At 42.7% G+C, this 144,179-nt stretch overlaps 3 protein-coding genes and 1 long non-coding RNA gene across 4 annotated transcripts in view; 1 reads left to right on the top strand and 3 right to left on the bottom strand.

The window, feature by feature from the left end:
• LOC127032636 (uncharacterized) overlaps positions 1–1,595 on the bottom strand; it is a 2,056-nt gene extending 461 nt beyond the window's left edge. The window contains exons 1-2 of the mRNA XM_050919954.1: positions 1,145–1,595; positions 1–145 (exon numbers count right to left, since the gene is read on the bottom strand). The exon at positions 1–145 is cut by the window's left edge and continues 461 nt beyond it. Of these exons, the coding sequence (XP_050775911.1) occupies positions 1–145; positions 1,145–1,583 (584 nt within the window). The 5' untranslated portion in view covers positions 1,584–1,595. The remainder of the gene's footprint in view (positions 146–1,144) is intronic.
• PPFIBP1 (PPFIA binding protein 1) overlaps positions 1–10,848 on the bottom strand; it is a 174,080-nt gene extending 163,232 nt beyond the window's left edge. Inside the window, exon 1 of the mRNA XM_050936387.1 lies at positions 10,665–10,848. The gene's annotated coding sequence lies outside the window, so the exon portion shown is untranslated. The remainder of the gene's footprint in view (positions 1–10,664) is intronic.
• A 49,820-nt stretch (positions 10,849–60,668) lies between these two features.
• On the bottom strand, positions 60,669–126,483 carry BMAL2 (basic helix-loop-helix ARNT like 2). The gene is made up of 16 exons (XM_050920071.1): positions 126,315–126,483; positions 104,768–104,915; positions 100,099–100,137; positions 97,919–98,076; positions 94,146–94,225; positions 93,121–93,213; positions 91,715–91,832; positions 90,793–90,936; positions 88,731–88,971; positions 86,852–86,958; positions 85,887–86,037; positions 79,566–79,624; positions 75,396–75,504; positions 66,653–66,740; positions 64,741–64,849; positions 60,669–63,738 (listed from the first exon to the last, which is right to left on the bottom strand). The coding sequence occupies exons 1-16, from the start codon at positions 126,388–126,390 to the stop codon at positions 63,602–63,604; spliced, it is 1,857 nt and encodes a 618-aa protein (XP_050776028.1). The 5' UTR covers positions 126,391–126,483; the 3' UTR covers positions 60,669–63,601.
• Positions 117,036–117,738, top strand: LOC127032695 (uncharacterized). Its single transcript, XR_007768872.1, has 3 exons — positions 117,036–117,134; positions 117,250–117,301; positions 117,683–117,738. It is a non-coding gene; the product is annotated as an uncharacterized LOC127032695 (long non-coding RNA).
• Positions 126,484–144,179: the final 17,696 nt, after the last annotated feature.

The following is a 144,179-nucleotide window of genomic DNA, read 5'->3' as shown; positions in this document are numbered from 1 at the left end:
ACGTCCTTCCACTCATTCAGATGAGCTCTTTCATTGCGGGTTACTTCCATGATTTCAGAGAACATTTCATCTCGCGTCCTCTTCTTCCTCCGCCTTATCTGAGCTAGCCTTCGGGATGGAGTAGGGAGGCTTGAAAAATGTGCAGCTGCATGAGGGAGGGGAAAAAGGGAGAGAACTATTTAAAAAGATACATTTTACAGAACAATGGTTATACTCTTTCACAGTGAACAACACTATTCACCTTACATAGCACATGTGATTTCACTACAAGGTTGCATTTTGCATCTTTTAATATTGAGTGCCTGCGGCTCTGGTGTTACAGATCTCACAGACGCAGGTCCGGGCATCACAATTCAGCTTGCATGCGGCCATGGTAAGCCACTGTCTTTCAAGTTCTCCAGCCTTCATATACACAGTGCCCTCTGATGCTTCTTTCCTGTTAACAAGCAGCAGCAGACGCCAACCCCTCCCCTCCCCAATCCAATTCTCTAGGATTGCTTTACCCCTCCCCACACCGCATGGCTGGTATCATGGAAGATCACTGCTAATCAACCCCCTTTCTCCCCCCGCCCCATCGCATGGCTGCTAGCTGGGAAGATTCCTGCTGGCCAAACGCTAAAAAGCTCAGCGCTATCCTTCCTCCCCTCCCCCCGCTTTGCTACGTGCAAGGAAGGATTTCTTTAAGCAACAGCCCAGTAGGAAAATGTCCATCTCTGTCCCCTTAATTAAATTCCTTAATTTCAAACAGGTTACCATGAACGATATCACTCTGCTGAGGATAACAGAGCGAGATAAAGAACGGATGTTTCTTGAATGCCAGCAATCACCGGGACCATACGCAGCTATGCTTTGTCATGCAATGATACCCGATTACTTGCTACATGCATGGCGTGGTAAAGTGCCCTACCATGGTGGACAGAACAAGGCTGCCTTGCCCAGAAACCTTCTGCAAGGCTTTTGTAGTACCTCCAGGAGCGCTTCATGGAGATGTCCCTGGAGGATTTCCGCTCCATCGCCAGACATGTGAACAAACTTTTCCAGTAACTTTACTGGCTGCGAATGCATCCCAAGCCCTCATGGCAAATCAATCATTAAAAAACACTTGCTTCTAAACCATGTTTTATATTTACAAAGGTAAACTCACCAGAGGTCGCTTCCATGGCTTCACTGTCTGGGCTAGTGGCTTGGGAGGGCTGGGAGGGTAATTCCGTCTGGGTCACAAAAAGCTCCTGGCTGTTGGGGCTAACGGAGTGCTGTGTGCTCGCTGCAAGGTCCTCCTCCTCTTCCTCATCCTCCTCCTCATCTTCCCTCTCCGCTGAATCCTCAGCCACGATTGAGATTATAACCCCCACCTCGGAATCCACGGACAAGGGGGGAGTAGCAGTGGTGCAGCCCCCTAAAATTGCATGCAGCTCAGCATAGAAGCGGCATGTTTTCGGCCCTGACCCGGATCTTCCATTTGCTGCTTTGGTTTTCTGGTAGGCTTGTCTGAGCTCCTTAACTTTCACTCTGCACTGCACTGAGACCCTGGTGTGGCCTTTTCCCATCATAGCCTTGGAAATTTTTTCAAATATTTTTTTCATTTCATCTTTTGGAACGGAGTTCTGTTAGCACTGAATCCTCTCCCCATACAGCGATCAGATCCAGTACTTCCCGTGCGGTCCACGCTGGAGCTCTTTTTTTTTTTTTTGATTCTCAGGAGACTGCATTGTTACCTGTGCTGATGAGCTCTGCGTGGTCACCTGTGCTGATGAGAGCTCCATGCTGGCCAAACAGGAAATGCAATTCAAAAGTTTGCGGGGCTTTTCCTGTATACCTGGCCAGTGCCTCTGAGTTCTCATTGCTGTCCAGAGTGGTCACAGTGGTGCACTGTGGGATACCGCCCAGAGGCCAATAACATCGATCTGCGGCCACACTAACCCTAAACCGATGTGTTAATATCGATTTTAGCGTTACTCCTCTCATTGGGGAGGAGTACAGAAATCGATTTAAAGAGCCCTTTAAATCGATATAAAGTGCACTGTAGTGTGGACGGGTACAGCTTTAAATCGAGTTAACGCTGTTAAAATCGGTTTAACTGCGTCGTGTAGACCAGGCCATAGTCACAGATTCCAAGGCCAAGGAGGACAATAATGACCCTCTAGTCTAACATATGCCATAGAAATTCCCCCCCCCCAAAATAATTCCTAGAGCATATCTTTCAGAAAAAGATCTTGGTGTGATTTTAAAATGGTCAGTGATGGAGAATCCACCACTGGTAAGTTATTCCAATGGTCAATTACTCTCACTGTTAAATTTTTACACCTGATTTTCAGTCTGAATTTGTCTATCTTCAATTTCTAGCCTCTGGATGATGTTCTAACTTTCTCTGCTAGATTATATAGCCAATCATTAAATATTTGTTCCCCGCGTAGGTATGTACAGACTGTAATCAAGTTGCCCTTTACCCTTCTCTTTTTTTAAGATAAATCAATGAAGCTCCTTAAGTCATAATCATACCTGTAGCTCTTCTCTGAACCTTCTCCAATTTATCAACATCCTTCTTGAATTGTGGACACCAGAACTGGACATACTATTCCAGCAATGGTCACACCAGTGACCAATACAGAGGTAAAACCACCCCTCTACGCACCGGCGGCTCCAGGCACCAGCGCTCCAAGCACATGTCTGGGGCAGCAAGCCGTGGAGGACACCCTGCTGGACCATGCGAGGGCGGCAGTCAGGCAGCCTTCGGCAGCATACCTGCGAGAGGTTCACCAGTCCCACAGATTCAGCAGCAATTTGGTGGTGGGCAGGCCGAAGCTGCGGGACCGATGGACCTCCCACAGGCAAGCTGCCGAATCCACGGGACCAGGGACCTCCTGCAGGCAAGCCACTGAAGACTGCCTGACTGTCGTGCTTGGGGCAGCAAAAAAGCTAGAGCCGCCACTGTCTCTATGCCTACTTGAGAGTCCCTTGTTTATACATCCAAAGACTACATTAGCTCTTTTCACCACAGCATTGCACTGAGAGCTCACATTCAGCTGGATTATCCACCATGAACCACAAGTCTTTTTCAGTCACTGCTTCACAAGATAGTCCCCCATCACGTAAGCATGGCCTACATTCTTCATTCCTAGAGTATACATTTACATTCACCCTATTAAAATGCTTGCGGGGGAAGAGGTGGAGCAGGCCAGGAGCGGAGGAGAGGAACAGCCACTATGCAGCATGTCCTGCCTAGATAGGACCATTTCTGCCTAAACCTGAGGGAGTACTAAAGCAGCGTTAACTCCCTCCACATTCAAAGGAAACACAGGGTTTAACTTGAGCCTGGCACACAAGGCAGTGCTGTTTCAGTTGCAGAAGTACCCTTTCCACCATTAGAGAAATGTGGAGGAGCAGCACATCTTGATGTGGGATCCATGGTGTTCGAGTCCCAACTTCTCACAGTTCCACAGCTTCTAGAGCTAATCAAGGGCTTGCCCTCTGGCCTTGCCAAACCTTGCCCAAGTTTTCAATGTCCCCTTCCCTCACAAAATTATTTCCACACAGGAGGGAATGACAGAGGCCTAAGAAAGGCCATGGCTGCAATATGTGTTATTTAAATATTTTCATGCAGCACAATCAGCTCTATTACATGGTTGGCTTAGTTTGGGCTTTTGACAAAACCAGGCACATATTCATGGCAAAAATCAAGCTTTTATCCACCATATTTTTCCAGTCCACAACAAAGATAGAAAGGAATAAAAGCTACAAACGTAGGGAAACCGTATAAGTTCACAGGAAGGACAACACACATCACAGGTAAGTGTTTGCAAATCAAGTTTGATGACTGATTATTAACAGAAAATTCTAACCTTTAGTAAAAATAATAATCCCCATACTGGTAATGAACAGTTTGTTCCTTACAATTAGAAAAATAGCGGAGAGAGCCACTATCCTTAGTTTGATCTGAATCAAAAATACAAGTTATCTTGTTCAGTCAGAAAAGTAAGTGCATAAATCACAGCACCCTGGAAAATGTTCACAGTTAATCCCCTGGCTGGATATTTTGTTTAATAAACAATTAAACAAGGCCAACCTCCACAGGAAAGATCTGAAAACACAGGATCCCACTGATATAGCCTTGTTTTCCTCAGTTGATGTAATCATCATTGGAAGCCTTGGCTGTACGACAACTATGAAGAGAAATAGTTAGATATGTAACCCAACAGCAGGAGCATGCACAAGGGGGGCAAGCAGAGGCATGGGCCCTCCATTCCCAATATTTGTCTAAAAAGATACTTAGTTCTGCGCTAGCCCTGGACCCATCCCCAGCTGCTGCTCTAACATGCCCCTCCAAAAGCAGTCAGATTTAAATTCCTGTGCACCCCCCTGCTCAACAGTGAAGCATTCATATTTCCATATAACCTACCGGCTGAAGAAACATAGCTTAATTCTCCAAGAAGAGGACTGAGTTCCAATTTCGGATTTGATACCAACTCCTTCAAAAACCTTGGGCTAGACAAATACCTCTTAGGGATAATACTCACCCTCTCTCACAGGGTGCTGTGAAGATTAGCATTCGTAAAGCATGTAGAAGATAAACTTGCTATATATTATCTTGATTTCTGAAACTGCCTTTACATAGCTTTAAGCAGTTTCTTCACAATTTTCAGATCACCTACATAATACAAGAGTACTGGATACTCATCTCAAAACTGAGAGGGGCCCAACTCACCTCTCACAGCAGTGGAGTTATTCCCGACTTTCAATGAAGTCAGAGTCAGGTATAAACCTGGTGTGGGAGGAGAATCAGGCTCAGTATTTCTATTTTTTTAAAATGATGTTGCAACATAATTATTGGCCAGTTCTACTAAAAAGATTATGAGGAAAGGGTGGGATGACACTTTCTAAGGGGGAGTCATTGCAGCTCATGCACACATACCTGAACTAGCTTTGATCTACCTACTGGAGAAGTGAAGCTGCAGCAGTATGGGCTACACAAGGCCATACAGAACTCTGAGTAATTACTCAGCTGTCTAGCCTGTGCTGAAGCCTATGCTGCCATGGCTTCACTGCTCCAGTACCTGAGCTAGCTAGATTAAAGTTAGCTCAGGTATATCTACAGAAACTGCAATCATACCCTGTGATTACAGTATGGGCATACACTTAGTTGGGCATCTAACTCCCCTTTGTGCCTTTGACTATCTTCCCCCTTGGCTGCTGGGTGACTAGCTGTCCCGATTTTATACGGACAGTCCTGATATTTGAGGCTGTTTCTTATATAGAAGCCTATTGTCCCCCCCATCCCCGTCCCGATTTTTCACACTTGCTGTCTACTAACCCTACTAGACTGTAAGCTCCTTGGGGAAGAGACTGTCTCTTGCTGAGGCATGTCAGGATTAGGTCCCAGAGCCAGAGCAAGTTTACTAATGAAATGACTACACGGGTGGCCCGCCACTACCTTTGGAGCGCCAGAAGTGAAATTCCACAGAGGTGGTGGGGAGGGAAGAGAACCACCACTGGTGCCTGGACCATGGCCTGGCCAATGCTCCACACCACCCCCACTCTGCTTCTTCCTGCCCCAACTCTACCTCTTCCCTTGAGGCATTCCTTCACCCGCCGCTTGCTCTTCTCCAGCCCCTCCTCCCGCTTTGCTCATCTAAGGCGGGAAAAGCGATGAGGTCGTGGCCCCTCCTGCTCCAGGAAGGAGGCAAGTAGGAGCGAGCAGCGGGTGGGGAGACCTTGGGGGAGGGAGTGGAGAGAAGTGAGTGGGCCGGGCCTCAGGAGAAAGAGGTAGAGCGTGGGCAGGGCCGTGGTCCAGGCACCAGTGGCTCCTCCCCACTTCTCGGTTGCTTCCAGCTCTCGTGTGTGAGCCTCCCCAAATAGAGGACTCACGTGCCACCTATGAATGACTGGTAACAGTGAGCAACCGCTATTAGGAGAGGTCACTGTTAACTGTACGTATGCAAAGATTCCAGGGTGTTTGGAGTTAATTGCTTTTATTAAGCTACAGTTTCCCCATCTGAAAAAAGTGTGGATAGTGATTCTGATCCCCTTCGTAGGGCACTGAAAGAGATTTAGGGATGAAAAGAGCTTATATGCAAGCTAGGGGACATCATGCTCATCATCAAGTCTCTATTTGAGATTAACCTCACCACAGAAATATACAGTAAATCTGGCCTCCAAAAAAGTCAGTCAGAATTTATCAGCTTAGACTAGTTAATAACTTTGCCATATTCAGATTTTTAACATGCAAGATAGAAATAGGTCACACAGTAATTGTGTAGCTTTACAACTGCAGAAGAGTTTGAATTTCTCTTTGAAGACTGAAAATAATGAGTTCAACAACAGAAGCTGCTGTCTCGGGTACACTGTCCTGCTAACATGTATATCTCCATGATGAGAGCTCTGCAATTGGTTACAGAGGCATGAAGACAAAAGCAAGATACATACCTGAAAGCTCTGCTGACCATATCTGAACTGCAGGAGTGTTCACATGGTACTCCATTATCTCCTCTCTCCTGTCCCAACATGCATTACTATTTCTACTGTGGTAGCAGCTAAATGACCCTCTCTCAACCAGGTCCCTTTGTAGGCACTGTAGAAACACATAAGGAGACAAGATCCCTTCTGCAAACAGCTCACCATCTAAGGGCTCTACGTAAACTCTAGGGTGGATTCTCAGGGGTGGAGGGTCTTGATCAAGAATTTGGAGGGAACAGATGTGTACATCAAGGGCAAAATCTGTGGTTGCAGAGGCTTCCCTTGGCAGTACAATTCAGGCATTTCCCCTGCACCAGCTGAGGGAAGCAGGGCCTCAGGGGGCCATGCCGGATGTGGACCCCTTGCTTAAAGCTGAGCTCTGCAGGGAATGGTTGAGTACACAGCCAGAATGCGCTGTGGAAGATGTGAATCCCAAAGACCGTCTGGTAGATCCTTCCCAGTGGGAGGGATGTGTTTGGGCTACAGAGCAGTTTAGTGGTAGTAATGAATGGGAGTGGTAGGTGGGGCTGGGAAGGAAGGAGTTTTACCAACACTTCATGTCCCTGTGGCACAGAGCAGAGGACAGTCCAGGTAGCAGAATGGACCAAATTCAGTGCTGACTTATACCTCATGTAACTCCACAGACTTCAAGTTGTTTATAGAGCATAAATTGTCTCCGTATGTCCCCTAAATTTAACAGGTATTCAGTAAACTAATATTACTGACCAGAATTACTACAACATACCAAACTTTAAATAAAGGAATATGGATTTCTTTTCTAATGCCAGTGGGCAGGATGGACCCATTTAAATATCCTTCAGTCAAGCTGTTAAATGCAACACTAACTAGAAATGGGACCAAACCAAACATCCAGCTATGAATACACTGGATTTGAACACTGGCTCAGACCATCCATGACATTCGTGTAAGAGGGTTAATGGATGCTAAGTGTAACACTGCCTTGCTCAAAGGAAGCATGCTTCAAAAACTGACATAACACCACTGAAACTAGAAAATTGCCACCCTCCAGGCCAAGCTCTGCTCTCAGATAAACACATGCAACTCCCACTGACGTTGAGGAGAAAAGTAACAAACTTTATATTCCAGGACCGATAACACCAATCTTAATCAGTGAGCAATAGAATACATATTTACTATCATATCAGCATCTGAAAAGAGGTGTTTTTTTAAAATTCAGGTTATGAATTAATAAATAATGCAATATATATCACTTTCCAGGAGAGGATGGACTGAGCCTCACAACATCCCTGCAAGGTAGATATTATCATCCCCCATCCAGACCTGAGGAAAGTGAGGCACTCACAGCTTAGAAGACTTGATACAAGTCAACATCAGAGCAAAGAACAGAACCCAGGTCTCCTGGTTCCCAACCCAGTGCTATAACGCTGCCTCACTGATTACCTTGCTACTGATTTTATTGAAATCTACACTTGTGACACTACCAAAAATTAGTAGTCACATTTGCTCTTCAGTAAGGTAAATTCTTAAGCTCTGACTCTTGCCTGTAATAGAACCAATAAATCTGGATTTGACACAGCAAGATATTTTATTGTCAGATATTTGATCACAGAAGCATGAAGAACATTTTCCCTTTGAGGACTCAGTTTGAGGAATGCAGATATTTGTTTTGCTCAGCCCTGCTGCCATTTCAGCATGTGCCACAAAGAATAACTTATGCAGTGTAGTTGTAGCCGTGTGGGTGCCAGGATATCAGAGGGACAAAGTGGGTGAGGTAATATCTTTTATGGCACCAACTCACAAACAGAAGGTGGCCCAATAAAAGATATTAACTCATCCTCTTTGTCTCTCCAACAAGCCACTTACACATTTTACTACTGAAATCCTTTCTGGGGTCAAACATAAGAACATACTGATTCCTTTCTGGGGTCAAACCAAACCAAACCAGCAAAGCCTTTGAAAGCTCCCAAGATAACTGAACGTTATCTATATAGGTATAGCTGTATAGGTGTCGTTAAAACAATACAACTCTTGTGCATAGACAAGCATCTATATTTAAGAGAGTCAAAGGGATACAATCCCCCTTGTGTGGATACAGTTACACCCGCATAACTGTTGCCATAAGGGAAGGTAAATAAGCTATACCAGTTAGAAGCATCTTTACACTGAATAGCTGCATCCACGCTAGGGGCTGTACTGGTAGAAATATTGTGGCAAAAGGCTTAATCAAAATAGTTATATAAGAACTGTGCGTAGAGCAGGCCCTGGAGAGGGAAATATTGCTAATTCAAGGTGCACCTAGCATTTTAGTGGTTGTATTTGGAAGAGTCCTACTAAATCCCAGAATTGTTAGAGCTTAACGTAAGCACGCCTTTTCCCCATCACTTTCCTAAAAGCCGTCTCTCTCCATGGCTTGTAGCTAGTGACTGTCTATAAATACACTCTGGTGTCTACAGTATGGCAACCCAAACACAGGTTCACTCTCAACCCTCCTGCAATAATGCACTGTATTATGCAGTAACAGAAGTCTGGCATGTTTAAATTTAGCCCTTCTAATCAACTTCATTTTTCAAGCCTATTAAGTGGCTAATTAGCAAAGAGTCCAGTAGTCTAAATTTTGTCATCACCTGTTTACTTTCCCAATACACACATACCCCAATGAGGAGCACAAATCACATCCAGTTTTCATTCCCATCAGCAGGGATGATGATACCATTCGATATACACCAGTCAAGTGCCATGAGTCTGGGTGTCAGCTAGCCATTTATTTACAGTGAAACTGATTCCCATTCCCTTGTGGAGATGACACAAGGTGGAGAGGAAAGGGGGTTACTTTCCTTTGGACTAAGGAAAGCAAACTGGAACTGGAAACATGACTCATCACCCTAGACCCTTTCAGTTAAACCCTGGCTAAAGATCCAGAAACAGGCAATGTCTGTTGATGGGACAAAGCTATTCCCTTCCCGCACTGAGTGGCCATACAATCTCTAAAATAAATGTCAAAGTAGAAGTAACACACGCAGGTTTAGCTTTTAAAATTTTGAACAGTTTATTACCTACCAATCTGACACAGGTAGCTCAACCTTTACCATATTTTAGTAGTCAAAAGGTGGATTTGTCTTGCTGCAATGAATAAGCAATACCCAGACATTCTCCTAACTTTATTGTGGCCTCCAGTTTCACAGGCAAGAAGGGAAATAAAGACATCTATGTTAACATAAACCCTTCATTTTCCAGACAGAGCAGAACTTTGAAAGCAACAGAAAAATGTTCCTGTGTTAAAATTAAGGGTGGGGGAGGTGAGAAGTGACTGAGATGAGCAGGAATATTTGTGCTGTTCAACTGAAATTTTTCCCAAGAGGCTGCTTTCCATTAGATTTAGAGACAGGTTTGCAATTAACACATGTAGCTGAATTTCACACAGCCTCCCACAGAATACAAATAACTTATTGAGTGCAGATTTTTAATTACATAAAAATCACCTGCAGTCTTTTTTGGGGATGATAGAACCCACAATGCTAATAAATTTTTCTTCTATTAGAGGATTTCTTTGAGAATCAGAGTCTCAGTCCCTAAACTGCAACAAATTAATTATGTCATTTGAGACAGCATTATAACCAACTAATGCTTCCTGTTCTTTTTTCCACATAATATGGTATGAGCCTGAATCCAGAAACTCATGGCACCTGAAGCCAACAGGTTTTCTTTTTCAAGAAATCCTCCCTCCCCCATTTCTCCAGAGAGAGAAACAATTTAAAACACACAGAGGTGCTTACAAACACCAGATCTGAACTGTACTACAAAGCACACACTCTCTCCCCACCCCCCACCCTCTGTTTTTCTGGCTGCAAGCTCCCTGCATTTTCCTTCAGACTCTGTTACTTCCCCCCTACCAAATCCTTCCAACTACTGCAAACAAACCTTCTACAGAAATATATTCCCATTAAACACAAACACCGTAATGTTATATGGCAGACTGAATTAGGTACTTTCTCACCACCCTTCACTGGTAGCTTTGCACGATTCGTTACTGAACAGCCCTGCGCTTACAGTGGGTTAAAATAAAGAAACCCAAAGGCTAAGAGAGAAGGAAAAGTGACTGGTTTTGTTTTGGAAGGAGGAGCAGGAGTTGAAGAGGGAAGCTGAGCCCCAGGAATAGCAGCTGCAGACAGCACGGTGTTGCAATACCACCCTCTTTTCCTGACTTCCACCAAAGTGCAATCAGACCCCCTTACCTGGGTGGAAAACAGCCAAGTCCCTTCCCAAAAGTTCTGCTACACCTTCTCCCAGGCTGAGAGCGGCACTTTCTCTCTAGGCAGCCTTGCAAACCATGGATCGCCCCTCTCCCCGTCCTGGGCTCGCTCTCCGATCTCACACCATGTCCGGGGAATCCAAGCAGGACTGAGCTGGGAGCTTACGTCACGCCAATTCCAGAGACCTCCCTCCCCGCGGGGAACGGCCACAGAGAGCCGGGGAGGGGCTGGAACGGCGGCCCACAGGCTCCGGCTGATTGGGGCGGGGAACCATCGCTCAGAACATTCAGCGTTCCAGGGTTGGAGCGAGAGTCCTGCTGGAAATAAGGGGGGGTGGATGCGATTTCCCCCGTGTCTCTTGGCCAGGGAGGCGGTGATTTCATGAAGCTTTGTGAAAGCAAAAGTTGGGCACTTTATTCATGATCGCTATTATTTTTTTATTACTGTTACTTAACCTCAGATCCCAAAAGGAAGGTGTAAACAAACCCACCTTGGGACACACTTAAAAGTGTTAGCCATACCAGTGCTGCAACACAGTAGCTGTCTTTGCGATGTTTCCTATGCAGATTGTTTAGAACTGGTACAAGCTCGAAATCATATACAGAGCTTCCCCCAAATCATCAAAGTTCAACTTCTTGTCCCACTCTTCCCTCACCCACCAAAGATCAACGTCTGTGCAACTCCCTGCCCCCCCACCACACCCCTTTCCCCCAAAGATCTACTTCTTGCAACCCATAGTGGTACCCGTGTTTGTTCCCAGCTAGACCCCAGCAACTTGTGGCACTCTGCAGAAAGAACAGGAGTACTTGTGGCACCTTAGAGACTAACAAATTCATTTCAGCATGAGCTTTCGTGAGCTACAGCTCACTTCTTCGGATGCATAGAATGGAACACACAGACAGGAGATACTTATACATACAGAGAACATGAAAAGGTGGAAGTATGCATACCAAGAGGAAGAGTCTAATCAATTGAGATGAGCTATCATCAGCAGGAGAAAAAAAACTTTTGAAGCAATAATTAAGATGACCCATACAAGGTGTGAGGAGAACTTCGCAGAAAGTTGCCTAAACCAGACCAGTGAGGGAAACAAGAACAGCTTCCTCCAACTCTGCATTCCCTTAACCTCCTGCACACAAACATCCCTGGAGTTTGGTTCCCTCCTAATTATGAAGCATGCTCACAGAATTTGGATTTCAATTCAAGCTTTATTCAGAGCAGCAAATATTCACTAACTCAGCAGCAGCACACAGATTCTGAATGAGCCAAACAGGAAGAACCATCACAATTCCCCTCCTTTAGGGACTATTTGCAAAGTCATTGCTTTTACTATATGTTTGGGATCATCTAACAATTATATAAACCACTTTTAAGCCATCTACAATTCATAGAATATCAGGGTTGGAATGGATTTTAGGAGGTCATCTAGTCCAGGGCTTGGCAACCTCTGGCACACAGCTTGCCAGGGTAAGCACCCTGGTGGGCCAGGCCAGTTTGTTTACGTGCCGTGTCCAGGTATGGCTGATTGCAGCTCCCACTGGCCACGGTTTGCTGCTCCAGGCCAATGAGGCTGGCGGGAAGCTGTGGCCAGCACATCCCTCAGCCTGTGCCACCCTCATTGGCCTGATGATGAACTTTGGCCCATTGGGAGCCATGACTGGCTGAATCTGTGGACGCAGCAGGTAAACAAACTGGCCTGGCCTGCCAGGGTGCATACCCTGGTGAGCTGTGTGCCAAAGGTTGCTGACTCCCTCAAAGCAGGACTAATCCCCACACAGATTTTTGCCCCAGATCCCTAAATGGCCTCCTCAAGGACTGAACTCACAACCCTGGGTTTAGCAGGCCAATGCTCAAACCACTCAGCTATCCCTCCCCCCTTAAAAATGAATTAAGGACCTCATGATTTGCCTCTGTAGGAGAGCTACACTGTACCAACAACCTAATCCATCAAGTCCCTGTTACAAATCAGCATACAAAGGTAACACCAGTGGATGTAATTGAACTCAGGATCTCTGAAGCTCAATGCATGAGCCTCTACTGCATAAGCTAAAAGCCAACATTACCTTTAAAAATTAAAAAATAATAAACAGCAAGCATTTAAGGATATTAGTTTGTATAGTGCCCTTTTTGTAATAGTAGCCTCTGGAGATAGTGGGTATTGGCCTCTGCTGTGTGATGGGATATTTACTCCTTGTAGTTTAAGCAGCCTCACCACCCCTTCTGGGAAGACTCAAGTTTGTTCCCCAACTAGACGCTTCTGAGTCAGAAGAAGCCAACTGTGACTCATCTGTGGATGCCACCCTTCTGTTGGGCCCATGATCTTTGTCGCACTGTGTAACTTGTCCACTCTTCACCTCAGTCAGTTCTGTCACTCTCCTACAAAAAAGAGCCATTTTATCAGTTTCCCAAAATTCAAATAAAAAAATCCCACAAAATTTATCCTTCAAGAAAGGGAGGTGAGAAAGAACCATACATGACAGATGGTAGTCATATCACTCAATGCGCTCTGAAAACACTCACATGCTACAGTGATAAACAGCAATAAAAGAATCTGGTTAGAACAGAATTATGATCTCACTTACACTGATATAAACCAATGAAGTCAATGGAATGACATGAGTGTAGAACTGGTGTGAGATTGTAACCCAGCATCCACTGATCCCATCCACCCAAATTCTCCCCCAAATTAGCCACCTCTACCAGATTTCCCTCTCGCAAGGTGAAATGGCCAGCAGAAGTCCTATGAATCGCTTAAATCCCACATAAATCCTATGTCAGGGATTGAAGCCTGGGATTTTTGCTGGCGGTCTGCACAGGAATGAATTTTTCCCACAATAAATTAGCATAATTCTAAAAACATTATTGTTCTTTTCTATTCCTGTTATAGCCTTTCAGAAATTAGGGGACTAATTGCAGTACTCAAGGTGAGGATATACTGTAGCATCAATTTTGTACAATGACATTTTCTACATAGCCTAACATCTTACTAGCTGCAACACACCATCTTATTTCATTTGTTCAGGATGGCTTCCTGGATCATTGTGTTGGGAAGTTATAACAGAGTTAAAACCCATCAGTGTGTATGAGAACAGTTGTATTTTACCTGGAACAGATCTATACAGAAATGTATCTGCCATCATATTGCCCAGTTACCTAATTTCTGGACATTCTCCCAAGCCGTGACTAATTCTGAGTTTTCAGCACATTTTGCCACTTTGCTATGCACCCTATGTTCCAGACAATTAATAAATATAAGGGATGGGTTCAAACACAAAAATCCTGGCTCTAAACCCTTCACTCCTGTCAACTTTGGAAAAGTTTGGATCTGGACTCAGATCCTAATAAAATGTTGAACCAATATTGATCCCTGGTGAAACTACTAATCTCTGTCTGTGCTCTGAATTGTACATTTATTTCTGTTCATTCTTTGTTTTCTGCCTCTTAACTAGTTTTTAATCCTGAAAGTCAAAGAGCAACACTCAGGAATCTAATCCAAACAGGCCTATTTTGGTAGGAGGGCTGTGCAAGTGAGTTTTGTCTGAAAACAAATCTAAACCGACAGAGCATTTCTGACCATTGTTTGAATTCTTTCATTAAAGAAAATACCTTGCAAGTCAAGACAAATCTCTGAAAAGGTTTTCTGCTTTGCTTATCTCTCATCTCCCAAAATAGCTTAGCCCTTATTCCTTCAGGCTGAATTGTAAGAAAGGTCGTTTTCTATACGCTCCTGAAAATGCAACATTTGAGAAAACAAACATCGCACCAAACCCTCCTAGCAAGGCAACAGGAGATTGTCACAACCAGATATTTGCTCTAGAATGTTTTACATTGTTTAATATCTTTTGCACAATGACAATAGTCTCTGTATTTGTGGCTCAAAATGAGTATGTATAGTTGAGCCTAAAATTTTGAGAGCTGCCAGAGGCATTTTTAAGATACATACTGTACAAGAGCTTGTCTTTTTAACTCCAGTGAATAGCTCAAATGTTTGTATGGATTAGCATGGATATATCATTTTAAATGTTCAAAGCACTGTACAGAATAACTAATCAATCCTCACAGAGTATCTGTCTAAGTACTTACTTTGCCTTCATTACTGTTGTATCTCAACATCCCACTATCTTTAATGTAATTATCCTTACAATGCTCAGATGAGGGACTATTACCCTATTCTACACACATTTATTTTGAGGTAGGTGAGTAAATATTATTATGACAGAATATACTCCTGTATTCACACCCTACACAGTATTGTAATAATCTTTGTACAAATTATGTCATGTGAGGTCTCATTTGAAAACTCTTACTTTGCTGATCAGTATCATCCTGATAAAATACGTGTGGCAACACTGTATGTGAAGTTCTAAGATTCCACTCTATGGTGTTAATAACACATGTTCCAAACTGAGGTTGGCAAACAGGACTGTCTTAAACAAAGGAATGTGTGCTCTGCTTAATTTGCATGTAAGCAGTAAACAGAGTCATCAAGCAGGAAGGTAAACAAAGGAAGCTGAAAATAGGTGAGAAAAAAGCAGCAGAGAACATCCTTCCACATAGACCTTTTGTCTCCTGGTACCCAGCTGGAAATGTGTTACAAGAGGGGGACTGAAACTATAAAAAGGAGGGACACCCAAGGCACTGCTCTCTCTCTCTCTCCCTTCCCATTGAATTCACTGCACCTGAAATAACAAATGAAGCCATCATTGGATTCTGGGAGAAGGGGTCCTGACCTAGAAGGTTTGGTCAGTAAGACTGCTGAAAGCACTGAGTGAGAAACTGTGCTTGAATCTGATATTGTTTGTCAAGTTAGGCATTAGTAAATGTCTTGTCTTTATTTTTCTTGTAACAATTTCTAACTCTTATGCTTCATTACTGGTACTCACTTAAATTCTCTCTTTGTATTTAATAAACTTGTTTTATTGTTTTAGCTAATCCAGTGTTTAGATTGGAGTTTCTAGAAAATTCCATGTAGGGTGGCAAGTTTGTGTGCATATTAAAGACATAATAGACTTTATAAAACTTGTATTGTCCAGCAGGGGGCTGGGCAGTACAGGACATACATTTCTGGGAGAAATATAAGACTGGGGGTGTGTTGGGGTCACCCTGCAGTATAACCAAGGCTGGTGAGAGCCAGAGTGATGATGGTTGAATATCATCAGAGAAACAACAAAGAAAGTCTCCAGAACAATTTGATTCCAGTGCAGCAAACCAAGCAGTCTGAGGCATAAAGTGAAATATCTGGTAGGAAACAAAGGAGCTCTGCTCAGAAACTGATGCAACTCCAGTGGAAATGGTCTAGGGGCTTGTCTTCACATACAAAGGCATAGCTGCACTGGGGCAACTGCGCCTCTGTAGTGCTTTAGTGAAGAAAATATTACTGACAGGAGAGCTTTTCCCATTGGCGTAATTAATCCACCTCCCTGAGAAGTGGTAGATATGTCGATGGGAAAAGCCTTTCACAGGACAGTGATGCAGAAGTCAGGAATCGCGGCTCTATAGTCTGTTTAAATTTCTCAGCAGGAAGACTGAGACCCAGCAAATGACCAATACTGCTTCTGTGCTTGGGATTTCTATCCAAATATTGAGCAAATCCAAAAGACTTCAGGTGTGTGACCTGACAAAGTCATAGTCTAAACTGGTATGGCTGCCATTAGAAGAAAAGAATCTAGCATTTTTTCATTTCAGAATTCCAGAGTAGTGGTAAGTGGAATTAGCTGGCTGTGTAGAGTTGTCCTGTAGGCTTGGTATAACACAATCACTCAAAAGATGCTTTAGAGAAGATGCAACTTGCAAAGACCTAATCTTGTGTTAATTGTTCCCTTTGGTTCTCCATTTGGGGGGATGCTCAGTATAACTAATTCTATCCCTTTCAAGGTTATGCTTCTCTCAAATGTTTTCTCTTACCTGGAAGCTCTGTGTGATTATTCCCTCCATTACAACACAAGCAGGGAAGTAGAGCTCAACAGCCACTACACATTCTTTTCAAGTGAGTAAGAAATCTTCAGATACAAAACCTTTTATACACCAACATGTGTGAAATAGAGTAATTAATTCCTGGACTCTGTCCAGCTTGAACCTGAAAACAAATTTCAGATGAGTTGCAATAGATATCCATAAGAGTGATGTAAAAATAAAATGTATAAGCTCCACTTACCCTGAGTATGCATGAGGGACAACCTCCTGGTGTGCGCAGGAAATACTGAGGTAATCAAATGACAGAGTATTTTTTTAGTGGTAGTGTTTTAATTGTTGCCAAGATTTGGTGTGTGAAAGGGGCGTTTTCTTCCTGTTATTTTTGGTGATCACTTCTGTTGGGAGCCGTGAATAAGAGATTGCAACTTGAAAGTCAATTTCACATCCTTATGTCAAATTTCTAGGCCCCTTGTCCCTGCAAGAACTTTGCTTTTGCAATTTAATAGAAATATACTTTATTCTGAATGTAATATTCAGTGAGTTCATGCAAGTACAGTGTTCTTCAGATCGAGAGGGAGAGGTATATGAAATTTTTTCACTAATTCCTGTTTGATGTTCTTATTAAAGTTAATTGCTGGATCAAGCCCCAGTCAGAACTCTCGCTCCTAATATTGAAGAAGCTTGGATTCGGATCTGGAAAAAATCTGCAGTGACTTACTTAAAGCTATAAAATGAGCTATCAAGTGTAAGATCAATTACTTTGTTGCTTACACCCATTTTCAGACTAACTTGCAATGATGAGGCCTTTTGTGGATGTGCAAAAAAATGAGTGTAATTCTACTCTGTCTGTACACACATACACACACACACAGAGGACTGTGCAGTGTTCACCCAGCAATGGTTATCAGGGTGAAGGAGCCTAGGTCTTTTGAAGTACTAAGAAATGGTATCAAGGTACAGCCCGCTTGATGGACACAGCAATAAACAGCAGAGGTGCATTTGCTATCTGTTCCTAGTAATAGCTGTTATGAATAGTCCAGCTGCTTTGTAACATCTGCTGTGTCTGAGTGTGTTTTCCTTTAGATGCCTGTAAGCCCATTGTGCAGCACACCTAGCCTGTCAATCATATCATGCCTCACCTTGCTGCTACACTTGGGTGCTCGACTGTATTATTTTAGGTGTTCAACATCATCGCATCCCCACTTAGATTTGCAGCCTTGACCCTTAGGAGGACTCTCATGTGCTCATTTTACACCTATTCTGAGCCTTTGCTGCAGCATCTTTCCGAGTACACTTTAGTCACAGAAATGATGTCCTCTCACAGCTTCCTCCTTAATCACATGACTGTTTACTAGAAAAATGTGTGGGAGACAGGTGCTTTTATTTTTACTTGAACTCTTTTAATCAGTTGAATGACAGTTTCTCTGAGTATATCTTGGTCCAATTTGCTCCAAGCTGCAGCCTCTAAGCGTATTTATACTGCAATTAGACACCCAAGGCTGGCCTGTGCCAGCTAATTTAGGCTTGTGAGGCTTGGGCGAAGAGGCTGTTTAATTGCAGGGTAGAGGTTTGGGCTTGGGCTGGAGCCTAGGACCCTTTGAGATGGGAAGGTCCCAGAGCTCGGACTGCAGCCCAAGCCTGAATCTCGACACCACAATTAAACAGTCCTTTCCCCTGAGCTGCATGAGCCCAAGTCCATTGGCCCGTGCAAGCTATAGGTGTTTAACTGCAGGGTAGATATACCCTAAGGGCATTGTAAGCCAGTGTCTTCCGAGCCCGCACTTCACTGTCACCGCACCGCACTGTAAACCTGGGTTTACAATTGCTGGACCTAAGTCTCACAGCCAAGTTAAAGCATCAATACTGAGTTGGGTCTGCAGCTTGATCTGCATTCAAAATGCAAAATGACAGGGCTTGATCCTGAGTCTTAGTGGGACTCGGGCTCTGATCTACCCCCTCCAGCAGGGTCCTAGGATCCAGGTCCTGAGTGCTTGCTGACCCAAGTGGGACTGATTTGTGTGTGGATGGTAGGGGAGCTTGGGCTAAAACCTGAGAGTCAACAGGAACACAACCTCCTAGGCTTGTGCTTTAACCACAAAACCAGCTTTCCTGCTTTAAAAAGAAGAAGACAATACATGTTGGGTCATCCCCCATAGCATCTGACAACAGTATTTAAAGCCCACAAGACCTCGAGGGAAGGTCACAATATCCTCCTACTATGTGAACAGGAACTGCGTTTACTTCCCATTTCCAAGAGTTAGTGACACTTGTATTTGCTTGTTCCTGGACTGACATCTTTAGAATGTATTGTGTGGTTTGAAAGTCCCTGACTCATTGACTTGGGAAATAACTGTACACCAGGGACTCCATTCATCCCTGAAGTGTGTGGGATAGAAATGAGTGTTCTAACATGCCAAGTAATTTTATCTGTATTCTAGAGAAACAAGAAATGGCAGGGTCAGATCTTAGTAACTGTCTCTCTTAATGCCAGTTCCGGGAGGTGACTCCCACTCTTTGGGATTCTTGCCATGCCTTAGCTGACACCACTACTAAAGACAAGTAGAATCATCATAGTTCTTAACTGTAACTATTTTATTCAACAAAGAGAGAAATAAAATAAGACAAAACTAAACAGAACTCAGACAGTGACCAATGGTTACTTCAGATAAATGTTTTCTGTATGTCTTTCTGTGAACAGCTTTCAACAGAGAGCCCTTAAGAATGGGTCCTCTTTTGGTGGGGATGCTCTCCTCTAGGTAACATAAGACAAGTAATATTATTCCTGTCTCTGTGTATCACCGATAACCAGAACAGTTTATAGCCGGGCAAAGGAATTTCATTTCAGAGTTGATTAATCCTGTTTGGTTTAGCATGGGTAACCTGAACAGTTTATAAATAGCAAAGGTAAGTGAATTTAACTAAGTCCTATGAAAACAAACACAATATTTAAATTTGTTACCTAAGAAAGCAAGGAACAGTCTTGAAACAGATAAATTAATGGTTAAGAATCTTACTGTTATGTTCCCCTCTGGTGTTATCTGGACTGGTGATCTGCTAGGTCACTCCAACCCTTGACTCTGGGAGCCAGCCTTACCCTGCTCTGCTGTGAGAACCCCCACTCCTGGGCCGTTCACGCACAGCCTCTGCCATGTAAGCTGCTCCTAGCTACTTGCAGCGGAATGCCACTAACCAATATCTCTGGTTCCAGACACAACCCTAAGAACCTCCGTCTTGCAGTGTCCAGTGATGCCCACTGGATGCTGCAAGCTTATATGAGTTCATCATTTGTTATCTCAAGGGGAGACTCTGACACGCTTCAAACCAAACGCACTGCTTCAGGTAGAATAAACAAACAGATTTATTAACTCTAAAGATAGATTTTAAGTGAGTATAAGTCAAAGTCAGAGTGGTTACCAAAAAAAAAATATAAGCATGCAGCCTGAACTCTCAACCCTATTAGACTGGGCAGCAACTAGATTAAGCAGTTTTTCTCACCCCATTGGATATTGCAGTCCATAATATATGGGTTTGTTCCTTAAACCTGGGCCAATCTCCTGTGTTGGAGTCTTGTCTTCTTCTCAGTGTCTTGGTTGCTTGCAGCATAGGTGGGGGAGTATGTGTCCACTCTACCTGTTTTATATCCTCAGTCCATGTTCTTTTAGAATACACGTCTAGGCATGTCTGGGGAGCATTGCTGAGTCTCTCCAAGCAAGGCTGAGCAATTCCTCTGATGTGGCCTCAGGCAGGTGAGTCATTGCATTGTAGCTCCCTTGCTGGACAATGGTTGTTGATGGGTTGTTTGACACAGCATCCAGGCACTGGTTACTTTCCTTGCTGTTGACTCCGGGGGGCTAATATCTGGCTGATTCCCCCAACTTACAGCATGTTTTAGTGACAACCATACTTCACAATTCTCATAACTTCATATGCATTAATAATATACATATATGGATAGAGAAATGACTTTCCGCAGATCATAACCTTTCCCCTGATTCATGTAAAGCATGCCTTGTAAGGTAAGATCACAATTATATGTAAATGAGGAATATGGGTGTTACAATATGCTCCCCCAAGGTATAGAATGTCTCACTTACATTCAAGTTAAATCCCACTATTTCTTTCTGTTTACCAAGGTCAGCTGATGTCTCTTTTCCAGGAGTACACAGTATAAACAATCTGATGTTTAATAGGAGAAACTGTTAGTACCATCAACTAAAATAATATTTCAATATCTCATTAAAATTATTACAGGAGCAATTTAAATCCAATCCCTTCACAGTGCTTTTGCAAGTTCTGTCTCACCAATGGTGTTGAATTCGTTGGTCATGTCATCACAGGAGGTGGTTGAAATTTGGAATTTCCATCACAGGAGGAGTTCTGAAATTTTGAAATTTGGTTAATCCTGAACTGGGAAGAAAAGTGAAAATCTCAGAAATTTTCATGAAACAAAATATTCCAAAAATATTGTTTCAATACAGCCAAAATGTTCAGTTTTGACTTTATTTTTGAGTTGTATATTAGAAATATACACCCTAGAAGTCAAAATTATAAAGTCAAAATGAAACGTAGATAATTTCCCACAAAAATTTTGATGAAATCACATGTTCTTGGGAAACATTTCTATTTTATCTAATAAGTATTTTCCAACGGAATACTGATATGTCTGATTTTTTTTTTAAACCAGCTCTCATTATCCTGTTGCAGAAGCTTACTGAACCAGGAGAATGCTGCTTCTTGATGCTGTGCTGTGGCTTCATTGTTCTTCTTATCTGTTCTATTGCTGCTCCTGTTGAGATGAGATGAATAGGCTGAACCAAGGGCATAAGCATAAGAAAGTGAACGTGTGCGCATAAGAGTAAAAGTAGGTGTGAGTGAGCACAAGAATATGAGAATAAAAGTGTGTGAGTCTGTGCGCATCTGAGTCAAGAGTCATTTATATGCTTCTTTCCACAGTCTCACTGAAGGAGGAAGGCACATCTGTTTCAGGGCTTGTCTGGATTGAAATATCAGTCACTGCCACCTTTCACTGACTTATGAATATGCAATTTACTAACGCATATGCAGCAGAGTTGTAATTCTTCAACTTTATGGATAATTGCTTTTGGGTTTGTGGCAGGAAATTCTCAGAACATCTTGAAAGAGAGTTAGAATGCTATCTTTATTTTATTCAGTTCATTTTCTAATATATCCCTTTACTTTTGTCAGGGGTTAGTAGGAGTTGAAATTCTGTTTCAAACGAATCCAGACACACCTATTTCCTATATAAGTCTTTCAACCCTTAAAATAGTTTTTTTTTTAACTTAAAATATTCTTAAAGTCTTTAAACCAAAATGGTCATCAAAGAAGTTACTGTCCTTTCTTCCTTCCAATTATGGAAAGGTTCTTGTTGGCCTGAGCTCGGTAAGTTATTGCTTAAGCTTTGCCAGACAACTATTTAATTATCCAATTAATATAAATTTTTATACTCATAGCATAGTTACCAGTTGTGGCATCAAAAACCTTGCTATACTTGTACGTAAAACATCTTAGTAGTCACATAACAATGGTTTCAGGCAGTTATTATATGAAGATTTGCATGTAGGTATAAAACATTTACAAATAAATATCTCAAAGGAAGCTTATGCCATCTTAAGCATTTGAGGACCAATAAAGTGTCATGTGCTAGAGGTCTCATGCTGTCAATACTAAAATATTTCTATAAATTATAGATGACAGTTTCCTAACTCAAATAGCGTTGCATCTAACACAGGGGAATTATATTTTAGACTTCATCACGACAATTGTAAATGGGGAATCATCAGTGGGTTTGTTTCTAGCAGGGTCCTACAAGGACTGGTTCTCGGCCCTATACTTTTTAATATTTTTATCAATGAGCTGAAGCAAACAAAATCATCACTGATAAAGTTTGCAGATGACACACATATTGGGATAGTGATAAACAGTGAATAGGACAGACTTGTGATACAGAGCTATCTGGATTGCTGGCTAAGTGGGACACAGGCAAATGATATGCATTTTAGTATGGCCAAATGAAAGATCATACATCTAGGAACAAAGAGTGTAAGCTATACTTACACAATGAGGAACTCTAACTTATGAAGCAGTGTCTCTGAAAAAGACTTGGGGGTCATGGTGGATAAGCAGCGTTACATGAGCTCCCAATGCAGTGCTGTGGCTAAAAGAACTAAAGCAATCCTTGGATATGTAAACAGGGGAATCATGAGTAGGAGTACTGGCACTGGCATGACTACTACTGGAATATTGTGTCAAGAAGGATGTTGAAAAATTGGGGCTTGCTCAAAGAAGAGCCACAAGAATGATTAAAGGATTGGAAAACAGTGAAAGATTCAAGGAGTTCAATCTAGTTAGTTTAACAAAGAGAAGGTTAAGATGTGACCTGATCACAGTACCTTCATGGGGAACAGAAATTTGATAATGGGGGTCTTTTCTATCTGGAAAAAAGTATAACAAGAACTAATGGCTGGAAACTAAAAATAGACAAATTCAGACTAAAAATATGGTGCGCATTTTTAACAGGGAGGGTAATTAATCATTGGAACAATGGTAGGATTCTCCATCAATGGATATTTTTAAATCAATAGTGGTTGTTTTTCTAAAAGACATGCTCTGTTCACAAATGCCTGTTGGACCATTAGCAGGAAATTTTACAATACAGGGAAATATTCTGGTGTGTTGTACAAAAGGTCAGACTAGATGACCACAATAATCCCATCTGGTTTATAATCTATGAATCTGTTAAAGGTTTTCATGAGGACCTCATCATGAGGACCTCGCCGACCTCATCAAGAGGGCTTTAAACTAGAAAGTTGGGGGAGATGGCTGGGAAATGTTCGGGAGATCTCCACGCCAGAATATAACCTGGAGAGGGAAGTAAACAAAGTGAGCGGAGATACCCTTGCGGCCCCAAGATTTGATCCAAGGAGGAATAGTGGAGTAGAAACCAGAGTAACGGGTGATGCTGGTGGTAGAAAGTTTGTGCACGACGGGGGAAAGAATGTCACTGACGCCAAACGCCGAAAATTAAAAGGTTTGTACACTAATGCGAGGAGCCTAGGTAACAAGATGGAGGAACTGGAGTTACTCGTGCAGGAAGTGAAGCCGGATATTATAGGGATTACCGAAACCTGGTGGAATAGTACTCATGACTGGAGCACGGGTATTGAAGGCTATGTGCTGTTCAGAAAAGACAGGAAGAAAGGCAAAGGTGGTGGAGTAGCCTTGTACATCAATGATGAAATTAAATGTAGCGAAATAAGATGCGATGGAATGGATAAGACAGAGTCCGTCTGGGCAAAAATCACGCTGGGTAAAAAAGCAACTAGAGCTTCCCCTGAGATAGTGCTTGGGGTGTGCTACAGACCGCCGGGATCGGATTGGGATATGGATAGAGACCTCTTTAATGTCTTTAATGAAGTAAACACAAAGGGGAAATGTGTGATTATGGGGGACTTCAACTTCCCGGATATAGACTGGAGGACGAGTACTTGCACGAATAATAGGGGTCAGATTTTTCTGGATGTGATAGCGGATGGATTTCTTCATCAAGTAGTTGAAGCACCTACAAGAGGGGATGCCATTTTAGACTTGGTGTTGGTGAGCAGTGAGGACCTCGTAGAAGAAATGGTGGTAGGGGACAACCTTGGTTCGAGTGATCATGAGCTGATTCAGTTCAAACTAGATGGAAGGATAAACAAATGTAGATCTGCGATTAGGGTTTTTGACTTCTCGAGGGCTAAATTTAAAGAGTTAAGGAAATTAGTTAGGGAAGTGGATTGGACGGAGGAATTAGTGGATTTAAATGTGGAGGAGGCCTGGAATTACTTTAAGTCACAGCTGCGGAGACTGTCGGAAGCCTGCATCCCGAGAAAGGGGAAAAGAACCATGGGCAGGAGTTGTAGGCCAAACTGGATGAGCAAGCAACTCAGAGAGGGGATTAGACAAAAGCAGAAAGCTTACAGGGAGTGGAAAGAAGGCAGGATCAGTAAAGAAAGCTACCTTGCTGAGGTCAGAACATGTAGGAATAAAGTGAGGAAGGCTAAAAGCCACATTGAACTGGAACTTGCAAAGGGAATCAAAACCAATAGTAAAAGGTTCTACAGCCACATAAATAAGAAGAAAACAAAGAAAGAAGAAGTGGGGCCGCTATACACTGAGGATGGAATGGAGGTTAAGGATAACCTAGGCATGGCCCAACATCTAAACAAGTACTTTGCCTCGGTTTTTAATAAGACTAGTGAGGAACCTTGTGATGATGGAGGGATGATAAACGGGAATGTGGATATGGAAGTGGATATTACTGCAACTGAGGTAGAGGCCGTACTTGAACAGCTCGATGGGACGAAGTCGGAGGGCTCGGACAATCTCCACCCGAGGATATTAAAGGAACTGGCGCGTGAAATTGCGAGCCCGTTAGCGAGAATTTTTAAGCGATCGATAAACTCGGGGGTTGTGCCGTATGACTGGAGGATTGCTAATGTAGTTCCTATTTTTAAGAAAGGGAATAAGAGTGATCCGGGTAATTATAGGCCTGTTAGCTTGACGTCTGTAGTATGTAAGGTCTTGGAAAAAATTTTAAGGGAGAAAGTAGTTAAGGACATAGAGGTCAATGGTAATTGTGACGAATTGCAACACGGATTTACTAAAGGTAGATCGTGCCAAACCAATCTGATCTCCTTCTTTGAGAAGGTGACGGATTACTTAGATAAAGGAAATGCGGTAGATATAATTTACCTAGATTTCAGTAAGGCGTTCGACACGGTTCCGCACACGGAGCTGTTAGTTAAATTGGAAAAGCTGGGAGTGAATATGAAAGTTGTAAGGTGGATAAGGAACTGGTTAAAGGGGAGACTCCAGAGGGTCGTATTGAAAGGTGAACTGTCGGACTGGAAGGAGGTCACCAGTGGAGTCCCTCAAGGATCGGTTTTGGGACCGATCTTATTTAACCTTTTTATTACTGACCTTGGCACAAAGAGCGGGAATGTGCTAATAAAGTTTGCGGATGACACGAAGCTGGGGGGTATTGCTAACACGGAGAAGGACAGGGATACTATTCAGGAAGATCTGAACCACCTTGTAAACTGGAGTAATAGAAATAGGATGAAATACAATAGTGAAAAGTGCAAGGTCATGCATTTAGGAATTAATAATAAGAATTTTGGATATACGTTGGGGGCGCATCAGTTGGAAGCGACGGAGGAAGAGAAGGACCTTGGGGTACTGGTTGATAGCAGGATGACTATGAGTCGCCAATGTGATACGGCTGTTAAAAAAGCAAATGCGATTTTGGGATGCATCGGGCGGGGTATTTCCTGCAAGGATAAGGATGTGTTAGTACCGTTGTATACGGCGTTGGTGAGACCCCATCTGGAATACTGTGTGCAGTTCTGGTGTCCCATGTTCAAGAAGGATGAATTCAAACTGGAACAGGTTCAGAGACGGGCTACGAGGATGATCCGAGGAATGGAAAAACTGCCTTATGAAAGGAGACTCAAAGAGCTTGGCTTGTTTAGCCTGGCCAAAAGAAGGCTGAGGGGGGATATGCTCGCCCTATATAAATATATCAAGGGGGTTAACGTTAGGGAGGGAGAGGAATTATTTAAGTTTAGTACTAATGTAGCCACGAGGACGAATGGGTATAAACTGGATATTAGGAAGTTTAGACTTGAAATTAGACGAAGGTTTCTGACCATTAGGGGAGTGAAGTTCTGGAATAGCCTTCCGAGGGAAGTAGTAGGGGCAAAAGACTTTCCTGGATTTAAGACAAAGCTTGATAAGTATATGGAGGGGATGTTATGATAGAATCGTTAATTTGGGCAATTCATCTTGAATTACCACCAGACAGGTCTGCTCAATGGTCTGCGGCGAGATGTTGCATGCGATGGGTACTGAGTTGCTGCGGAGAATTCCTTCTTGGGTGCTAGCTGGTGACTCTTGCCCACATGCTCAGGGTTTAGCTGATTGCCATATTTGGGGTCGGGAAGGAATTTTCCTCCAGGGCGGATTGGCAGGTGCCCTGGAGGTTTTTCGCCTTCCCCTGCAGCGTGGGGCACGGGTCGCTTGCTGGTGGTGTCTCTGCAGCTTGAGGTCTTCAAACCATTTTTGAAGATTTCAATAACTCGGTCCTGGGATAGGGGTTGTTATAAAATTGGATGGGTGGGGTTCTGTGGCCTGCCTTGTGCAGGAGGTCAGACTAGATGATCAGATTGGTCCCTTCTGACCTATGAGTCTATGAGAGGAAATGTAAGTCAGAAGTAACCAATATCTTCTGTAAAAGATTTTCCAACCATAAATGTTCTCCTTGAAGAATGAAGACCTTAGAGAGTTTGTAAAAGAAATAAGTTTCACTGAGGATATTTCTAAAATTCTTTGTGAGAGTAATACTTAAAGGTTATTTTGTTGGCAAAGAGATCGAGTAAATAGGCCTCCTTTGAATTTGTTTGATATATTTCACATCACATCACATCACTCTCTTTGGAATATTCTAAATAAAGAGCATCCTCACATTCTTTTACCCAGACAGGTCTCTTCTGAAAAACATACCTTACAAAGTTTGTTTTCTTGAGATAAAGATCACATCTATACCAGACTAATATCTTATAAAAGAAATGTGTGTCTTGGTTTTTTAGAAGACACTTTTGTTGATTGTTTCTTATGATAAAATGATTCCTATATTTACAACCTGCCATTTACAATACATTTTAAAATTTGCAGTTTAAGATATAAGAATGGGCATACTGGATCAAACCAATGGTCCATCTAGCCCAGTATCTTCTCTTCCAACAGTGGCCAATGCCAGATGCTTCAAAGGGAATGAACAGAACAGGGCAATTATCAAGTGATCCATTCCCAGAATCAGCTGTCAGAGGCTTAGGGACAATGTAGAACATAGGACTACATCCCGGACCATCTTGGCTGATAGCCATTGATGGACCTAACCTCCATGAACTTATTTAATTCCTTTTTGAACCCAATTATAATTCTGGCCTTCACAACATCCTGTGGCAACAAGTTCCAAAGGTTGACTGTGCAGTGTGTGAAGAAGTACTTCCTTTTGTTGGTTTTAAACCAGCTGCCTATTCATTTCATTGGGTGACCCCTAGTTCTTGTGTTATGTGAAGGGGTAAATAACACTTCCTTATTCACTTTCTCCACATAATTAATGATTTTATAGACCTCTATCATATCCCCCTCAGTCATCTCTTGTCCAAGCTGAACAGACCCAGTATTTTTAATCACTCCTCATATTGAAGCTGTTCCATACCCTTAGTCACTACAAATATACATGGAAACATGCGCAAAGTACTTGTGAGCATTTGAGCCTTTTGCTCTTTAAAAAAATCAGTTTCTATGCTATTGCAGGAGCTGGGTGTATTTTTCCCTCTTACTAAATTGGGCTCATGTTAACATGACCTCGGCTTGGTTTGTTCTATACTGGTTTAGGAAAACTGGCTTATGCTCAGTTACCTTCTAAGCCCTGCATTTATTTTTAGTCATATACTTGGAAGTAATAGTACCTTTGTTAGAAAATAATAATAATAAAAAGAATACATAAGCTCTGGAGCTTGAAACAACATCTCTTAAAATTAAACTGAATTAATGGAAATTTATTTCCTGCAATGGTATATAATCCAAGAGAGGCAGGGAAAGGGGGTATATGTAATAGCTAGCCACATACCCTGAAGCCAGTACAACCAAGAACATAAGTAAATTAATAAAATAATACAATCAACAATGAATAGCAGCACTTCACATCTCAGAAAACTTCACGTTTTGCCTCCAGCCTGCATCACCACCTCTCTGGCTACACAATATCTGATGGCTCAGTGACCGTGAAGATGAAAAAAACTCCTTTCACTCAATGATCCAAAGAGTGAATTCAACAAGAAGTTTAAATTAACTTTAAAATTACTCTTCCGACACCACCCCGACCCATGGCCGGATTAACTCTCCTGTGGGCCTGGGGCTATTAGATTTTGTAGGGCCCCTGTATACAAGTCTTTTTCCTAATTTAACACAAAATGATCACAGTTATGGCACTGAGGCTATTAACACTATACTAAACTTTCCCTTTAATTAACACAAAGCCGTTCTGTGGTTACATTTAAGTCTTAAAACATGTAGAATATAGTTAATTCAAAACAGCCTGCTTCTTACCTTAGAACAGCTGTTACATTAGTTTTTTTCTGGGACAGAATTTGGGTGCAGGAGGGGGCTCCAGGCTGGGGCAAAGTGTTGGGATGCAGGGGAAGGCGAGGGATGTGAGCTCTGGGAGGGAGTTTGGTGCAGGAGGATTCTGACCTGAAGCAGAAGGTTTGGGTGCAGGAGGGTTTGCAGGGTCTGGAAGGGAGTTTGAATACAGGAGGGGATGCTGACCTGAGGCAGAGGGTTGGGGTGCATGAGGGGTTGCAGGCTCTGCCTGGGAGGCACTTACAGCTGCAGCACAGCAGGGCTCAGAGCAGGCTGCCTGCATGCCATGGCCATGGTCTCCAGGCACTGCCCAGGCCCGCAAGCACCACCCCTGCAGCTCCCATTGGCCAGGAACCGGCCAATAGGAGCTGCAGGGATTGTATTAGGTGTGGGGGCAGTGCGCAGAGCTGCCACTCATCCACCAGGAACTGCAGAGACATTTCAACAGTCGGCTGCTTCCAGGAGTGGCGTGGGGCCACGGCATGCAGGCAGCCTGCCTGAGCCCTGCTGTGCTGCTGGACTTTTAGTGGCCTAGAGAGTGTGATTGACTGGCAGAGGCTCCAGGATTGACCAGCTGATCACTATCAATGGGTTGGTGACCACTGAATTGTATATAATTATGGATTTATTTTTGTGGGGACCCCCTTAGCCCAAGGCCCCGGGCTGCAGCCCCTAAAACCCTTGCATTAATCCAACCCTGCCCCAACCTCCTTTGATGTATTTCTAAATGCAGCTTGCCATACACAGGGGCATACTCTTATGCCATAGGAGTTTTTACAGAGGAAATGTAGCCTACCATTGCGAACATTGCTTTAGCACACAACCTCTCTTTCCTGATTAATGTTTATGAAAATGAAAAATGAATGGCCTGATTTTCAGAGGCACCAAGCAACCATAGCTCCACATGGGAGCTGTGGGCTCTCAGCAGGTCTGAAAATTATGTTACAGAGGCACTTTCCCAGAGGCAGACTTTGGGTGAAATTTTGGGCCAAAGTATCTGCTAAAGTCAGTGTGTTAGAGCAGAATTTGACCCATAGGATCTGTGCAAACCATCTTACATGTCACTCAGCCCCCACAATCTGACCCGCAACTCCGCTGCTAACTCCTCACCTCTGAACTATGCCAGCTGGAGCAGTGTCTTAACAGTGTATGTCATGGGGTGTAAATAGTCCACACTGGTCCAGAAACTTACGAGTTTTATCCTCCTCGCAGCAGCTGGGAGGATAAAAGGGATGGGAAGGAGGGAGGTGGGGTGGCTACTAGAGGAGTGAGCAGGCTAGAGAAAGGAGCTCCTGTCAGCAAACTACTAAGAGCTGCCCAGAGACAACAGCCCAGGAGGAGATGAACTGACTGACCGGCTGGGGAGCCTGCAGAGATCCAGGGGAGAGTAGGAAGGAGCTCAGAGCACTGTCAGAGTTGAAGAACCCTGATTTTGCTTCTCTAACTTTAAGGGCCCTGTGCTGGAACTGTGGGGTGAGCAGGCCTGAGTTCCCCAACCAACTCCCTGGCGGACTTGGAACTGAAGAAAGGCTTTTCAGATTCCTGGGCACTGGGATTAGACTGACAGCCCTGGTAAACTAAGTGAGCCCAGGGGCTGTGCCACGTGTGGCCAGAGGGGGCACTGTGCACTGATGCACTCCCATGCGGTGCAGTTTAATCACAATTTGCGAAGGTAACAGGAGTGTATGTCAGGGTGGGGGAGGGGAAGAAAAGGTCCTGAAGAACATTTAGATCTGCTGCTCTACAGTTCCACCAGCTGCCAGTCACTGAAGAGCAGAACTGGGGCATCCACAGGATCTAATATTACTGCCTCACAGGCCTGCCAGGGGGAGGAAGAGAAAGGGGGAGGGGCAAAGGGGACAATTGCCATGGGGCCCGGGTGATTTAAAAGGGCCTGGGGCCAGCACAGCAGGGCTAAGGCAGGCTTCCTGCCCACCCACCCTTGCTCAGTGATACTCCTGGAAGTGGCTGGAGTGTCCCTGCAGCCCCTGTGGAGGGGGAGGGGATCTCTGCACGTTGCCCCCACCCCAAGCACCGACTCTGCAGCTCCCATTGGCTGGGAACTGTGGCCAATGGGAGCTGTGGGGGAGGTGCCTGTGGGAAGCAGCATACGGAGACCCCCTTGGCCCCCTGCCTAGGAGCCTCTACCAGAGGGGTGTGCCAATCACTTTCAGGAGCTGCCCAAGGTAAGCGCCGACTCTCTGACACCCTCCTGCACCTCAGTCCCCCATCCCAGCCTAGAGCCTGCACCCCACACCCAAACTCCCTATCAGAGCCTGATCCCGCATCCTCCCCAGCACCCAAACTCCCTCCCAGAGCCTGACCCTGCATCCCCTCCTGCATCCAAACTCCCTCCCAGAGCCTGCACCCCTCACCATACCCCAACCCTCTGCCCCAGCCTGGTAAAAGTGATTGAGGGTGGGGAAGAGCAAGCAACAGAGGGAGGAGGGATGAAGTGAGCAGGGGTGAGGGCTCAGAGAAGGGGCGGGACAGGAGTATGGTCTCAGAAAAGGGGTGGGGCAGGGAGTGGGACAAGCATCTTTGGGTTTGCGCAATTAGAAAGTTGGCAACCCTGGCTGTGCAGGAAAAGCGCACCCAGCAGCACAACCGGCAGCTCGCTGAGCACCAGTCAGCGCAAGTGCAGCACTGCCCAAATGTCAGGCGGACCACAGGTTCACGGGCATGGCTTCTGCGTGTATGGGGGCTCATTGACTGTTCTGCCCTGGGGCCTGGAATTGCTGTTGGTGGGCCTGTTGCCTCAGGATCCTGCAGCCTGAGGTGGGGGAAAAGGGAAGATCCCTTTTCTCCCCAACGCCATGGAAAAGAAAAAACAGCTCAGTCCCTCTTCGCAGACTGTGCACTTCGATTTGCCCTAAATTTCTATAGCAGCTTTCATCCAAGGATCTCACAGTGCTAATTAAGCATCACACCATGCTGTTGCTTAACCACAGTTTATCACTCACATAATGCCTTTCATCTGAGAGTCTCATAACATTTTATAAAGAAAAAGAACTGTTATTATCCCCATGCCACAGATGGGGAAATTGGACCATAGGAAAGGTAAATAACTTACCCAGACCAATAAAGAACCAGGAATAAAGCCGAGGGATCTTGATTGCTAGTCTTCCAACCATCAGACTACACACTGTCCCCTAAAATACTCTATAATACAGTATCTTAGTTGGTATTGTAATAATCTGCTGATATTGTATTTGTTATAAAATTCAATATAAAGCAAGTTAAACCAAAGTAAAAAAGAAGAACCAACCACAGCCAGCCTTAGTGGACATTTCAATTCAGCCAAACAAAATCTGGACTAAATTTCCCATGAAGATATAAAAGATAGTCCTTCAGATCATAGACCTTTCATGAACTGTATCATCTCTCAGCCAAGGCAATCCCTGGTAGCAATGATAATAAGTTTGGGCTGTCAGCTACCATAGTTGCATTGTATATGCAGTCGTACTTTTAAATTAAACATGTTTTGTTTTACATATAGCGGAACATTAATGCAAGCTGCACTCTTGCTTTTCAGAAAAAAATTATGCGGCCTATCCCATCTGTGTTAAAGAGGCGACATATATCAAAGGAGCGCCGGAAGACTGATGCAGGCCCTCTAAAGACACGAGCTGTCAAAATATGTTCTGGACCATTTCAGAAATTCATCTCATTCAATTCTGAACATAACAGCAGCACTTCAAAAAGGGAGGTAGGCTGGATTTTCATTCTGCTCAGACCTCATATCCTCCCTCTGTTAGTGTCAGGGTTTTGTTTTGTTTTTTAAAAATCCTGGATTTCATTTTTGCTTTGGAAGCATCGGAGTACCTGATATTAATGCAGTTCTGTCAGCAGCTCTTGGCATTTCACAGGTGAAGACAGCATTCTGTCTCCTTCAATCCTGAAGAGCTGATCTTTCATGACAATAGAGTAAAATGAAGACATTACCCGGTGAAGTTCAAAGGCCTGTGTTATGCAGGTCAGACTAGATGATCACAATGATCTCTTCTCGCCTTGGAATCTATGAAGCTAATAGAATCAAAGCATTTTATACACTTTTTTTTAAAAAAGGGAGCTGCGTGCCAAATTCTGCCCCCCTCAGATGTATGTGAGCAGTTCCCAGTGACTTTGATAGGAGTTATGTGCAACCTCTTGTGAAATTCTTCCCTTGATTATGGACCCAAGAAAGGCCCTCATCCTGGAGAATCCTGTGGCAGCCCTGCACAGAGAGTGATAGAGTGCCGTGCGGAGGAGTTGTGCTAGGATGGGAGTAGAAAGAGACAAGGTCTACGATGTCAGATTGAAGTGAGTACCTTGCCATTTTTAACTGCATCCGGAAATGACTTCTCAGCTAGGGCACGTGTCAGTGGATACAGGTGATTCAGCTGTGCTTCTTTGTACCTGTGAGAAGTTGGAGAGAATATTCTGCACATATTGGAGACTGGAGAGCTGGGACTTGTTTTAATAGCCCAAGAAAGAGATAAGGAAGCCATGGATGAGGATTTCACAGCACGTGCTAATCAGGCAGTGGCAGACATTGGACATGTCGGTGAGGTGGTGTTATGTGAGCAGTGCCCTTAATACCACGGTAAAGAGAGCAGTTACAATCCTTTGTGTTGTAACCTTGTAATAACCTTAGTCCCAGATCTGGACCTTAGCGTCCAAGATATGGGGGTTAGCATGAAAACCTCCAAGCTTAGCTACCAGCTTGGACCTGGTACTTGCTGCCACCACCCAAAAAATTAGAGTGTTTTGGGGCACTCTGGTCCCCCTGAAAAACCTTCCCTGGGGACCCCAAGACCCAAATCCCTTGAGTCTCACAACAAAGGGAAATAATCCTTTTTCCCTTCCCCCCTCCAGGTGCTCCTGGAGAGATACACAGACACAAGCTCTGTGAACCCAAACAGAGTGAATCTCCCTCTCTGTTCCCAATCCTGGAAACAAAAAGTACTTTCCTATTCCCCCAGAGGGAATGCAAAAATCAGGCTAGCAATCCAACACACAGATCTCCCCGATTCCTTCCTCCCACCAATTCCCTGGTGAGTACAGACTCAATTTCCCTGAAGTAAAGAAAAACTCCCACAGGTCTTAAAAGAAAGCTTTATATAAAAAGAAAGAAAAATAAGTACAAATGTTCTCTCTGTATTAAGATGATACAACACAGGGTCAATTGCTTAAAAGAATATTGAATAAACAGCCTTATTCCAAAAGAATACAAATCAAAGCACTCCAGCACTTATATTCATGCAAATACCAAAGAAAAGAAACCATATAACTTACTATCTGATCTCTTTGTCCTTACACTTAGAAACAGAAGACTAGAAAGGAGAACTACTTCTCCAAAGCTCAGAGAAAGCAGGCAGCCAGAAAACAAAGACTCAGACACTCAAATCCCTCCACCCAAAGTTGAAAAAATCCGGTTTCCTGATTGGTCCTCTGGTCAGGTGCTTCAGGTGAAAGAGACATTAACCCTTAGCTATCTGTTTATGACACGCCCCCCAAATTGCAGACAGTGGGGAAGCTCACTGGCGGCGATTTACTTCTAGAACTTGAAAATAAACAGATTAATACAACACATACACCTTTACATATACTCCTAAGTATATAACTAACAGACTTCTACATTTTAAGAACACTTTTTAACTACTGAATTCTGGGAAACTCTCACGGGAGAGTGCATCAGCAACTTTATTAGAAGCTCCTGTGATGTGTTGAATTTCAAAATCAAAATGTTGGAGAGCTAAACTCCAACGAAGAAGTTTCTTGTTGTTCCCCTTGGCAGTATGAAGCCACTTTAGTGCAGCATGGTCAGTTTGTAGTTGGAACCGCCGTCCCCAAACATATGGGCGTAGCTTTTCCAGGGCGTACACAATGGCATAGCATTCCTTTTCATTGACTGACCAGTGACTTTCCCTCTCAGACAGTTTCTTGCTGAGAAACACGACAGGATGGAAGTTGTGATCTGTTGCTTCCTGCATGAGCACTGCTCCTATACCACGCTCAGATGCATCTGTGGTTACTAGGAATGGCTTGTCAAAATCCGGGGCCCTGAGCACAGGGTCAGACATGAGCGTTGCCTTAAGTTGGGTAAAGGCCTTTTGACACTCATCAGTCCACTTAACTGCATTTGGCTGGGTCTTTTTGGTCAGGTCGGTCAGTGGGGCAGCGATTTGGCTGTAGTGTGGTACAAATCGCCTGTAGTATCCGGCCAAGCCTAAGAAGGATTGGACCTGTTTCTTTGACCTTGGGACAGGCCACTTTTGGATAGCATCCACCTTGGCCTGTAGGGGGTTTATGGTTCCTCGACCCACCTGGTGCCCCAGGTAAGTCACTCTGTTTTGGCCTATTTGACACTTTTTGGCCTTAACAGTTAGTCCTGCCTGCCTGATGCGCTCAAAGACCTTTTCCAGGTGTAGTAGGTGTTCGGGCCAGGAGTCAGAAAAAATGGCCACATCATCGAGGTAGGCAACTGCAAATTCTCCCAGTCCAGCTAGTAGACCATCTACCAGCCTTTGGAAGGTGGCGGGTGCATTACGAAGGCCGAAAGGAAGGACATTGAATTCATACACCCCCGCATGGGTGACGAATGCTGACCTCTCCTTGGCAGGTTCATCTAGCGGTACTTGCCAGTACCCCTTGGTTAAGTCTATTGTAGAGAGGAACTGGGCACGTCCCAACTTTTCCAATAGCTCATCGGTACATGGCATTGGATAGTTGTCCGGACGAGTTACAGCATTTAGCTTACGGTAGTCCACGCAAAAGCGTATTTCCCCATCTGGTTTGGGTACCAGAACCACTGGAGATGCCCATGCACTGGTAGATGGGCGGATTATACCCATCTGTAGCATGTTCTGGATCTCCCGTTCTATAGCAGCTTGGGCATGAGGAGACACTCGGTAGGGTGGGGTTCTGATTGGGTGAGCATTACCTGTATCAATGGAGTGGTATGCCCGTTCAGTCCGTCCTGGGGTGGCTGAGAACAATGGGGCGAAGCTAGTGCACAGCTCCTTGATTTGTTGCCGCTGCAGACGTTCCAGGGTGGTTGAGAAGTTCACCTCTTCCACGCCACCGTCTTTTTTCCCGTCGTAGTAGACACCGTCAGGCCACTCAGCATCATCTCCCTGGACTGTAAACTGACAAACCTGTAAGTCTCTGGAATAGAAAGGCTTGAGAGAATTAACATGGTACACTTTAGGCTTTAGTGAGGAATTGGGAAATGCTATGAGGTAGTTTACAGCTCCCAGGCGCTTTTGGACCGTGAAGGGCCCTTCCCATGATGCTTCCATCTTATGGGCCTGTTGCGCCTTCAAGACCATAACCTGGTCTCCTACCTTGAAGGACCGATCTCTGGCATGTCTGTCATACCAGGCCTTTTGCTCTTCCTGAGCATCCTTTAGATTCTCTCTAGCAAGGGCTAAAGAGTGTCGGAGGGTGCTTTGTAGGTTGCTTACAAAGTCCAGAATGTTAGTTCCTGGAGAAGGCGTAAACCCCTCCCATTGCTGCTTTACCAACTGTAATGGCCCCTTAACCTCGTGACCATACACAAGTTCAAATGGTGAAAACCCTAAACTGGGATGTGGTACAGCCCTGTAGGCAAACAGCAACTGCTGCAACACTAGGTCCCAATTATTGGAGAATTTGTTGATGAATTTTCGTATCATGGCCCCCAAAGTTCCATTGAACCTTTCAACCAGGCCATTGGTTTGATGGTGGTACGGGGTGGCAACCAAGTGATTCACCCCATGAGTTTCCCACAGTTTTTCCATGGTCCCTGCCAGGAAATTAGACCCTGAATCTGTAAGGATGTCAGAGGCCCAACCTACCCTGGCAAAGATGTCTGTTAGGGCCAGGCACACAGTGTTAGCCCTGGTGTTGCCTAGAGCTACTGCTTCTGGCCATCGGGTAGCAAAGTCCACTAAAGTCAGTACGTACTGCTTTCCTCTGGGCGTCTTTTTTTGGAAAGGGCCCAGAATATCCACAGCTACTCGCTGAAATGGGACCTCAATTATGGGGAGTGGCTGGAGAGGGGCCTTGACCTGGTCTTGAGGCTTTCCCACTCTTTGGCATACCTCACAAGACCGGACATACTTGGCAACGTCCTTGCCCATCCCCTCCCAGTGGAAGGACTTCCCCAACCGGTCCTTGGTTCTGTTCACCCCAGCATGGCCACTGGGATGATCATGGGCTAAGCTTAAGAGCTTCCCCCGGTACTTAGTTGGAACCACCAACTGTTTTTGCGGCTGCCATTCTTCCCGGTGTTCACCAGAAAGAATTTCCTTGTATAAAAATTCTTGGTCTATAACAAACCGGGATCGATTAGAAGAGCTGAGAGGCGGTGGGGTGCTCCGTGCCGTCGCCCAAGCTTTCTGAAGGCTGTCATCTGCTTCCTGCTCAGTCTGGAACTGTTCCCTTGAGGCTGGGGTCACCAGTTCTTCCTCAGACTGTGGACTTGGGCTTGGTCCCTCTGGAAGCGATGTAGGTGATGGGGTTGTTTCCGTTGCTGGTGAACCGCTCTCCGCTGGTGCACCTGAGGGTATTTCAGGCTCTGGCTGAGCCTTTTGGGTATGGCTGTCTGTTGCTTCTGCCAGTTTTGGCTCGCTGGCGCCCTCTGGCGTTGAGTTTGAAGATGTAGTTGCACTTGCTGGTGCTGGTTGTTGTTCCAGTTCCGGGCCTGGGACTGGAGATGCTGTGGCTGTTTCAGTGGTAGGCATGGAATCCGGGTCCACTACCTCTGTCTGGGTCTCTGGTAACACAGACGGGGCCTCTGTGGACGGTTCAGGAACAGGAATGGGTCTGGAAGCTTGCCTGGTTTGGCTACGTGTAACCATTCCCACTCTCTTGGCCCGCCTCACCTGGTTGGCCAAGTCTTCCCCCAGTAGCATGGGGATAGGATAATTGTCATAGACTGCAAAAGTCCACATTCCTGACCAGCCTTTGTACTGGACAGGCAGTTGAGCTGTAGGCAAGTCTACAGCTTGTGACATGAAGGGGTAAATTGTAACTTTGGCCTTTGGGTTGATGAATTTGGGGTCAACGAAGGATTGGTGGATAGCTGACACTTGTGCCCCCGTGTCTCTCCACGCAGTAACCTTCTTTCCGCCCACTCTCAAATTTTCCCTTCGCTCCAAGGGTATTTGAGAGGCATCCGGGCCTGGGGATCTTTGGTGTGATGGTGGTGTAATGAATTGCACTCGCATGGTGTTCCTGGGACACTTGGCCTTGATATGTCCCAGTTCATTACACTTAAAGCATCTTCCATCTGATGGGTCACTGGGCCGAGGTGAGTTACTGGAGACTGGTGAGGTTGAAGGGTAGGGTATCTGTGGCTTTACTTGGGTGGTATGTGGGGTCTTTGGCTGTCCTCGGTTGTAGGGTTTATGGTCTGTGTGCCCCCTGGGGTAATCGTTCCCCTTGACAGTAGCTTTCTTGCTTTCTGCCAGTTCCATCCATTTGGCTCCAATCTCCCCCGCCTCAGCGATATCTTTGGGATTTCCATCTTGTATGTACCGTGTGATGTCTTCAGGAACACCATCCAAGAACTGTTCCATTTGTATGAGGAGGTTCAGTTCTTCCAAGGTTTGAATGTTGTTTCCTGTTATCCAGGCCTCATAGTTTTTTGCAATGTAGTAGGCGTGTTTGGGAAATGACACCTCGGGTTTCCACTTTTGGGTTCTGAAGCGCCGACGGGCATGATCTGGGGTTATCCCCATCCTGTATCTGGCCTTGGTTAGAAAAAGTTTATAGTCATTCATTTGGTGCTTAGGCATTTCAGCTGCCACCTCTGCTAAAGGTCCACTGAGCTGTGACCTCAATTCTACCATGTACTGGTCTTCGGGAATGCTGTACCCAAGACAGGCTCTTTCAAAATTTTCCAAGAAGGCCTCGGTGTCATCACCTGCCTTGTAGGTGGGAAATTTCCTGTGCTGTGGAGCAATATTTGGCGCCGGGTTGTTAGGGTTGGCTGGCACATGCAGCCCAGCTTTTGCCAACTCCAGTTCATGTTTCCTCTGTTTTTCCTTCTCTTCCATTTCTTTTTGTTGCTTTTCCATTTCTCGGCGGTGGGCCAACTCTTCTTCTGCTTGTTTCCTTCGGTAGGCCACCTCTTCTTCTTCTAGTTTTCTTTTGTGTGCTGCCTCCTTGGCTGCCTCTTTGGCTGCCTGTTCTCTTTGGTAGGCTGCCTGTTCTCTTTGGTAGGCTGCCTCTTTGATCTGTTCTTCTCTTTCTTTCATCTCCATCTCTTTTTGTTTTATTTCCAGTTGTCGCCTGTGTTCAGCTTCTTTGATTTGTTCTTCGGCCTCAATTTTTGCCTTAGAAGTCATGGTTCCTGTTTTCTTGTGTTGGGGTGCCCTCCGGTGTTTATCTTCTGAACTGCAGGCTCTGTTCCCTCCTGGAGTCTGCCTAGCAACAGTGCTTTTTTCCTTTTCTCTCTCTAGCTAATGTTCAATGAAGGGAAACCAGAAAAACCACTTTATTTGCATGCATATAAGTGCTGGTACTTGCCTCCTAATGGGAGGGCTATTGCATGACAAAAGACCCTCAACAGTTTCTTAATGGCTTCTCGCTTAACATGCAAGCCACAAACTGCCAGAGAGAGCAGAAAAAAAAAATTCTCTCTGGTTCCCTTTTAAAACCAACTGTTTCTCTCTGCTAAAAAGCCCTTAGCAGAGAAAAGAAAAATATAATATTTCTACTGGCTTCTGGATTCTGTCTATCTCCCACCAGCTGCCACTCATGTAATAACCTTAGTCCCAGATCTGGACCTTAGCGTCCAAGATATGGGGGTTAGCATGAAAACCTCCAAGCTTAGCTACCAGCTTGGACCTGGTACTTGCTGCCACCACCCAAAAAATTAGAGTGTTTTGGGGCACTCTGGTCCCCCTGAAAAACCTTCCCTGGGGACCCCAAGACCCAAATCCCTTGAGTCTCACAACAAAGGGAAATAATCCTTTTTCCCTTCCCCCCTCCAGGTGCTCCTGGAGAGATACACAGACACAAGCTCTGTGAACCCAAACAGAGTGAATCTCCCTCTCTGTTCCCAATCCTGGAAACAAAAAGTACTTTCCTATTCCCCCAGAGGGAATGCAAAAATCAGGCTAGCAATCCAACACACAGATCTCCCCGATTCCTTCCTCCCACCAATTCCCTGGTGAGTACAGACTCAATTTCCCTGAAGTAAAGAAAAACTCCCACAGGTCTTAAAAGAAAGCTTTATATAAAAAGAAAGAAAAATAAGTACAAATGTTCTCTCTGTATTAAGATGATACAACACAGGGTCAATTGCTTAAAAGAATATTGAATAAACAGCCTTATTCCAAAAGAATACAAATCAAAGCACTCCAGCACTTATATTCATGCAAATACCAAAGAAAAGAAACCATATAACTTACTATCTGATCTCTTTGTCCTTACACTTAGAAACAGAAGACTAGAAAGTAGAACTACTTCTCCAAAGCTCAGAGAAAGCAGGCAGCCAGAAAACAAAGACTCAGACACTCAAATCCCTCCACCCAAAGTTGAAAAAATCCGGTTTCCTGATTGGTCCTCTGGTCAGGTGCTTCAGGTGAAAGAGACATTAACCCTTAGCTATCTGTTTATGACAAACCTACAGGTAGCACCTTGCACTCACATGCAGGAGACCCAGGAATTACTCTCCTGGTTGTTCTTCATGTACTGGTAGGGAATGCTGTAGTGGCAGCACCCTTAGCCCTAGGAGACTCATCTGACAGATTACAGTGGGGTGTTACAGGCTGAAAAGGGAGTTCTGTCCATTTCTCTCTAGCTAAATTAAGGATGATCCGTGTAGAGCCTTTAGAATGGAAGTTGGATGGAGTTAAAATGAGGAAAATGGACTGTTCCATCAGGGATGCAGAAGACTCTTTCTAGCAAAAACTAAATGATAGCTATGCTAAAAAGGGCCATTTCAGTCTGCCTCTACAGTCAAGAGACCATGGATTAGAGAGTCCTGTATAAAGCTAACACACAACCCACCAAGTCATACCAGTGCCTTAATTTGCTGTTCTGTACATTATCTTTGTTTTGGATACTAGCACTCCAGGTATTGGTCCATTAAGATACCTCCCTATACTTTGCCCTATCTCATTGTGAATACTCCCTAATTGTACTTCATACAAAGTATTCATGCATCTTTGCTTTGACAAGTTTCCTATTTTCTGATGCCATAGCTGACTTTGACTTTTCAAAGGGTTGTGGAATTCTAGACATGGGTGAACGGAACTGTTGGAAGAACATTGTACATTCAGCTAACATAACTTCCTAATATACATATACAATGTATATTGTATAAATAGAGGCACATAATAACCATTTACATGGTGTACACTATTCCTATCATACATGTGTTGCCTAACAGGCTGGATGTTGAAGCTAGACAAATGTGGACTGGAAATGAGGCACAATTTTTTAACAATGAGGTTAATTAACAAATGGAACAACTTACCAGGGTCATGGTGGCTTCTCTGTCACTGGTGATTTTAAAGTTAAGATTGGCTATTTTTTCTAAAAGATCCACTTCAAACAGGAATTGTTTTGGGGAAGTTCTATGGGGATCACAATGGTTCTTTCTGGCCTAATAATCTACTAATCAATCTTGTTTGCAGCAGTTGGATGAATAAAACAATGCTAGTCACACAAGCATGTTCTCTTTAAGGGACACACACATGAAATGAGCTGCACTGTGGAGCTCTGAAATTTGTGTGCGTGTGTTCAGTGAGTGGGTAACATCATTTATTTATTTGTAGGTATTCTGCATCTTAACCAAGTATCTGCTTTTATGTTCTCATTTGACAAAGAAATGCATCTCCAGTGTAGTTTGATAAAAATGAGTAGACCCAGCACAAAACAATATTAAAGTGGTATGTTACCAGCATGTGCAAGCAGATCTGGGGGGAACATTTTTAAACCTAAGCTAATGCAAACTTTATTGGTAATAACTTTTTCTGAAGCATATGCAGCTGTGCAGTCACTAGGGAGTCATATGGCTAGGCTATACATATTTTTTCATATCTTTTAGGTAAATCAGAGAAGCAAATGCAGGCTCTAGTGCTCTGAAACATTGGGCTAAATCCTCAGCTAGTGTAAATCAGCATAAGTTAATTGACTTCAGTGTGCCTATACCAACATCCAGCAGCCGAGGACTGGCCCAATATGTGGATTTGTGACACTCCCAGGAGGACTTTGGGCTCATAAGCCAATTAATGAATCACAAAGAGCAATAAATATAGTAAATAAATCTTGCTCCGATATTATTCACATGACCCAGAAAAACTATCCATTTTCCTTTGATCAGCATTATGGCATTTCAAAAGAAAAGAAAAACATAAAGATGAATGAACCGAGAATTGTCTGAGACTGGAAATTTGGCATCTTATTGTAAAATGTCATCTTTCTGGCATGACTGAAAAGGGGCGATTTTCTTTTTGTTTCCAGTCTTATGAATGAACACAAAAAAATAAAAGAGACTATCTATAAAATGTGAATGAAGCATGTGGCAAGCACATCTAGTAAATGGATAGCACGTGGCTGTGGTCAAAAACTGTGTCACACACAAGAGAGCAGTGTTTTTTTTCATAACCTAGTTAATTGGTATCAGCAAATCATGTGCATAATACACCTTTGACATCACTGATGTCACACCCAGTGCTGCAATCCCTACTCAATAATGTTGCAATGCATCTCACTCCCAAATAGTGAGTGAGGCCTACACTTAACTGATCGAATTGCCAGAGCAGCAGTGTAAGAGAACATTTTAATTCGTCCCAATTTTGCATTTTAATTGATAGGAGATGGTAGGTATGAGTCATTATGGATGGTTAAGGTTTTTCTAGGGCTGAGCCAGAGGTTGAGTATCACAGATCTCGGTGGTCAATGGAGAATCTGATTTCCAAAAGGGATTTATTGGGATACTGTCCTCATGTGCCTCTTGTTACAAGACCCTCTAAATAGCTATGGAAGTGAGCCTGTGAACTGTTGAACATCCATAGATATTAGAAGGTCAGAAAGGCAACAACAGAAGTTGAAGGCACTCAACTTCTTGCAAGACTGGGTCCTGTGTCATCTACATTCAACTTTCACAAAAGTAAAAAAGCTAGAGAGGGGCCAAAACAGAACCTTAAATGTGAACTCTTTGGATTATTGGGGGCAGATATGTGCACAAAGTTGCTTGGATTAAAATCCCCAGAATTGAATGTGCTCCTATACTTTTGATTCAAGCAGTGAGCACAAACCAAAAGGAGTTCTCTTTCTATATTCCTTGTTTTTGTCATACAACAGCAGCTATTCTCACAGGATTTGGGGCCAAAATGGTGGATTTCTCATATCAACTTTTCCCATGAGCTTTCTATCAATGGAGACAACATCTTGTCAGAACAAATATTTGCAGGATTTCAGTGCTGTCTAGCCTTGCTATTTGATCTTAGTCTTAAACTTTATGTGATCACCTGCTCTCTGCCTGTGTCTAGTAAAATGCTTGCACTGAACATTTTTTACCTGTTCTATTCATGGTGGTTTTGGTACATCATCACCTACACAGTTAATAATCTTAGTGATCTTTTTTTAATGGCATGGGATTAATTTATTTATACTAAACAGATTTTATATAACCTAAACAAATTATATGGAAGTAATTTTCAATAATAAAAATGGACTATCACCATGATTTTCTTGAACAATGTCAAGTTTGGGTGTAAAATGACAACTAGCCTTCATAGCAAAGAGTAGGTGAGAAGTATATACGTGCCAGCAATCCTAAACATAGCTTGTTCTTAGCTAAGAATTTCAGCCTTGAAGTCTCTTGGTTTATGTGGCCTTAAATTAAATACTGCACACTATGGACAGGTTTTCAAAAAATGTTTCAGGGATTCAGGAGCCTCATCCTAGTTTGACTTTCCTAGTGCTCATAAATCCCTTAGGTGTTTTTGAAAATCCACATAGTGTAGCTTGGCCTTCTAGCCCCTTCCCTCTGAATCATGGCAGGAGTTAAGCATTAACCTTAAACAGACCCTGACAGATGTCTAGTCTTGACTATTTGCAATAGGTGAATCCACAACTGCCATTGGCAGCTGGTTCCATTGCTGAACTGTTACAGCAATACAGTTTTTCTTTGCTGCACCTTGGGCTCATTACTACCTGTGATTTAGTATTCAACAGCTATCTAGACAGAGAAGGCTGGGAGACATCTGGATGAGAAACTGCGGGACAGGAAATACTACAGACAGCAGCGTAGCACGGTGCTGGCATATTGCATTAGACCGACCGCTCATGAAGTAACACCTGTTTCAAAATTCAATTTTAAAAAAGAGAGTCACAATTAGCACTCAGATTCGAATTTTGTCAGGCTGACAGAAAATCTAACAGCATTTGAGGAAGCGCAGAAGTGTTTGGTTAATGTGTTACTTTCCTGTGCATGAGTTTTCCCTTTTGGTACGCATCAGATAAACTCTGCTAGTTTCCTAGTGAACAGCTGTGTCTCAGCTGGTGATGTGTCATGAATTAATCAGCCTGAAAAATAGTATGGCTGGTTGAGAGTGTAGCTCCTCAGAAGTAACTCATGTTTGGTTCATCATGCTTGTTTCCTGCTTTTCAAGGGTATCACCAAAGTTAATTATTCTAAGGCTGCAGAGCACAAAGTTCTGCAACAGGCAAACAACCAATAGCAGCAGATTTTTTTCCGTGTATTTAAGTCCCACCATTCAGTGTTCTCCATAAGATTTTCTTCATCAGAGGCTTCATAGCAAGAGACCAGCATCAGCAGAGTAGCTTTCATGTGTCAATACTGAGTTAGACTAATTCCTTGATATGTACATGTGAACTTTCCCATCTGTATCTGGGCTGGAATCCAAACTACAGTAGAGATTTCATTATGTTTTCAGGACTGTGCATATTTACCATACACCTGGGATATGAACATAATCACTTGACCTAAGATGTGGCAGTTATCAAATCTCCACCACTTCGCTGCTATCCATTGGCAGCAGCTGGAGTTCTCATCAGAGGCTGGTATTTTAGGTACTTATACGGCCTCCGTTATTGTAGTATCTGAGAAAATCTGTATTTATCCTTAACGAGTAGGGCAGTGCTAGTAGCAGTTGGGAGCGATTAGCAAATGGGGAACTGAGGTCAGTTAAACTAAGTGACTTGTCCAGGGTCAAACAGGAAGTCTATGACAGAGTAGGAAAATTGAACCCGTGGTTTCCATGTTCTAAGTGAACAGCCTAACCACTGGACTACTTTTCTCATCCTCTCTTGGTATTTTATATGTGTGGCTTTTAGCATTGTGTCAGTAGCTGTAGCAAAGCACATTGTGTCATCAGTGTATTGAGTTCAGCTAAAAGGTGTCAACCAAGAGAAATCCCAGCTCCTTTCACTTATCAAACCTTACAAGGTTTGTCTTATAATAAATTCTGTGTATATGTTAAAAACCCTTGGGGACAAAATACACCCGGTGTCTTTCACCCTGTCCTGGAAAACCACTCACTGCTGCCTACAGGTCTGTTGCATCTTAGGCGCATTTAATGTGTGCAATTTCAGCTTTATGCGGTTGGCAAAAACAAAACAACAAAAAAGAGAAAAAGAACAATTTAAATACTGTTTCTCTAGTGCAGGCGATTCCACCCGCCATTACACTCAATGTAATTTTGACTATATGCAATTTTCATTTTATCCGCTGACTGCAGAACGTAACCCCAGCGTAAGATGAGATAGACCTGTACTGCTGTTTGCACTGTAGTCTGTTGTTGGTGTCTGCCAGTATCCTTCAAACATGGTTGTCTTGGATGGTATCAAAAGCGCATGACCAATAGGTGATTGTATTCTGCATTTTTCAGTGATGTGATGGATTTTTGTGATTTGGTCATATGTGCCTCAGCCCTCTCCAAAACTAACTTCTTGTGATGGTAATTCTGCTTCTATCCTTTGTTTTATGCAATCCTGCATTATGTAGAGCAGAACTTTGCTTGTGTGAAATATCGGCGACATGGTACGATAGCTACACTACATGCTATAAAAACAGTTAGTGAGGAATATGGACTATTCCTGAATCCAACAAAAACAAAATGCCTGTATGTTGACACAATTAATGAACAGGCTACAAACTGACATCACGAGAAACAGATTAGCTGTAGAGGCAGTAGATGAATTTAATTATCTGGGATCATATATATATCCAACCAGTGAGGCTATTGTAAAGAAAACAGAAGATGACCAGGGATGGCTCATTCAGGTTTAACCTCCCTTAAGTAAGTGTGGAAAAACCATGTATTCATGAAATGTACGAAGGTGGGACTGGTGCCCATTTTTTTCCATAACAATTTATGGAATTTGAATTGTGTGAAGAAAATTGAAGCTTTAGAAATGAGGTGCTGGGAAAGACTGCTGCATATCTTGGACAGAAAAAAAAAGGACAAATGCCTATACCCCTTCCTTTAGTCCCTGATATATTTAATGTTGAATTATCTATAGATAGATACATTATATCCTATTATCCTTACTCTTTCTCCTTTGCACCACAAGGTTACCAGTTGAAATCCCACCCAGGTTGGGACCAATTGAAGTTACTAGTGGTCCCTGTAAGAGAAGTTGGTGGTGTCATTCCAGTCTCTGGGGCACCAGTATTCACATATCACAAAGCAATCACAGCTGACACTCAGCCCTGGTCTACACTACGAGTTTAGGTCGAATTTAGCCGTGTTAGATCATTTAACTCTGCACCCGTCTATATGACAAAGCCATTTTTGTCGACTTAAAAGGCTCTTAAAATCAGTTTCTGTACTCCTCCCTGACAAGGGGATTAGCGCTGAAATCGACCCTGCTGAGTCGAATTTGGGGTAGTGTGGACGCAATTTGACGGTATTGGCCTCCGGGAGCTATCCCAGAGTGCTCCATTGTGACTGCTCTGGACAGCGGTCTCACTTCAGATGCACTGGCCAGGTAGACAGGAAAAGCCCCGTGAACTTTTGAATTTCATTTCCTGTTTGGCCACCGTGGCGAGCTGATCAGCACAGGTGACCATGGAGTCCCAGAATCGCAAAAGAGCTCCAGCATGGACCGAACGGGAGGTATTGGATCTGATCACTGTTTGGGAAGATGAATCTGTGTTATCCGAACTCTGTTCCAAAAGACAAAATGCCAGAATATTTGAAAAAATCTCCAAGGGCATGAAGGACAGAGGTTATAACAGGGACCCGCAGCAGTGCTATGTGAAGCCTACCAACGAACCAGAGAGACAAACGGCCACTCCGGGTCAGAGCCCCAGACATGCCGCTTCTATGATGAGCTGCATGCCATTCTAGGGGGTGCCCCTACAACTACCCCACCCCTCCCAGGCTACCTTGGCAGTTATCCCCCCGTTTATGTGACGAATTAATAAAGAATGCATGAATTTGAAAAAACAATGACTTTATTGCCTCTGCAAGCAGAGATCAAAGGGCGGAGGGGAGGGCGGTTGGCTTACAGGGAAATAGAGTGAACCAAGGGGGCAGGTTTTCATCAAGGAGAAACAAACAGAACTTTCACACTGTAGCCTGGCCAGTCATGAAACTGGTTTTCAAAGCTTCTCTGATGCACAGCATGCCCTGCTCTGCTCTTCTAATTGCCGCGGTGTTTAGCTGCATGTAATCAGTGGCCAGGCAATTTACCTTAACTTCCCACCCCACCATAAACATCTCCCCCTTACTCTCAGATATTGTGGAGTACACAGCAAGCAGTAATAGTGATGGGAATATTGGTTTTGCTGAGGTCTAACTGAGTCAGTAAACTGCTCCAGTGCACTTTTAAATGTCCAAATGCACATTCTACCACCATTCTGCACTTGCTCAGCCTGTAGTTGAACTGCTCCTTACTACTGTCCAGGCTTCATGAGCCATGGAAGCTAGGGGTAGGCTGGGGTAGGCGCGACCGCGCGGTGCTGCCGACTGGGAGAGCAGCCTGAGGCAGAAGCCTCCAGCTGGCATGATATTCCAGGCAGGACTGAATCTCCATTAGATGAAACTTAAAGAAGAGAATGACCTGGAGTCATTCCCATTTTTGTCCAGGTTCCGCTGACTGACTTCACCAAGGCCGGCCAGGAGCACCTGTGTCTGTCCAGGTGCCATTGACCAACCTAACCAAGGTCAGCCAGGAGCACCCACGGGATGACAACGATGGCTAGCAGTCATATTGCACCATCTGCTGTCTGCAAGGCAAGACAAGGGGAAGCTGCTGTGTAGCATTGCAGTACCGTATCTGCCAGCAGCACCCAGGATACATACAGTAACAGTGAGCTGAGCGGGCTCCATGCTTGCCATGGTATGTCGTCTGCATGAGTAACCCAGGAAAAAAGGTGAGAAACGATTTTTTGCCATTGCTTTCACAAAGGGAGGGAGGGGGAGCCTGATGACATGTACCCAGAACCACCCACGACAATGTTTTTGGCCCATCAGGAATTGGGAGCTCAACCCAGAATTCCAATGGGTGGCAGAGACTGTGGGAACTGTGGGATAGCTACCACAGTGCAATGCTTCGAAAGTTGGCACTAGCCTCAGTACTGTGGATGCATACCAACCACTTAATGTGCTTAGTGGGGACACACACAATCGACTGTATCAAATCGATTTCTAAAAAAATCAACTTCTGTTAAATCAACCTAATTTCGTAGTGTAGACATACCCTCAGTTAGAATCCTTGTAGGCAAACTTGAGCAGAAGAACCAAAAACTGAACTTTAGAACCCGAGATGGAACCTGAAGTACTCTCTCAACACTAGAGGGGGTTTCTCCCCATCAGGGTTCAGGCCTAGAGAGGGATGGTGGAATGCAAAGATCTATGGTGTTTACAGTGTGAATTTACCATGGGACAAGTCATTTAACCTCTTTGTAAGTTTCTCCATTGTTAAAATGGTAATAATACTTACTCTCCTCACAGGAATGCTTGTGAGGATTAACTAGTACAGTGCTTTGAAGATGTAAAATGCTACATATGTAAGTACTAAGCATTACTTTGGTGTGCTCATGCTGAACCTTTCCTGAAGATAGAGGATTTCATTTCCAGTGCCTTTAATCAAGAATACCTTTTTCAACAGTACTAAATTCAGCTATGAAAAACAGATGAGACAACAGAGTCATGAAAACATCAAGATGCACAAGACTGATCATTTTTATTTAATACTCTCCCCTGAAGTTAAAATTCTAATTTGAAACAAGGAACAATTTAACAGCAAGGATGATTAACTACCGGAACAATCTACTAGGGGAAGTGGTAGATTCTCCATCTCTTGCTGTTTCAGATCGAGACCGGATGACTTTCTGGAAGTTATTCTTTAGCCAAACACAAGTAATGCTTTAATAAACCCAAGTTATTGGGCTCAATGCACATGTAACTGGGTGAAATGCGTTGTGAGGTTAGATTACATGAGCAAATGGTTCCTTCTGCCATAACTGTATAAATCTTTGGGGGTGGGGGAAATCTATGAAGATGGTGGCTCAGATATAATCAAACCCAAAGCATCCTGACTGCAAAAACAAAACCTGACTGGTAAGATTTTGTAAATCATAGATCAAACCCATGCTAGTTTGCTCCTTCCTCCCACTCAAAGAAAGGTGGGGTGTGGATAGAATTGAACCCACATCTGAACCAACTTTAGATTTACAAAGTGAAAAATTTATCATCTTGCAAAACTAAAACATGAACTGTAATCGCCTCTTAGATCCCTCTCTAATCTCAATTACACATTTTGTCTTGGCACCAAAACTTCCTTTGTCTGTTGCACTTGGGAAAGGGTATATGTATGTGGGAGAGAGGACCTATGATTTTTAAAGGAGCCCAAAGGAGTTAGATGCTCACTTCACACTGAAATATAATGGCAGTTGGGTGCCAAACTTCCTTAGGCTCTTTTGAAAATGCCAGTCAGTGTAATCTAGGGGGTATGACTATACAAACTGCTGCATCAGTGTAGATACTCCACCTCCCATTGATCTACTGCTGTCTACAGTGGGGGCTAGGTCAGTTTAACTGTGTCACACAGGGGTGTGGATTTTGCACACCCTTGAGGGCAGATATCTGATCTTTTGAGTTATCTTCATCTAGGTTTAAAAACAAGGTAGGCAAACATATATGCTAGAATTAGTTAGGCAGACTGTTTAACAAGCTTGAGTTCTGACTGCTAACTGCACCTTTTACTCATTTGAAAGAAAATGTAACATCAACTCCTGATTATGATTATGATTATTCATCTTAAAATTATAGAAGCACAAATGATTTAGGAAGCTAAGTGTAGTGGGGCAGTTTCCCCACTTTGGCAGACAAAGAGTTAATAGCAGCCCTTGGAGTGGCTGTGCAGAACCCAGCCAATGAGAGAAGGCTTAGAAGCAGCCAATCAGAGCCAGGCTGGGCCCTATATAAAGGCTGCAAAGCAGAGGAAGCACTACTCTCTTCCTGACAAGCAAGGGAGAAGGACTGGTTCCTGGGGATAGCACCTTAGCTAGAGCAGTGCTGGGCAGGCTCAGGGGAGCAGAGGAAAGCCTCTAGCCTGATACCTGCCAGGCTGAGACCCCTGAAAGAAAGGGCTGAGAAGATACAAGGGCCAAAGGGGAATGGCCCAGGGAGTGTGAGCAGTAGAGGGGAGAGGAAGAGGCCAGGACATGACTGCTGCCAGAAGGTCCCTGGGCTGGAACCCAGAGTAGTGGGCAGGCCTAGGTCCCCCCCCCACCCCCTGACACTGCACCTGGCCATGGAGGAGTGTTGCCCAACACAGACTGTCGCTTGCCCCTGAGGCAGAGAGCTAGACTCTGGGGCTGCAGTGGGCCATGAGGGCAGGTGCAGACCGAGGACTCTGGATACCCTCGGGAGGGGAGAGAACCGAGTGGGGCACAGCCAGAAGGCTGTGTCTACAAAAGGATGCCACAAGCTAGGGAGCAACATGGGTCCCAGACACACAGCGGAGTAGACAATGGGTGAGACACCACCTGCAGAGAGCGCTCCACAGCTGGACAGAGCTAATTCCCAGAGCAACCAGCAGAAGGTGTTGTGGTGGTGAGTCTGCACTGTGTTACACTAAGGCTATGTCCACACTACCGTGGTAAATCAATCTATGCTACACAGCTCCTGCTGGAGTCAACGTAGCTTAGGTCGAGTTACGGTGGGGTTTACACCACAGGGAGTCAACGGAAGAAACTCTCCCATTGACTTACCTTACTCTTCTCAACCGGGGGTAGAGTACAGGGGTTGACTGGAGAGCGATCTGCTGTTGATTTGGTAGGTCTTCACTAGACCCACTAAATCGACTGTCAGTGGATCGATCTCAGAGTGTCGATCCCAGCTGTAGTGTAGATGTAGTCTAAGTCTAACTGAAGTCAGTGGGATTTAGGATCCTTAGGCTCCTATATCCCATGTTCAAGAGTGACTAAGTTACTCAGATTCTCTTTGAAAAATTTACCTGGCAATTAATCTCTAAGGATCTAAAACAATAACAGAGAGAAGACAAGTTTGAGAATCTGAGAGGCACAATTAAATATCTGGGAATTGTATACTGAACTTTTATATAAGGAAAGTCACATTTGTCACGGTGATATTTGCATCTAGTTTTCCACAGTTTTGCTTAATTCAGTTCTGGCATTGAAATCATGTGTTATCTTGGCTTTGATCTTAGTCAAATTTGTCATTGCCAAAGGATAGCTTTTGTAGGGCCCTTCAACACAGTTTTACAGTAGCTATGAAATTTCACCCTCTGCCCCTTGAACTGCTAAGTGATGTTTGTAAGGCACAGAGAACTGAAGAGGTAAGTTTTTATTATTCTTAGTAAAATTTAAGTAAGAGAGCTATTCACGGATTTTCTGTAAATAATGATCACATATTTTGAAAGACCAGCTCAATGAAAGTGGCTGCACTAGATCAGATGAGATAAAACTGAGATGAGCCACTTTTGATCACGCCATGGTCATTTTTGCAAGAATAGAGTAATCTGGCCAAATTTTCAATTCTGGTAATTACATTCTGCCTACGTAGCTACATATCTGCAATTCCATTTGACATAATCTCCCTGAAATTCTTATCTCCTGTTCTAAACTTCTCTGTTAAAACAACTACTATCCTTTTTCCAAAGGAGGCTGAAGTGATTGAACTGCAGGATTTTGTATAATAGGCCTGGCCCTGCACATACTTATTAAGCATGTAAAATAATAATAATTGGAGATATACCAATCTCCTAGAACTGGAAGGGACCTTGAAAGGTCTTTGAGTCCAGCCCCCTGCCTTCACTAGCAAGACCAACTACTGATTTTTGCCCCAGATCTCTAAGTGGCCCCCTCAAGAATTGAACTCACAAGCCTGGGTTTAGCAGGCCAATGTTCAAACCACTGAGCTATCCTTCCCCCTGAGTAATTCCTGATAGAACTGCTCATGTGAGTGAAGTTACTGATATGTTTAAGTGCTGGAAAGATCAGGCTTTTAGTTACAGATTGTTAAGGGTTAATGTCTCTTCTACCTGTAAAGGGTTACAAGCAGGGAACTGGACACCTGACCAGAAGACAAGATACTTTTAAATTTGGATGGAGGGAAGCTTGTGTGTGTTCTTTGTCCGTTGTGTGTTCTTCTCTCAGAGGATCTGAGAGAGACCAGACATTACTACAGGCTCTCTAAGTTTTGTTTCAAATAGTAAGTAAAAACAGGCAGTTTAGGCTTTTTAATTGTTTTACTCTATTTGCAATTGTGGATCTGGCTGGTTAACTTTTATATGTGTAGTTGCTGGGAATATTTTGATTTGTATTGGTACTGGGGGGGAAGTCTCTTTCTGGTGTCTGTAAGCTATAGGACCCTGTAATATTTACATCTTGAAGTTAGAGATAATTCTTTACTTTTTCCTTTCTTTTATTAAAGGATTTCTTTTTAGAGAACCTGATTTTTTTTTCCTTGTTTTATTCCAGGGGATTGGGATAACTCACCAGGATGGGTGGGGGAGATGGGAGGGGGGAGAGATAGAATCTCTCTGTTTTCCTTGAATCTGTCCGCCTCTTTGTGGAAGGGAAGGGAGATGCTTCTCTGTATGGTGATTTAAGAGGTTGGATCAGTATCTCTCAGGATAGCCCAGGGAGGGAAATTCTGGGAGGGGGAAAGGTGGGGGAATGGTTTATTTCTCCTTGTTTTAAGAACCCGAGGGATCTGGGTTCTTGGGGTCCCCAGGGAAGGTTGGGGAGGTCAGAGTGCCCCAAAACACTATTTTTGGGTGGTGGCAGTGCTATCAGATCTAAGCTGGTAATTAAGCTTAGAGGATTCAGGTGCTAGTATCATTTTCTGAACTCTTAAGGTTCAGATCTGAGAGGGAATGCTATGACAAAAGTACATGGGATCCTTGTGGAGGAAAGAAACTACAAACACATGCAATTATTAAGGATATGATTTGGTCACACAAGGTCACAGATTCTGTGACTTAAACAAATGTCCATGAGTTTTTTGGTTTTAGCCCCAGGCGGCGGGGCTCTGGCGTTGCCTTCAGCCCCAGGAAGTGGGGCTCAGGGAGGGAGCATTACCTCCACCCTGAGGCAGCTCAATGGGCCAACCAGCCTGTAGGTCAGTCAGTGTTTAATTCCTCCATGACCTGTGGAGGTTTTGGTTGCTGTGACAATATCCTGATTTTATACATTTTTACCTTGCCTGTTCTGTGATTTTTTTTTTTGCCTAATTTTACCGTGACCAAATCATATTCATAACAATGATTATAAATACAACTTATGTAACATAGCCACTATTGGAACATTTTATTCAGGACCATTATTTGGCTTTCAGCTGAAAAATAAGCATACAATCAGTTACATGCCATTATTTTAACAGGTTAACTTGAAAAAACAATCCCTCTAACTAGTATTAAATTAAATTCTAATTACATTCCTTCTGAACAATCACAGAAAATTGCTCTTTTCTAGTTTGATTTTAATTTAATGGTCATGAAAATGTCATCTTCAAGGAGAATACATGAATAAAAATACTCACTTCTATAGCACTTTATGGCTGAGATTTTCAAAGCCATCTGAATTAGCTGTAATGAGAATTCAGCCTTGTGACAAACTGATTCACCAGATGGTGTTCTGCTTTGTGGCTGGGTGTGTTTCCTCTCCATAGCCCCACTGCCCAAACATTCAGGTCCTCTTGTGGCCTCTATCTTGTGACTAGGCCCTCTATCCAGGTCACATTTTGTATTTTGGATTAAACCAGAGTTCAGCTCAACAATATTTCCATGACAGCAGGTCAGGTCATCAGCCTGGATCCAGGCCTTGTAGTCCTTCCACTCCATGTGTCAGGGATCTGAACCTAGTTTCCCTCAGTGAGGCTATAGGGGAACCCAGTCTTTCCCTCAGCCCTGGGTTGCATTCCAGGGACATCTTGATTTTTCCCTGCACTACTTCCTATATCAGCCTTCTTTCTCCTCGGGGGCTTGCATTGTTGGCAGGCCCCTGCCCTGGGCCAGGCCCCCTGGTCCCAGTTCCCAGTGTGACAAAGGAAAGAAAACTAAACTAAACTAAATACAGGCACCAGCCCTTGTCATAAACAGATAGTTAAGGGTTAATGTCTCTTTTACCTGTAAAGGGTTACAAGTAGTGAACCTGGACCACCTGACCAGAGGACCAATCAGAAGACAAGATACACTCAAATGTCAGTGGAGGGAAGTCTTTGTTTTGTTTGTCTGTTGTTCTCTCTGGGTTCTGAGAGTGACCAGATCGTACCTACAGGCTCTCTAATTTTCTGTTCAAGTAGTAAGTACAAGTAGAAAGGCGGTTTAGTCTTTTTGATTGTTTTCTTTGTTTGCAAATGTGTATTTTGCTGGAAAGATTTTAATTTGTATTTGTGCTGGGGGGAAGGCTTCTCTCTAGTGTCTATAAGCTGAAAGACCCTGTAACATTTACCATCTTAATTACAGAGACAACTTTTACTTTTTTCTTTTTATTAAAAGCTTTTCTTTTTTAAGACCTGTGACTTTTTTCCCCCTTGTTGAGGCTCAAGGGAATTGAGTCTGTACTCACCAGGGAATTGGTGGGAGAAAGGGAGAGAGAAGGGAGGGGGGAAGGTGGAATTCCTCTGGCTTTAGATTCACAAAGCTTGAATCTGTATTACCTCTTGGGGAGCGGAAAAAAGGAGGGGGAAGGTGCATTCCTCTCTGTTTTAAGATTCAAGAAGTTTGAATCACAATGATCTTCCAGGTAACCCAGGGAGGGAAAGCCTGGGAGAGGCAACGGTGGGGGAAAAGGTTTACTTTCCTTGTGTAAGATCCAGGGGGTCTGGCTCTTGGGGTCCTCTGGGAAGGTTTTGGGGGGCCAGAGTGTACCAGGCACTGCAAGTCCTGGTTGGTGGCAGCACTACAAGATCTAAGCTGGTAATTAAGCTTAGGGGGATTCATGCTAGTACCCCATCTTCTGGACACTAAGGTTCAGAGTGGGGGTTATACCATGACAGCCCTTCTGACCCACAAGGCTCCTTTGCCATTTGTGCTCTCACTCCGTACCACAAGAGACCTAAAGTAGCTTACCGGGTAGCTGAGGATACAAGTTCTGTCTGTTTCCCAGGGTTGGCTCTCTGAACTGGGCTTCTCCTCTTTAAGGCTCTTCCTTCAAGTCTGGCATGCTTCTCATAGTTTTCCCCACAATTTTGTCTGTTACAATGAAAATCTAAGTTTAGGTCCACCAAGCACATATTACAAGTACTAGAGTCTCTGGTCTTGTTGCTCAATGAAGATGAACAATTCTCAGGTGGCCTCTGAAGAAACAAATTTTGAAGAGTAATTTAGGGCTAATTCTACCAAAGCCATCTAATGTAGGATTATCCTGGGTAATTCACATAGAAATTGTACACTATTTCCTTGAAAAATACCCCACCCCCAGTCAGACACTTGAATAGGTATCTATTCTCTCATAAGCTCAAAAACGTAACTCCCATTACCATGCACCTGAGTTACTCTAGCACACACAAGAACATTGCTAACAACTTTTAGACATCTTTGTTCAGGGTTGCTTTGCAGAAAATCTTTTAAGAATCTCAATACAAAACCTATTCCCCATACCTTTCCTCTAGGACAGAAGCTGTTTAGGGGAAACAAGTCATCTAATTTCTTGTTCCAGAAATACTTGAACAGCTTCAACATTATATTCTACTAGGGTGCGACAGTCCCAAGGATTGCAACACGGTTCAGAGGTTAAATTTGGAAATGTCTTTTCCTGTTGTTCTGTCTTAATATAACTGAGTTTGGCTAATCAAGGTTAGAATAAGGTATCAAAGCAGACCAGGAACAGCAGGATGCACAAATTGAGTTATAAATGGTATGGTAAATTTTCTATTAATACTTATAGAAGTCAGACTTGTGTTGTCTTATTGAAAGTGATGTTTTAATTCCACAAGCTCTCTTAATACATCTCACCTCTCTAAGTTCTTTAAGACCACATGTCAAATTCTGCCCTTAGGTACACTTATGGAAAGCTAAAGACAAACAGATTACAAATGTTTAACTAAAAAAATGAGGCGTTCAGTGGCACCTTAAAGACTAACATTATCTGTTAGTCTTTAAGGTGCCACTGGACTCTGTTTTTTTTTTTTTGGATACAGACTAACACAGCTACCCCTCTGTTATAAATGTTTAACTGAGGACTGAATTTGACTCTGTGGGATTGATTTACTTCTTAGTCACTAGTAGTCCTTAAAATCAGGAGCAGTTCCAGTGAAGTCAGTGGCATTACACAAGTGTGAAACTAGCATAAGTAGAAGAAGAATCCAGACCAGTATGTTTAAAATATTTTCCACCACTGAACATTGCCAATAGCAGCCCTCACTTTTTTTTTCCTGAATGAGTTTCCCCTGTATGCATGACATAAAAAGCTGAAGCACTATAAAAAGATTCCTTCTGTAAAATTACCCCATTCTGTAAATATTCAGAAGTGTAAATATGGCAAATATGTAACTGAAAATATTTTTATAACTGGAATGAAATATTAACTCCAGGAGACCAATCCTATAAATGTTCTGCACACAGTGTGCCACTAGGATTATGCTTTGGATCACTTATTTGAAGTACTTGTCCAAACTAAGTAGTCTAATAGTATAAAATTCATATTTTCCTGTAGCTATATCTAACTTTTCATTCCATTTGATCTTTTGTTCATATCTAATCTCCCACAAAGTTAGATGGTTTCCCTCCAGATCACCCTTGAGAACTGAAATACTGACCTCATTTCTGAGATATTCAATACACATTTTTGTTTTGGAAACTTAAATGTTCCATGCAGAAATTGAACATAATACCACAAGAGCTAGAACATACTATAGAAAACTAAACAATTGCTTTTCAGATGACAACCTAGCACCATATTGTAAGTTCCTTTCATGCAATGTGCCTCGAACTGCATAAAAACCTGACAATTTTAATTACAAAGCAACAAATCACCAATGACAACTGTTTATGACAATTCAAGTGGCGGTTTCCTAATATGAAGGATCTTAATATAGCTTTCTATAGTGTTCATATAATAAATCTTCAAGAGACCTTGCCTTTGCAGAGCTCTTTAAAATAAAATGTTAGCAATGAAACAGAAACTAGGGTAAATATTCAAGACTCAGACACTATACAAATATGAACTTTATATACATGTTTACTACTATACTAGAAAGTTTTGCTAATACAGAAGTATTGTTACCTTGCCTGAAGGCAAGTTAGAAAACACTCAGTTCAGTTTAACAAGAACTTAACTGAACATTAGAAATGAAATTGTAGGTGCCTCCACAGAGAATCAAGTGGCAGCCACTAAAAAACCTATTTAAAAACTTTACATCATCAGAACAAGTTTTCATCAGCTGATTGTACCCTAAGGATATGACACTTACTAGCATCTTCAAAACACCTCTAAAAAGCAGAGACTAACAATTTCTTGGGAGATACTTTTAGCATTTGATATTGCAATTACATTGCACTCTGAAATGAAGGATGACAAGATTCTAAAAGACTCCATGGACCAGAAATGTTCACAGGGAAGGGAGGGAATTGAGGAATGGATTCACTTATTTTCCCAATTTGATAAAACATTGTCACTATGAGAAAGGGGTGACCCTTGTCATGCAGGCTTATCTTTTAATGTATTTTGTCTAAATAAGCTCCTTTACAGTACACAGATGTGATTCCTGCCACAAGGAACATACAATCTAGAAGACAGACTTTACCCTTCAGCCAAATCACGTATTAGCTGAATTAGCTGAACTGTGAAATGTCTGTCCCACCAAAGTCCATTAAACGTTATTCTGTTTTACCTTTGCTGAGGTCACCATTAAAGTTTTATATGACACAGCAAGTTTGAAGTTGGGAAGATATTTCTTTTCAGTATGTTACCACAGCGTTGTAGGCATTGTGAAGGTGATGAAGAAGGCAGAAGGACGTATTTCTATGTTTTCCAAGGTTTGGTGTTGGTGGCCGTTTCCTGATGAAACCTTAACTGTGTTTTTGTTTGTGTTGATTTCCAAGTTTGTCTTTTTATATACAGAATTGGAGCACCTCAAGATCTGGGAGGAGGAGGAGAACTGCAAAAAAACTGCACCATTGAAGCCACTCTGAGCTGGCTCAATCCTTCTAAAGGGCATGAAATGCAACATGCCTCACAACGACGACGTAGTAGAAAGTTACTGAAACTAAATTAAGACGAGCAATGTACCATATTTTAATAGTGATGACAACCTGTCCGCAGGATGTGACCTCCATGAAAGGAGATATGCAGAACTCCTTCCCTTCCCAAAGCATGCCGAAGCATTTCCTGGAAAATGGATACAGCCAGGAGATGCTGCAACAGCAGCATACGAGCCTGCACTCTCCCCTCTCTCTGGGTCCTTCTTTTCTGCCCATGTGAGGCACATCTCTTCACCTTCAAACCCACCAGCACTTGCAATGCATGAAAGATGACCAAAATGGTATCAGAAAATCAGCCACCACATTTTGTGTGTGGATTAAACAAAACATTTATCCTTGTTAAGGTCCTAATTTGCAAACATTCCAGCTGCTGTCATTTCCCATGATAGCAAGCACATCTTGGGAGCTTAAATGAGGTTTGTCATTCTGCAAGATGAAACAGTGGTCTAGCTGAAAGGGAGCAGTTTTGGGGGAAGGTTTGGGTCTCCCATAAGAGAAACTAAACCCTCCCCCACCCCAGTCCTCCTAGGGCTAGCAATGAATGACAATATTTGCTTAATGAAAATACTGAATAGTACTATATAATGGAGTAGAGTGTATGCTAATAGTCTAGGGCATATTGACAGGAGTTTTGTATAGAAGACATGGGAGGTAGTTATCTCATTCTGCTTGGCACAGGTAAGGCTTCAGCTGTGTCCAAGTGTGGGTGCTTAAGGAAAGAGGGAGAGAGTCCAGTGGAGAGCAACACAAATGACAATGTTTAGAAAACGTGAATTATGGGGGAAGGTTAAATAACTGAACATGTTTAGTCTTGAGAAAAGAAGACGAGGGAGGGCTTAACAGTCTTCAAATGTGTTAAGGGCTGTTATGAAGAGGACTGTGATCAATTGTTCTCCATGTCTACTGCAAGTAGAACAAGAAGTAATGGGCTTAATCTACAGCAAGAGAATTTTAGGTTAGCTATTAGGAAAAACTTTTTAACTATAAGGGTAGTTTAGTTCTGAAATAGGCTTCCAAAGGAATCACCATCACTGGAGGTTTTTAAAAACAGGTTAGACAAACCTTATCAGGGACGGTCTAGGTTTAATTGATACAGCCTCATCACAGGGGGCTGGATTTGATGACCTCTGGAGGTCCTTTACAGTCTTACATTTCTAGGATTCTATTCCAAAATGTCTTCAGTCCTATACTGAAACAGTTGAGTAAACCCATATTTATAGTGTAGCACTTTGTCTCATTAAAGCAGCTGACCACCTGGAGGTTTGAGTCTGCTTCTGCTGTTAACCTAATGGCTCTAGTCATTTACTGCACAGGCTTTTAAACCTAGCAGTGGTGGGTTCATTCTCCCACAGATGACCTGACTGGGGACCATCATTAGACATCTAGCCACTAGACAGCCACAGCGCCCGCCCCCCCCCCCAAATCCCACAGTTAATTTGGGTTACACACTCTATATGGGGAAGACTCTCCAGAGTTGCAGAAATCTACAAGTGTTCAAATCCCCATACATATTTGCAGGGATTGGACCTAAATATATCTAGTGCTTGAGCTTAAGAAACAGGTCAGAGGTATGAGTAGACTCTCAAACCACTATCCATGGTCTACAGTTACATGAAGATGGAGGGCCAAATTATATTAGCAAAAGTGACAGTGACATCTTCTGAAGTTCTGTAGTATGGCAACAAGCTGTACATCTGATGCTTTGTGTCATTCTAAACCCTCTGTGTATAGTGTGTGTCTTCAGCAACATTGTGCCAACAAAAGGAGCATAGGATTTAAGTCATCAGGAACAATGGTTACCTTGACAGTAACATTGTATCATTTTCAGCATTCAAACATTTTTAAACCTTCAGTTGCTATTTATACAAACATTACCACTTTTAAGAAACGTTATTACAAATAAATTGAACACCCCCCCACTACTTAATTTCATACATCACATTGCTCTAGTATGTTTTAAAAAAGGGGATTCAAAGAAAATGTCAGGCATGAACAAACATCTGGGCGAGTGGTACTTTTTCAAACCATCAGAACTAATATTTTTCCTCACCAAAAACTGCCATGGAATGTTCAAGCAGCTCATTAAATTGATCCTCAAACTCCAGACACAGACTTTTAGAGACCCCCTTTTCATCCCCGTTAAAATAGAAATCCTGGCACAATCTTAATTATTATAGTTCTACCACATCCACCGTAAAAACACTGGGCTTTAAACAAACACACAATTACCTCAAATTTGTATAAAATATATTTTAATTTCCCCTCGCCATTTATCATAAATATTTACAAAAGACATTGTACAATGTAGAACAGTGTGAAATCTGCAAGTTTGACAAATGGTTTTGCAAATAGAAAGGGGTCTAGCAAGCAGCTAATGGACACATGTACTATACAGGTTGCTGATTACAAAGGGCTCAACAAACTAGCAGAATAAAACTAGTTCTACAATAGATTTGCCTGTAAGATAAAAGATTTTCCAGGAGTAATCTGGGAGGAATCTCAAAACAGCGGTTTGATTATGCATGGTAATATTGTCTCTCGTAAGAATCAATACTCTCATTCTTCATAGAAGTATCTGGACTCTTCTTTGAACACTCTGGTTTTAAACTGTGTATTTCTCTGAGTTACCTACAGAACTTGTTTTAATTAGAATTTATTTTTACTTTAAATGTTCAATTAGCAAATGCAGAATGAGGAAAACAGTCATTGTGTTTCATAGCTTTCCCTACAATTAAAGTAATAATTAGAATCCATCTTTCAGAAACAATTATAAAAACAGAATCCGATCACAATTCTGAGAAAGAGTGCTGATTTTCTGTGTTGCTCCATATCAAGGGCCAAATTCAGCTCTAGCAGTAAAATTATATCAGATATTATTGACCCCAGGGTCAGAAATGTATACATTTCAGACATCTCAGTAATTTTCTCTAATGTCTATACAGTATACAGCTGTTCCAGTTAAGTATAGGAGTTAATACATCCCAAACGATTATGGTATCCCACCTTTCAGAGACAAATAATTGTGAAATAGAGGAAGTTTGACATCTAGTGGCTATTTAGGGTAATTACTTATTTCTTTTTATTGAAATATCCTAGGAAATTTTCTATACACCATTCTACACTCTTATCTAGATGCATTTGACATCTGCTGAGTATCCACTATCACTTTTAATATTAGGCACATGTCTACATCAGTTGCAATCTCTTCCATTAAACTAATGGTATTCATAATTGTACATTTAGAAGACACACTACTTACAAACTGAACCTGTGTTTTCAAATTGTAAAAAAATATTCTAAAACAAAAGACTTACACATCTCAAACATTTTCAGTGCTTCTCTTTCATTTCACAAATTTGGAGGGGAAGCATATATGGCATAATCCTTTGACTGACTCACTCATTTATCTGCACATACAGCGTACGAGGTAAGACATCCATATCTGGATACTAACACCATATTGTTTTAATGTAACATATTAATGGGGCTGCACTCAAGGGTGATCTGTCATAACTGGACCACATGTTTTGCAAGAAGATTATAAAATTAGAAATAAGAATGCAAAATACAGCAATTATACATTAAAGGATTGTAGCAGCACAAAAAAGTATTTGCAGCTAATATTAAGTAATACAAAACTCTCTTGATTTCTCCAAAATACAAGTACTATAAAAGGTATTATATAATTAAGTGCCCTTTTCACAAAATTTAATACACCCCTATATTGCCACTTGCAAACCACCTACAGCCAATACATACACACACGTTTCTCCCACTACTTTGTGCAGTTACATAACGCAACTGTAGTTCCAGCAGTCTCAATTAATAGATAGAGATAAAGGCCAGGATTCTTTCAAAAGTGGCTAGTGAATTTGGATGCCTCAGTGTTTAGGTCCCCAACCTGAGACACCTAATATTGTTGGGCAAAGCTTGCAAAACTGTATTTATATAAGACATTACGCAGGAAAAGGCCATTTAAGTCCAACATACTTTACCACTTCTGACTAGTCTCATTCCCACTTCATTCCTTTTTAACATCTCCAGCTCCTCAATTCCCACTTTCCTCCAGACATAAAATTAGTCAATATAATCTTACATCCGCTCTCTTTAAATAGCTATGCTCTATAACAGTGGTTTTCAGCCTGTGGTCCATAGACCCCTGGAGCTCCGCAGACTATGTCTAACATTTCCAAAGGGATCCATCCCTCCATTCAAAATTTTTTAGGGAATTGCAAATGAAAAAAGGTTGAAATCCACTGCTTTAACACATTTCCAAGGCAATAATATCCCTCGAACTATAGTGACCAAGTTGCTTTATTACAGTTACAGTATTACTACATTGGGTTTGTGTTCCATCCCTCTACTAATATATTTAAATAATAATACTTTGTATTGAACTATTTTGTCTCTCTCCTTCCCCACCAGTCACATTTGCGCTGTGGGACAACGTTCAACATTGTTTGTCCAGAACTCTCAAATCCTTTTCCTGATCAGCATACTGGATAATTTAACACAAATCCTCTAACTTGGTTTCTTGCTCCCAGACCAGTGTTTTTTCTTTTGTTTTTACTTGACTACAAAAATTGTACACAATTGTACTTCTAAACAGGGCAAAGAATTGTAAACCGCAGGGTCCCCTTTTGTACTATAGGACTTCATCTTACAATTTTGCAGTGTGGAAACCAAATTTTCAAAGAAAGCTTAGAGGTACAAAAACAAACATATCTCAAAGTGTGCAAGTAGAGAAAGTCCTACAGAAGTGACATGGATAAATACTTTTTCACCCAATTCTCAAAAGAAAATTACAAATAAAAGTTTTTTTCTTTAAGTATTAAAACATTCAGATGAACACAGTTATTCCTATACATTGTACGTATCTTTGGGTTAAAGCTTTTTAGCAAAAATATAACCATGTGTTGTAAGCACTCTAGTTAGATATGGATCAATACAATTTTGAGGTTCTCTGTCATGAAAAAAATCACATTTTTTCTATATGTGCAGAACAAGCCATTTCTTTGTGAACAAGGCATAAAAGTCTTAGCAAATACACAGATAGTATATATGAATTAAAATAAAACCTTAAAAATTACCAATACAGTACTTGAGGATGTGTGGTTGTTGTGCATTACAAAATTTTACATTCTTCTCATTTGTATAAAAAAGAACCACTAGGGAGTCCATGGTATATCACTGAGCTCTGTTGGATCCCCAAGGCCTCCTTCAGCTTCCAAGTAATTCATGAAAGAAGCCATGGCAGTATCATCATTTTCACACATTGCATCAAAATCCAGCTGGCAACTGTCACCTAGGACATAATTAAACAACACTATTTATGCAGCAAAAAACTTACAGAACAAGGTCACTTTTCCAACAAATTTACTTTTAAAACAGCAGCTGTCCTTGAAGGCAAAGGGCACTTTATATTCTTATATGTGTTCAAAGATGGGTAAATTGAAGCAAGTTTTGGATTCAGGAGAGATGCTTAGTCAAAAGAATAGGTAACTTGATTCAGGGACTAAATTTATGCCACTCCAGAGGCGCATCTTAAACTTCATGCTAATAAAATGACAAATTTCAATCCATGCCAGTTAACTGGTAAACTTCATGCCACACCGTTTAAGCTGAGAACTTTATTCCAGGTCATGCCACTTAAGTAGGAAGCTCACCTGTCACAGCACACAAAAGAAGAGCTTATCAATTTTTTTCTTCTTGGTTAAAAAATGGCCTTATTTTAAATAATCAAAATTTCAAAAGACATTGTTGCTTTTAGATTGTGAAAAATGAAAATGTTTTCCACATTTTTATTTTAAAACATTTCAGAATTTTGTATTTACCAAAATCTCAGTTTTTGATAGAAAACAAGATTTCAATATAAAAAGAAAAATGGGTCAGTTTCCGACTATGTGAAATGGAAACAACTTCAAAATTCCAACCCGTATTGCAAAATGTTTATGTTTCAATCAGCTCTTCATACACAAGCATCTGTACTTTTTACATAGAGGGTCTGCACATCATGGCAGATTATATTCAGTTCCCTTAATCGTGCACAGCTCCTGTTTTTGGCAGGAAGAACTGCAAAGCAGTCTATCTGTGAGTCTTGGAGACCAAGAGAACGGATAGTGAACTTCTGCTTCAGGCTCTCACTGCTATCATGGGGTATAATTAAAATAGAAACCATGATAATCTCTCAAAACTGGCAGAATCTTTGAACACATCTACTATACTACCTTGTTGTGATAAAGCTGCAAACCATTAACAGAGTTTTCTTTAAAGAATTAGCCATGAATTCCAGTAAAAGAGCTCTTACTGAGAAGAGGTTCATTGCTTGGGAATGAAACCATGCCCTGATTTTGCCCCAAGGTCTCCAAGTCCTCCATTTCTGAAGGACATAACTGAATCAACTCTTTATTTGGCACCTGAAAGTACAAAATAATGAAAATAATAAAGTTAGGTTATAAATTGTTTAAAAACACCATACAAAGTAATGAATTTCTCTGAGTCTAAAAACCAATCAAAGCTCACATTTTTCCACTTCACGTGACAATCTCTACAAGCTTACTGTAACAATAAAAATGTATTTTCATAAAAAATACATCCTAGCTTTAAAAAAAAAGATCCACCACATTTGGAATGTGAAAATTTGTTTTAAAAAATACTGGTATTTCTGTTATATTTTAAATCTTTTGTTCAGCATGCTAAGATTTTAAATGGTTTTTAGTGCTTACAAGGAGTCTAGGAGTGCCAGGTTGACAGCCGTGGAAACTGAAGGCTTTTTACCACGTTAGTTTGGCAGTAAACCACTTTTCCTTTAGGGCAGTGCTTTTCAAGCTATCCAATGTGGGGGACCGGCGATTTTTTCTTCCAATGTGCCAGGGACCGGTACCATATTATTATCCTATTTGACACTCTTATGAGGAAACTCGCTGCGGACCGGCAGCCAACCACCACTTTGAGAAGCACTACTTTAGGGGACTGTCCCTAGGGGCAAGAGGCAGTGATAGCTCTGCCATTGTGGCTATGGAAGCAGTTTCCCATATAGAAAAATGAAAAGAGTCCCAGTAAAATAAGTTTGTTTTCATCCCTAGTCTATGCACTATTCATGTAATTTAAACAGAGTAGCTCTCTGAGCTCTGTTATCTTGGATTCTATGGTGCACATTACAGTAGTGGAAGAGAAAACAACAAGACTTCACTGAAGTAACCAGGAAGAACATTAAGTGACACATTCAAAGACAACCTTTAAATCAACACAATATATAGTTGAAGTGCTGGAGAGTGCTTTTATGACCGTAGGCTGCACTAATTAAAAGGGTAGTTCAATATCTGTGAGCCAATCAGTTCTAAGAAGGACAGACCTACAGAAATCCATGGGTGGAATGGACATCAGGTATAAAAGAGGGAGAAAGGGCAAAAAAAAAAATCAGTGCAGCACAATGTTGCTGAAAGAAACTCAGAATCAGAGAAGAAAAGCTATGAATAAGTGGAAAGACAGCAACTGGATTCGCAACGATGTTGTTGGAGGGAAAGAAATAAATGATTGGGAGTATGGTGTACACTGATAACAGTAAGGGCAGTATTGTACAATCTTGCAAGAAGATTCTTTATGCATACCTGCCCCCAGGCTGTAACATCAGTCAACATGACTCTTGGGTTAGATAGAATGGTAGAGAGTCATAGAATATGCTGCTTCTCTACACTTCTCTTAAAAAAAAAAAAAAGGATTTAAAATTCAGAGGCTACAACTCAATGGATTACAATTGTTTAACAGTAGAGGGGGGTGAAAGGTATAGATGAATGGTCATAGTAACCAGACATTTATTTTCATATTGCTGAACTGAATTCAGCCTAGGTGAATATTTTTAACTATCTGATGGCTCCGGGTGGTGGTTTCAATTAATTTCCAAGTTTAGAAAAGTCCACATCACAAAAAAAATACCCTCCCCATATCTAGCATTTTTTTGTAGCCTCAGCCCTGAGGGATGGTCCCTCAAGGCTTGAACTGAGGCTCACTGGTGGTGTAGCGAAGAGAAGTTCGTACTCTTGCTGCCCGTGTCATACCGCTTCTGTGAACAGAAGACTTCAATACACAGGATTGTCAGAAACTTTGCACTGGCATGAATTCACACGCAAAAATCAGTTTTAAGATAGATCAAATGTAGGCTCTGAATTATTTGATAGTGACCTTTCACTGAAAGTTCTTGGAGTCAATGATATACTTACATTGCTGCATTTTGGCGTTAAAATTGGAGAAGATTTCCTCATAAGATCAGATGGACTTAACTCACCAACAGATGGAGAACAATGTAACCTAAAAAATAAACATATGCATATAGTACAATACATTCACTGTTGAGTATGAGCTTCAATCCCTTTCATTTTAAAATGAGAAACTTATTTAGTCAGAGCATAGCAGTACCCACCAAAAAACCACAGGTGATAAGCTTTGAGATGTCAGACAACACTGTTTTGTCAAAAGCGAAGATTAAATTCTGTCACATAGTTCACACACTTCCTGCTCCAAATTTTGGTAAAGAAAGAGAATCAGTGGATCATCACAACATAGGATGATAATTAGTAGAACATATTTTTGCTTTTTCTCAATTATCAAAATTAACAGACTTCAGGAAAAACTGTCACAAACACTTCAGTACAAAATTACTCACTCTGGAGCACATAGCTTCGAAATACAGCTGTTTGGAAATATTGGTACATAATGGGGCAGCAGGGGAGGAAAAAGGGGGAGGATGTACCCTCCACATCTCTTCGTGATATTTGCTTTTACTTCAAGTGTTATTTCATGAAGTTCTAGCCTTTCCTTAAATTATGGCTGGAAAATGAAAGTTACCTCTTTGAGATGGACTCTGTACATTTGCTCCTGAGAGCCATGGTGATGCAGCACAGATGGTAGAAAAACCTTGTAGCAGTGCTGCTGGAGCACTCCTATGCCTTTTCCTGCACCTCCCCTCACTGTTCCTGGACATTCTGAGTAAGAGGCTATAAAAGGGGGGCCATGCAGCTCCAGCTTCCCAGATTCAAAGTTGCAATTAGGACTCTGCGTTAAAGGGGAAGGTGGGCAGGGAGTGTGAATAGGCAGAGTCCTTTTAGATGAGTACCAGTTATAGGGGAGTAAACTTTATTTCTTTGGCCTGGGCTACAGTAGCCGGGGGGTACGGGGGTGGTTTGCACCAAGATAGGCAACTTCAACTTCAGCTACTCGAATAGCGTAGCTGAAGTATCTTAGTTAGACCTACCTGGCCGTCCTCATGGCAGCGAGTCAACTGCTGCTGCTTCATCGACTACGTTTACTCCTCCTGCCGAGGTGGAGTACGGGCATCGATTAGCAGATTGATTTATCGCCTCCAGACGATGCAATAAATTGATCCTTGATACATCGAACACTACCTGCCAATCTGGCAGGTAGTATAGACATACTCTTTGAGTGGGCTCTGTGCATTTGTTGTCGGATAGTTTGACAAGCAGTACTACAGTCTCTAGAGGGTGAGGTGCAGAGTCCTAATTGAATTATCATTGTAATACTGCTGTACCAAACTGAGCATCAACTAGGACGCTAGATCTAGCGAGTAGTGCTTTGTGAAAGCATGAATAGAGCTTCAGGTTGCAGTTCTGCCTTCTTCTAAAAACTGGGATATGCCTGAGGCATGCCATGAAATCCACCTTTGCTATTTGGAGTGTTATCTAAGCTACAATGGGAGAGAAATAGATTTGCTTGTAGCTTTCCTCTATACAAAACTAAACTATTTCAATAAATGCTGAGATATACTTGGCTGTCCTTTATTATCACTACAACTATATGGAATTAAAGCTTTGGTGACTTTCTAAATTCCTGAGAACCAATTAGGTAGAAGGCTATTGCCCTCTTGGCATCCAAAGTATGCAGTTTTACTACATATGGATGTGACCAAGGTCTGGATGGACTGATGGAGGTGTGTAGGAGAGTGGACTCAATTGTTGGAGTACCTGCTCACAGCTGGGGTGGGGTGGGGTGGGGTGGAGCAGCTCTTTTTTTTCCTAATGCCCCCTGCTGATGGTTGCTCTGGTCCCGCAGCAGTCTGCTGCTTCTTGCGACTCAGCCATCCAACCGGGTCATCTTTTATTTCTACCCATTTCAGACTAATAAAAAGTCCAACAAATAGTCCCAATCCTTACATCCGGTCTTTGACCCTCAGCTCTGGATCCCACCATTGCTACATCCCTGCACTCAGAACTTTCAGTTGCCTTTACCCCCTTCTTAGTGGCCTCATGTCACCTTCCCCAGTGACTGTTCAGGGAATCCAGGCCCTCCTACTACACTGGGGTCCAATCCAAGGACCTTGTAATCAGCAGCTGAGGTCTGCTCAATCAGACATTTTCTGCTACCTCCCTGGACTTCTTCCTTTTTCCAAGTCCCTTTCTGGGCTCTTGTAATGAGCAATGCCTCCCAGGACTTCTCCCTGGGTGTTTGGTTCTGTACCTTGGCAGCATTGCAGATCCACCACAAACCTCATGTCAGGGCTCCCGCAAACAGGCTCCCTGCAGTATTCTACTCCCAAGGTCCTTCCATCTAGTAGTTCTACCCCTGTCAAAATCCTCCAGGGTCACCCTCCTGCTCTTGAGTTTGGCCCCTCCCTGGTTGAGCCAGTTCTTCTCCTTTAGTTTGCGGCCCTACATGAGCCTTCTACTCCGTGGGATATCCCAGCTCTAGTCAGTTCCATCACAACTTCCTTTGCGTCAACTCCTGCTCTTCTGCTCTTCACTACCAAGAGGGGGACTGCAGGGTTCCTTTCCCTTTCTCCCTGCAGCCCCCTTATGCTGGGGACCTCCTACTTGTATAGCAACACCCAGCTCTTTCCCAGCTGGGCTTCATCTTGAATTAGGCTTTGCTCACCACCCAGGTACAAGCAGGTTAGTTAATTGGCCTCTCAAGCCCACTTTCAAACTCAGGGTGGGGTATTCATCACACTACCCCTCAAGACTGTACCCTGCCTGCTACAGGGTCTTTTTGCCTTAGGGAGGAACCTTCTTTAAGTGTGCCTATTATTCACCTGTGCATCCCCCCTTATCTTCCAGGAGCATTATCTGAAACTCCAACTTAAACTTCTCTTTAGCTCCCACCTCTCTCTCTTCAGGGCTCCCACAAAGACTTTTCTACTATTGCTAGTTTTTCTCTTAGATTTGTTGCCTCCAATATCACATCATCAGTCTCAACCCCCTTAGGTGCTTCTGCCACCAAGGCCTCTGGCTTTTCCACCCAGCCCTTGTGTCGCTGATTGGGGGTGGGGGGTTTAATAGTTGTCCACAGATCCCATGTATTTTTTAGGGGCAGCAATCTGCCTCTCCACAAACATATTATTCAGACTCTGTATTTACCCCAACTTTCACCCAATTTGTTGCAGTGGTAGTACTCCTCCGTATTCCCTCAAGCCTCCAACTAAAAGGGTTTAGTTAGTTGTCAGGGCCACATCCACATCTGTTTTACCTGCAACCATTATAATGGCACTGCAGGACACTCACTCCTTCTCTTCCCCATTGCTCAGGCCCCAGTCTCTCTCTAGTTGCAGTTCACTTTCCCTTGAGGGCAGTGCCTGTTTAAATGCCCCACTACCACACCAAAAGTCTCCTTGCCCATGCTTTGGCAATAGGTCAAGCCTTTTCAGTTATTCCCATGCTTTCCCCCCTAAAGCAACACTTCATGTCAAAATTTTCATAGGGGAAGGCCTTTCTAATGGGTCTTTCCCTGTCCACCAGCTTAGCACACCACCCTGGCTGGTCCTCAGCACTCCTGGCTCCCGAATAATTTTTCTTTACCCTATGCCCGTGGCAACTGAGTGCTTCCTTTTTCAGGCTCTCCAGCAGCTTTGTTGCTCCTTCTCCAACAAGGACAGTCATTGTGTAGATCCAAATTGCACTTGCCACTGCCAGTGTTGGTTCTCCAGGAACTGCAACAGTGCCCAGGTCTGCTTTGGGTGCTTAGTCTTTTCCTGAAACAAACCCAGGAAATCTGGCAACCATATACTGTCCCTCCATGCTCCAGAGCGAGAGAGTAGCCCTTTCAAGAAGGCCTCAGTATATACTAACTCCATCCTTCTTTTTTTCTTTCCCCTTTCCTCTTTTCCTTTGCACCAATGACCCTTCTCACTCTCTCCTTATTTGAGGGGTGACTGTTCTGCCTGCATTCTTCGCCTATGTAGAAGAGCAAACTTACAATTGGAGCATCCCCTCACAGCTGGACATGGTGTAGGAGCTCTTTCTTCTTCAACTTCCCCTGCCAATGGTCACTCTAGGCCTCTTCTAGCAACAACATACGTCCTACGTACATAGTAGAATGAGGAGGAAAGATATTGTTATTTAAAGGCCAGAATACCAATTCTTCTTGACGGTTAGTAGATCTCAAGAGATCTAGCTGTAGATCTAGTGTCATTCAGATTTTTTAAGACTGCATCTGGTTTTGTATTGAACAGACCATCTCCTTAAAAGGCAAGGTCTACCATGTGTGTTCTTATTTCTGGTGAAGGTCAGACGATCTCAGCCATGAATGTTGCTTTAATGTGACTGCTGACATCACTGCCCTGGCTGCTGAGTCTCAGGAGTCAAACATGGCTCAGGACTTTCACCAGCTTTTACTAATCTTCAGGAAGAGATGTGACAAAAATAGCTTTCTCTCACAGATAGTATGGGTAGCTGGACATAACCTGATGATTAGAAACCCTAACATCCACTGATGCTGAAGGGAAGACTTTTTTCTGCTGAAGGCATCAAGCTTTTTCCCTTTTTTGTTGGATGGGGTGAAATATGTCTGTCCTTTTGTTCTAGGAAACAGCAGCAAGCACCAGTGAACTGGGAGCTGGATGTTTGCGGAAAAGTGAAAAATCTTTCATATAGTACTTAAAGTAGAAAAGTTTATCAGACATTACTTGACCAGTTGCAGGATTTGACAATATAATTTTGGCCAGCTGCAATAATGGTTCTAAAATGAGGAGTGAGATTTTACTGCTGGAAGAAACTTCCAAAATAACACGCAGGATGAGAAGTCTCTTCCACTATGAATATTTTCAACATTGTAGCCATTCTTTCTACTAGTTCATGAAACTGAATATCATCTTCTGATGAAGCAGCTGAGGACACTCCATATAAGAACATAAGAATGGCAATGGTCGTTCAGACCAGTGGTCCATCTAGCCCAGTATCATCTTCCCACAGTGAATGGTACCAGATGCTTCAGAGGGAATGAACAGAACAGGGCAATTTATTATAGAGTGATCCATCGACTGTCATTCATTGACAGCTTTTGGCATTCAGAGATTTAAGAACACCCAGGGCATGTGGTTGCATCCCTGACTATCCTGACTAATAGCCACTGATGGACCTATCCTTCATGAACTTCTCTAATTCTTTTTTGAACACAGTTGTACTTTTATATCATCAGGAGACACTGGTTAACCGGTTCCATGCTCATGTTCTGGAATTCAGTGAGACTTTCTGGTTCATCTTCTGATAAGAAATCAGGGACTAACATTGGACAAGGGTCCCTCTGAAGTGGAGATGTAGATTGATCCAGATGAATTCAATCCAACATGCAAAGTTTATCCTGTTCCCTCTGAGGAGAGGGGATCTTTGTAAAGATGGGACTGGTCAGCATTCCTTTAATAGTTAGGCAAAGGCCAGTAAGGTCATCTAACCCAAGGTGGTATATTTCATTCTTGCCAGTATTCAGCATCAGATTCTCCATCCTATACTCCTTGGAGAATTATGCACCACTGTGCGTGTGCAGAATTCATGTCCGCTGCAGATTTCTTTGCTTCCTCGCACAAAAATGTCTTGCCGACAGGGAAACTGCAAGAGCAGTTACGCACCGCTGCACAGGTACATCGTTTCAAGCACCCAGAGGAGAGGTAAATCACTGCAGGGCTGCGGACATCCCAGCCAGTGGCTCCTACCCTGAGCCAGAGTCAGCTGCTAGTCCCAGCTGGGCTGGAGACAGGGGAGGACGGGATTTCCTCTTCCCCTGCAAAGAGTGGCTGAGGGTCAGACCCATCCCCAGAGACCTCCCCCAGCAGCAGGAAGCTCAGCATCGTCCCCTGCTTTCTGCCCCCATCGCTCTTCAGCTGTAGGGGGAGGGGTCACTGTATGGGAGCTGCTCCCCCATCCACCCAACCCACATGCATATGGACCTTTCACACCCAGACACCTCTGCCAATCCTCACCCTATACACCCAGAAGTCCCCTAGCTCTCCTTACCCAACCCCTATCCCATTGTACCTCAACCCCTGCATCTGGAGCCCCTTGCACCCAGTCCTCCTCCCTCCAGACCCCCACCCCTGCACCCAGCCCATTCCCCACTGAGCTCCCTGCACTCAAACCCCCACCCTGAGCCCCATCCCCCTAAGTCCCACATCCAGACCCCCATGCCACTGACTCCCAACTAGCTGCATCCAGAGCCCCATTCCCCCAGCACCCAGACACCCCCCCCCCGGCTGAGACCCCCACACCTAGACCCATCCACTGAGCCCCAAACGCTTCCACCTGGAAGCCCCTGCAGTGTCCCATTGCCGCTGCACCTGGAACCCCTCCCCCCACCAAGCCTCTATGCATCCAGATCCTCTGACACCTAGACTCTCCACTGAGCTGCCTGCACCCATATTGTCCCACTCAGAATCCTCTCACCCACACCTGGATCCTCCCACACTTGGATCCTGCCTGGTTAAGCCTGCCTGCTCCACACCTGGTGCACCGAGCACAGAGGGACAAGGCTCCAGGGTGTTTCTAGGGTAGGCCCAGGCCTTGTGCTCTGTCAGGGTTGGGTGCAACCTCACCACTGAGTCCATGTCCTAGGGCTGGGGAGGCTACAGGAGATCGCCCACCTTCGCACAACCAGTGGCCTGTGCTTCCCACTGCCCTGCTGGTCCCTTTGCATTTTTTTTATTGATAAATAAATCTTGCACACTTTTAAAATATTGAGCATATAATTTTTAATTTTTGGTGCAGAATGCCCTCATGAGTAATCCTAATATCCCTGTTGGATAAGAGTATTCTGTTTGTCTGTCTAAATTATCTGTTTGTTATGTTAGTTTAATGTTTTCTAGTGTATCTGAGCCACTCCTGAGAGAAAAAAAGGGTGGCAAGTTAACAGGTCTGTACTGGCCTGAGTCGTCTGACTGTGGATCCCAATGCAGATTAGAGAGAATTCAAACTGGAGACAAAATTAGTCTTGGTAAGTATAGTACAGAAAATGGTGAGGCAAACTTCCCTGGGGACCCTGTAGGAGTCCTGAGGAATGTAGCAAAACTTCAGGGGACACCTGTAACTGGGAAGAGGGTTTTTTACTTTATCCCAATGGGGAAGATGGAGGAGGGATACCCAACGTTGTAATCTTTTTTTTTTTTTTTTTTTTTTTTTTAAAGATTCCCTTACCTTTCTGCCCAGAGCATCCCTGAACTGGGGTGGCCTTTGGCAGTAGTAGAGTTCTGGAATTGACTTATGAACTTGGGCCACCACTGCAGTAGTGGCAGCAGACAACATTGAGGAGTCTGAAGTTGTGTCTGGAGCCTTTTCTGGCCTCTTTTTTTGGGGAAGGGCGGGGGGGCGGCAGATATGTTTGTTACATTGGGGTATGACCCTTCTTTCCGGATTTATTGTCACCTGGTTCCTTTATTTTTGGTTTGGGCTCTGAAGGTCTTGGAATTGAGGCCACGGGATCTGAGGGGGTCTTAATGTACAGACTGGCCAGCTAACAGAAGCCAATGGCTGCAGCATTTCTTTTGCTCAGAAAAGAAGGTGCTGGATCCCAACGATTGCATTCCTGAGACCTGGTTCTGTCATCAAAGGTCAACACAGGCAGGAGCCCATCTTGCTGAATGGTCAGATCTGATGGTTGCAGACCCATTGGTACTGTGATGATAGATTTTACCCCAGTAACGGAGGTCAGTAGTTTGGACAGGACTGTATACTCTTTTAAATCCTTGAAGGAGCTGGGGCTGAAGTAGGCTTATCTGTATTCATGGATTCTAAAAACCTGGAATCAGAAGACTTAGCCATTAAGGCTTCCTGGAGAAGTAATTCCAGAATATTTGGAACTGGTTTTCACATACTTCATGAGTTATCAGGGTGAAGGTGTGCCGTATGGCACAGCAAGATGGAGAATACCTTCTCCCAGCTAAGTCAAATACCTTGCATGGGTGTCTGAAGCTGGGAACAAAGCAGGAGAAGAAGCACACCTCTTAAATCCTAGCCTTTTCTCTTCTGGATCTGTGGATTTATGCTGAGGCACAGGAATTGACTTAAATGAATTTAAAAACTCTTTATTTAGAAGAAATTAAACATAAATGGTTAATTCTACACCAACAGAGCTAGCCAAGGCACTGAGTTTTGAGTCAATGATTCCCAGCTGGAATGATATGGTGAGGTTCATGGTCTGGCTGCAACTGTGCTTGGAAGAAACTGAGGTGGCTGGAATGCCAGCCCACCATTTAGAACCTCACCCTCACACTATCCAAGAACACTGAGTAGAGGGATGGGTTGTAAGGGCTTTCCAACAGCACTGCTACAAGAAGGTTCCATGTCAGAGCTGCACTGATGGCACATCTCTTAAGCATGAGCAGGCAGAGGTCATTTGAAGATAACATTATTTCTAGTCCTCAGGGTGTCTGTTCTAATCTAATTAAAGTGAAGATGTAACAAATCCAGAATAATACAATTTTTAGAAATCTGGGTGAATAAGCAAACTTTTAAAAATAAAGAATGACTAGCAAACTACTAAAATGGTCATCAGGTCAGTGCTCTGCACTGTCATGCTATACCTGGTCTCTAAGGCGGTGCACCCATGCTGAACCAAAAAACACCTACTCATATGACATAATAAAATAAAAGCAGTACACTAGTGCATTCCCATTTAATTACTTATGCTTCCCGCATCACATTCTACTCTTCTTTGCTTAAAAGCTTAAAATACAATATCAATTTTCATTACCTTTCTAAGTTTAATACTTTATTTGCAATCTCAGTTCCTATGCTTCCAGCACCAAGTACTGTTCCAGTGGGCATCCCAGGTACACTGGGAAAAGACTGCTTTGAAGTATCTACAATTACAAAAAGAAAACTAAGTTGAAGTTCATTAAATAGTTAAGATATTTTCACTATACAGCAGGAAACAATTAACCCATCTTTTCTCAACCTTTATTAACCTCTTATTTACATAAAACAGATTCCTTACTTGTGTTACTAACAACTTAGAAAGAATTTTATAAATCTAATTTAATTTTCATTGTGCAACTTATCTTCGCATTTCACTAAGCTTGACCAATGAAACTATACATTTCATTTATAATCAGTGTGGACCACTTTAAATCACGATTTAAATTGGCAATCATTTTGCATTTGTATTTTTTAGTTATTTTCCTAAAGAAAGGTTAATTCTCAATAATTAATAACCATTAAAACACATTGCTGTGCAATAAAATATAGCACTTACATTAAGCTTTCGTGCCTTTTTCTTTTTTAAGTGCTAACCAGGAAGATACAGTGTATCTACACAAGTTTATTTAAGCTATTATACAGCTTAATTTACATTTATTCAGATTCTTAATTTTTACATCTTTTATTTATGTTAGAAAATAGTGAACAATGCACTTATTACATGCTGATGTTTTACTTGTAATTTGTGTCAAGTTCTATATGATGAAAATTATAAATTAATTTTTATTAGCTAAATGTGCTGGATATCTAAGAAAAAAGTTTTACGAAGTTTATCAGAACATGTTTTGCATTTAAAACTGACTGATTTATTAAACAAAGGAAGCATTATCTGTAGTTGGTGACTAGAAACAGTGTGTTCAGTTCACTATGTCCTTCAAGATTGCCACTGAACTGAACTGGTTAAATAAACTGAAATGAAGAAAATATTCTCCCTGCACTTGCACGAGACTCATACAAATGGGCATACTGGGTCAGTCCAATGGTATATCTAGCACAGCATCCTGTCTGACAGCAACTAATGCCAGATGCTTCAGAGAGAATGAACAGAACAGGGCAACTGCGTGATCCATCTCCTGTCATCCAGTTCCTGCTTCTGGCAGTTAGAGGCTATAGACACCCAGAACATGGGGTTGCATCCCTGACCATCTTGGCTAACAGCCACTGATGGACCTAACCCCCATGAACTTATCTAATTCCCCTTTGAATCCAGTTATACTTTTGGCCTTCACAAGACCCTTTGGCAATGAGTTCCACAGGCTGACTGTGCATTGGTGAAGAAATTACTTGTTTGTTTTAAACCTGCTGCCTACCAATTTCATTGGGTAATCCCTGGTGCTTGTATTATGTGAAGGAGTAAATACCACTTGCTTATTCACTTTCTCCATACCACTCATGATTTCACAGACCTCTATCATATCTCCCCTTATTCATCTCTTTTCTAAGCTGAAAAGTCCTAGTCTTTTTAATACCTCAGCATATGGAAGTTATTCCATACCTTTAATCATTTTTGTTGTCCTTCTCTATACCTTTTCCAATTCTAATATCTTTTTTGAGATGGGGTGACCAGAACTGCACTCAGTATCCAAGGTGTGGGCATACCATGGATTTATATAGTGACATTATGATATTTACTGTCTTATTACCTATTGCTTTCCTAACAGTTCCCAACATTGTATTAGCCTTTTTTGACTGCTACTGCGCATTGAGCAGATATTTTCGGAAAGCCATCCACAATGACTCTAAGAACGCTTTGTTGAGTTGTAACACCTAATTAGCCTGTCCCACTGATTTATCATTCTTCCACCAAGTTTACGTGATGCCTATTATATCAATGTCCCATTTAATACCAGTCACTCAAGTTCACCCTTACTAGTATTCAGATTTCTAGTATTTGTATACAAGCACTTATAAAGTTTGTCAAGTTTTAGCTGTCTGCCATTATGTGATGTAACTGAATAGAATGGTTTCATTTGACTATTTCTCTTCAGCTCCTACCTGTACTTTAGCAACTTCTATCCTCTCCTCTTTACTAGGATATAGAGAATCCCTGTTAAAGATCCTCTCCAATGGATGTTTCTGTCCAAACCGTGCGCTCCTCTGCACTGTCAGCTTTCTTGCAGCCCTTAGATTGTAGAGGAGTTTTTAAACTTTTTAATTTTACATGTTAGCAATCTGATTCCATTTTGGTTTATGTGGAGCCTATATAGCAAGGATGCCAAATCTTTGCCAAAAGATTCCATAGAAAACCTAAACCTCTCCTTCCTACACCATCATCTCATCCACGCATTAAGACCCTGCAGCTCTGCCTAACTGGCCCTGTGCATGGAACTGCAAGCCTGCTACCATGAATGTCCTGGACTTTTAGGCAAGAGACCTAGCAGCCTAAATTTGACTTTCAAGATCTCTCTCGTACCTTTCCCTGCTATCTATGTGTACCATGACACCAGCTCCTCCCCAGCACTGCACATGAGCTTGTCTAGACGTCTCGAGATACCCACAACCTTCGCACAAAACAGGCAGTTCACCATGCCATTCTCCTGGTCATCACAAACCCAGCTAGCTAATCATCAAATCCCTCATTACTATTATCTGTCTCTTTCTAATAACTAGGATTCCATGTGAGAGGATACCATGACACCATCTGGAAGAAGGGTCCCAACTTTGGGATTGTTTCCCTCCATTCCACTTTGATGTTCTCCTTCCCTAAGGCTTTCATCCTCCTCAACAGCACAGAGGCTGAGAGAATGCGGGTGGGACTGATATGTCCCAGAAAGTCTCATCTATGTGCCTCTTTCTCTGTCTTCCTCAGCGACTCCAGTTCAACCACTCTGGTCTTCAGAGCCCGCACCTGCTCTGAGGGCCACAACCCCCTGCACTGAATGCACACATACACCACCACATGTAATCATACATGCTGTATTCAGTACAACAAACAGGACAGCCCCCTACTCTGCTGCTGGACTTTTGCCTGAATTCTTTTTACTCCTGCAGCTTTTTTTGTTTTTGTTTCCTATTTCTGTCAAAAGCTGACTTAGCACTTCAGCAAACTCTGGTTCCAGGTGCATTGCCAGTGACTTCCACCAGTTCAGTGGTTTTACTTTCTTTAAAACTTCAGCAGCAAATATGTACTGCTTAATTGTTTTAAATTTACATTATCTTCATAAATTATAGTAAATTTAGGCCTTAACATAAGTTGCCTGAATTTAAATTTAAATTTTAAATAGTTTTTTTAAAAAAGCTACATTTCAATAAAATCTGATTTTAAACAAAAAACTGATTTTAATGTGTTTTTAAAGCACTGATTTTTATCCATCCTGCTTACAATCAATTTCATGTTTTTCTACACATGCACTGTGCTGCAGTTTACTAAACTGCAAAAGGAATGTTTAAAAATTGTGGTTTCTTTTAAAAAGTCACCTTTTATTAGTCTTGCAGGTTCTGTAACCCTAACCCTCCTTTTCCTTGAAAAAACACAAACATTTAAATATAAATACTCATACGGTCTGTGCTTTGTTTCCTATCAAGAGTGCAAATAGCATAAGAATTTTTTTTTAAAGTAAAATGAAAAAATAAATCAATTATCTGTGTACAAAGCCCAGCTAAAAGAGGATGAGTGAAAAAGAAAAGGTCTGTGGCTTGATGACATAGCAAGTAAGGAAGCAGGTAGACAGCTGATTCTATTTACAGCATATAAACACAAAGATAAATTTATCAGTATCATCCTACATGCCATAACTGGATATAAGTAAACATCTCAACATTATAATACCAACTAATATTAAACAAATATTACCATTATTAAACTCAGAATGCACCATTCAGCTTTTCTTTTGAACTTGGCTCTGTGGAAGCAGTGTATTATTCTGCCTCGCTCAAAATCCAGGTTTAGGAGCAGGCGAATAAGGGAGATCAGGCATATAATCATGATACTTTGGATCACATGGGGATGCAGTGAGCTACATGAGCTAGAGATGCTATGTTTAACTACAGAGCATCATGTGAACTGACTTTGAGAAAGCTTATTGTCCTCACAAACCCCACCTGGATCAGATGGTCACAGGACCCAGATTATTCCAATACCATATACTAATTGCTTATGGAATGATCTTGTAAGAAATGTACATACTACAATGATAACATTTTGTGAACTAAAAACTGTACTTGCCTTCTGAGGACTGGGAACTACAGGGTAGTAATGCTTCTTCTCCTGACTCTTTGTGACCCCTTAGAATTTAATAGCATAGGGGAAAAAAAACCAGTAAAATTTAAAAACACAATACACAGTATACTTGGTATTCAAATTAAAGCAGTACATGAAACAGAGTAAAACATGTCACAATTCTGAACACATGACAAAGTTATATATGTTTGATCCTTTTGCATCAGAAAAACTGAATTCCTACTGCTAAATAGCAATGACCTGTGTGGTATTGCTTTGTGCCAAGACAATCCCACTTTCTGTGGCATCAGGTGAAAGATTTAGCTCCACTTATTCGCCAGTTTTGTTTAGGTTATATTTTACACCTAGCGACAGAAGCTGGAGCAACAGAAAACACACGGAATTAGACCATACTTCTCTATCATGAGGCAGCGAGGAATGCACTTCATCTAAAATCTGTCCAGGCACATGACACACCAGGATGGGCAATCCTAATGCGCAAGGGGACCCATGTTTGATCTGCAGATTGGTGAAGCAGAGCTGGCTAGGCCCACGTCTGAGGAAAGTCACATAAATGCCTCCAAGCACCTCAGGATGGCTCTGTATTCCCTTCTTCCCAACTTAAAGAGTAGTAAATTCCATGCAAACTTCTGCCAGGAAGGGTAGAGAACTAAGGTTCTTTTCTTGTGTCTCTATGGAAAAGCTACCTCTATATTCTCTAGGATGTGTTTTGTGGTTGTGGATGTGTTTCTCTCTCATTCTCAGCCCCAGTTACCAAGGGAATCGGGATAGTTCACTGAAATGGGCCCCATCTCTGGCTGAAAAAAGTTCGGGGGAACATATCCACTCTGTTAGACTGATAGCCACGGAGGAACTTCACCCAACCTGCTGTTGAGACATCAGAGAATTACTACCTCTCCTGATATATATGGCTGGTCAGGCACTGGGGACTGGCAACAGGTGGGTTGGACAGTCATCTTTGCTGGAGGAGGGTTATGTTCCCTTTGACATTCAGTAGGTGTCTGTGGCTGGAGAATCCAGTAAAGTCATGAAGCTGTTACGGTGTCCATACCACTTACAGATGAAGTCAATACTGGTTGTCCATTTATGTACCTTACCACCTATTGAACTTTGCCAAATTGTTACAGAGGGAGCAACTGTGTATCATTCCCTACAGTACCATGAGACCTTAAGATAAGAACACAAACTAATTCACAGAAACTGAACAAACTCCTCGGGGTGAGAAAAGGAGTTTCGGCTAGCTGGATTTACCACTGCATAATTTTACACTGATGGAGAAATGATTGAACAGCTCAAGTAAAAAGTAAAGATAACCATGATCTTCTATTAACATCCACATGGAAGCAAATAGAGTTAAGGCTGCAAAATGTTTTGTTTCAAATTTTAACATTGAATTTTCACTCAAATAACTGTGTAAGAAAGCCCCTTTTAGCAAGATTTGGCAATATGAAAACTGTACATAGGTCATAGAATAAATACTGTCAACTAGGTTGAGGTCTCATGGTGTAGTATGGTAACAGCGACTGACTGGTGCCTCTTATCCAAGCCAATCTGCATGTGCTGATCAAGTGCATAAGAATGAAATAGACACAGGAATTTCAAGTGGGAGGCAGCAACTTAATAAAGTTTTAACTTGAATATCAGGTATTTACTCAGGTCCATCATAGTGCCTCTTGCTAAATAAGTATTCAGGTTTGACCCCCATCTTGTGCTGCCTCAGGTGGTTAACTGGTGCTGTGCGACCAAACACCCGTCTGTTCCTTTTCTACTGCAGAGACTCCGAAGTAGAGGGGAGGAGGGAACGGAGGGTGAGTAGTGGAGCACCCACAGGGAAACATCAAGGAACCTACATTACTGCACACAGTGAGTAACTTTTTCTTCGAGTGCTGTCCCTGTGGGTGCTCCACTTTAGGTGACTTCAAAGCAGTGCCCTCTGGTGGAAGAACAGGGCTTTGGAGTTGAAGGAGTAAGAGAAGACAGTACAGTGAGCACAAAGAAGGCATCGGATGTTGCCTGTTGTTGTAATGCGTAATGCTGCATGAATGTACGGACTGAGGCCCAGGTTGCAGCCCTACAGATGTCAGTGATGGGCATGTTGTTAAGGAAAGCAACAGAGATCGAGAGGGCTCTGGTGGAATGTGTGCGAATCCCCACGGGGGTTGCCGGTCACACTGATGGTAGCATAATTTTATGCAATTGGAGATCTGCTTGCAGAGCCTGTGCTTGGCTATGGCACTCTCTTTGGAGCATTCAGTGATGGAGATCACTAGTCTGGGTGATTTATTAAATGGTCTTGTTGAGAGTATGAAGTGTGGTGTGTTTTTTATTGTCATGAGGTTTAGGGTAGAATGTCAGTAGGTAAATGGGTTGATGAAGGTGGAAGGTTGAGACGACTTTAGATAAAAACTTGGGGTGCAGTCTCAGGATACTTTATCTTTAAAAAAGACTGTATATGGGGGTCTGCCATGAAAGCACTCAACTCTCCTACATGTCTGGCAGACGTAGTGGCCTCTAGAAATGCCACCTTCATGGAAAGGTGTAGGAGTGAGCATGTAGCCATAGGTTCAAGTAGGGAACTAGTGAGGACCCCAAGGAGGCGGAGGGATAGCTCAGTGGTTTGAGCATTGGCTTGCTAAACCCAGGGTTGTAAGTGCAATCCTTGAGGGGGCCATTTAGGGATCTGGGGCAAAAATCTGCTTGGGGATTGGTCCTGCTTTGAGTAGCAGATTGGACTAGATGATCTCCTGAGGTCCCTTCCAACTCTGATATTCTATGATTTATGGACTAGGTTGAGGCCCTACAAGAGCTAGAGATGCTATGTTTAACTACAGACATCACGTGAATTGGCTTTGAGAAAGCTTGTTTTCCTCACACACCTCACTTGGACCAGATGGTCACAGGACCCAGATTAGTCCAATACCATATACTAATCGCTTACGGAATGATCTGACACAGTAGAGACTCATGAGATGGGTCCCTGAAGACAGATGGAGAGGGAGAGCGGGTAGGGGGGTTGAAAAGAAAGGGGATGGAGTAATCAGTTCATACAATTTCTAGCACCCTTTGGTTGGATGTGATGGTTTTCCAGACTGGATAAATGGTCAAGAGAGAGTAGATGTCTCCAGCACAGACAGACATGGGGTTCTCGGGCTCTTGGCCAAGGCTTCAAATTTTGTTGCCTGGATGTTGATGGCCACAACAAAGCTACAGGAGGACTAGGCTGGGTCGCCTTGATGGCCTCTGTTTGCAGCCCTGTGACTCATACTGCTGATGTTGTGAATATGGAGTAAGACAGAAATGTTGAGGAGCGTTTAACAACTAGGCGTATAGATCCCCAGAGATCGCAATGTGGCTCGTGAATCTTTGAGCATGTGAAGAGTCTCATCAGTCTTTTCGGCAAAGAGTTTGGGCCCTTCAAATGGTAAGTCTTCGACTGTGGATTGTACTTCCTTAGGAAAGCTGGAAAGATGGAGCTAGGAGGCCTTTTGCATCACCTCTGCAGTTGCCACTGATCTTGCAGCTGTGTTTGCAGAGTCCAGTGCAACTTGAAGGGCTGTTCTGGAGATCAGTTGTCCCTCTCATACAAGTGCTGCGAATTGTTCTCTCTTGTCTTCTGGAATAAAATCAATAAATTCAGAAAAACTTTGTGTAGTTATTGTAATGACATTTTGCCAGAGAGGAATTGTAATTAGCTATGTGGAGGTGCAGTATAGCCGAAGAGCAAGACTTGTGGACAAAATGGTCGAGGCTTTTCCAGTCCTTATCATAAAGTGTGGTCTTGGGCTGTTGTCTGCCACGTTCACGGACTGCATCGACCACCAGTGAATTGGGTGTCGGATGGAAGAAGAGGACTCCATCTCTAGAGAGATGTCCAGAGAGCTAGCCACTCTTTTAAATAGGTTCGAATTCATCCCCTGTATCAGGGGGAGAAGGCATAACAGTGTTGTTTGGGGAGGATGACAGGTGGGTAGGTGGTGCCCCTTCCTGGTATGTTGGTTCTTCCTCCTCTTCCTCTCCTTCTCCAGCCAGTTCCAGAAGTCCAGGCACCAAAGATGCAGGTGATTGCTATGTGCTGAGTCTAGAAGTGGTGGGTAATCCTTGTTGTGAGGGGTAAATTGCCCATGGGTTCCAGTATGCCCATTGGGGTGGGACAGACATAGGTGGACCCCAGGGTTAGCCATACCACTGTAGATGTTTGGATCAGCGTAGTATGTCCCGAAAGGATCCTGATTTGAGTGGCTCATGGTGGGCAGGAGATTGCGGAGGAGAATCTATTTGTCCCTCCTCGTTGTCCTCATCCTCACTCGAAAAAGGTGGCGCAGAGCATAATAGAATGGCAATGAGACTCTGTGCCAAATGTGCTGGGATCATGTCAGGGCCGAGGATGGCACAGTCAGGCGTAGATCTGATTAAGAGATCTTTGTGCCGTATGAGCTGATGTGGTGTCTGCATGATCTGCACCAGGGGCTGTTATTGCAGCAGTGTCGGGAGCCACGGCACATATGTCGGCACTGTAGGCTGTGCCGGTGTGTACACAGAACGTCCACTGAGGTTCGAGGACTGAGCCACGGTCTGCACTGGTGCTGCGCTGCTGTGTGTTGATTGTGGCTTTGGCTGAGTCGGAGCCGAGGCCTGGGGTTTTGATTTCTCCTTAGCACCTGTGTCTGAGTTGGCTCTTTAGAGTCCTTAGCTCTCACGGTACTGGTGGTGCCAGATGGTCCCACTCTCTCAGCTCCAGGCACTGAAGGTGCAGTCGGTGCCAATGCAGTTTGCTTGATTGCAGAATGGCACTTTGTGGCTGATTTGGGGATGTAGTTACCCACTTTTTAAGACCTTTTTTAGTGGGTTCATCACAAGTCTGTATGGTAGGAGGGACCCTTATCAGAAGCCATGGTTGGCGAGGCTTGTCCAGGAGAAGTCCAGGCTTCAGGCTCAGAAGCAGGCCTGAGACACTTCTCCATTTGAAGGAGTTTGACTTGCAAGTCTCTAGCCTTTCTTGAAAGCTAGAGTAGTAGAAATGGGATGATATTTAATAGTGCAAAGTGCAAGGTCATGCACTTGGGGACTAACAACAAGAATTTTTGCTATCAGCTGGACACTTATTAGTTGGAAGTGACATAGGAGGAGAAAGTCTTGGGTGTACTGGTTGATCACAGGATGACTATGAGCTGCCTATGTGATGCAGCTGTGAAAAAGGCATCCTAGGATCATATTAGCATCAGGCAAGATATTTCCAGTAATGATTGAGAAGTGTTATTACCACTATACAAGGCACTGGTGAGACCTCACTGGGAATACTGTGTGCAGTTCCGGTCTCCCATGTTTAAGAAAGATGAATTCAAACTGGAACAGATGCAGAGAAGGGCTACTAGTATGATCAGAGGAATGGAAAACCTACCTTATGAGGAGACTCAAAGAGCTTGGCTTGGCTAACCAAAAGAAGTCTGAGGGGAGATATGTTTGCTCTCTATAAATACATCAGAGGGACAAATACCACAGAGGGAGATGAATAATTTAAGTGCCAGTGCTGATACAAGAATAAATGGATATAAATTGGCCATCAACATGTTTAGAGTTGACGTTAGACAAAGGTTTCTAACCCTCTGAGGAGTGAAGATCTGCAACAGCTTTCTGGAGCAGCAGGGGCAAAAAATCTAACTGGTTTGAAGGGTGTGTTTGATAAGTTCATGGAGGGGATGGTATGATGAGACTACCTACAATGGCATACGACCAATTTGTGACTGCTAGCAGCAAATATCGCCAGCAGCTAGAGACGGGACATGAAATGGGGAGGGTTCCAAATTACTACAGTGAATTCTCTCTTAGGTGTCTGGCTGGTGGGTCTTGTTGACTTGCTCAGGGCTAACTGATCACTATACCTGGGGTTGGGAAGGAATTTTCCCCAAGATCAGAGTGGCAGAGACCCTGGGGGGGTTTCACCTTCCTCTGCAGCATGGGGCATGAGTCACTTGCAGATTTAAAATTAGAGTAAAGGGTGGATTCCCTGTAACTTGAAGTCTTTAAATCATGATTTGAAGACTTCAGTATTTCAGCCAGAGGTTCTGTGTTTATTACAGCAGTAGGTGGCTGAGGTTCTGTGGCCTGTGATGTGCAGGAGATCAAAAACCTAGATGATTATGATGGTCTGTTCTGGTCTTATATCTATGATTCAACTAATTGCACAGAGTTTGTATTTTCTAGCCCCGTTTTTCTCGTTAATCTTTTTTTAAATGAATAGCTTTATACTAATGATATTCCTAATTAAGATAAAAAATAAGATGCAGATTCACATCACCAATTACTTACAACACTACAGTGTTGGTTGATACAATGTACTCCAGTTCTTTGGTCCATGGATTGATGAAACTAAACCATTGACTCATCAATGTAATGAAAGTTCCATCTTTTGCTCTGAATTTGTAGGAGTTTGTAAATACTTTTTCTTTACTCTGCAACACTAAATAAGAAAAAACATAAGCAGCTCATCCTGAGCTGTATACACAGGACGACACAACCAACTTTAAAAATTTGTTTTGATAACTACGTTTTGGTAGCCACACAACCAATAAAACAGTTTCAATTTTATACAGTGTCAACAATGTGCTTGGTACTTTCCAGATAAGCACAAAGTCTGGATTCCAATTAAATTTCAAACTTAGCCATCTGATCAGACATGAAGCATTACCTGGGCTCTTGCAAGTTAACAGTGGGAAGATCTGAGGCTTGCTGGTTCTTTAAATTCAATATTTAATTACATGACTACTATCTGCTATACAGGACCTCTGCTTCATTCAGTGCACAGAGTGGACAGAGATTGAGGCAGAGCGTTAAGGGAACAGAAAGAATATTCTCTTGTGTTTAAGCCACTGGACGGGATCCAGGACAGAGGGCCCTACTACAGATATTATATGTGACACAAGGCAATACTTAATAAGGGCCTTATTTCTAACATTTCCTAACTCGAGTACTTGATTTTCTTTTCTTTTAACATCGCATTTGTATGTATAGGTGAGTCTCATCTTACGCACATTTAAACATGCACGAATTCAGCTTTGCGCAGTTAGCAAAAACAAAAAAAAAAAAAAAAAAAAAAAAAGAGAAAAATAATTGAAATACTGTACATGTAGTGTGGGCGATTCCACCCACCATTACACTCAATGTTATTTTGGCTATATGCAATTTTCGCTTTACGCGATGACAGCGGAATGTAACCCTAGCTTAACATGAGACTCGCTTGTAATTTATATAGGGAAGTACCAAGCATTTCATACCTGCTTTGTGTTTATCAGCTAGATGATTGTGATCATCTTGATGGAAGTACTCATAACAAGAAGTTCCTAGAAGCTCTTGCGGCAGATACCCTAAAATTGCTGTTGCACTGTTAGGCAATAAGAAGAGAGCATTCACACATAATTAAAAACACTTAATTCAGCAAATTATGCCAATATCATACAAAACAGAAAACGCATATTTAAAGGGGATGTTTATTTGCGTTTGAAAACAAAATTCTACCACAACAGGTACAGATCTAAGCAAGAATAAAAAATAAACGATGGTTAAGCAGTAGATTACCTTGAATCTATCAATAGAAATAAGATATTAATTTTGTTATGTTAGCCAGTACCGTCAGACACAAAATAGTTCAAACCCATATTTCGCAGAGAACATTTGTATCATGTACACATTTAAACAATTAGTATGTACTGCACTGTTAGTTCTACAAGTTAGCTCACTATACAGAGAAGAAGCTGATTTAAATTATTTAGAAATCCCACCGTTCAATGAATCTTAAAAAAATGGGTATATTTTAAGTTATTGATTTGAATTCTTCTAGTGAGGATAAAGTACTTAGCTTTGTCTCCAAGTGTTACAAGTCAATATTACTTGAAATAATGGTGTTTTAACAGTTACTTTAATTCTATATTAACAGGCTTCATTCTCACAGATGAAAAGCAGAATTGTCTAGATATAGTACAGTAAAGCAACCTTATAGTATTTCTAGTTAAAGTACTGAGATAAAAAGTAAGAAAAACTGACAACTGAGTCCACCATAAAGTTTTTTTTTTTTTTTTTTTTTAACAAGCTAGTAACACATGGACAAACTCTCATGCTTATTAAATAATTTGTTGGCATAATTTAAATGTGCTGCATGAATTTTAAGAAGCAAGATCTAAATGCTAACTGCTGACACTTATGCTTAGTTTTCTCAAATTCTAATTGAGATTTGTGATGAATTAGTTTAAAAAGCACTGTGATTGACTGCTCCTCACACTAGCCCTGCAAGAGCTGAATTGGGCCAGGTGGGTCCAATTAGCTAATTAGGTTGCAGACAAGGGCACTTTAGAGGCTGGGGGCTCACCTGTGCAGGAACAGAGAGGGTATATAAAGCCAGGAAGCTGGCAACAGACAGGGGCTGCTAGGAAATTGGGAGCTGCTGGGAAAGGTTGCAGGCAGCAGTCACTCCTTGGGAAGAGTGTTTGCAGCTGGTACACCCAAGGCAAGGAGAGAAACCAGGAGTTGTAGGAAGTAGTCCAGGTAAGGAGGAGTGAGGGCTGGGAGAGGAAAGCCCAGAACTGCTGGGCTGAGGGTCTCTGGACTGGAACCTGAAATAGTGGGCAGGCCCAAGTTTTATCATCAGCCACTGATGCCATGGCAAAGGCCAGACGCAGGGAAGTCAACTGGAAGACAACCTAGGTCACTGTGGGAGTGACAGAGATTTGAAGGACCGTACCCTGGAAGGAGGGGAAGGCTCAGTAACCTAGCCAGAGGGCTGAGTCACAAAGATGATGCTGCAGTTCCTAGGACCAGAGAGGAGCTCCAAACCAGAGAGAAACACAGATAGACAGCGTGATGGTATGTGACCATGTGAAGGGGCATCAGCCTTGAGAGCTAATCCCCAAAGCGATCATGAGGAGGCATCAGATCAGTGTGAGTGATGCCTCTCTTGATAAGCATGATAACATTATGATGTGTGCTTTAATCTTGTCAATAAATTCTTTAGTGTAAGGTAATACAACACTTTTTTATATGATGTCTTACATACCCAAGTCCTGGCTCAACAAGTTTTGTTCTGCATAACAGAAAACATTAGGCAACCTACATAAGGAGTCCCTATTGGCTCTTTCTATAATAAGAAAACAAAATGCTTACCGTAGGTCTACATAAACAAATTTTCCATCCATGGCAAAGCGTGTAACAAATTCTGTTGGTTTAACCTTTATCTCACCACTCTTTTGTGGAACAATATAAGGATGCAATCTCCCAACTGCAACAAGACAGTTAAAGTTACTGCTGTCTTTTTCTGCATTCTCCTCCTCTTCCACTCCCACCTTTGTAGGAGGCCAGCTCTTCAGATAGCCAGTACAATGGATTGTACGGTACTTTTTGTGCTCTAATTAAAAAAAGTGAAAAAGAAGAGTTAAATTCCCAAATGAAAATTCATTTTAAATTCCTTTTCCAGCTGTTATGTTTTGTGCCTACATACAGGTCTGAGCCCTACAGAGCTGTAAATAATGTCACTGAATAGCGTCTTAAATGTTCTCACACATAAGAAAATTAAACCAACAGTTTAGTAATACATATTGCTTTCATTTACAGCAAATATTTTATGCAGTTTCTTTTGTACTGTGAATTATATTAAGCTAAAGAGACATTCTGTAACTTGAATATTTTAATCTTAAAGAAGGAGACTGAGATATGGTTATCGAAGTGTAATTGCTAAGACTAAGAAATTTTCAGCAAAATGTAAACGCTTAATTTCTGTTTCTTGAATTTATAGTATATACTGCAATTCATTCCAGTGGATCTCTCACCATTTAATTATGTAACATTCAGGAACCACTACACTCACCATGAGACAGATGCAGGACTGCAGCTAAGAAGACTATAATCATACTACACAAGAGGGAATAGATGGGGATATTTTGCCCAAAGACACCGGGGCAAACCTTTATCATTCCAAAAAGTGCCATGGGATTGTTAGTGTCCAGGCACTACAGACAGGAACTCTGGGTTTTAGAGTCCTATACAAAGATGCTTTGCCCCAAAGTAAACCCCATGGAACTCAATTTATCTACCTTTGGAAAATGAAAGGCTGAGTCATTTCCATTGGTGTTTCAACATGGGTTTTGGGGCATGTATAGATGTTTAGTTCATTAAGTCATTGTTTTCTTAGGTACTGATATATGCAGTTTCAGAATGAAATGCTGGCCCCTTTACAGACAATAGGAGTTTTGCCACTGACTTCAATATGGCCAGGATTTTACACTAAATGTTATGAAAGAGTCAGAGTAAATTAGAATAGTTCCATGGTTAATAACAAAACCAGCTTTACATTTAGCATAAAAATGAAAAATTTTGGAATCTTTGACAATTTTAGTAAACAGTGCAAAAATCTATTTTAAATATAGAATCTAAAACAAAAGCTTTGTTTAAATAAAGTGTCTAAATACACTGAAAATATGACAAGTGTTTACTATCACTCATGGAAACCAAAAAAAGCTATAAAAATATGGGATGTTAAATCAGCTAAAAATTACACTAAAGAATTAAAGAGACAAAGTGGATAAAGTAATATATTTTATTGGACCAACTTCTTTTGGTGAGACACAAGCTTTCAAACCGTGACCTGAAGAAGAGCCGTGTATGGCTCGAAAGCTTGTCTCTCTCATCAACAGAAACTGGTCCAATAAAAGATATTACTTCATCCACCTTGTGTCTCTAATTTCCGGGGCCTGACATGGCTACAATTACACTGCATATTAAAGAATTAACTTTGGTAGTTTTTATAATAAAAGGAAAAATCATACCTGATACATACAACAACAATGCATTTTTGGGAGAGGGAGAGAATTTTTTTCCCCCCACCACTTAAGTTATCCTCTCCAAAACAGAATTTTTTGCAACCCTATTAATAGTTATCTCCTTGACAGATATTTCTTCTTTGCTCCTACGCTTTGAACTGCTCCAGTTCCATTCAGTAATTTTCCTCAGGCTTCAAGATCCCACTGAATCTTTTTTTTTCCCCCCTAGGGGGATAACTAAAGCAGGTTTTTCCGAGATCATAAAAACAGGGTCTTATCATGTATATCTTATTCTCTATAATTATTCTGTGAAGTCATTGCTACCTATTTAGACCCCGTAACTGATTCAGAACTTAAATATACCATATTTAAAAACAGAAATCCTCCAACTCAGCCACACTTTGAGATACCTTTCTGCTTTGCGTTGGGCAAGCATTTATTTTCTTCCTTCACTGTGATCCTACTACACTTTATCCGACAGAAGAAGGAACGCCGAGCACCAGAATGCAGTCGAGTTGATCCAGCTTGAAAATCCATATGTACTTGCAAACCAGCTTGTAAAAGTTTAATAAGACAGTCAGAAAATGGCCTTTGGCCTACAGAGAATTATTTGCATTTAAATCATTAATATAGTCTCCCTTAATTGTACATGCAAAAATGTAAGAGTAACTACGAAAAAACTTAAATGAATTAAATAAGATGAACAAAACATGATTGTGAAAAGTGGAAGGTAACAAAATATTTTAATATACTATTCAATGCTATGCAATCTTATTTAGTAAGTTAAGATTTTAAAAACTTTCAATTTCTATTTGGTAGGGGGCAAGTTGCAAAGCCGCTCATAAAAAACACTATAAAATAGTGATCAGCTGCACAGTACATAATGTTCTTCATACTAGCAAAATAAGACTTGGTTAAATTAGGATTGACACTTAGCATTTTCAGAGAAGACAGTGACTCTTGGTATTGAAGCATTTTATCCCATGCTCGACTACATCAGGTCTTTTGTATTGACAAGACCTATCAAATACAAGAAAAAAAAAGTAGTATGCCTGGTTACAAAAAAAATTCATACCAACTCTTGGTAAATGTCTAACAATGTAAACTTCAATCATTCTTATTACCTAAAATGAGTTCCTTTCTGATGTAGCTATCAACTTGTTTGTGTATTCTAAGTAGCAGGTATGCATTCAAACATGTTTTGTTTGTATAAATCATATGAACGAGTTTGCACATATACGCATGCATGAATTTGCCTTACATAATAACTGGATTTAAAAACAAATGAAGGCATTACATTAAAAATCTGAGTATATTTAAATAGACACTTACTTTTGGCATCTATAAGCTTTTCTCTTGGTGAAGCGTCTGAAGATGATAGTTGCTCCTTCACTTTGGCAACATCTTTTGGATGCAAGTAGTCAAATAAACTTTGTCCAATCAAGCTGGCCTAGTGAAAAAATGTTAATTTAAAAGCTGTGCATCATACACACTATTCCACATCTCCTCACCAAGTAACTTAATGTTCAAGGCTGTTTTAGAAAAGGTCAGTATTCCCAGATTATCTGAATTATTCTGTCTAAATTGTAACATTTATCCATTGAATTTGCTGTCAAACAACAGCTTTGTTGAATTCTTATTTTTGTTTCAATATTTTAATTAAAAGCATATGGACCGTATAGAAATTAGTAAAAAACATGGTAGCAGAAATGCAATTCTCTCTTACCCATTAAGTTAAATGGTAAACTTGGAAAATCATAGAATGATAGAATATCAGGGCTGGAAGGGACCTCAGGAGGTCATCTAGTCCAACCCCCTGCTCAGAGCAGGACCAATCCCCAGACAGATTTTTGCCCCAGATCCCTAAATGGCCTCCTCAAGGACTGAACTCACAACCCTTGGTTTAGCAGGCCAATGCTCAAACCACTGAGCTATCCCTCCCTCCATTCATTCATGTTGTTTTCCTAGTTCTCAGTTTTTAATTTAAGGGTTGATGGTGTCTCTTACGGCTGGCCAGAAAAGGGTAACGGGGCAGACAGCCTGGTTTAAACTCTAAAAATGCTATGAGGAAAAATGGAAAAGTGGAGGGGGTTTAAAAGTAGATATGGGTGGCACAAAGGGTTCAAAAAGCTACTCATCAGCCACTGGGCAAAGCAGTTCAGGCCAGAAATTTCCTAGTAAATAACCTGCATCTTGGTAAAAGGGAAAGCACTAGACTCGTCTTCATTCTTTTTCCTTTTCCTGAACTAAAATGAGTCTAAATTGGTTGGTTTCCACACTACAGCAATACAGATGTCAGCGCATAACTATTCAATCTTAAAACTGTTGAAACTAAGCAATTAGCAAGCTGAGTTTCAATTTACTTGCACTGCTGAAATACTGGTTTTCTAAAGTTCAGAGAATCACTTCACCATCCAAAAGCCCAAATCTCTGTCAATAAAAGGTGGAAACAAGAATATCTTCAAAATATATTTTTCTCTTGAGTTGGTATGTAAATCATTTCCTGAAGATCATAGTTTTAAATTAGATGCCAATAATTGCATCAGGAATGTTCATTGCAGTTGCAGAATGCTTATAATGTCAAAGGAATGAACCTTTGGAGTAACTGTGTTGAAGAGAAAGCTAAAGCCAAAAGATTTAAAGAAATCATGCACAAGGAATAGTATTAATAACAAAACCCAAACACATTATCTAGAAACAAATTTCACTTTAATACAAAATGACTTGATTATAACTACCTGATCATAATTAAGTATCTTGCAGACTGATTCAGAGACAAAAAGAATTTTTCCTCTACCACATCCAACCACAAACAGGAACCCATCTGCAGCCTATAAATATAAAAATTAGTCTTTTACAAAATCATACAACACTGATGAAAAACAGCTATATAGAATGAGTATATTAACTAATGCACCTCTATATTTCAGGTGAATTACAATTTATTTAATAAAGAGATAGTATCAGAGGGGTAGCCGTGTTAGTCTGGATCTGTGAAAAGCAACAAAGAGTCCTGTGTCTGACGAAGTGGGTATTCACCCATGAAAGCTTATGCTCCAATATGTCTGTTAGTCTATAAGGTGCCACAGGACTCTCTCGCTTTTTAATATAAGAGATGGCAAAAAAAAAAATGATGGCAAATATTCATTTAGACCATGACACGCAGAGCTAAAAAACAAAAGTGGTTTTGGGAAAGAGCAGCTTAGCTGTAGAATAGCTAAATTTGGAGTTATTTTACAGATTCTTGCTAAGGGTATTATTACATGCAATAGAATAGGCAAACTGGGGCAAATGAAAAAATGTGATAAGAAAATATTGTAAGTAAAAACAGCTGCTTTCATAGGTTAATTTCCACATCTTTCAGTAACTGAAGTGTATACTTTGAAAACAAAATGAAGTGTAGAAAATTTGCAGGCATAGTTAATGGAAATGAAAGATGTTTTTGTATAAGTGCACACACTTAGATATTTAGATAAATACAAGAAACATCCATCTCGCACATTCATTATGCAGTTTTTATACAGATTTACGATACTCCTGGGTAGTTTGTACAAACGCCCTATTAACACATACAGTTTCCATGGCTTTTATAGAAAAATCCTGTGCATATATTCTATTGTTAGAGTTTATAAACCGAGTCTTAGCAAGGATATCACAGCACTGACTTGAAGGAAGAATGTAAGGAAAAGCCTTTTGCAGTCAACTGACGTTAAGCCAGGCTTTAAAGAGGACATCACTTGATACAGGGTTTCTTTTTACTTACCCTAAGGATTAACTGTCTCAGCTCACCATCCTGTAAAAATGAAGGCTTATATTGAACTTCTGCATAAGAACTGGTAGAACCTGCAAAACATCAAGTTATTTATAAATGTTATAAAAGAAACAAAATGTAAACCTTTGTTTCCTTTATAAACAAAGCTGCATTTTAATGAAATTCACATATAGAACATGCACACAGTGCTTTTTAACCATAAAAAATAGTTTTCTGCTTTCTATACTGGAATGTACAAATTAACTTTTCTTTTAATAAGTAACTCACTAAACAGTCATAACCTCATCTCAGGAATTCCAGACATATGCTAAAGCGCATGTGTTTGGGATAACACAAGACCAGATGTTTGCAAAAAACTGAAGAACCCTGAGGAAAGAACAAGCAAAAAGGAAACAATTTCTAGGTGGTGACCATTTTAATTAGATCTTAACCAAACTCAAGGTTATGATTTCAGTTCAAAATTAAAGAGGAGCTTTGTAAGTTATGCAAGAACTCATGCATGTTGCCAAAGTAGTATGACACCTCTCTCTCAAAAAAAAAAAATTTGTATTGAAGTATATTACTAGGATATTAATTTATAGACGACAAAAATACTCTGCCTTCATCTTTGAGATTTTTCTACACTACCCCTCATGCACAAATAACCTTGAGATGCAATAGGCAAAGTAAGTGCAAAAAGGAGTTGGTACTCAACAGCAGCAGCAATTCAGGTAACCAGTGCAAAATTGTAGAATAGATTTAAGCAAGACCACATCCACTAGCATGGAACTGTCAAACAGCACAGGCCATGACAGCCTTACTCCTGAAAAAAGTGCCCTCATACCTTTAGCAAGTGTTCAACATCTCGTTTTAGGTCTCCTCAGAAATAGTACCTCTAACAGAACGCTCCCCTTAGAAGCCCTCTACTCCAAACTCCACTGCATCTTCCCTTCCCCAAATTGGATAATATTAAACAAACCAAGAACAGTCAAAATAACTGTCAGTAACATCATCAATTTGGTTTTGTATTGCTTCTGTGTAGAACCGTTGTGTTTTTCATTTTAGAATAGATCATTTGTTACATATCATTCAGAATATCACTAAGTAATAAGGGAAGTGGTGTTTAGAAGAACTAAAGACACTTCTACCTACAAGCAAATGAGAGATTAAACATTTTTGTAGTCCTAGCTTTGACAGATGTCTAACTTTATCTGAATCCTGCCCGCATCATCAAACATTGCTTAACATATGAAAAAGGTTCCAACACTCTTCTATATCCTGAGCTCTCAGCATGACCTCTGTGTGTTAAGATCTGTAAGTTTCCCCCTTTCTAAGTACTGTTTGATGGAGCAATTCCTTCAGTCAGCGGCTTTTTGCATGTTCCCCCAGCTGCCCAATGGCACGCATGCCATGGCAGATACTCTGGCTTCATTATTTCCATCTTTTCTAGATAACTTTAGAGACAAGGGGTTGTTAAACTCTCTGATGAATCTCGGCATGTGTTATAAATGCTTTCCATTTAATACCTAGTATTTTCTCCTGAGGCATTTAGACATGTCTAAACCTTTGGTGGCTATCCAGCTTTCACATCCATACATTAGGTGGAGATAACATTTGAGTTAGATTAGCAGTTTGGTCTTGAATCAGTGGCTTTTTAATGACCAAATATTTTTTCAGCTGTTGAATGCAGCTGCCACTTTGCTAATTCATGACATTATTTCCTTTTGAATATCCCCTGGGATAAACATTTTGAAAACAGCAAGCCTATATAACTTGCACCCAAGAATCCTAAAAGAGCTGGTTGAGAAGATCTCTAAAATCACTATTAATTTTTAATAAATCATGACGACTAGAAGACTGCTAACATTGTACCCATGTTTAAAAAGGGCAAGAAAGATGTCTTGGATAACTAGTTAGTTAGTTTGACACCAATCCCAGGCAAAATAATGGAAAAGCTGATACATGATTAAAGGATGTGAATATAATTAAGATCAGTCAATGCAGCTCTACAGAAAATAAGTCTTGTCAAACAAATCTGATTTCATTTTTTGATGACACAAACTTCGTTGATGCAGACGTAGATGTATTTAGACTTTTGTGAGGCATCTGATCTCACAACGTTCTGTTTAAAAAACTAGCACTATACAATATCAGTACATTATGTTAAATGGAAGAACTGGCTAACTGACAGATCTCAAATTAGTAGTCATCAATGGGGACTCAGCATCAAATGGAAATGTTCCTAGTGGTGTTCTGCAGAGATCAGTTCTAGACCTGATGCTATTCAGTATTTTCATCAATGATCTAGAAGTAAATATAAAATCACTGCTATAAAACTTACTTGACGCAGACCACTGAAGTACCAAATAATGAGGAGGACAGGGTAATCATACAGACTGATGTGGATTGCTTGGTGACCTGGGCCCACTCAAACAAAACATGTTTGAATATAGCCAAATGCTGTAGTCTAGTTGAGGGTAAACGAAGGTAAACAGAGTTTAACCCCTTGACATTTGGGGAACATGGAGTTTAGATTAGTTTACCAATTTACTGATGGCCCAAATGGGAAATTAAGGCAGGCACACCAGTAATACTGCACTTGGCCACAAGTGGATGTGCAAGGACAGCATGCACCTGCACCTGTTACATAATCTTTGGATGTATGAAAATGAGATTAGCAAGTAGGATCAGGAAGGTGAGTTTATCTCAATATACGGCACTAGTGAGAATGATACTGGAACACTGTACTTCTGATATCCCTGCTTTAAAAAGAGATATGGAAAAATTGGAGAGGGTAAAGAAAAATGCCACAGTAATGATCTGAGGACTGGAAAAAATGCCTTATAGTGAGTGACTTTAAAGAGTTCAATCTGTCTAGTTTATGAAAACAAAGATCAAGAGGTGACTGGAATGTAGAAAATACCAGGTACTAAAGGGCCCTTTAATCTAGCAGAAAAAGGTATAACAAGAACCAACGGCTGGTAATTAAAGCCAGATAAATTCAAATTAGAAATAAGGCACTTGCTTGACCCCCCCCCCCCCATTGTCTAGAGGGAGAATACTATTGCTTTGGAGAGGATGCATCATAGGACAACAGAAAAACTGATTCTCTTGAATAAGTCACAAGAGCCAAAAGTTATTAGACTTTTATTGCAAAAGGAGAAAATTCTGATGTAACTGAGTTTAGAAGTTATTTTTTACAGTAAGAGCTTCAAAATCTAGAAGACAAGGTACAAATAAAACTAGGAGCAGCTAAGAGAATTTAAACAAAACTACTGTGTGTGTGTGTGTGTGTACACGTACGTACACACACATACATGTTGTACCTTATAGATATAACTACTGTATCACTGACAACAAATGAAGTGCATGCAAGAGTTCAAGATACACGCAAAACTACGTCTGGGGAAGAAGACTTAGATATATGGCAATACAAATAACCAACAGCAAGAGACATGAGAGTAAGTAAATCTAAAGAGCAGACATGTTGACTCGGCTGAATTTTTGTTCCTAAACTTATGTTTCAAACGTAACTGCTTCTTTGCCACAGCATTTCACTCTAGTCTTTGCTATCACATTTCTTCCTAAATAACTAAAATGTATGAACAACCTCTAAAATAACATGCAATTTCTTCAAAATTCAATCTTTTGGTAAATATATTTAGTGAACCTGAAAGTTGAATTCTCTAAGTATAGATACAGAACAGCTAACAGTTATGTAACTGTAAAGAAATTCCATTGTGTAGTTCCCATTAAAGGAATTATAAGATCAGTTTTTAACTTACCTTTTAATGATTTGAAATGCTGCACAGCCATTCGTAATACTGTAAGTTTGTCTAATTTACGTGCCATAGGATTGCACTGAGGTATCATAGCAGATAATTCTTCTATCAAGTTATTCATTTTATCTCTTCTTCGTTTTTCTGTTTGACTATGAGCTTCCCTAAGAAGAAAAGTATTTTAAGCAAAGTTCAAAATGCATACATTTTTCACTAGATTTTCCCCTGTGCTATATACATCAACATTATCAGGGGGACAGATTGTATTGTGAGAAATAACAGCATATCGAAAGAACTTCTACACAATGCACATATTTGACAGCTAATCTGACACCTGATGCACCTGAAATATGCTTTAAAAAGACCTAATCTGACACCTGATGCACCTGAAATATGCAGCAGCTGCTCATGGAAAATGGGGTGATGTGAAATTTTGAAAATAAAACCAAAGTAGCATGAACTTGCTCATAAGTGGTTGGAACAAAAGAGAAGTGGAGACTTTACATAGTGTTCTGTCTGGTCTTTCCCATAATGCTGAATTTGATTTTTACAAAAAACAACATTCCCCTCTATGTATACACTTGTGGCTGCATATTACTTTTAAGGACCAATTTTAAAGAAAATCTCTGGTTTTACAGACAAGTTAATTTTGACTTTTCTTCCAAAGCAACCAATTTTTTTGAAATATCTGGATTAGTTATCCCACAATAGTATTGTTTCTCCTTTTTTTCCCCTCTCTAAAATCTTTGCATTTGCTTCTGTCCCATCCATCTCCAGACTAAAACTTTTTTCCTGATACCAGGTAGTCATTTACTCTGTTTGCCTTTTCCTCTGTGTCTATACAACAGAAGACAGAGACGTTGCTCTAAAGTGTAGCCATAGCTTTACAGTGGCACAGCTGCACCGCAGTAGTGCTGCTAGGACAGGCGCTCTAAGCCGATGGGAGAGAGCTCTCCTGTCAATTACTCCAGTCCCCGAAAGTCTCACTAGCTATGTCAGCGGGAGAAGCTCTCCTGCTGATGTAGTGCTGTCCACACCGGCGCTTAGGTCAGTGTAACTTACATTGCTCGGGGGAGTGGCTTATTCACATCCCCAAGTGGCATAATTTATACTGATGCAGTGTGGTATATAACATAATAGACAAACAGTTGGGAGAAGTTCCCAGCTCAGTTGTATAACACCTGGAAAGCCCAATGAACAGGTAGTTTATTGCAACTGGGAATAGATGGATTCAGGGGACTGGATGGTGCAGAATGCATTTCACAGCTGCTAATGAACAAAGTTTTATGATTTGCAGGCAAGAAAGGAGATTAAGGTCACAAACAGGTTGCCCAATGATGCTTCAACAAAACAACAGTGGAGGAATATACTACAGAACCAAGCCCTAAAATATTCCTCTTGTGAACTGCATGCATAACTTTATGTTTTTTGATTAGTGAACAAAGTAAATCAAAACAAAATTAAGAACAAAATGTGAAAATTAACAAAGAACAGGATTTTATATACAGAATCTCACCAATCACTGGGACATCCATTGAGAACTGAATTTTGTGTTTAACAAGTAAACCAAACAGCAATGATAGTATATTACTAGGGACTTGTTGATTTAGTTTGACAATTACTGTTTAGATTTAAATGATCAGATATTAGTTCGAGTAAATAAAAAAGGATGTTTATTAATTATTGTATAAAAGATTTTGGTAATATGAGACCACATTACAGGACTCTGCAATTAAATCTTTGCTGAGAAGAAAGGTGACCAGCAATTTTTGTTTGTCAATGCCACAGTATGCTGATTAGTGGATTATGGATTAGAAACATTTGACTGTTAAATTACAAAGTTCTTCAAGTCACAGAGATAGATCCTCAAATTTACACCAGCTGTCCCCTTGTTTAAACATGCCATGAATACATTACATTAACTAAGATACACCTAGTAAAACCACAAGGTTGAAATTTTCAAAGCCAAGAATGGGATTTAGCTATACAATTTACACTGCAGTAAATGAAAAATTAAATCCCCAATCAACTTTGAAATTTCAGCATGAGTTTAGAAAAAAGTTTAAGAAAATTGGACATTAAGTATTTGAAAAAACTTATAACGAAACTATGAATTATGATTGTAGATTTTGGTAGATTTAGTGCCAGTAACTGGTAGAAAAATATACTTTGCCAAATTACTATACCTGAAATATTTAATTTTTACATGTTCTCCATCTTCACTCCTAGAAAAACAGAATATAATTGTACATGATATATTAACATTTTTTTAAAAAACAGTACATTAATTTAAAAAGATACAAGAAATATTGCTTTTTACTGCACAAAGTTCTAGAAGTCTCAATTCTTTAGGAACTGTTCCATAACGCAAGACCAAAACCTAATAAACTGCACTAAATTTAACTTTGAATTTTCACACAGTTTAAATATTATAGTCTAATAATAATGGAACACACAATTAGTTTAGGCCCCACATTTGGTCTACCATAAATCTTGTAATCTGGTGAGAAATATTCCACAGATTTTTAACACTCATACTACTGCCAAGAAAAACAAACCAACCACAGTTTAGGACGGACCTAAAATATTTTGTATTTTGTTCAGTCAGCACATTTTTCTAAACATAGCAGTAACATTAGTGATACAGTGTATGAAAATATAAATGAAACAAATCTATATTGTCTTCTGTCATGAGAAGCTAAGGAGAAATGGTAAACATTTGCCAATGGAATGAAAGTGGTCAGCATACAAAAATTCTGGAAAAAAAGTATTTACAAGTGTAAGAATATATTGTAGCTGGTACATTGTCACTGATCTGAATAACTTGCCCTTAACTCCCAGTCCCCCCGCCCCTCCCCATCAACCAGGAATCTTGTCCTAACCCATTCCTTACTTCCTGTAGGTCTGACTCTTACCCCCTGCATTCAAATTAGATAACTTTCTCTTCCACACTGCCTGGTCTCAGAAGGAGGTCAGTGAGAGCACAGGTTCCTTGTCTCAGTGCACAGAATGCAGCAACCCAGAGCAGCAATTGCAGGGAAAGTCCTGCTCAGTCATGAGCTGGAGAATGATCAATGCAAGTGAAATCTTCAGGGAAATTCAGCACAGCTTCTGAGCACATAATCACAGAAAAGTAGAGTTGAACAGGACCTCAAGAGATCATGTAGTCCATCTTACAGTGCTGTGGCAGGACTACATACACCCAAGCCATTCCTGATAGATGTTTGTCTAATCTGTTCTTAGAAACCTCTCATACTGGGGATTCCACAACCTCTCTTGGAAGCCTATTCCAGTACATAACTATCCTTAGATAATTTTTCCTATTATCTGTGACAGACCATACCCTTATGTTCACCACTTTTACAAAACTCTGATGCATTTTGTACAAAGTATGCCTTGTGAGGTATCATCTGAAAATTCATAATCTACTGAACATTATTGCCTTGATAGAATATGTGTAGCAACATTGTATGTAAAGTTCAAAGATTTTACTGTATGGCATTGCTGAGACATGCTCCAAGTTAATAACAGCAATCCAAACCAGTTCCTCAGCGAAAAAAGGTTAGACAGCACCTCAGTCAGATGTCAATATAATCAAGTGGACTATTACCTGGTAAGGAAGCCATTCTTTGGCAGAAAAAAGAGTGAGTGAGAAATTTACATTTTGGCAGTGGAATAGCAGGGGGCTGCTGTCCAAAACAGATTTGCAGTTGCCTGAACCCAAGCTGGAGAGGATTCTCTCAAAGATACATGCTTTAAGAAGGGGGAACAGAGGACACACATCACCTCTCCCCTCATCTTTACTCATGCATCATCAACATTTGAAAGACAAAGGAAACCTTAATGAGCTGGGGGAGACTGGTCCTTACTGAAGGAATTCAGCCAGTAAAAGCATGTGATGAGAAAAAACCTTTACTTTGAATTCATTTAGCTTGTTAAGTTAGGTGTCAGTTTGCATTTTACCTTCTATTTCTTCGTAACTGATCCTGACTTTTATGCCTCATTATTTATAATCACTTAAAATCTTTCTGTAATTAATAAACTTTTTGTTTTATCTAAACCAGAGTGTGTCTGGAATAAAATGTCTGGAGCCTCCACTTGAGATAACAGGGTTTGTGCATATCATTTCCTATTAATGTAATGATGGACTTTCTATGAGTTTGTACTGCACAGAAGGAAAGAACTGGTCAGTACCAAGACGCACACTTCTAGGGACAAGTCTGGGACTCTGAATTTGCTGGTGTCACTCTACAATATAATTCAAGAGTGAATGGCTAGAAGCGCTCGTATCATTCAGCTTGGTGCGATTTTGATTGCTATAAGCTGTGTGTGAACAGGCCGAGAATGACTGTTCTCAAAGCAAAGCAGTATGAAACGCACCCTGGTTGTAGGGTTGAGAGGATACAGCTGTACAACTGTCCAGATTGTACCCTGAGTAATGTCACCCTAACCTAAATCCCCTTTGTTGTAGATCAAACCAATTAGTTCTTGTATTACTTTCAGTGGACATAAAGAACAATCAATGACTGGCCTCTTCATAACAGCACTTAAGATATTTGAAGATTTATTATCAGGTCCTCAACACAGTCTTCTCTTCTCAAGACTACACCTGTCCAGTTTTTTTTTTTAACCTTTCATTATAGTTCAGATTTTCTAAACCTTTTATAAATTTATATTGCTCTCCTCTGGAATCTCTCCAATTTGTCCATATCTATCTTAAAGTATTGGACACAGTATTCCAGCTGAGGCCTCATGTAGTACAGGACAATTACCTCCCGTGTCTTACAAATAACACTCCTGTTAACACACCCCAGAATATTAGCCTTTTTCGCAATTGCATCACATCATTGGCTAATGTTCAGTTTTGATTGACTATAGTCCTCAGGTACTTTTCTGTAGTACTAATACCCAGCCAGTTACTTCTCATTTTGTGGTTCTTCATTTGATTTTTATTTAAGTGTATTACTTTGCACTTGTCTTTACAGAATTTTTTATGGTTGATTCAGACCAATTCAGGATGCCCCAGCATCCCTTTTTCCCCGCTCCTCTCCCCAGGGCAATGTATGGGGCAGGAACTTCCCCAACTCTCAAGAGAGGCATGTGGGTTCTCCCCAACCATCCCTGAGATACAGCATATGGTGCCATGGCCCACCTCCCTGGGATAACAGCCTTCTATTGCTAGCTAATATAGTTAATTTCTGTAGCTCAAGCTGTCTTGCAGTGCTGAAACTTTAGGGTTCAAACTCTGCGGATGATGCAAGATTTGGGCAGCCAGGAGAAGGTAGAAAGATGAAGGCAGTTTTACAACCAAGTTCTGTGGTATACCTTTTCTTTTTTTAAAAGACATCTTCAAAATTACATACAATAAAAGTAAGTGAATTTTCTATATAAATAAACCACTTGAAACGTCAGACTTGTTGACATGCAGCCTTAATTCTGCCTCCATGGACTCAGGATAGTGTATGAGCATGCTATTAAAAACTTATTTTAAAATAAGAACCTGCCTCTTAAGTGCAGTGGTCCAATGAATGGGGAGCAGAATTAAGGTTGCCTGCACAATCCAATCAGGAATTTCCTGACTTTTGAATATATTTTTGTACACAACTGATGTTTAATTTCTGAGGCATTATACATCTGAATTATAGTACACTGTACCAGAAATTTGGCTATATAAGCTGCCTAAACAAATTTTAGTCAGTGAGGTCTAATTGGCTCAGGGAATTGTCAATAACTAGATTTACAGCACTTCAGAAACTGTAGATTCCTGGTTAAAATTAGTACACAGTAATTATCTGCCATGGGCTTGAAAAATTGACTTTTCGTTGAGTTTGAACTTTCCCATGGAACACTGGAATCCTATGCCATAAGTTCTGCAGGAGCTAAAGCTGTTAATTTTTCAGAAATGGATGTGTTTGGACTATTTAAAAACCTTAAGAAGTGCAGGGAACATCTGAACATATGTGACAGTGGAAGTCAAATGTTTACATTCTGGACACAGTTAGTTTGTTGAGGTTCAAGAAAAGAAATTGCTTTCACTGGTACAAATGCAGCATGGCAATTTTATTTTTATTTCATTAACATGATGATTCTCAAGCTGTAATCTGTGGACTAAAAGAAGACTAGAGAGAGCTTGCTGGTCCTGTGGGCTAACTCTCTTCCTTCCTTCCAGCTGCTAAACATTCAAAATACACCTTAAAGTACCATACTTTCCTAACAGTATTTTCCATGCACGGAATAGCTGTAGCTGCCCCAGGGATATTATGTGCTCGTGGATGGGAGAGGAGCAGTCCACAAGATAATCTCAGCATTACAGCATGTTCCACATTATGAAAGAGTTTGAGAACTCCAGCATCAAATCTTTCTAGGTTGCACTTCTGTCTAGATGCTTCTGTGACTGCCTACCCACTTCATCATTATGCCAGCACCATATTTTGCAGTTCTAGGTTTAACAGCTAATTAGCCAATCAACCAGACACTTCAAGTGATATTCTTGTTTGTATTTGTAATAACCCTATGCTCCAGGTTAGCATGCCTTTACTGAAAAAAGGGAGATCGAAAAAAGTTACAGTTTGAAATTCTAGCCCCAGAGGTATACTACCAAGGTCTTGGACCAGAAAATGCCATTACAGAAATCCACCTAAAATCAGCTCCAGGGAGTCAGGACCCCGTCTGTCTACAGTTCTTGATCACCCAGGATTTCCAAAGAATGGATGTGCAATATGTTTTCCTTTAAAATAAATATTATGTAATGGGAAATGCCACAAAAATGTGATGAAGTTAAGCAAGAACAGATGCTTGCCTCCAACTAGTATTGTCTCATCATGATGTAGAGAAGAATAAAAGCAGATCACTTACTGGTTATCAAAATCACTTCCTTTGCGCTTTTTTGGAAACTCAACAGTAAACGTGTTGAGCGAACAGGCAGTGGCAGGGTTGGTTATTGGATTCGTAAGGGTGGAGACTGCAGAGGCAACACATTGGCTCCCTTCCATCACAAGATTATCTGTAAATGAAAAAAATTATCACAATAAAGCAGAAGAGTATTATTCGTTCATTTTTATTTTGATCTTAAAAAAACAATTCTCCATGAAAAAGTATCAGAGGGGTAGCCATGTTAGTCTGGATCTGTAAAAGCAGCAGAGTCCTGTGGCACCTTATAGACTAACAGACGTTCTGGAGCATGAGCTTTTGTGGGTGAATACCCACTTCGTCAGAGGCATGTAGTGGAAATTTCCAGGGGCAGGTATATATATGCAGGCAAGCTAGAGATAATGAGGTAGTTCAATCAGGGAGGATGAGGCCCTGTTCTAGCAGTTGAGGTGTGAAAACCAAGGGAGGAGAAACTGGTTCTGTAATTGGCAAGCCATTCACAGTCTGTGTTTAATCCTGAGCTGATGGTGTCAAATTTGCAGATGAACTGAAGCTCAGCAGTTTCTCTTTGAAGTCTGGTCCTGAAGCATCCTACTGCAAGACAAACTCAAGAAAGAAACCAACAGGACTCCACTGACCATCACATACAGTCCCCAGCTAAAACCTCTCCAACGCATCATCAGGGATCTACAACCCATCCTGGACACTGATCCCACACTTGCACTGCTAGAACAGGGCCTCATCCTCCCTGGTTGAACTACCTCATTATCTCGAGCTTGCCTGCATATATATACCTGCCCCTGGAAATTTCCACTACGTGCATCTGACGAAGTGGGTATTCACCCACGAAAGCTCATGCTCCAAAACGTCTGTTAGTCTATAAGGTGCCACAGGACTCTTTGCTGCTTTTACATGAAAAAGTACCTCATCCAGAGCTCTGGGTGCCTTTGAGATACACTTAAATCCACAATACTAAAAGTGGTCCAATATAGATTGTTAAATGAAGCAGCATTTCCCCTTTCCCCCTACCCCTAATAAAACTTCATCTAACTACCAGTCATTAGAACCAATAATACTTAAAATGCATTTGTCAAATGCACAATCCCACCAGCTACAATCCCATTCTGTAATACCTCTGACTTCCAAAAAATGCATGCTTATAGATTCATAGACTCTAGGACTGGAAGGGACCTCGAGAGGTCATCGAGTCCAGTCCCCTGCCCTCATGGCAGGACCAAATACTGTCTAGACCATCCCTGAAAGACATTTATCTAACCTACTCTTAAATATCTCCAGAGATGGAGATTCCACAACCTCCCTAGGCAATCTATTCCAGTGTTTAACTATCCTGACAGTTAGGAACTTTTTCCTAATGTCCAACCTAAATCTCCCTTGCTGCAGTTTAAGCCCATTGCTTCTTGTTCTAGCATTAGAGGCTAAGGTGAACAAGTTTTCTCCCTCCTCCTGATGACACCCTTTTAGATACTTGAAAACTGCTATCATGTCCCCTCTCAGTCTTCTCTTTTTCAAACTAAATAAACCCAATTCTTTCAGCCTTCCTTCATAGGTCATGTTCTCAAGACCTTTAATCATTCTTGTTGCTCTTCTGTGGACCCTCTCCAAATTTCTCCACATCTTTCTTGAAATACGGTGCCCAGAACTGGACACAATACTCCAGTTGAGGCCTAACCAGCGCAGAGTAGAGTGGAAGAATGACTTGTCCTGTCTTGTTTACAATACACCTGTTAATGCATCCCAGAATCATGTTTGCTCTTTTTGCAACAGTATCACACTGTTGACTCATATTTAGCTTGTGGTCCACTATGACCCCTAGATCTCTTTCTGCCATACTCCTCTCTTTCTGCCATACTCCTTCCTAGACAGTCTCTTTTCATTCTGTATGTGTGAAACTGATTGTTCCTTCCTAAGTGGAGCACTTTGCACTTGTCTTTATTGAACTTCATCTGGTTTACCTCAGACCATTTCTCCAATTTGTCCAGATCATTTTGAATTTTGACCCTGTCCTCCAAAGCAGTTGCAATCCCTCCCAGTTTGGTATCGTCCGCAAACTTAATAAGCATACTTTCTATGCCTACATCTAAGTCGTTGATGAAGATATTGAACAGAGCCGGTCCCAAAACAGACCCCTGCGGAACCCCACTTGTTATACCTTTCCAGCAGGATTGGGAGCCATTAATAACTACTCTCGGAGTACGGTTATCCAGCCAGTTATGCACCCACCTTATAGTAGCCCCATCTAAATTGTATTTGCCTAGTTTATCAATAAGGATATCATGCGAGACCGTATCAAATGCTTTACTAAAGTCTAGGTATACCACATCCACCGCTTCTCCCTTATCCACAAGGCTCGTTATCCTATCAAAGAAAGCTATCAGACTGGTTTGACACAATTTGTTCTTTACAAATCCATGCTGGCTATTCCCTATCACCTTACCACCTTCCAAGTGTTTGCAGATGATTTCTTTAATTACTTGCTCCATTATCTTCCCTGGCACAGAAGTTAAACTAACTGGTCTGTAGTTTCCTGGGTTGTTTTTATTTCCCTTTTTATAGATGGGCACTATATATTTGCCCTTTTCCAGTCTTCTGGAATCTCTCCCGTCTCCCCTGACTTTCCAAACATAATAGCTAGAGGCTCAGATACCTCCTCTATTAACTCCTTAAGTATTCTAGGATGCATTTCATCAGGCCCTGGTGACTTGCAGGCATCTAACTTTTCTAAGTGATTTTTAACTTGCTTTTTTTTATTTTATCTTCTAAACCTAAGGAATGTTAGACATTCCTTCAGACTTCTCAGTGAAGACCAAAACAAATAAGTCATTAAGCATCTCTGCCATTTTCAAGTTTCCTGTTACTGTTTCTCCCTCCTCACTGAGCAGTGGGCCTACCCTGCCCTTGGTCTCCCCCTTGCTTCTAATGTATTGACAAAAAGTCTTCTTGTTTCCCTCTATTCCCATAGCTAGTTTGAGGTCATTTTGTGCCTTTGCCTTTCTAATCTTGCCCCTGCAATCCTGTGTTGTTTGTCTATATTCATCTTTTGTAATCTGACCTAGTTTCCATTTTTTATATGACTCCTTTTTATTTTGCAGGTTATGCAAGATCTCGTGGTTAAGCCAAGGTGGTCTTTTGCCACATTTTCTATCTTTCCTACCCATCGGAATAGCTTGCTTTTGGGCCCTTAATAGTGTCCCTTTGAAAAACTGCCAACTCTCCTCAGTTGTTTTTCCCCTCAGTCTTGATTCCCTATCAGCTCTCTGAGCTTACCAAAATCCGCCTTCCCGAAATCCATTGTCTCTATTTTGCTGTACTCCCTTCTACCCTTCCTTAGAATTACAAACTCTATGATTTCATGATCACTTTCACCCAAGCTTTCTTCTACTTTCAAATTCTCAATGAGTTCCTCCCTGTTTGTTAAAATCAGGTCTAGAACAGCTTCCCCCCAGTAGCTTTTTCAACCTTCTGAAATAAAAAGTTGTCTGCAATGCAGTCCAGGAACTTATTGGATAGTCTGTGCCCCGTGGTGTTATTTTCCCAATATATATCTGGATAGTTGAAGTCCCCCATCACCACCAAATCTTGGGCTTTGGATGATTTTGTTAGTTGTTTAAAAATAGCCTCATCCACCTCTTCCACCTGGTTAGGTGGCCTGTAGTAGACTCCTAGCACAACATCACCCTTGTTTTTTACCCCTTTTATCCTAACCCAGAGACTCTTAACACTTCCATCTCCTATGTCCATCTCCACCTCAGTTCAAGTGTGTACATTTTTAATATATAAGGCAACACCTCCTCCCTTTTTCCCCCGTCTATCCTTCCTGAGCAAACTATACCCATCCACACCAACATTCCAATCATGTGTATTATCCCACCAAGTTTCAGTGATGCCAAAAATGTCATAGTTGTATTTATTTATTATACAGATGAGCTTTCTGTGAGTGAGCAGAAGATCAAAATATTGGGGCTTTTTCAAGCCAGGGATCAAGCACAAACAAAACCTTACATGGATACACATACAGTATATAAAGAAACTCTAAATGACTAACAAATTTCTACAGCTCTATACTTTAAAAAGCAGCTAGGCATCTTAAAAATATTTTGTACAAATGGAATCACAGAAATGTACGACTGGAAGGGATCTTGAGAAGTGACGAAGTTCAGCTCCCTGCACTGAGGTATGGCCAAATAAACCTAGACCATTCCTGATAGGTGGTTGTCCAATCTGTTTTTAAAAACCTGCAATGATGGGGATTCCACAACCTCCGTTGGAAGCCTATTCCAGAGCTTAACTATCCTTATAGTTAGAACATTTTTCTTAACAGCTAACCTAAATCTCCTCTGCTACAAATTAATCCCATTACTTCTTGCTCTATCTTCAGTGGACATGGAAAACAATCACAGTCCTCTTATAACAGCTCTTAACATATCTGAAGACTTATCAAGTCCCCACTTAGTCTTCTTTTCTCAACACTAAACATGCCCAATTATTTCAACTTTTCCTCATAGGTCAGGTTTTCTAATCTTTCATCATTTTTGTTCTCTCCTCTGGACTCTGTCCAATTTATCCACATCTTTCCTAACGTCTGGTGCCCAGAATTGTACAAAATACTCCAGCTGGGGCCTCATGAGCCATGAGTACAGGACAGTTACCTCCCATGTCTTACATACAACACTCCCATTAATACATTCCAGGATGCTATTAGCCTTTCTCACAACTGCATCCCATTGTTGACTCATGCTCAACTGGTGATCCAGTATAACTACCCAGATCCTTTTCAGCATTATTACCAGCTATCCAGTTATTCCCCATTTTGTGGTTGTGCATTTGATTTTTCCTTCCTAAGCAAAATACTTTGCATTTATCTTTACTGAATTTCATCTTGTTGATTTGAGTCCAATTCTCCAATTTATCAAGGTCATTTTTGACTTCTAATCCTGTCCTTCAAAGTGCTTGCAACCCCTCCCCGGTTGGTGTCATCCACAAATTTTATAAGCATTCTTCCCATTCCATTATAGTACTGGACCCTTGTGGGACCCTACTAGATACGCCCTCCCAGCTTAACAGTTAACCACTAGTAACTACTCTTTCAATCAGTTGTGCAGTCACCTTATAGTAATTTCATCTAGACTGCATTTCCCAAGGTTGCATATGAGAATAGTAGGTGGGACTGTGTCAAAATCCTTACTAAAAATCAAGATACATCATGTCTACTGCTTCCCCTTACCTACCAACCCAGTAACACCAGCAAAGAAGGAATTTAGGTTGTTTGGCATGATTTTTGTTTGAAAACTCCATGCTAGCTATTCTTTATAATTTTATTATCCTCTAGATGCTTACAAATTGATTAATTATTGTTCAAGTATTGAAGTGAGGCTGACTAATCCATAATTCTCCAGGTCCTCTGTTCCCTTTTTTAAAAGATAGGTACTATGTTTTCCCTTCTGCATTTCCTCTGGGTCCTCACCCATCCTCCATGAAAGTAATTGCTAATGGTTCCAAGCTTGCTTCAGCTAGTTCTTTAAGTATCCCAGATGAATTTCATCAGGACCTGCTGACTTGACTACCTCTAATTTATCTAAATATTTCTTTAACCTGTTCTTTCCCAATTTTGACCTGTGTTCCTTCCCCCTTGTTAAAATTAATTGTGTTGAGTATCTGGTCACCATTAACCTTTTTAGTGAAGACTGAAGCAAAATAGGCATTAAACACTTATTAACTTTCCTTCCCAACATAGTAAATTATTTACTACCATTTTCAAATCAAGCAAGAAAAGTTACACATGTGTACGTAGGTAGCTGTAATTCTTCAAGATGGGTTGGCCATCAGACATACTCCATTTAAGGTATGTGAGATGGGTTGGGTCACAGAGACCCCCTTGGGACTGTCACCTGATGGGTTCAGAGGTAGTCTCAGCCCGTTTTCCCTGCCAGCTTGGGACTTCAGAACCCTGCCTTGTTGAACCAGGCACATGAGCCTGCTGCAAACACAGGCCTAGGTCTGAACCACGTCCCCAAAGCTGCAGACTTAACTGAAAACAGCTTAAGTGCTCCTGTCTTCAGCACCACCCAGATACCCAGTTCCCAATAGAATCCAACCCCCAAATAAATCTGTTTTACTCTGTATAAAGCTTATATAGGGTAAACTCATATTGTCCACCCTCTATAACACTGACAGAGAGATATGCACAGCTGTTTGGTCCTCCATGCATTACTTACTTACTCTGGACCACTTAATAAGCAAAAGTGATTTTATTAAGTATAAAAAGTAGTATTTAAGTGGTTCCAAGTAGTAACAGATAGAACAAAGTAAAACAAAACACTCAAGTCTAAGCCCAATACACCAAGAAACCTATAACAGATAAAATCTTACCCTCAGAGATGTTCCAAAAAGCTTCTTTCACAGACAAACTCCTTCCTGGTCTGGTCCCAATCCTTTCCCCTGGTACAGTTCTTGTTAGCTCCAGCTCAGGTTGTAACTAGGGGATTTCTCATGACTGTAACATCCTTTGTTCTGTTCCATCTCTTTTTATAGCTTTGGCACAAGGTGAAAATCTTTTGTCTCTCTGGGTCCCCACCCCTTCTTTTAAATAGAAAAGCACCAAGTTTAAGATGGATTTCAGTACCAGGTGACACTGATCACATGTCCTGTGAGACCCCAACCCTTCATTCTTCCTAGCCTGACTCTCAGAAAAGCTTGCAAGTAAACAGAGCCATCTACAGATAATTGTCCTGATTAATGGGAGCCATCAAGATTCCAAACCACCATTAATGGCCCACACTCTGCATAATTACAATAGGACCTCACAGTTATATTTCATATTTCTAGTTCCAGATATTAGAGTGATACATTTATACAAATAGGATGACCACATTCAGTAGATTATAGGCTTTGTAATGACACCTTACAAGAGACTTTTTGCATGAAGCATATTCCAGTTATATTATATTCACACAGATTTCATAAAATCATATGGAGTGCAAAGTCACAGCATGCATGTGCCCAAGGTTGGAGTCTTTTGGCAAGCAGTGTCTGCTGTGCCCACAAATGTGCTCTAGAATTCAATGCCCCATAATGAGGGCATAAAAGGACAGAGTGGGAGAAATGCCATTGTTTCCTCTCCACAGCAAAATCCAGGTGACACAGGACTAAAAGGGATAGAGGATGAGTCATGGAATATGTAATATGACCAACGCCTCTTTAAGAAGTCCAGTTACTGCATAGGCAAGCAACCTTTCTTTCTTATTCAAATGCTTGTCCTTTGGCTACTTGACTAGTTAAGGTGACTCCCAAGCAGTGGACCAATGTAATAGAGATTGGAGCTCAGGGTATGGCTACACTTGAAACTTCAAAGCGCTGCCGGGGCAGCGCTGTGTGTGGTCGCAGCGCCAGCGCTGGGAGAGAGCTCTCCCAGCGCTGCACGTAAACCACATCCTCTATGGGTGTAGCTTGTAGTGCTGGGAGCCGCGCTCCCAGCGCTGCAGCACTGTTTACACTGAGGCTTTACAGCGCTGTATCTTGCAGCGCTCGGGGGGTGTTTTTTCATACCCCTGAGCACTAAAGTTGCAGCACTGTAAAGTGCCAGTGTAGCCAAGCCCTCAGAGTCTTAGGACAAGAGAGATTGTAACATAGCCTTTCCAAACTCAGAATCTAATCTGAAAGCTTCAATGACAGCGCATTGCTTTTGAAAATGTGTGAACAGATTCCCAGGTGTTTGCTTCGCATAGGTCCACAAAAGGAAAACAATTTCAAAGATGCTGTAGAGGCTGCCTAACTGAAGGTAAAATGAGCTCAGAGAAGCAGGAGGACTCACTTTAGCCACTTCATAACAGGATCTCACACAGATCTCCACCTAAGACCATCACCAGACAAGATGGTTTCCCCTTCATCTTTTCTGCTTTTTAAAGAAAAAAAATCTTGATGTGAAGCCAAAAGATGTTGTCCTCTATGAATAAATGCTAACGCACATCTGACAGGAAATGGAGCTTAGCCTCTGTCTTAGAAGCATGTGGCTTAGTGAAAACATCAGCAGATGAATCTGATGGTTCAAATGGAAGTCTGTGACAACTTTTGGTAGACATTAGGATAATGTCTATGTGACACTTTGTCCAGACAGAACACGGTATACTATCAAGGCCTCACCCTTCTTGAGGAGGTAACTGCAACTAAAACTGCCATTTTCATAGAATGAGAGATGTAATGATATGCGCATTGCCATTGGTCCAAAGGAAGGCCCATCAGTGCAGACAGAACTAAGTTAAGATCTCACACTAATATCCCACACTTATGGGTGGAAACATCTTAGCAAGACCCTTCAAACACTTTACAACAATGTGAACATCTACTGGAGGGTGATATATGGATTTTCAACCCGCCCTAATTATGATTCAGTCTTTAATTACATGAGAACATGTTATTTTTCTACAGGACCCCTGCTAATTTAAAGCATTAGATGGATGTACAAGAGGGCAGAAATAAGATTGCAAAAGCACCTGTAAATCTAGCATTTCCTAACATTTGAGTTCTTCACTTTGCCATCTCAAAAATGTACGTTTGACATATTTGGGGTTTTTTGTTATTTTTTGCATTTGTGTGTATTATTTATATATGATATAGAGGAAAATTCACATTTCTCTCATGGCTTTTTTTGCTCTCATTTATAGCAGAGAAAGCTATGAGAAAAGTGGGATTTTTTTCTACATTTTATCCTAATTAATAAAATTTCACTCTTAGTCTATGATGACTTTAAATGCGAATACACCCAAATATTTTATATTAAAATCAGTTCCTGAACATTTATTTTTAGCACTGCCCATTTTGTTAGGTTGTGTCACTGTCCAGTCAATAAGACTCCAGGAGAACACTTCAGTAATGAGTAGTTTAATGGGATACTCTGAGAAACATTTTCCACATTGAAATGGCTCCTTCTATTGAAAATCCAGAAAAAAAAATTCAAACTGCTAAGCATCCAAAATTAATTTTTTTATGGAAAAATATATGTAAAAGTCATAAGTAAAACTTATTTTTGTTTAAGAAACAATTACAATGCTGCATATTGCAAGTAAGAACTAAAGCGCTTTATTACAAATAGACATTAAAACATACTGCAGCATCTTAGAATAAAGTTGGGTTAGAAACAAAATATTTTTGGTTATAGTCACAAGAAATGCTATTGGCACAGAATGGGCCCATTACCTTACTCTATTCCTACATTTTTTCTGAAAACTTTACCAAGCATAACATAAAGTGATATCAAAGCTCAAGTTTAAAGTCATAAATTACTCTCAGTAATATATGCAACATGTGAAACAGCAGTAGTTGTAGGTAATTAACTCTGTGCAAATTTGAGGTTAAACAACATCAACCACTTACAAAGTCGCACCAAGTCATACTATTTAAGCCGAACATCTGTCCAAATGATGCGTTAGACTATGAAGAGAATATCTTTTCCTTGAGTTTATAACTACAACTTGCCATAGGCTGAAACAAATTGCATATCTCAGCCTTGGATAGAGTACTGTACCAGTGGTCCCCAACATCATGGCAGGGGAGAGAAGCTGCAGCCCCACGCCTGCCGGGGACAGAGAACTCTGAGGCTGCGGGCGCCAGTGCTCTCTGTCCCCGGCAGGCGCGGGGCCGTGGCTTCTCTCCAGCTTCAAAAGGAGCCGCAGCCCCGCGCCTGCCGCAGACAGAGAACTCCTGGGCTGCGGGCGCTGGTGCTCTCTGTCCCCAGCAGGTGAGGGGCCGTGGCTTCTTTCGGGCACTGGTGATTTCAGTCCCCGGCAGGTGCGGGGCTGCGGTTTCTTACCTTCTTGTCAACTGCTGCAAATGGACCATTTTGATTACCACTACAAAAAGTTTTTTCTCCTGCTGGTACTAGCTCACCTTAACTGATCACTCTCATATGGTAACACCCATTGTTTCATGGGCGGGGGAAGAGTGTGTGTGTGTGTGTGTGTGTGTGCGCGCATGCGTGCGCATCTTCCCACTGTATTTTCCACTGCATGTATCCGATAAAGTGGGCTGTAGTACACAAAAGCTTAGGCTCAAATAAATTTGTTAGTCTCTAAGGTGTCACAAGTACTCCTGTTCTTTTTGCAGACACAGACTAACACGGGCTGCTACTCTGAACCTTAAAATTAAGTATTAATTAAGAGTATGAGCTGGACCTATTTCAATCTTTGGAATAAAAATGTTACAGTCTTTCACACAAGTTATGATATGTATAACTTAACAATAAAAGTAAGAAACAATGTATATAGTCATTTGTCTACCACATCTTAAAGAACAAGTATTAGCAAACTGACAGTGGAAATTGACAAGAGTAAGAAATATGAATTACTATAAAATATGTCAAGTATCAGAGGGGTAGCCGTGTTAGTCTGGATCTGTAAAAGCAGCAAAGAATCCTGTGGCACCTTATAGACTAACAGACGTTTTGGAGCATGAGTTTTCGTGGGTGAATACCCACTTCCTCAGATGCATGTAATGGAAATTTCCAGGGGCAGGTATATATATGCTAGCAGGTACATTATCATTCCTATGGGTGCTTCTTGGGGGATGGGGGCCAGAAGCTGTGCAAACCCAGCACTAGGGGTGGGGGGGGTGGGAGAAAGAGAGAGAGAGAGATTTGGTTTGCTTCTATTTCCTCACAAAAAGTATAGAGAGTGTGGATCAAATACATTTCCCCCTTTTGAACTGATTTTCATGGAAGCTTGAAGATAAAAAAAATTAACTCCATACACTATAAAAACAAATATCACTGCTTCACACCCATTTAAACAACCAAATGCTGTCCAGTTTCCATACACCAGGAGACAAACAGGAAAAAAATACTGACCTATTTTCAGGCAACTAGAATGAACACACACAGGAATAAAAACCCAAACACCAAAAGCAAACTACAAGTGATAGTCAGGGCAGGAATTCATTCTTTCTTCTGTGCCTCACAGCTGGGTACAAAGCATCTATTTCTTTCCTCAGATGGAAATCATGGAAGGGAGCAATATATACGTTTTAAAGCAGAAAAAGCCCAAACTGCTGCTAATTTTGAACCTCATTCGGTTTCAGAGGGTTATGGTTGAGAACAAAGATCATCAAACCTAAGCATATGCACACACAACAGAAACACCACACTTAAGATGATGGATTAAACTAGCACACATCAGAAAGCCGACACCTAACAGACATATTACACACAAACTTTTGAATAACGCAAAGCCATATAAATTAAAAAGTGTATATCAACCACTAAATAAAACAAAAGCAGTGCATTACAGACCAGGGAAAAGGTTTTTAGCCCAGTTCATCCAAGTGCAGATATAGGTCTACAACAGTGATAATAAACCAGATCAGTATGTGACTATTCAGCATAGGATCTATGTGTGGGTGTACATGATGAATAACAAAACAGAATCCAACCCTGCAAATGCTTCCTCATTTAAGACTTCAAGAAGACTGCATGGGCAGGTGAGCTGGCAGCATCGTGACTGTGCCCTGGGCCAGAGAGTGACTATTTAGCCTGGGGGAAAGTATGTCCATCAATATAATCGAAGGGTAATACAACACAACAAATTCAAGAAAAGCAGTGTGAGATTGGGATAATGCATTGGGAATGTCTTAGACACACACATGCAGATGGGGCACAACACAGACACCCAGGATAAAAGACACAGGACACTGCATGTGTGTGTATTTATATACCGTGATACAAAAATACACCCGGGATACAACGCAGACATACACACAGAGAGAGTAACAAACTGTGATAGCAGAATGAATTATATTGTGAAAATAGAAAGGATTAAAGAAATGCTGTCTGTACCTTTAAGCAAAATTGCTGGAATGCTGCAATCCAGGTATCAGGAATACAGACATTAACATAGAACAATTGCACCGTTTAAGGGCAATTGGTGAAGTATTAGCCTCAGATCGATAAGAGTTAGTAAGGAAGTAGGATATGCATGCTGTGCCCCAAGTGAATTTTACTGTTTTGCTTTCTTTGTCCCTTTGTCTAAGGGCTTGTCTACATCACAAAGTTGCAGCGCTGGTGAGGGGGTTACAGCGCTGCAACTTAGGAGGTGTAAACATCTGCAGGGCATCACCAGCGCTGCAACTCCCTGTTTGCAGCGCTGGCCGTACTCCCATTTTGTCTCGGGTGTAGAGGATCCAGCGCTGGTGATCCAGTGCTGGTAATCAAGTGTAGACACTTACCAGTGCTTTTCTTGACCTACGTGGAATAAGCAGGTATCCCAGCATACCTGAGGAAGCCTCTGGTAATCAAGCAGGTCTCCTTCCCCGGTTTGCTCTCGCGTTCCCCGAACCCCCGAGCAAGCAGGTCTCCTTCCCTGCGGTTTGCAGGGGGGTTCGGGGAACGCGAGAGCAAACCGCGGCGAAGCAGGTCTCCTTCCCTGCGGTTTGCTCTCGCGTTCGCCGAATCCCCGAGCAAGCAGGTCTCCTTCCCTGCGGTTTGCTCTCGCGTTCCCCGAATCCCCGAGCAAGCAGGTCTCCTTCCCTGCGGTTTGCTCTCGCGTTCCCCAAACCCCGAGCAAGCAGGTCTCCTTCCCTGCGGTTTGCAGGGGGGTTCGGGGAACGCGAGAGCAAACCGCGGCTAAGCTGGTCTCCTTCCCCGGTTTGCTCTCGCGTTCCCCGAACCCCCGTGCAAGCAGGTCTCCTTCCCTGCGGTTTGCAGGGGGGTTCGGGGAACGCGAGAGCAAACCGCGGCTAAGCTGGTCTCCTTCCCCGGTTTGCTCTCGCGTTCCCCGAACCCCCCGTGCAGACAGATCTCCTTCCCTGCGGTTTGCTCTCGCGTTCGCCGAATCCCCGAGCAAGCAGGTCTCCTTCCCTGCGGTTTGCTCTCACGTTCCCCGAACCCCGAGCAAGCAGGTCTCCTTCCCTGCGGTTTGCAGGGGGGGTTCGGGGAACGCGAGAGCAAACCGCGGCTAAGCTGGTCTCCTTCCCCGGTTTGCTCTCGCGTTCCCCGAACCCCCATGCAAGCAGGTCTCCTTCCCTGCGGTTTGCAGGGGGGTTCGGGGAACGCGAGAGCAAACCGCGGGGAAGCTGGTCTCCTTCCCCGGTTTGCTCTCGCGTTCCCCGAACCCCCCTTGAAGCCGCCCAACAGTGCTGCAGTGTGGCCACATCTAACACCACTTGCAGCGCTGGTTGCTGTAAGTGTGGCCACTCTGCAGCGCTGGCCCTATACAGCTGTATTAATACAGCTGTAACAACCAGCGCTGCAAAATTGTAGATGTAGACATACCCTAATTCCCACTCTTTTATCTGTATAAATAAGACTGTTTGGGTCTTGCATGGCCACTCACATTATCTGGGTGTTATTGGCAGAGAGCTGTACTAATAAAACAGAGTGGTCTGACAAATTGTGAGTCTTGATTCTAACTTTGACAATTTGGAGGTTCCACCGAGATGGCAACCGTCTTCACTAGGGCCCGTGTGATTCCTGACCGTTTTATGGGACGACTGTGGCAGCTGGCACCTGGGCATTTGGCCCGAGTGGTCCTTCTTCTGAATGGAAGGGTGCACGACCACAGTGAAGTCTACGCCATCGAACCTGTTGCTTCCCACTCTGTTCTGGTAGGGATCCCGGGATCTGACATCAGGAATCTGGTCAGGTAATTATTTCTGTGTTTTGTCCGGACTGAGGACTGTCCTGTCTCTGTGTCTATCTGTCCTCTCTGTGGAGTGTTTGAGTCTGGGTGCCGTCTCCATCCGGGGATCGGCCGACCAAGAGGTTCCTGTCCCTGTGGTCTGAGTGAGTGAAATCTGCACAATCGCAGCAGCACTGCACCTTGGGTAAAACCCTTGATGTGAAAGCAAAGGTGATTGAGGCAGTAGCCTGTGGGCTCCTTTTGTGTGTTGCACTGGGCATCGCTCTGACAAACCTGAATTTCCTTCTTGTGTGATTGGTGTGTAAAGTCCTCCTGTATGGGTAACCAGATGTCTGAGTTGGGGCAGTTCCCTAAAGGAACGCTGGCTCATTTTATGTATTTTAGGAAGGGTCCGGACTCCTGTAAATTTCTGGAAAAAATGGTCTAGGTTAACTCAGGGAGATCCCAAAACTCAGTGGCCACTGTTAGGATCTTGGGACAAGGACCGAGCAGATGTCTTAAAAGACAAACTTGCCCAGTCTAAAACTAAACTGGCAAAAGGAGAGGTTGATTGTTTCATGCAATAGTGGGAAGAGGCAAACTGTAGATGAATAGAATCGAAACTCGCCTCTCTCAAAGATTCAAAAGATAAGTTAAAAGCTTTATTGGAAACCTCCTCTCCCACCACTAGACCAAGCGCTCCCCTTTACCCGGTTCTCCGAGCAGACCCCGCTTCATACTCCTGTCTCCGGGTGGGAAAAGACGAAGAAAACCCCTTGCTAGATTCCGGGGACGAGGATGAGGAAGATGCATTAATTGGCCTGGAAGCCTTGCATCGGATCAATAGACAGCCACCCACGCCCCCAGCTCAGGGACAACTGTCACCAGATTTCCTGGCTCAGGAACAATTTCCAGAGATCTCCAGTTCAGATCCGTCCGGATCGTCCGGTACTGCCGAGGCCCATTCCTCTGGACTCGCTCTGTCTCATAAAAGCTTGCACTTGGGCCTTAAAAATATCCAGGCTCCCCTCCGAATCCTGCATACTGGGGGCCAAGACGGGGGTCCCACTTGGAGCTATAAACCCTGGCCTCGCACAGAGCTCCTTTCAATTGTAAAAGGCTTTCCAAAGCCCCAAGAAAATTCTACCAAATTTGCAGAGGAATTTTTGTTAGTATGTGATACCTACGAACCCTCTGAGGCAGACTTCCTGCAGCTGTGCAAGCTACTTGTAGGAGCCCCTAGTGAGCATGAAAAATGGCTCACAGCAGCAGATTGCCTTGCTGCTGACCGCCACTCTACTTTACCAGACACTGGTCCTAATGCTGAATACCAGAAAAAGTGTAAGGAACGAGCTAAAAATCTATTTGAAGCCACCCCTCAGGTATGGACTCCTAAAACCAACTGGACGGTCATAAATGGCTGTAAGCAACGACAGGTAGAAAACCCGGTCGACTATCGCACCCGGATAACTGACATTTTTCTGCAACATTTTGGTATACAGCAACCAGATAGAAATAGACAGGGCACCCTGGCTAGTGCGTTTGTTAATGGTCTCCTGCCTGCTATTGGCATTATGCTAAAACGAATAAGCGTTGGGTGGGAGACCGAAACCATGGACAAATTGCAAACAGTGGCAGATCACTGCCAATGTACTTTAAAAGGAAAGGAAGAACAACCAGCTCAACAGTTAATGGCCTTGCAAATACAGCATTATTCAGGGCAGGGCAAACAGTACGGGGACGGGGAAAATACCAGGGACGGGGATATGGTCATGGGAGGGGCCAGGGAACTGGATTTTCAGGTTATGGGGATGTTCGTAATTACTGTAAACAGCCGGGACATCGGAAGAATGAATGTCCGAGCTGGCCTGGTAACTCTGTGAATAACCAGCTAGACCCCCTGCCAGCACAGCCAATCAGTCCCCAGCCTTACTTTGCCCCATAGCAATGATGGGACACCAGGGAACCTCAGGAAATTTTAGCTCCTTTACTACCTCTCACTCCCACGGGTGAGTGTGTGTTAACTATCAATGATCTTCCTCTCCCTTTCCTTGTTGATACGGGAGCTTCGCTCTCTGCAGTTCGTACTACCGACCTGCCTGCGGTTCCCCGCTCCGGAAGTGTCCGCTCCGGAATGTCCGCTGTGGGCATTACAGGAATCCCAACCCCTTATCCCCTTTCAAAACCTCTACCGGTCCAGGTTGGTCCTCTTTCTGCGGATCATGCCTTCCTTCTCTCTGACTCCACTCCGGTAAACCTTTTGGGTGGGGATCTGTTATGTAAGCTTGGCTGCACCATATACTGTTCCCCGGATGGGGTCTATTTACAAATTCCCCAGTCCTCCCTGAGTGATTCTGTAGCCTCCCTGCTGTCTGAAACATCCCTTTCCACTCCGGTCCCTTGTTGCCCACTGGTCCCGTCCCTTGAACACCTAATTTTGCAGGTCCCATCCTCTCTGTGGCCAGCCCATCCCTCTGAGGTGGGCCGCTTAAATACTGACCCCGTCTGCATTACTGTTGACTCTTCCAAATCCCTGCCTCACCTATCTCAGTACCCTTTAAACCCTGAGGCAGAGGCTTGCATTGCTCTGGTCATAACTGCCCTGCGGGAGCAAGACATTATTGTTCCCTGTTCCAGTCCCTGTAACACCCCTATCCTCCCAGTTCGAAAAGCTGATGGCAAATCATGGCGATTTGTTCAGGACCTTCGAGCCATTAATCATATTGTCATACCCATTTTTCCTGTTGTCCCAAACCCAGCAACGATCCTGGCTTCTACCCCACCAGCGGCAACTCATTTTACTGTCGCTGATTTGCGTTCTGCTTTCTTTTCTGTTCCAGTTCACCCTGACTCCCAGTACCTCTTTGCCTTTTCCTACAAGGGACAGCAATATACAAGGACCATGCTCCCTCAGGGGTATACGGAAAGTCCATCTTATTTTTCCCAGGCATTAGCCAGAGACCTAGCTGACCTTGTTTTCCCATCCGGGTCCACTAGTCCAATATGTAGATGATCTACTCCTCTGTTCCCCCTCATTATCCGCCTCAAAAACTGACTCTTCAGTGCTCCTTACTGCCCTAGCAAACAAAGGTCACAAGGCTTCTCGCTCTAAACTACAGCTTTGTCAAGCCTCTGTCACATACCTTGGTTTTCTCCTCTCCCAGAGTTCCCGTACGCTTTCTCCCACCCCCGTCCAGGCTATCCTTAGCTTTCCCCGACCCTGCTCCCCACAGCAGGTCCGAAAATTTTTGGGCATGGCTGGATTTTGCAGGCAATGGATTCCCCAATAAGCCTCCCTTGCAAAACCTCTCCAGGAACTCACTCAACTCTCTGTGCCTAATCCCATGCCATGGCCACCTGAAGCAGACTCTGCCTTTGTTTCCCTTGAACAAGGTTTGGCTTCTGCCCCTGCTTTAGGGCTGCCAGACTATTCTAAGCCTTTTACCCTCCTCTGCCTTTTCTGCCATGTGCACTTGGAGTTCTCACTCAGGTGCACGGACGCAAGAACCGCCCAGTAGCTTATTTCTCTGCCACTTTGGACCCTGTGGCCCAAGGCCTACCCCCCTGCCTGCATGCTGTGGCTGAAGCAGCACACCTAGTCGAAATGTCTGAATCCCTTGTCCTTCGCTCCCCCCTTACTCTCATGGTCCCTCACTCTGTGGAAACTCTGCCGTTACAACGCAATACAAGCCACCTCTCCTCCACTCGCCTTACCAGGTATGAACTTCTACTGCTGTCGGCTTCGTATATCACCATAAAGTGTTGTTCTCAATTAAATCCTGCCACTCTCCTTCCCTTGTCTAATGATGGTGATCCTGACGACTGCCCTGCAACTGTCTCTGCTATCACCGGCCCGCGCTCTGACCTTTCTGATGTCCCTCTCCCTAACTCTGACCTTGTTTTGTTTACTGATTGTTCCTGTTTTCGAGACAGCCAAGGTCGTCTCCTTGCAGGATACGCTGTAGTGTCACTCTCTGAAACCCTAGAAGCTGCGCCTTTACCTTCTGTAACCTCAGCACAAGTTGCTGAATTAGTTGCCCTCACTCGTGCCTGCTTTTTGGCAGAGGGACACTCCGCCACCATTTACACTGACTCCCACTATGCTTTTGGGGTTGTACATGACTTTGGCACCCTCTGGCAAGCTCTGGGTTTCCTTACCTCTGCCGGTACTCCTATTAAAAACAGCCCCTATATCGCTGCTCTCCTGTATGCAGTTTTACTTCCCTCTTCCCTAGCTATTGTTAAGTGCCCTGGCCACTCCACGGCGGATACTGATGTTGCTAAGGGTAACGCATTTGCTGATGCCTCTGCTAAACATGCTGCTGCCATAGACCCTTCCCCAGATGCATTTCTAGGTTCCCCCTCTGTTTCTATATCACCGCCGTCCCTCACTGACCTCACCCTGCTCCAGGACTCTGCCCCAGAAACCGAAAAAGACTCTTGGGTTGCCCAGCGTTGCTCTCTACATCCTGATTCCCTTTGGCGTTCGCCCACTGGTGCCTTTGTGGCCCCCTTTTCATTCTACCCATCGCTGGCCGCCCTGCTACATGGTGTTTCGCATGTCGGAAAGGAGGGGATGGTCTCTGCTGTAACTAAGGCGGGATGGTGGGCCCTCCATTTCAGCCCGCCACTGTGCCGCCTGTACCACGTGCCAAAGCCACAATATTGGTAAACATATAAAAGTGGCTCAGGGATTCCGGGGCTTGCCCCAAGCACCCTTCTTGCATTGGCAACTTGATTTTGTACAAATGCCTAAGTGTCAACGATATGAATTTATTTTGGTTATGGTATGTTTATTTTCTGGTTGGATTGAAGCCTTTCCTTGTTGCAAGGCTGACTCACTATCCATTGCTAAATGTTTGTTAAATCATATTATGCCTGCCAAGGGAATTCCTGCCACTCTGTCCAGTGACCGGGGTACACATTTTACCAGACAAATTGTCCAACACCTGGATCGCATATTACATGTCACACACCTGCTGCATTGTCCCTACCACTCACAAAGTGCAGGTGCTGTGGAAAGGCAAAATGGTATACTTAAGAATAAGCTTGCTAAGATTTGTGACTCCACAGGGTTAAGCTGGCCAGCAGCTTTACCTCTAGCCCTTATGGAAATGTGATCCACTCCATCCCAAAGGCATAAACTGAGTCCTTTTGAAATTGTTATGGGACGCCCTATGCAAGCTGTGGCTACCATTACTCCAGTCCCAGACTTGAACTTGACTCACAGTACGCTCCTTCAATATTGCAAGGGATTAATGCAAGCTGTAAGTCACTTCCATTCACAGGTTCAAGCCGCCTGGCCGATGGAACCCACCTCCGACGCCTGCCACAACCTTGAGCCAGGTGACTGGGTCTACGTACGGCATCACCATCGAAAACACACCTTGGAACCTCAGTGGAAGGATCCTCATCAGGTGCTGCTTACTACCCAGATAGCTGTTAAACTATCTGGCATCGCAGCATGGATACATGCTTCACAGTGTAAGAAGACACCCTCCTCGGCGAACCAATCATCACCTCAGAACTGTGCAGAGTCAGTTTTGACTCCAGAAGAAGACGTAGAGGAACAGCCTGCAATACCTCACAATCTACGCTCTCGTAAGGGTTGCCAGAAGCAGACGACAACCTAAAGCAAGGCCCACCAAAAGAAGCAGTAGTGAGCCCAGCGCCTGCTGCCTGGTAGACAAAAAACCGTGACTGCGGTTCCCTCAGTTGAGGTTGTCAGAACTAGAATGGCCTTGCCTCCAACATGCGCCTCTGGTGGCACCTGTTCCTCGGCTGCTGGTGTCTTAAGGTCTGGGGAGCACACAATGACAATGCTTTTATCCAGCAGCAAAGTGTGGATAGCTCAGATCCTTAATATTTCTAAATGCTGGGTCTGCAGCCACATCCCAGCCCACTCTCAAGCTGGTGTTCCTGTCCTGACTATCCCACTCAATTCCCCAGACCTCACTGGAGGACCTCGTCCGTTTAACAAAACACAGAACAGCAATGACACTTGGGAAGCAGTGGGAATAAATGTATCTAAATGGATAAGTGTGGTGGAGGGAAAAGGTCATTGGTGTTGGGTGTGTAATGGGACAGGGCTGGATCTGGGAAAAAGCCGTTGCCTTCAGCATATTGTGGCCAGTGGTGTATGGGATTATTCAAACAAAACTAAAAAGAGTGGCGGGCCGGGTATGAGGATATGAATTTTTTCTCAACCTGAGATCAAACAGAAAAATCAATCTCATGTTCCCCCTACAGTAATCTTAGTAAAAATAATACAATCTTCCAATGCCATACAAACACTACCGCTCCTCGTAAGGAGAATTACCCTGTTCCCTTTGGAGGATATTACTCCTCATTTGCAGATGACTATGTAACAAATAGATGCAATCGACCCTTCCCGGCCTTAATAGGCCATCATTGGGTTTGTGGAACCAAAGCTTATACTGCATTACCAGCTAACTGGTCAGGTATCTGTTATCCTGCTCGACTCTTCCCACAATTCTGAGTGCTCGGGTCCCTCCCATGCGAACGTCTCCGTAATTTCAGGCGAAAAAGAAGGGACTTACCAGATGCCCAATGGTATATAAATAAAGTAAGCACCTTAACCTGGAGAGAGGCCATTGGCGGTTCCCTTATCCCACTTGGAGGAGTAATACACCATGCAAAAAGACTCCTGAGGTTACAAGCAGTAGTTGAAATAATGGCAAATGAAACTGGAGAAAGTTTAAAAACCCTGGCCAGAGAAACAGGGGCGATCCGACAGGTGGCCCTCCAAAACCGCCAGGCATTGGACATAGTGCTAGCGGCCAAAGGTGGGACCTGTGCTCTCATTGGAAAAGAATGTTGTGTGTTTATACCTGACAATACCAATGAGGTAATAGATCGCGCTAGCCACTTAGAACAAATAGCATATCTTCCCCATGAATAGCCAAGTTCTTTATGGAAGTGGCTAAGTAACCTGTTCAATTTCTCTGGCATAGGAAACTGGTTGTTTCAGGGAGTCCTGACTGTCCTGTTTGGAATCCTAGTGATTTTTGTATGCTTTCAGTTAATCTCCTGTTGTATCCAGAATTATGTCACCCAGGTGACTGCCCCAAAACAGAGTGCTAATATGATGATTTTGAATATCGCTGATGAACAAACAGATAAGGAACGGTTAATATGTGGAACCTAGCCCAATGTTGGTCATGGCGAAGCGTGACCAAAAGGAGGGATTGTGAAAGTAGAATGAATTATATTATGAAAACAGAAAGGATTAAGGAAATGCTGTCTGTGCTTTTAAGCAAAATTGCTGGAATGCTGCAATCCAGGTGTCAGGAATACAGATATTAACATAGAACAATTGCACCATTTAAGGGCAATTGGTGAAGTATTAGCATCAGATCGATAAGAGTTAGTAAGGAAGTAGGATATGCATGCTGTGCCCCAGGTGAATTTTCCTGTTTTGCTTTCTTTGTCCCTTTGTCTAATTCCCGCTCTTTTATCTGTATAAATAAGACTGTTTGGGTCTTGCATGGCCACTCACATTATCTGGGTGTTATTGGCGGAGCGCTGTACTAATAAAACAGAGTGGTCTGACAAACTGTGAGTCCTGATTCTAACTTTGACAAAACCCAGGATAACACACACACACAGACAAAGAACGTGTGTATGTGCGCACACACACACACACACACACCCCCACCCAGAGTAACACACATACAGAGAATGTGTGTGTGTATGTATATCCACACACTTGGGATACAAAAATACGCACACTCGGGAATGCACCCCTGGACACACACGAGGACGAGGCAGGAGCTCCCCATTCCGCCCCCCGCCCCGCACGGGGTACAGGGCAGCCCCTCGCTGTCTGTCTGTCTGTCGGGGGGGGGGGTCCCACGCTCGCTGCGGACAGCCCCAGCCTCAGCCCCCCTCACCTGCCGGCGCCGCTTTCTGCTGCTCCTCCTCGGCCCCCGCCTCGGCCACGGCGAACGCCCCCGGCCCCAGCGGCATGGAGCGGGCGAGGCGAGCCCGCCGGACGGACAGCCGCACAACCCCCGCCGCGGACCCGTCCGAGCCCCGGCTCTAAGCACCGACCCGTCAGCCGCGCGCTTCTCGCGAGATCTCCGTCAGAGCGGGCGGGGGGTGTTGTCGGGGCGGGCTCGTGGCCTGGCTCGGCGCCTCGCAGCGGGGCGGGAGGTTCTAGGCGGGAGCGCGCGCCCGCGCGCTGCACGAGCTCAGGTCCCCCGCCCTCCCTGTCACTGGGCTGCAGGCGAGAAATTATCCTCGTGCCCTTTCCCCGGCCCTCCTCTGCCACCGGCCGGCCGGGTGGTCGCAGCTCGTCGCTCCCAAGTCCAGCGCGTGTAGCCAAGTAACTTCCAGGAGCACAACGCCTGAGCCCGCTGGCAGGGGGGGCTCCAGGCACCAGCATGCCAAGCGCCTGCCTGGGGCGGCATGCCGCGGGGGGCGGTTTGCACGTCGCTGTGAGGGCGGCAGGCAGGTTGCTTTCAGTGGCATGCCTGTGGAGGGTCCGCTGCTCCCGCGAATCTAAATACCTAGAGCCGCCCCTGCCTGGTGGGACATGGCATCAGGGCGCTGGGTTGCTCCACACTGCACTTGCAGCCATGAGGACAAGACCACACTGGGCTGCCAAACCCATGCGTTCAAAAAATTTTAAGTGACCCCCCCCTGCACTCCCCACCAAATAATGACCTGTTAATTCATGGGGGGGTCTTTTTATTTACCTTATTTTTTTTAAGCATATGAGTGGTTTGCTCAAGTCATGTGATCAAGCCTACCTCCATAAATATGAGGCCCAGAAACTTACATACAAAAAGAAAAGGGTGAGATTCTCACACATTCACATGACTCCAGGAGCTGGGGCTTTGACACACACCAAATATTGTGAGACTTGCAATAAAGTTGTGAACATTGGGAAAATTGACACAATGAGTTGGAGCCAATAAGTCTGGGAGAGAAATTTGGTCCAAAAAGACAGATTTCAGAACTGTCGGAAGCAGAAAATATATGGGCCTGATTCAAACGCATGCTATGGGGCAGTGCATAGGGACTAGGAGTCAAGTCTGTTGCTGGCTGTGTGACCCTGGGCAGGTCACTATTGTTATTCTGCCTCAGTTTTCCTAGCTGTAAAATGGTGATAATGATACTGTGTAAAATGCTTCACGGTCTAAGGATGAAATGGACCTAGATCCTGTGGAGTACTGAACATCCTTAATGCCCACTAAAATCACTGGGAATTGAGGAAAATCCACAACTTATCTGAATGGACTCTCACTCAAGCTTCCTTGGCTGTGCAACTTCCTGCACTGAAGTTGGTTGCAATTCTACCTATTATTCACCTAACAGGCAACTTACAGGTGTCAGCTCAACTGGTGTCATATGGCATGCCTTTCTCAGAAATATGGGTGGAGGCTGAAGATTCATGTTCAAATCACAATATCACACTCTCTCCTTGTATGGAGTTTTGCACTAAGTACTCAACACTATTCATTTGTGTGATTTCACATCAACTGTTTGGAAATAGACATGACACTTTTCTTAGTGAAAATCACATTAGAGATGTCTAATTGTTTCCTCCTCTTCATTTCTGTTGGAATTCATGCTGGTCAGCCTTCCAATCACTTTAGCTATGGGGAGTCTGAGACCTTTTCTTCCACTCACAGCACGGAGGCAGAGAGAGTGAGAGTCTTTTTGCTGCATTAGAGGAAGAGTAGCTGTAAAAGCTCCCTAGGTCACGTGTACCTGGAGCTTTCATTGCACAAAACCCTCAGACTTTGTACTCTGTCAGGAAGTGAGAGCAGGGTTCCCTGGAAAACAGTTGGGTGAAAACTTCTGGTGCTAGACCCTCCTTGCAACTTAAGGCCTGCTTTAAGGCCCGATCCTCCAAATGCTCATATGCATAACTATATACAGAATTAGACCCTAAGCAGTCAAACCAGAATGTAAGTGATGAAGATGGCCTTGCATGGGCCCCAATCCTAAGATGAATTGTGCACATGTCAATAACTGCTGTGTGAATTCATAATGTATTTTACCATATCCAGTAACAAACACGATTCACATGTAAAAACTCTGGCCAGTACCATTCAAAATTTTTTAAAGTAACCTTATTTCTCTTATTCATCGTAAAGACTTATTAGTCTTTTACAAACAGGTTTTGCTTTATGCAGAATGCCAGCATCGGGTGTTGCTCCAAAAGTTAAATTCACATTAACATTATGAAGTTTTCCATAGGAATATTGTCCTTCCACAACTTCAGCCTTATGTGAAAGAATTAATGAGTACGAGACAACTAATATAATAATTATACTTTCATGCAGCTATCATATACCACCAATTCATTTTGTGTGTTAAATCTGAAACAAAAATATAAGTAATTGCCAATATTTATATTGTTATTAGCTAGGTCTTTACCTTTTAAAAATATAAATAATTAATTCCCTCAGACAATTTAAAATCTGCTCTTTTGGACAGATCCTCTCAATTATTCATTATTATTTTTCCTTTGTATTGCAGAAGCATATAGATGCACCAACTGAAATTGGGACCCATTGTGCTAGGTGTTGTACATACGCATAGTAATTGGAGGAACCATAGAAACATAGGACTGGAAGGGACCTCAAGAGGCCATCTAATACATCCCCCTGTGCTGAAGCAGTCCTTATTCTGAAAAGTTTACAAGCTAAGTGAACAAGACTAACAAAATATGGGAGAAAAAGCAGGGGGAGCCGAGGCCCAGAGAGACTAAGTGATTTGTCAAAGGTCATACAAGAAGTCTGGCAAAACCAGGAATCAAACCCAGATAACGACAGTCTCAGGACAGTGTCTTACTTACATTACTGTACTTCAGCTGCTTCCAGGTATGTGTCTGGAGCTTTGGGAACAGAAATTGCTGTGTGATTAGTGCACCTTCAAGGTCTGGAACATTCCAAGCTGGCAGAGTTTCAAAGAGTGGACAATGAGTTGTAGTTGGAGCTGGCTGGAAACAACATCCAGAATGAAGTGAGGCTGGATAGTGTTTATAAATAAAGACCCATTGTTATGATTATTTTATTTTTCTTGCTATTGTTGTCCAGATATAAAGCCATGGTATTTAAACAGAGCATGATTAGCTTATTAGAATCTGGAGACATAACAAAGGAAAAACAACAGTACATTTAAAATGCAGGGGGAAATATTCCACTGCCTAGAATCACAAAGGGAAATGTGAAAAACAGAAAAGCTGTATTTACTTCCAACTAGAGCAGGATACATTACTTATATAAGTACTCTATCAATTGATTATTAACCCTCAAGAAGCTGAGGACACATACTCATGTGTGCATGCATGCTTGTAGTTTGTCTGGTATACTGGAAAATAAAAGCATGACAAGGGTTTAAACAAAAGCAGTATTTAAACTAGCCACTGCAGGAATAGATGAGCAAAGAGAGATTTCTCTGAAAAGGCCATTTGCTTCAAAGGATAGTCTTATGCAATAGAGGACTAGTAGGGTTACTGCTGTCTCTGTCATTTTATAAGCACTTCACAGCTGGTGGCAGTTCTGGTGGTTAAGTCTTTCCTTTCTATTTGTGTAGTCACAATCAAGAGATGACACCTGACTCTCTTAAAAGGCAACTTTCTAAATTAAAGAAAATTACACAACCCTACAAAGGGCTCTCATTTTAGCTTTGCAGCTGATCCTGGACAGCAGTGTCACATGTGGAAGATAGAATACAGGTATGTCTGTATTTGCTATGTAACTAACAGTAGCCTTTTGGTACTCTAGGAAGCCCACACTGTGAAACAGAATTCTTGCCCCTGCTTCCATATCATCCTTTTTAACAATCCCTTTTAAGAAAACAGTTTTTAAAGTTTGGTGTGAAATACCACTTCCTAAGTTTTATTTTGGAATCTTGGGCTGCTAGTGCCTCATGTTCCATCATGACTATTGCTTGTTTGTTCACCTTCAGTGCTACAATAATTTGCTCTTTCATCCTATCTTTCATCTTTGGTAATCAAATACTTTGCCAGCATTAATGAAATAATCCTGTAAGTAAGTATTAATTTAGCCATTTATAAAATGAATACAATGAGGTAGAGAACGAATGAGTTCCCTGGATCTGTGTGCAAAGCTCACCCCATCCCTCCAGATCAGGGACACCAGAATAACAGGTGCACTGAAAGTGGAGAATCAAGTGGCAATCACATTCTGAAAGTTTGCAGTGCCAGAGTGCTATCAGTCAGTTTGTAGTTAGAAAATCCACAGCGGGGGTGTCATAAACAAATAGTTAAGGGTTAATGTCTCTTTTACCTGTAAAGCGTTAACAAACAGGGAACCAAACACCTGACCAGGGGACCAATCAGGAGACAAGATACTTTCAAATCTCGGTGGAGGGAAAGCTTTGCTTGTATTTTTGGGGTTTGGCTTTGTTCTCTCTGGGTCCTGGAAGGGACTAGACCTGCAACCAGGTTTCTTGCCAATCTCTGTGCTACAGTCTCCTATATATTCAGAATAGTGAGTATTAAGGAACAGGTGGTTATACTCTTTTTAATTGGTTTTCTTTATTTGCAAATGTGTATCTGGCTGGTAGAGTTTTAATGTGTATTTGGCTGAAAGTATTTTAAATTGTATTTCTGCTGGAGGAGGTTTTTTCTCCAGTTTCTATAAGTTCACAGACCTTGTAACTTTTACCATCTAAATTGCAGAGATAACTTTTACTCTTTTTCTTTCTTTTTATTAGAAGTTTTGTGTTTAAGACCTGTTTGATTTTTTTCCCCTTGTTGAGGCTCCAGGGAATTGAGTCTGTACTTAACAGGGAGGGGGAAGGGGGAATCCCTTTGTTTTAGATTCATGGAGCTTGAATCTGTATTGCCTCTGGGTGAGAGAGAAAGGTGGGGGGAAGGGACATTCCTCCCTGTTTTAAGATTCAAGGAGTTTGAATCACGGTAATCTTCCAGGGTAACCCAGGGAGGGAAATCCTAGGAGAGGCAATGGTGAGGAAAGGGGTTTACTTTCCTTGTGTTAAGATCCAGGGGGTCTGTGTCTTGGGGGTCCCCAGGGAAGGTTTTGGGGAGACCAGAGTGTATCAGGCACTGGAATTCCTGATTGGTGGCAGCTTATCAAATCTAAGCAGGTAATTAAGCTTAGAGGAATTCATGCTGGTACCCCAACTTTTGGACTCTAAGGTTCAGACTGGGGAAAGATACTATGACATGGTAGGCAGTGGTGGAATAAGAATCCAAAAGCCAGTGAGTTAAAAGCTAAAGCCAGTAGGATTATTATTTTTCTTCTTTCCCTCTCCTAGCTGTTTGTAAGCAGGGGAGAGGATTTAAAACTACAGCCAGATAATTGTTTTTTCTTTTCTCCTTTCTGGTTGTGCAGAGAGATTGCCTAAGGCAAGGCCATTAAGTTTAACAAGGGTCTTTTGTTAAACAATAGGACTCCAGCTGTGAGTCAGCTACACCAGCAGAACATATTTGCATGTGAAAGGGTTTTCTTTTGTTTTAATTTAAACGTGAAAGATTAGGTAGAAGAAGTTAAAAAAGGCACTGTTGCTAGGCAACCCCACGCAGGCAGCAGAGGAACAGCATTTCAGGCAGTAAACAGAAGAGGGCACACCAGCACAAGAAAGCAGGAACAATGAGCACCAGTGCAGCAGCAAGCAAACTAAAAATAGCTAAACTAAAAGCAATAAACACTACGAACATAAAAGACGAATGGAACTAATTCAGGCAGAAATGGCCAGGGAAGAGGCTGCCCACAGGAGAGACATGGAGAAGAAACAAAAAGAGATGGAGCTCCAAAGGGAGGCCCACCAGCAGGCCATGGAATTAGCAAAAACTAAACAGAATGACACAGCCAATCCTACCAACCCTTCGCCAGTTATTGTTCCACATCCCAAGAAATTTCCCACCTACAAGGCAGGTGATGACACTGAGGCCTTCTTAGAAAATTTTGAAAGAGTCTGCCTGGGGTACAACATCTCTGAAGACCAGTACATGATAGAGCTGAGGCCACTGCTCAGTGGATCTTTAGCAGAGGTGGCGGCTGAAATGCCTAAGGAGAACATGAACGATTATAAACTTTTGCAAACCAAGGCCAGATACAGAATAGGGATAACCCCTGAGCGTGCCCTTCAGCGGTTCAGAGCCCTAAAATGGAAACCAGATGTGTCATCCCCCCGACACGCCTACCACATTGCAAAGAATTATGAAGCCTGGATATCAGGAACAAAGGTTAACAATATGGACGAGCTGCACCTCCTGATACAAATGGAGCAGTTCTTAGATGGTGTTCCTGAGGAAACAGAAAAGTACATCCTAGATGAGAAACCCAAAACGGTAACCAAGGCAGGGGAAATTGGAGTCAAATGGATGAAAGTGGCAGAAAAGAAAAAAGCTACTGTCAAGGGGAGCGAATACCCCAGGGGGCACACCGACAATAAACCCTACAACCGAGGGCAGCCCAAGACCCCACTTACAACCCAAGGAAAGCCACAGACGCGCTATTCTCCCACCTCACCAATCTCCAGTAACCCACCTCGGCCCAGTGACCAGTCAGCTGGACGATGCTTTAAATGTAATGAACTGGGACATATAAAGGCCAACTGCCCCAAGAACCCCAACCGAGTGCAGTTCATTACACCACCATCACACCAAAGATCCCCAGGCCCAGATGCCTCTCAAATACCCTTGGAGAGAAGAGAAACTTTGAGAGTAGGCGGAAAGAAGGTTACCATGTGGAGAGACACGGGGGCACAAGTGTCAGCTATCCACCAATCCTTCGTCGACCCCAAATTCATCAACCCAAAGGCCCAAGTGACAATTTACCCCTTCATGTCACAAGCTATAGACTTGCCTACAGCTGAACTGCCTGTCAGTACAAAGGCTGGTCAGGAATGTGGACTTTTGCAGTCTATGACAATTATTCTATCCCCATGCTACTGGGGGAAGATTTGGCCAACCAGGTGAAGCAGGCCAAGAGAGTGGGAATGGTTACCCGCAGCCAAACCAGGCAAGCTTCCAGACCCATTCCTGTTCCTGAGCCGTCCACAGAGGCCCTGTCTGTGTTACCAGAGACCCAGACAGAGGTAGTGGACCCGGATCCCATGCCAACAACTGAAACAGCCACAGTGCCTCCAGTCCCAGACCAGGAACTGGAAAAGCAGCCAGCACCAGAACCATTGCCAGCACTGAAGCCAGCGCTTGCAAACCCATCTTCAACCTCAACGCCGGAGGGCGCCAGCGAGCCAAACTGGCAGAAGCAGCAGACAACCACACCTAAGAGGCTCAGCCAGAGCCTGAAATACCGCTTGGTGCACCAGCGGAGAGCAGTTCACCAGCAGCGAAAACAACCCCATCACCTACATCGCTTCCAGAGGGACCAAGCCCAAGTCCACAGTCTAAGGAAGAACTGGTCTCCAGCTTCAAGGGAACAGTTCCAGACTGAGCAGTAAGCAGATGACAGCCTTCAGAAAGCTTGGGCGGCGGCACGGAGCACCCCACCGCCTCTCAGCTCTTCTAATCGATCCCGGTTTGTTGTAGAACAAGGACTTTTATACAAGAAGACTCTTTCTGGTGGACAGCAGGAAGAGTGGCATCCGCAAAACAGTTGGTGGTTCCAACTAAGTACCGGGAAAAGCTCTTAAGCTTAGCCCATGATCATCCAGTGGTCATGCTGGGGTGAACAGAACCAAAGACAGGTTGGGGAAGTCCTTCCACTGGGAGGGGATGGGCAAGGACGTTGCCAAGTATGTCCGGTCTTGTGAGGTGTGCCAAAGAGTGGGAAAGCCCCAAGACCAGGTCAAGGCCCCTCTCCAACCACTCCCCATAATTGAGGTCCCATTTCAGCAAGTAGCTGTGGATATTCTGGGTCCTTTCCCAAAAAAGACACCCAGAGGAAAGCAGTACGTACTGACTTCCGTGGACTTTGCTACCCGATGGCCGGAAGCAGTAGCCCTCGGCAACACCAGGGCTAAAGCTGTGTGCCAGGCCCTAACAGACATTTTTGCCAGTGTAGGTTGGCCCTCCGACATTCTTACAGATTCAGGATCTAATTTCCTGGCAGGAATCATGAAAGAACTGTGGGAAACTCATGGGGTGAATCACTTGGTTGCCACCTCTTACCACCATCAAACCAATGGCCTGCTCGAAAGGTTTAATGGAACTTTGGGGGCCATGATATGTAAATTCGTGAATGAACACTCCAATGACTGGGACCTAGTGTTGCAGCAGTTGCTTTTTGCCTACAGGGCTGTACCACATCCCAGTTTAGGGTTTTCACCGTTTGAGCTTGTGTATGGCCACGAGGTTAAAGGGCCATTACAGTTGGTGAAACAGCAATGGGAGGGGTTTACGCCTTCTCCAGGAACTAACATTCTAGACTTTGTAAGCAACCTACAAAACACCCTCCGACACTCTTTAGCCCTTGCTAAAGAAAACCTAAAGGATGCTCAGGAAGAGCAAAAGGCCTGGTATGATAAACATACCAGGGAGCGTTCCTTCAAGGTAGGAGACCAGGTTATTGTCTTGAAGGCGCAACAGACCCATAAAATGGAAGCATCATGGGAAGGGCCATTCACGGTCCAAGAGCACCTGGGAGCTGTTAACTACCTCATAGCATTTCCCAATTCCTCCCTAAAGCCCAGAGTTTACCATGTTAATTCTCTCAAGCCCTTTTATTCCAGAGACTTATAGGTTTGCCAGTTTACAGCCCAGGGAGGAGATGACACTGAGTGGCCTGAAGATGTCTACTACAAAGGAAAAAGTGACGGTGGTGTGGAAGAGGTGAACCTCTCCACCACCCTGGAATGTCTGCAGTGGCAACAAATCAAGGAGCTGTGCACTAGCTTCGCCCCATTGTTCTCAGCCACCCCAGGACAGACTGAACGGGCATACCACTCCATTGACACCGGTAATGCTCATCCAGTTAGAACCCCACCCTACCGAGTGTCTCCTCACACCCAAGCTGCTATAGAACGGGAGATCCAAAACATGCTACAGATGGGTATAATACACTCCTCTACCAGTGCATGGGCATCTCCAGTGGTTCTGGTACCCAAACCAGATGGGGAAATACGCTTTTGCGTGGACTACCATAAGCTAAATGCGGTAACTCGTCCAGACAACTACTTAATGCCACGCACCGATGAGCTATTGGAGAAGTTGGGACGTGCCCAATTCATATCTACAGTAGACTTAACCAAGGGGTACTGGCAAGTACTGCTAGACAAACCTGCCAAAGAGAGGTCAGCATTCATCACCCATGCAGGGGTGTATGAATTTAATGTACTTCCTTTTGGGCTGCGAAATGCACCCGCCACCTTCCAAAGGCTGGTAGATGGTCTACTAGCAGGATTGGGAGAATATGCAGTTGCCTACCTCGATGATGTGGCCATTTTTTCTGACTCCTGGCCCGAACACCTGGAAAAAGTCTTTGAGCGCATCAGGCAGGCAGGACTAACTGTTAAGGCCAAAAAGTGTCAAATAGGCCAAAACAAAGTGACTTACCTTGGACACCAGGTGGGTCGAGGAACCATAAATCCCCTACAGGCCAAGGTGGATGCTATCCAAGAGTGGCCTGTCCCAAAGTCCAAGAAACAGGTCCAATCCTTCTTAGGCTTGACCGGGTATTACAGGCGATTTGTACCACACTACAGCCAAATTGCTGTCCCGCTGACCGACCTGACCAAAAAGACCCAGCCGAATGCAGTCAAGTGGACTAATGAGTGTCAAAAGGCCTTTACACAGCTTAAGGCAACGCTCATGTCTGACCCTGTGCTAAGGGCCCCGGACTTTGACAAACCATTCCTAGTAACCACAGATGCATCTGAGCGTGGTATAGGAGCAGTTCTCATGCAGGAAGGCCCACATCACAACTTCCATCCTGTCGTGTTTCTCAGCAAGAAACTGTCTGAGAGGGAAAGTCACTGGTCAGTCAGTGAAAAGGAATGCTACGCCATTGTGTATGCCCTGGAAAAGCTACGCCCATACGTTTGGGGACGGCGATTCCAGCTACAAACTGACCATGCTGCGCTAAAGTGGCTTCATGCTGCCAAGGGAAACAACAAAAAACTACTTCGATTAAGTTTAGCTCTCCAAGATTTTGATTTTAAAATTCAACACATTTCAGAAGCTTCTAACAAAGTAGCTGATGCACTCTCTCATGAAAGTTTCCCAGAATCCACTGGTTAAAAGTGGTCCTTCAAATGTAGAAAGTCTTGTAGTTTACATACTTAGTAGTATATGTAAAGGTGCATGTGTTGTATTAATCTGTTTATTCTAAAGTTCTAGGAAGAAATCACCGCCAGTGAGGTTCCCCGCTGTGTGCGATTTGGGGGGCGTGTCATAAACAGATAGCTACGGGTTAATGTCTCTTTTACCTGTAAAGGGTTAACAAACAGGGAACCAAACACCTGACCAGGGGACCAATCAGGAGACAAGATACTTTCAAATCTCGGTGGAGGGAAGCCTTTGTTTGTGTTTTTGGGGTTTGGCTTTGTTCTCTCTGGGTCCTGGAAGGGACTAGACATGCAACCAGGTTCTTGCCAATCTCTGTGCTACAGTCTCCTATATATTCAGAATAGTTAGTATTAAGGAACAGGCAGTTATACTCTTTTTTTTTTTTTTTTTTTTTTTAACTGGTTTTCTTTATTTGCAAATGTGTATTTGGCTGAAAGTATTTTAAATTGTATTTCTGCTGGAGGAGGTTTTTTCTCCAGTTTCTATAAGCTCACAGACCCTGTAACTTTTACCATCTAAATTGCAGAGAGAACTTTTACTTTTTCTTTCTTTTTATTAGAAGTTTTGTGTTTAAGACCTGTTTGATTTTTTCCCCTTGTTGAGGCTCAAGGGAATTGAGTCTGTACTTAACAGGGAAGGGGAAGGGAGGGTGAAGGGGGAATCCCTTTGTTTTAGATTCATGGAGCTTGAATCTGTATTGCCTCTGGGTGAGGGAGAAAGCGGGGGGAGAGGGGGCCATTGTCTTCCAAGCAAGCAAGGGCATTAAGCATATCCTGCTGCACAGAACTGGGACACTCAGTGATCTGCAGGGAATAAGGGGTGGATTTGCAGCAATGGGCTTTCTGAACTGCTGTAGGACAATAGATGGCATATTCCTATTCTGCCATCATCCCACAGAGTATATGGACAGAAAATATTATTTTTCCATGGTGATGCAAGTGGGTCATCAGGGAGGCTTCACTGATATCAGTGTGGGCTGGTGAGAGAAGATGCATGACATTCATATCTTTAAGAACACAGGATCTTTCCAGAACCTTCAAACAGGAACATTATTCCCCCATCAGTACATTCCGATTGGCAATGTTGAAATGCCACGCATGATTCTGAGGGATACAGCCTATTCCTTGCTCCCCTAGCTCATGAAGCCATACACCTTGAGAGCATCAAAGACAGATTCAGCTGACAGCTGAGCAGGTACAGGATGACTGTTCAGTGTGGTTTTTAGTAGATTAAAGGATTGCTGGCCATGTTTACTAGCTAGATTGGATCTAAGGGAGGCAAACATCTTGATCATTATAGCTGCATATCATGTACTGTGTAATAGCTGTGAAGCAATGCGTGAAAGGCTATGGGCTGGGTAAAGGGGTAGGTGAACTGTCTGCCTGCTGAATTTGACCTGCAAGATACATGGGTTATTAAAAGAGCCAGCTGTGGGGATATTCTGTTGAAGGAGGCCTTAAAATGGCATTTTAACTGTCAGCCACAATAGCATTGTGGGATGCTTTTATGAAATAGTGTGCCTTCGTGTGTACAGAGCTTAACTATGGGGGGGTTAATGACTCCCATTTTGATTTTGTAATGCAGTAATTATGCTAGGTGTAAACTAATATACTCAGTTTCCAAAACTAGAACAGTATTGTATGCAAAGAAGCAGAAAACAATGCAAAAGAAACAGAAAACAACACAAGATAAAAACATTTTAGCAGCACTGTAAGACAGTGACCCATACTTTAAAACCCCACATAAACAAACATTTATGTATTAAAAGCATGTTACAATGTTGCAGTCACATTACAACCTCTGTAGTACATTGTGGCTGATCCTGTGGTTTTCACAGGTTGGTGTTGGCACAGTTTCGCTGTAATTGCATCTGTATTCCTCCTCTGTTGTCCACTCCAAAAGTGTCCTGTCAGGACTTAGGTCTCCAGCCATCACATGTCTCTGGGCAGGGACCTTGTTCCACTTCCTTCTGACTGGGCAGACTGCAAGAAATAGGGCAGACAATCCCCCAAACTAGCAGTTTATTCTGTAATTAGATTCACCAGTCAGTAACAAAACAGCTTCTGAAGCTCCATGCTGGTTAACAAGAAGTCAAACATCCCCTTTAGGCAATCCAGCCCTTGGCTCTCATCTAGACAGCCAAGTCTAATACAGTGAGGCATTATTGAAAACCGGATTCAACATATGTGAAGTTTACGAATCCCAAAGGACCAGATACTTATCCCCAGGTCAATAAGAGTCTGAAATCTTACCCAATAACCACCCTGATGCCAATCCTTTAGTAACTAAAACCTAAAAGGTTTAATAATAAAAGGGGGGAAAAAAAGAAGAAAGTTACAAATGATTAAAAGATCAATATACATACAAATGATTTCCAGTATTCTTAGATCAAGATCACAGCAGTGATGCAATAAACTGCTGGCTTGTAAAAGTCTCTGGAATCATCCCAAAAGGTCAGACTACAAAGGCAGCTTAGATGTAAAGTCTGTTGAAGTCTTCCATACATTTTCCAGGGTTTTTCCAAATAATTATTTGGAAAATCTCCATCTTACAGTTTACACTTTCCCGGTTCAAAGTTTAAGCAGGCAAGAGCTGACAGGATCAGGCCCGAGGCTTCTCTTTTATAGCTCTTCTAGCAAGCTGACAAGCCTCCTCCCTGAAATTGTTACAGCAGGACCATCGCCCAAAGAAGAATAGGTAATGTAGATTGCTGGTGGACCATAGCTTGGAAGCTAATCTTCTATTTCCTATGCATACCCAGGTAAACTAGTTAAACTCATTTACATACAGCAATTATCTGGTCCTCCATTATCACATATATAGTTAAGCTGAAGACAATGTAGATTAATATTATTAGTTTCCTGCAGTACCTTACACCTTTTATCTTCAGGTTAACTGGACACAGTTGCATACATAATTAAAGCATGAAAGGGAATTAGCATCTACAAGCTAATTTAGTTATTTTGTTAACCTTCTAACAGAATATAGGAAAACACAGCCAAATACATCTAGTCTTGATTACTATTACTGCAAATGAATGAGTTGATGTGAAATTCTGGGAAATTCACAATACAAGTGAATTGTCTTAATAAAAAGACCTCTTGTTAAGTTGTTATGTGTCAGACACAGGTTGGCTGGTCTGCCAGTGTCACAACAATTTATTGCCAGCAGTCACAAATTACCACACAGCTCTCTGTAAGCAAGCAGAATTATTCTCAAGGCAAAAGCATTACAAAGAAATCATAATGAAAACAATAAACAGATTTAAACACACACTAATCATACCAAGAGTCATCAAACTTATGAAGCTTTAGTAGGCCAAAGTCTTTTCAACACATCTGCATAGGCAGCAAGTTATATGGGCCTGTGGTGTCCATGCTCCACCAATATTTAGGAACATGGGCCCGGCTCCACCAATGTTTGGGCTCACCGCGCTTTGGGGGCCCCCATACTTCAGTGGGATGTGGGGCCAGGGTGGCCTGGGGCCAGCTCACTCGCTGCTGCCACGGCCAGGCCCCCTGCTGGCCCCCCAGGCCACCCTGGACCCCACATCCCCCTGAAGCGGAGGGCCCCACAAAGCATGGGGCCTGGAGCGGTTGCCTCTGCCTGTTCTATGGATGGGACATCTCTGCTTGGACCCGTTCTGGGCACCACGAAAAATTATACAAACCTGGCACCCATACCCATCTGCAAGGGTTGGGGCCCCTCTTAGACAGAAGGTCCTGTCCAAGGCCCTGAGTCAGCTTAAATCCAGTTTGAATCAGTACATCCAAACCTCCCAGGATTAGTATCTAAGTGATTCACCTTAATCACTGCCCATTGTTTTTGGTTCCTGGAGGAGTTGATACATAAACTATTCATAAACTTAATACAGTCTGTTCTCAAAAAATATTGCATGGATTGCAATATCTGTCACAGGTGTAGGTGTACTATGGTTCTCCTAGTTTTGCCCTGGCGTGGAGTGGTAGGGGTAAGGATTCATACCATTCTGCCACTCGTTATGTTGGGGGATATAGGGAGCAGCAGTCATGGAGTTTTCCATGGATTAGAAAGGCTGCTGTGAGTGGGATTTTTGAGCATATATCTTGTTAATTCTCTGTAACATCTGTGTTTGTTGCCTGAACAAGCCCATGATGTCCTGGTGCACTTCTCAATGCACCTCTTGGTCCCTTTGCCTCTCCTGCTGCAACTACTCTCTTCATTCTTGGCCCTTCCTCAGGTGACCTCTCCAACACCTGTGTTCATGGTCAGCAGCTGTGGAGGACTGTAGCTGCTACAGCCCCGGGCCCTTTAAATGGTCCCAGCAGCCTGCCAGAGCCCTGGGGTAGCAGCGATGGGGATCCATCAGCAATTTAAAGTGCCAGGGGCTCGGCCACCCCTACTGCCCTGGGCCCTTTAACTTGCTACCGGAGCCCCGCTGCTGCTACCCCAGGGATCTGGCAGCAGGGCCCCGGGGATGATTTAAAGGGCCCAGGGCAATAGCAGCAGCCACGAGCCCCTGGCCCTTTAAATCATCACCCAAGCCCCACTGCCGCTACACCAGGGCTCCAGCAGTGGGGCTTGGGTGGCCATTTAAAGGGCTGCTGGAGGATAGTGGCAGTGGGAGCTCTGGGCCCTTTAAATTGTCCCTGGAGCCCTGCTGCCGGAGCCCTGCCACCACCTCCCCTGGGCTCCGGCAGCAGGGCTCCAGGGACAATTTAAAGGGCCAGGGTGGTAGCTGCTGCTGCAGCTCCGGACCCTTTAAATAGTTGCCGGAGCCCCGACGCCACTACCCTAGGGCTCCAGGGACAATTTAAAGAGCCCGGGACAGTAGCTGCAGCCGGAACCCTGGACCCTTTAAATTGCTGCCCAAGCCCTGCCACCGCTTCCCCAGGGCTCCACTGCTGGGAGCCACAGGCCCTTTAAATATCTGCCAGGGGAAGCCGATCTTCCCTGGGGCATAGTGGCTTACTTTCACCTCTGCCTGAGGGTGAGAAAGGCAGAGAGAACCCAGCTGCTACTGGTGTCCACAATAGGCTGGGGAAAATATTCTAATCATTTGTCATTTCAGTTTGGTTGTCCTACAAGAAAGCATGTCCCAATTTTCATAGTAAATTTTCTGTAAATTAAAATGAAATATTGTTTCTGCTGTGAATGGCTAACTTCGCATTTCTCTACATTCTTCTGTTTCTGTGAGCTCAGTTGTTAAAATGTGAGTAAAGGTTCACAAAATGCTACAATAATCTGTAACAATGAATGGGAGACAAAGACTGAATTAGTTCAAACAAAGAAGCCTATTTATATAATTGAAGGAGTGTGAAGCATCTCCAGCTGACTTCAACTAGCTTTCTTTTCCCCCCAATATGAATAAAAGTTATTAGCATCATTAATACAATCCAAGAGATTGTCAGACAGACGGTCAAGGAGAGTTAGAAGGGCAGAGGCGTTTCTTATGGAGGGAAAAAGGGATACTGTTAAAAAGAGAGCCTTAATATTTTCCCTTCTTTTCTGTATCTTTAATAAAAGGATAAAAAGACTTTTAATAGTGTGCTTGCATGGGACTAAGCAGACCGTGGTTTCTGTATTCCAAAAGCCCAAACCTTGATTAATAGTGACAGGATCCTATTAACATTGTTGATTAGCTCGGCTCATTTATTCCATTGAAATGAACACAAGCAGTGTATTGGTTTGTGATTCTGGAAAATACATTTTTATAAATGTTAATTTCAGTATAGTTATTGATGCTTAATGACATGTAATAAAGACAGTGCATACAAAGCCATACAAAAATATTAGTGAGTGTCCGATGGTCACATTCAAAATTGTTTGTTTCATATAATGGGCACAAAGGCCCTGATTCAAGAAAGCATCAACAAGACTGAAGCACATGCTTGACATTCAGCACATATTTACATTCTGTTCTGAAGATGGGTGGACATAACCATGTACTTAAGTGTTTTCATAAACTGGAACCAAAATGAATCCATGTGGCAAAGCTACATTGGTATATCTGCATAAATGACAGATACTAAATCAGTAGTGTTTGGAATATTGGAACAAGTCCCAAAGGTGCCTGGGTTGAGCAGCAGTCTGCCAATCAATTGATCAAATGAGTGTAATTTGGCTGTAGAACAGCATGCATAAAGTTATCAAGGAATTTAAGGTGTTTAATGGACTATGACGTATTAAGGATATATAATATGCCACATCGATCTAGAACCCAGTATGCCTCTAAAATACAGGCACCAAATAAATTCTCATTAGCACTGAAAAATAAAGTAAATGCTAATTGTGCTCAGATGGTAAAATTAGATGATATTAGGAGAATACAGACACCGACCATCCATGTTAACAATATGGTCATTGTAATAAAACCCAACAAGTTAAGTATTTGTAATAAACCCCAAAATCTGAACAAGGGCATCAAATACAAGCACTACTTCCATAAGAGCAGTCAGTGGGGTCAAGTCTGTACTTCAGAATGTAGAGTATTTTCAGTTTTGAATACAAGCCAAAGGCTGATTTATTAGACAAAATATTTAATGTATATTACCTGCATTTGTTTTTGGTTTTTTAATGGTGCAACAGCAGCCAGCAGAATGTGTGTATACTAACCATTGGCATGCAATAGGGATATACTTTTTTGTAACTCTAACTTGTCATAAATAATAGAGAATAACTCAGAGAATAAACTCAGTCTCTTACCAATACTCCTGTGCGTCACACTTCTTTTATTACTATTATAACCTTCTATTGTGTAAACCTCCCCCTTGCTTGATGCCATGTGTCTCAGCATTCAGAGTCTATGCATAGAAGCAGAAAGCACTGCATGGTAAATAAGGAAAAGCATCATTCCAATACTGTTTATTGCCACTTGTTTCCCCATTTAAATGTGTTCATAAGTGGGGGTTGGTTTTCTGGTTGGTCAACAGTGGCTAGTTCTGAATAAAGGAAAGTGAGTTTGGTCCAGTGGTGCAGCAGAAGACCAGTGTATATAAGTAGACAGTCATTTTTATTCAGATGCGCTGGATCTTGCTTGCTCTGTCATCTTAGTGGAGCACATTTCTCTCTGCTTAAGCACTAGTGCATCTTGAATACAGCTTACAAGTGCAATACAGGAGGTGACTCCTTATGTAAGCACAAGCAACTTCTGTTGTTCAAATGGCTCACACAAGCTTCTCTTGTTTAAAAAAAACAAACAAAAAAAACAAAAGCCTGGAGCAGTTAAGTAGCAGTGTGTCACTGAGCATAAAAGTATCCAAATTACTAGTTATTTGTGTAGGTCTCACAGTGTTTGAACAACAGTATATGTTAGTTCTTACATAGGGCAAGAAGAAGGTCTTGTCAATGTCTGCCTAGCACATTTACCGCAGGGAGGGCATAAATTCCAGGTTGAGGAGACATACCCAACCTAGCTCTTACTGAGCTACCATGCTAAAAACAGAGGTGGAGCCACGGTGTCACAAGCAGGAGGTGCTAGCCACCTGAGTACACACCTACAGTCTCAGATGGGATCGTACTCGGGCGACAAGCCCCTCTAACCATTCCCATTGCTGACTCTATGCTTCTATTTTTATCATGC

The sequence above is a fragment of the Gopherus flavomarginatus genome, chromosome 1, assembly GCF_025201925.1.
Source record: "Gopherus flavomarginatus isolate rGopFla2 chromosome 1, rGopFla2.mat.asm, whole genome shotgun sequence".
NCBI classification, from domain to species: domain Eukaryota; kingdom Metazoa; phylum Chordata; order Testudines; family Testudinidae; genus Gopherus; species Gopherus flavomarginatus.
The sequence above is the reverse complement of the archived record's forward strand: the minus strand, read 5'-3'. Positions and strand labels throughout refer to the sequence as shown.

What these genes read in the sequence shown, in the direction of transcription:
- BMAL2 (XM_050920071.1), bottom strand. Translation starts at nt 126,390, where the DNA reads ATGCCGCTGGGGCCGGGGGCGTTCGCCGTGGCCGAGGCGGGGGCCGAG. An exon ending in GGAAGTGATTTTGATAACCA is followed by an intron (nt 100,138 to 104,767) that starts GTAAGTGATCTG and finishes CTGTTTTTCTAG; the next exon opens with GAGTGAAGATGGAGAACATG. An exon ending in AGCTGATAAACACAAAGCAG is followed by an intron (nt 86,038 to 86,851) that starts GTATGAAATGCT and finishes TTTCTTATTTAG; the next exon opens with TGTTGCAGAGTAAAGAAAAA.